General features: G+C 39.6%; 2 protein-coding genes and 1 pseudogene across 4 annotated transcripts; 1 reads left to right on the top strand and 2 right to left on the bottom strand.

Moving 5' to 3' along the window:
• Positions 1 to 14732: 14732 nt before the first annotated feature.
• Positions 14733 to 17377, bottom strand: LOC116742217 (annotated as a pseudogene).
• A 6988-nt stretch (positions 17378 to 24365) lies between these two features.
• Positions 24366 to 73464, top strand: ATP6V0D2 (ATPase H+ transporting V0 subunit d2). Of its 3 annotated transcripts, none has more exons than XM_032609366.1 (8): positions 24366 to 24933; positions 37098 to 37269; positions 60606 to 60784; positions 61987 to 62066; positions 63519 to 63596; positions 69609 to 69782; positions 70990 to 71067; positions 72700 to 73464. In XM_032609366.1, exons 1-8 carry the CDS (start codon positions 24804 to 24806, stop codon positions 72859 to 72861), a joined length of 1053 nt encoding a protein of 350 aa, XP_032465257.1. In that variant the 5' UTR covers positions 24366 to 24803; the 3' UTR covers positions 72862 to 73464. The 3 variants fall into 3 exon arrangements, with proteins under 3 accessions (XP_032465257.1, XP_032465259.1, XP_032465258.1); XM_032609368.1 differs by having other exon boundaries at positions 24692 to 24933; positions 37185 to 37269; positions 72700 to 73462; XM_032609367.1 differs by lacking the exon at positions 63519 to 63596 and having other exon boundaries at positions 24692 to 24933; positions 72700 to 73462.
• A 55028-nt stretch (positions 73465 to 128492) lies between these two features.
• SLC7A13 (solute carrier family 7 member 13) lies at positions 128493 to 142964 on the bottom strand. The gene is given in 8 exon segments (XM_032609563.1): positions 128493 to 128614; positions 128617 to 128758; positions 133266 to 133627; positions 138039 to 138170; positions 142282 to 142385; positions 142387 to 142746; positions 142748 to 142884; positions 142887 to 142964. Coding segments are annotated over 8 exon segments (1437 nt in total).
• Between the last annotated feature and the right edge of the window lie 1215 nt (positions 142965 to 144179).

Here is a 144179-nt window from a genome sequence, read left to right on the forward strand (position 1 = left end):
GCCTTCGTGTGAAATTCCGAGATGAGAGAAATGTTCCTGCTATCCTTGGCAGACTATTTTTCATTATCATAACACCAAAAAAACATAATAATTCAGACAAGTCAGTAAGAAATTTTCAATTACTGAAAATACTTTGTCTCCACTATAGTAGTGAATCATTCCTGTTAATTTGCATAGCTCTACATTTAGCACTGAAAAATAGAATATTTAGCTCTTGTAGAGTTTCAAGTTTTATAAGTTATCTTATAATTGCAAAAACAGAAGATAAATGTTAGTATATAATAATAAATTGCAGGTAAGATCTCTGCTGTCAAGTAAAAACACAAATTTTGCTTTTTTTAATAGTAATGACTTAAAGAAGTCGACAACCAACTGATGAGTGAAGTTTCCCTGATATTGTGCATAAATCAAAGAAGATAAAGTGAGAGTATTTCCATGATATTTTAGCTGATTTGCCTAAAAGCGTCTGTCTTTTCAAGTTGACAATTTGCATCCAAACCTTAAAAAAAAAAATGATGATTAGAAATAGATTTAGTTACATGGAAAAATATTTACAATATATTTCGGGGTGGGGTAAAAAAACAAAACTCTATATAGTATGATCTCATTTGTAATCTCACTAATGAGATAAGTTCCCATGGTGTGGAAGGAAGTCTCCTGCCAAAAATCAAACAGCAAGGAACAGAGACTTGCTGACAACTATGTGACTGAACTTGGGAACAGATTCTCCACCACTAGCTGAGCCTCGAGATGACTACAGCCCCACTGTAGTCACAGCTTGACTGCCACCTCAGGAGAGCTTGACTCTGAAAGTAGACTTCCAAGTTCAAGTCCCGTTAACACCACTTACCAGTGCTGTGACCTTAGGAAAGTTACCTAGCCTCTCCATCACTCCAGCTTTCTTATCTATGAATTTGAAATAATAATAACACAAATGTCATAGGGTTGCTGTGAATAACTCCATCCATGTAAAGCAGTTAGAACAGTACTTGGAACATTATAAATGCCCAATGAATATCATTATTGTAATATATTATATATAATAACTACATAGTACACTAAAAACTAACATAAGTAAATGGTTTTAAGGGGTTGTATTAGTTATCTCGCTTTATAACAAATCTCCCCTGAATTTAGTAGCTTTCAAACTTTAACAAAGTGAGCTGAGAAGCATCCCCTGTCTCTCAATAATAGGTCTGAGTATGCCTACCACACTTGGGCATCAGAGAGGTTACCTCTGCGAAAATACAGTTGGCTGGGCCCTCAGTCAGTCAGCTTCCTCTAGTAGGAGGTTCTCAAGGTGCAATTCTCATGACTGCCACAGATAATCAAGTATCAAGACAATTGTTATGAAAAGAAAACCATATTTGAATACTTAGATGAACTATTTTTAAAAATCAAAACTTTTATTCCAAAAATATTTGCACAGTTTTCATAAACATTTCAAAAACCAGTTGCTTAGAGACTGATTTCTAACCTAAATAAATCAACATTTTTTATAATTTACTGAAACATGTCCTGGATTTCCATGCTGCCATGTTTAATTCAAGCAAGACTCTAAAAAAAGTTAACAGAGAAAAGAACCTTGGTTTTTGATTGACTTGTGGTTTCGGGGCATTTCCACAACCTGATACTTCTCTTATATCTGTTGTTCCCATACAAGCCTTTCTCTCCAGGGAAATAGCTTTCTCTTCCTAGGACACCATCAACTGCATCCTTGGCAATGCTTTTCTCTCTGACTGTTAGTCTGTGACCAATTTTCTCTCTCCAACATTTTGGAGAAACCTGCTATGGATTGAAATTGGAGGTCACAGTTTCCTTCCATATGTTAGTCTCAGAATGTGGGACACAGCCCTGTGCCCAAGAGGAGCCCATGGTCAAGCTGAAAAGCCAGCTGTGAAAGCTTTCAAGACTTAATCTCTTCACCAGGTCATCAACTCCTCTGGTGTCCAAATTTGTCAGGTGCAATTTGGCATCAGGAATAGCAGAGAATGTTTAAATCCAGATTTATTCTTCCATTATGTGAAGCTTTATTTCTGAAATGCTGTTTTGTTTCATTTTATTTTTTAAGACATTGCTTCTTGGTTTATTCACTTGAATTGCCACATACATACTGGGTGCTTTCATGAAGTAGTAAATTTTTGGTGGGTGGTGGGGGAGTGCTTAGATTATTAAAATTATTATTATTAGTTTGTCCCTATATGTTTGTGCCTTTAAAAATATTGAATATATAAGCATCTGCTGGAAAAATAGCTCAGATGAGGAGTTTGATAAATATTCAGACTTTATTTTTTTTTATTCAGACTTTAAGTGCGTTCACTAGTTTGATATTTTTATCTCATTTTTCTCATGCTTGATCTCAGCCATTACCAGAGGTTCTCAAACTATAATGTGCATAAAAATAACACACAGGACTTCCCTGGTGGTGCAGTGGTTAAGAACCCGCCTACCAATGCAGGGGACATGGGTTCGAGCCCTCGTCCGGGAAGATCCCACATGCCGCAGAGCAACTGGGCCCGCGTGCCCTAACTACTGAGCCTGAGCTCTAGAGCCCGTGAGCCACAACTACTGAAGCCCGTGCGCCTAGAGCCCATGCTCCGCAGTTAGAGAAGCCACCGCAATGAGAACCTCGCACACCGCAATGAGGGGTAGACCCTGCTCGCAGCAACTAGAGAAAGCCCGCGCGCAGCAACAAAGACCCAACTCAGCCAAAATTAAATAAATAAATAAACGTTAATTAAAAACACAAAAAGGCAAACTCAGGGAGCTAGTTAAAAATGTAAATTCCAGAACACTATTCCCAAAATTTTAGATTCATTGAGCCTGGGAAAAAGACCAAGAAGTTGCATTTTTAACAAACCAGTGTAAAGTGGTCTGTAAACCACAATTTGAAAATATTGTTTGAGACATTCAAATGTAAAAGTCATTAAAATTTAAATCAAAGAATCATAACCATATTCAGTGCTATTGCCCATAAATGGCAAAACTGGGCACCTAAACAGTAAATTCACAGACCCACCCAAATGCCATCATCTCCAGGGAAAACAGATATGAGGTAGCCAGCACCAGGAGAAGGGGAACGAGAGAGAGAGGGAGCGAGAGCGCTGGGCAAGCTCTGAATGGCTTGGACAGTGGACAGCAGGGGAGCATTGGGTACTGATTATGGCAAAGGAGGTGCTTTACCAACCCTTCTGTTAATGTTTAGTTTTGTTGTTTTCCAATTTCAGAAGTAATACGTGATTAGCACAACCTTTTTGAAAACACAAAAAGAAAGCTGACTGTTAATAATAACTTTAATTTATGGACGTATATAAATACCTTTATTTTCATATTTGTATATTGTTATTTCCTAAAAATATCATGGTATATATAATTCAATGTAATTTTTTTCCACCGATCAGTATCCTTACTTCCCGTGTCAAAAAAAATATATCTAAAAGATGATTTTAAGTGGCTAACCAGCATTCCATCGTGTAGATATTCCACAATTTAATTAAATATTCTTTTGTTATTGAATATTCAGTCCCACTGTGTGGTGGACATGGACATGGGATGAGCCACCACCATACCCTTCAAAACAGATATTTTAAATATTTGAGAGAAGTCTTTTAATTTTTTTCCTTTATTGTTTCTGCCTTTTGCACTGAACTCAGAAAGGACTCCTACTTTGGATGCACTGTGATGTTGAGATGCACTGTGTAATCAGCCCCTGTATTTTTTTTTTTTTTTTTTTTTTTTGTGGTACGCGGGCCTCTCACTGTTGTGGCCTCTCCCGTTGCGGAGCACAGGCTCCGGACGCGCAGGCTCAGCGGCCATGGCTCACGGGCCCAGCCGCTCCACGGCATGTGGGATCTTCCCGGACGGGGTCACGAACCTGTGTCCGCTGCATCGGCAGGCAGACTCTCAACCACTGCACCACCAGGGAAGCCCAGCCTTTGTATTTTTGATTGAACAGTTTCCCATTTTCTACCCATTTGAGATCACCAAAGCAAATTATATCTCAGGGTTCAAGAGTCATTAGACCTGGCTCTCACTGCGTTAGAAGTAGAGGAAAGTTACGGCCTCATTCTCCTCAAGTAAATCCCAACTCATCCAAATCTTTATAACTTCCTGTCTTTTGTGACTTTGCAATTTGCCATTCTTCTCATTGACCCTATTTACCACTCTAGACCTATGAAATCCCATATTGTGTTTTATTCAGTAGCCTGCCATCTAGTGGTTGAAATGGAGAAGTACAGGTATTTCCCCCCTAAAGAATAATCCCATTTCAGAATACAGCTCTAAGGTCACTCCAGTAATAACCTCATATTTGTACAAAACTATGAATAGCTTATAAATCACTTTTTAAATAGTAGAATTAATCATAAACCTAGAGTTAGAATATCTTTGTTTTATCTCCAGATCTGCAATTACTGATTTGTAACTTCTGTTTTTTAAAAAAATTACTTGGGGAGACGGGGGAAGATGGCGGAAGAGTAAGACGTGGAGATCGCCTTCCTCCTCACGGATACACCAGAAATACATCTACACGTGGAACAACTCCTACAGAACACCTACTGAAGGCTGGCAGAAGACCTCAGAGCTCCCAAAAGGCAAGAAACTCCCCACGTACCTGGGTAGGGCAAAAGAAAAAAGAAAAAACAGAGACAAAAGAATAAGGACGGCACCTGCATCAGTGGGAGGGAGCTGTGAAGGAGGAAAAGTTTCCACACACTAGGAAGCCCCTCCGCGGGCGGAGACTGCGGGAGGCGGAGGGGGGAGCTTCGGGACCGCGGAGTGGTGCACAGCGACGGGTGTGGAGGGCAAAGCGGGGAGATTCCTGTACAGACAATCGGAGCCGACCGGCACTCACCAACCCGAGAGGCTTGTCTGCTCACCCGCAGGGGCGGGCGGGGCTGCGAGCTGAGGCTCGGGTTTCGGTTTTGGACGGAGCGCAGGGAGAGGACTGGGGTTGGCGGCTTGAGCATAGCCTGAAGGGGTTGGTGTGCCACGACTAGCCGGGAGGGAGTTCGGGGGAAAGCCTGCACCGGCCGAAGAGGCAAGAGACTTTTTCTTCCCTCTTTGTTTCCTGGTGCGCGAGGAGAGGGGTTTAAGAGCGCTGCTTAAAGGAACTCCAGAGACGGGCGCGAGCCGTGGCTGAGGGCGCGAGCCCCGGAGACGGGCGCGAGCCGCGGCGGGAAGCGCGAACCCCAGAGACGGGCGCGAGCCGTGGCTGAAACCGCGGACCCCAGAGACGGGCGGGAGACGCTGGGGCTGCTGCTGCCGCCACCAGGGGGGCTGTGTGCGAGCACAGGTCACTCTCCGCGCCCCTGTTCCGTGGAGCCTGTGCAGGCCGCCACTGCCAGGTTCCCGGGATCCAGGGACAACTTCCCCGGGAGTACGCACGGCGGGTCTCAGGCTGGTGCAGCGTCACGCCGGCCTCTGGTGCAGCGTCACGCCGGCCTCTGCCGCAGCGTCACGCCGCCTCTGCCGCCGCAGGCCCGCCCCGCACGCAGTGCCCCTCCTTCCCCCATCCCCCAACCCCCGGCCTGAGTGAGCCGGAGCTCCCAAATCAGCGGCTCCTTTAACCCCATCCTGTCTGAGCAAAAAACAGACGCCCTCCAGCGACCTGCGCGCAGGGGCAGGGCCGGGTACAAAGTTGAGCTCCTGTGAGCTGTGAGAGCAGGGAGGAGAGGGGGAGGTCTCTCCCGGCAGCCGCGGAGGCGGCGGATTGAAGCTCCACAAACAACTTGATGTGCCCTGCATTGTGGAATACCTGAATAGACAGGGAGTGATCCCAAATTGAAGAGGGGGAATTTAGGAGCGAGATCTGTGATTTTTTTCCCTTTTCCTCTTTTTGTGAATGTGTGCGTGTATGCTTCTGTGTGAGATCTTGTCTGTATACTCTTGCTTCCACCATTTGTCCTAGGGCTCTATCCGTCCATGGTTTTTTTTAAAAAAAAAAAATTTTTTTTTCTTAATAATTAATTTTAATTGTAATAACTTTATTGTACTTTACCTTCGTTCTTTCTTTCTTTCTTTCCTTCCTTCCTTCCCTCCTTTAGACAGCGAATCACCCCAGGTTGAGGAGGTGGTCTCTGGGAGCAGGATTTATGATTTTTCCCCCTTTGCCTCTCTTTGTGAACGTGTATGTGTATGCTTCTGTGTAAGATTTTCTCTGTATAGCTTTGCTTCCAACATTTGTCCTAGGGCTCTATCCGTCCATGGTTTTTTAAAAAAAATTTTTTTTTCTTAATAATTTTAATTGTAATAACTTTATTGTACTTTACCTTCGTTCTTTCTTTCTTTCCTTCCTTCCTTCCCTCCTTTAGACAGCGAATCACCCCAGGTTGAGGAGGTGGTCTCTGGGAGCAGGATTTATGATTTTTCCCCCTTTGCCTCTCTTTGTGAACGCGTATGTGTATGCTTCTGTGTAAGATTTTCTCTGTATAGCTTTGCTTCCAACATTTGTCCTAGGGTTCTATCCGTTCTTTTTTTTTTTTTTTTTCTCTTTCTAAATATTTTTTAGTACAATAACTATATTATACTTTATTTTATTTTTACTGTATCTTCTTTCTTTCTGTCTTTTTTCCTTCTTTCCCTCCTTCCTTCCTCCCTTCCTCCCTCCCTCCCTCCCTCCTTTCTTTCCTTCTTTGCTTCTTTCTTCCTTCCTTCCTTTCCTCCTTTCCTTCTTTCTTTCCTCATACTTCTACTAATTCTCTCTACATTTTCTCCTTCTTTCCCTCCTTCCTTCCCTCCTCCCTCCCTCCCTTTCTTTCCTTCTTTGCTTCTTTCTTCCTTCCTTCCTTTCCTCCTTTCCTTTCTTTCCTCATACTTCTACTAATTCTCTCTACATTTTCTCCTTTTTTCCCTTCTTCCTTCCTTCCTTCCTCCCTCCCTCCCTCCCTCCCTCCTTTCTTTCCTTCTTTCTTCCTTCCTTTCCTCCTTTCCCTCTTTCTTTCCCGATACTTCTACTAATTCTCTCTACATTTTCTCCTTCTATCCCTCCTTCCTTCCTTCCTTCCTCCCTCCCTCCCTCCCTCCTTTCTTTCCTTCTTTGCTTCTTCCTTCCTTCCTTTCCTCCTTTCCCTCTTTCTTTCCTCATACTTCTACTAATTCTCTCTACATTTTCTCCTTCTTTCCCTCCTTCCTTCCTTCCTTCCTCCCTCCCTCCCTCCTTTCTTTCCTTCTTTGCTTCTTTCTTCCTTCCTTCCTTTCCTCCTTTCCTTCTTTCTTTCCTCATACTTCTAATAATTCTCTCTACTTTTCCTCCCTTTTATTCTGAGCCGTGTGGATGAAAGGCTCTTGGTGCTCCAGCCCAGGAGGCAGGGCTCTGCCTCTGAGGTAGGAGAGCCAACTTCAGGACACTGGTCAACAAGAGACCTCCCAGCTCCACATAATATTAAACGGTGGAAATCTCCCAGAGACCTCCATCTTAACACCAGCACCCAGCTTCACTCAACGACCAGCAAGCCACAGTGCTGGACAACCTATGCCAAACAACTAGCAAGACAGGAACACAACCCCACCCATTAGCAGAGAAGCTGCCTAAAATCATAACAAGGCCACAGACACCCCAACACACACCACCAGACGTGAACCTGCCCACTAGAGAGACAAGATCCAGCCTCATCCAGCACAACACAGGCACTAGTCCCCTCCACCAGGAAGCCTACACAACCCGCTGAAACAACCTTAGCCACTGGAGACAGACATCAAAAACAACGGGAACTACGAACGTGCAGCCTGCAAAAAGGAGACCCCAAACACAGTAAGATAAGCAAAATGAGAAGACAGAAAAACACACAGCAGATGAAGGAGCAAGATAAAAACCCACCAGACCTAACAAATGAAGAGGAAATAGGCAATCTACCTGAAAAAGAATTCAGAATAATGATAGTAAGGATGATCCGAAATCTTGGAAGTAGAATGGACAAAATGCAAGAAACAGTTAACAAGGACCTACAAGAACTAAAGATGAAACAAGCAACGATGAACAACGCAATAAATGAAATTAAAAGTACTCTAGATAGGATCAATAGCAGAATAACTGAGGCAGAAGAACGGATAAGTGACCTGGAAGATAAAGTAGTGGAAATAACTACTGCAGAGCAGAATAAAGAAAAAAGAATGAAAAGAACTGAGGACAGTCTCAGAGAGCTCTGGGACAACATTAAAGGCACCAACATTCGAATTATAGGGGTTCCAGAAGAAGAAGAAAGAAAGAAAGAGACTGAGAAAATATTTGAAGAGATTATAGTTGAAAACTTCCCTAATATGGGAAAGGAAATAGTTAATCAAGTCCAGGAAGCACAGAGAGTCCCATACAGGATAAATACAAGGAGAAATACGCCAAGACGCATATTAATCAAACTATCAAAAATTAAATAGAAAGAAAGCATATTAAAAGCAGCAAGGGAAAAACAACAAATAACACACAAGGGAATCCCCATAAGGTTAACAGCTGATCTCTCAGCAGAAACCCTACAAGCCAGAAGGGAGTGGCAGGACATACTGAAAGTGATGAAGGAGAAAAACCTGCAACCAAGACTACTCTACCCAGCAAGGATCTCATTCAGATTTGATGGAGAAATTAAAACCTTTACAGACAAGCAAAAGCTGAGAGAGTTCAGCACCACCAAACCAGCTTTACAACAAATGCTAAAGGAACTTCTCTAGATAAGAAATGCAAAAGAAGGAAACGACCTATAATAACGAACCCAAAACAATATAGAAAATGGGAATAGGAACATACATATCGATAATTACCTTAAATGTAAATGGACTAAATGCTCTCACCAAAAGACACAGATTGGCTGAATGGATACAAAAACAAGACCCATATATATGCTGTCTACAAGAGACCCACCTCAGACCTAGAGACACATACAGACTGAAAGTAAGGGGATGGAAAAAGATATTCCATGCAAATGGAAACCAAAAGAAAGGTGGAGTAACAATTCTCATATCAGACAAAATAGACTTTAAAATAAGGACTATTAAAAGGGATAAAGAAGGACACTACATAATGATCAAGGGATCGATCCAAGAAGAAGATATAACAATTGTAAATATTTATGCACCCAACATAGGAGCACCTCAGTACGTAAGGCAAATACTAACAGCCATAAAAGGGGAAATTGACAGTAACACATTCATAGTAGGGGACTTTAACACCCCACTTTCACCCATGGACAGATCATCCAAAATGAAAATAAATAAGGAAACACAAGCTTTAAATGATACATTAAACAAGATGGACTTAATTGATATTTATAGGACACTCCATCCAAAAACAACAGAATACACATTTTTCTCAAGTGCTCATGGAACATTCTCCAGGATAGATCATATCTTGGGTCACAAATCAAGCCTTGGTAAATTTAAGAAAATTGAAATTGTATCAAGTATCTTTTCTGACCACAACGCCATGAGACTAGATATCAATTACAGGAAAAGATCTGTAAAATATACAAACACATGGAGGCTAAACAATACACTACTTAATAATGAAGTGATCACTGAAGAAATCAAAGAGGAAATAAAAAAAATACCTAGGGCTTCCCTGGTGGTGCAGTGGTTGAGAGTCCGCCTGCCAACACAGGGGACATGGGTTCGTGCCCCGGTCCTGGAGGATCCCACATGCCGTGGAGCGGCTGGGCCCGTGAGCCATGGCCGCTGAGCCTGCGCGTCCGGAGCCTGTGCTCCGCAACGGGAGAGGCCACAGCAGTGAGAGGCCCACATACCGCAAAAAAAAAAAAAATGCCTAGAAACAAATGACAATGGAGACACAACGACCCAAAACCTGTGGGATGCAGCAAAAGCAGTTCTAAGGGGGAAGTTTATAGCAATACAAGCCCACCTTAAGAAGCAGGAAACATCTCGAATAAACAACCTAACCTTGCACCTCAAGCAATTAGAGAAAGAAGAACAAAAAAGCCCCAAAGCTAGCAGAAAGAAAGAAATCATAAAAATCAGATCAGAAATAAATGAAAAAGAAATGAAGGAAATGATAGCAAAGATCAATAAAACTAAAAGTTGGTTCTTTGAGAAGATAAACGAAATAGATAAACCACTAGCCAGACTCATCAAGAAAAAAAGGGAGAAGACTCAAATCAATAGAATTAGAAACGAGAAAGGAGAAATAACAACTGACACTGCAGAAATAAAAAAAATCATGAGAGATTACTACAAGCAACTCTATGCCAATAAAATGGACAATCTGGAAGAAATGGACAAATTCTTAGAAATGCACAACCTGCCAAGACTGAATCAGGAAGAAATAGAAAATATGAGCAGACCAATCACAAGCACTGAAATTGAAACTGTGATTAAAAATCTTCCAACAAACAAAAGCCCAGGACCAGATGGCTTCACAGGTGAATTCTATCAAACGTTTAGAGAAGAGCTAACACCTATCCTTCTCGACCTCTTCCAAAATATAGCAGAGGGAGGAACACTCCCAAATTCCTTCTACGAGGCCACCATCACCTTGATACCAAAACCAGACAAGGATGTCACAAAGAAAGAAAACTACAGGCCAATATCACTGATGAACATAGGTGCAAAAATCCTCAACAAAATACTAGCAAACAGAATCCAACAGCACATTAAAAGGATCATACACCATGATCAAGTGGGGTTTATTCCAGGAATGCAAGGATTCTTCAATATACGCAAATCTATCAATGTGATACACCATATTAACAAATTGAAGGAGAAAAACCATATGATCATCTCAGTAGATGCAGAGAAAGCTTTCGACAAAATTCAACTCCCATTTATGATAAAAACCCTCTAGAAAGTAGGCATAGAGGGAACTTTCCTCAACATAATAAAGGCCATATATGACAAGCCCACAGCAAACATCATCCTCAATGGTGAAAAACTGAAAGCATTTCCACTAAAATCAGGAACAAGACAAGGTTGCCCACTCTCACCACTCTTATTCAACATAGTTTTGGAAGTTTTAGCCACAGCAATCAGAGAAGAAAAGGAAATAAAAGGAATCCAAATTGGAAAAGAAGAAGTAAAGCTGTCACTGTTTGCAGATGACATGATACTATACATAGAGAATCCTAAAGATGCTACCAGAAAACTACTGGAGCTAATCAATGAATTTGGTAAAGTAGCAGGATACAAAATTAATGCACAGAAATCTCTGGCATTCCTATATACTAATGATGAAAAATCTGAAATTGAAATCAAGAAAACACTCCCATTTACCATTGCAACAAAAAGAATAAAATATCTAGGAATAAACCTACCTAAGGCTACGAAAGACCTGTATGCAGAAAATTATAAGACACTGATGAAAGAAATTAAAGATGATACAAATAGATGGAGAGATATACCATGTTCTTGGATGGGAAGAATCAACATTGTGAAAATGACTCTACTACCCAAAGCAATCTACAGATTCAATGCAATCCCTATCAAACTACCACTGGCATTTTTCACAGAACTAGAACAAAAAATTTCGCAATTTGTATGGAAACACAAAAGACCCCGAATAGCCAAAGCAATCTTGAGAACGAAAAAAGGAGCTGGAGGAATCAGGCTCCCTGACTTCAGACTATACTACAAAGCAACAGTAATCAAGACAGTATGGTACTGGCACAAAAACAGAAAGATAGATCAGTGGAACAGGATAGAAAGCCCAGAGATAAACCCACGCACATATGGACACCTTATCTTTGATAAAGGAGGCAGGAATGTACAGTGGAGAAAGGACAGCCTCTTCAATAAATGGTGCTGGGAAAACTGGACAGGTACATGTAAAAGTATGAGATTAGATCACTCCATAACACCATACACAAAAATAAGCTCAAAATGGATTAAAGACCTAAATGTAAGGCCAGAAACTATCAAACTCTTAGAGGAAAACATAGGAAGAACACTCTATGACATAAATCACAGCAAGATCCTTTCTGACCCACCTCCTAGAGTAATGGAAATAAAAACAAAAATAAACAAATGGGACCTAATGAAACTTCAAAGCTTTTGCACAGCAAAGGAAACCATAATCAAGACCAAAAGACAACCCTCAGAATGGGAGAAAACATTTGCAAATGAAGCAACTGACAAAGGATTAATCTCCAAAATTTACAAGCAGCTCATGCAGCTCAATAACAAAAAAACAAACAACCCCATCCAAAAATGGGCAGAAGACCTAAACAGACATTTCTCCAAAGAAGATATACAGAATGCCAACAAACACATGAAAGAATGCTCAACATCATTAATCATTAGAGAAATGCAAATCAAAACTACAATGAGATATCATCTCACACCAGTCAGAATGGCCATCATCAAAAAATCTAGAAACAATAAATGCTGGAGAGGGTGTGGAGAAAAGGGGACACTCTTGCACTGCTGGTGGGAATGTGAATTGGTTCAGCCACTATGGAGAACAGTAAGGAGGTTCCTTAAAAAACTACAAATAGAATTACCATATGACCCAGCAATCCCACTACTGGGCATATACCCTGAGAAAACCAAAATTCAAAAAGAGTCATGTACCAAAATATTCATTGCAGCTCTATTTACAATAGCCCGGAGATGGAAAGAACCTAAGCGCCCATCATCGGACGAATGGATAAAGAAGATGTGGCACATATACACAATGGAATATTACTCAGCCTTAAAAAGAAATGAAATTGAGTTATTTGTAATGAGATGGATAGACCTAAAGTCTGTCATACAGAGTGAAGTAAGTCAGAAAGAAAAAGACAAATACCGTATGCTAACACATATATATGGAATTTAAGGGGAAAAAATGTCATGAAGAACCTAGGGATAAGACAGGAATAGAGGCACAGACCTACTGGAGAACGGACTTGAGGATATGGGGAGGGGGAAGGGTGAGTTTTGACAGGGCGAGAGAGAGTCATGGACATATACACACTAAAAAACAGTAGTAAGGTAGATAGCTAGGGAGAAGCAGCCGCAAGGCACAGGGATATTAGCTCGGGGCTTTGGGACAGCCTGGAGGGGTGGGAGGGGGAGAGTGGGAGGGAGGGAGACGCAAGAGGGAAGACACATGGGAGCATATGTATATGTATAGCTGATTCACTTTGTTATAAAGCAGAAACTAACACACTATTGTAAAGCAATTATACCCCAATAAAGATGTTAAAAAAAATAAATTACTTAACTTTTTGAAGTTGGGTCTCCCTTTCTTTGAGGTAAGAAGGCTGTTTTTGATGTTCCTAAGTTCTTTATAATTTTCGATATGTTTTACAAATCTATTATATGTAGCATTTGGAGAACTCTTAAATCAAGAAATTTCTTTTTCAGATTCTTTAATGATTAGACACAAAAAGCCATGAATTCCTCCTTATTTCTTCAGTTGGTATGACAGTCTATCAAATTATCTCTGATAATATCCCTTCCTATTCTAAGACTATAAGGTTTGTTTGTATAAAACTCTCTCTGATTACAAATCTTTCTTCTGTGACATCTTTAATAACGTAAATATAATGTATAATAATGACCTCTATAATAATGTAAAATCACCTTTCTACCTAACAATTCATTTTTCTTAGTTCATATTTTCTAATAGAAACAGTGTTCTCAGCATAACAATGCCATTTATTATTCCCACTGGTGAATTTTCCATCATTAGTTCATGTAATTACCATACAAGCTTACTGCTGTAGCAAGACAGGTCCTGGGATCTCTGCCATCAAGATAGAAAAAAATAGGGCTTCCCTGGTGGTGCAGTGGTTAAGAATCCGCCTGCCAATGTAGGGGACACGGGTTCGAGCCCAGGTCCGGGAAGACCCCACATGCCGCCGAGGAACTAAGCCCGTGCACCACAGCTACTGAGCCTGTTCTCTAGAGCCCATGAGCCACAACTACTGAGCCCGGGTGCCACAGCTACTGAAGCCTGCACGCCTAAAGCCCGTGCTCCAAGAGAAGCCACCGCAATGAGAAGCCCGCACACTGCAGTGAAGAGTAGCCCCCACTTGCCACAACTAGAGAAAACCTGGTGAAACAACGAAGACCCAATGCAGCCGAAAATGAATAAATAAATAGACAGAAAAAAGTAAAAATGAGAAACATTTGGAGGGCAGAAGAAAACATTGTCAGGTTATTACATTATAAAATACATGTGAATTCAAAAATATATAATTTCTTCAAGTGAGACATGAATATTTATACAATAGTATGATATACGAGTTTTATAGCTTTTTAAAATTAATGTTATAAATCAGAATTTCTCAAATACTATACCAAAGAATACTACTTCTTCAGGTTGTTAAAGACATTAATTGCCCAAACGAAGGGAGTCTTTGTCCAATCAACTGTTTGGAAAATGCTGTTTTAAAGTTAAGTGGCTCTAATCACCAAAGGACTGCTCAGCGACTTCAGTATGGTAACATGCACTTTGTCCAGGGTGGGATGTACTATCTAACCTGTTTTTTCACAGAGCTTTTCTTTACCCCCACAGAACATCTCTTATGAAACTGTCGACTGAAAAGAAAACACACACACACACACACGCACACACACAGCTTAAGAGCACTATTTCAGGTTTATTTTATTTTATTTTTTAGTTTTTTCATGTTTGAGAGACAAAGCTCTCTTCGTTTATTTGTCATGAGGATGGGGAAGAGAACTGACAGGTCACAGGCATGTCTGCACATGGGGGTGCCAGAAGCTGGTATCCACCAGGCCCTCACTCTGCCAGGAGGCTTCTCTGGAAGGGGCTGCCAGCTCACAGATGCCTTGGACACCCTCCATGCCAATCACAAAAAAGTCACGACTGTCCCATTCTTGCCAATCTGCCTGGGATCCAGGGGAAGAAAGCAGATAATCATCCTTCAGGGGACAGAGAAAAAGACGTCATCATCTAATGTGAGGCTAATGCCTCACATTCCAAGACCCCGAGACAGGCACACCCACCATGGGCTCCCAGTCCAGCCTGCCTTAGCCCCCAGGCATTTTGCAAGCCTGCCTCACCGCATTAATGCTCTCCCCACAACCCCCAACAGGGCAGTGGGCATGGCAGGGATGGGATGGTGACTGCACATCAACATCGCCCTCCCAGGACAGACTCTCAGCATGGCAGCCTCCGTGGTCACTGTACGCTGTCTGTGGGCTCACAGGGGAGCCCTCTCTCCTCCGAACTGCAGGCCCCCTGGGGACATGTGCAGTGCTCCAGACGCCTGTTTTCCCAAAGCCTGGCTTAAGAAGGCCAAGCACAGGATGACCCCCATCCCCACCCCCACCCCCGTAATGTCTGTGGAGTGAGTGTGTCTCTCTCACAGAAATGACAGTGAAGAAACAGGATACTTGGGATAACCTGGGGCCAAGGAGGTATATGTGACAACCTCAGTTTTCCCATCTGTAAATAGGCATAATGGAGGTATCTACCTCATGAGGATGGCATGTCCGCATGAGGGGTGTGGACACAGGGACAAAACTTCTAAGGATCAAATGGAATCATGCATGTGAGTTAACTATCAAGTATCTGGCACATGGTAAATTATGCATTACTTATCATTGTTAGAATTATTATTGCTCCCCAGCTTGAGGACCAGGTCTGAGCCCCACCTGGAAGTGATCATTCTTCACCAGCCTTTCTGGGCCAATGAAGGCTCCATTCTGGAAGGTTCTTTCAAGCTTCTCATGCACTTAGTACTTCGTAGGCATGGACTTGGCTCAGGAATATTTTTCACCCGGGAAGAAATTTTAACCTTGCCACAGAATCCCAGGTTTGGGAGCCGTAGGGGCTTCTTGGGAATCATTTAATCCATGCCTCTCTATTCACAGAAGAGAAGGGTACAAACCAGAGATGGTTCATTTCCGGGTTTGTCTGGATCCCCCAGCTGCTCGGGACCCAGAACCCAGGTCTCCAGACATTCAGTCCAATGCTCTTTCCACTCCTGGGAAACTTACGTGGAACCCAAAAGTCCCAGCCTCAGAACATACCCAGAATTCCTCCTGACCTGCTTGGAGAAGTTCTAGAAAATTACTCCTGTTTTCCTAAGATGTGGAGAAGTCTGAAGGCAGATGATAACTGGCTTTGGTTTTGTCAGGGTAACAACATCCCACCCTGCCAGGTGCCAGGGCATGTACGGTATAGTGCCATCCCATGCAGTGCCCCCAGGGAGTGGTTAAAGACAGCCTTCCCACTTCAAAGATGGAAACACTGAGGTCCAAGAGGCCACACCTTACCCAGGTGTCACAGGAACCACTGCAGAGCCAGGAATTCATTCAATTCCACCACCACTCTGAAAGTGGCTGCACCACGGAGGGTGGGGGGGCAAGGGGGCAATGGGCCCTGGGGCACCAGATCCTTCTTGCACAGGGTGAGAAATTTATTTTTTCCCCAAACTTAGGAGGGGCTTGAGGTGGGATCCCTGCTCCCAGCCACGCTGCAGTCCCAAGAGGGTCCTCTCCCTGCCCCTACGCACCAGTCCTGGGCCAGCTCCAGCTCCTTGGTAAGGAACTCGAAGAGGCGTTGTGCCCATCACACCGATGGAGGAGGCCAGCAGCTACGCGCCGGGATCCGCCAAGTCGTTCACCACTGTGGCCAGGCCGGACCGCACCGTCACGTTCACGCGCTGCGGGGACACGAAAGCTTAACCTGAAGCCGGTGTAGGCCGGGATCGTGCTGAGGACCGGGGCGCGCGGAGTGCGGGAGCGCGGGGTAGAGATGCGCTAGCCCCAGGGGATTAGAGCTGGGGGCACCGGCCGGGGTTACTGGAGGTAACGTCGGGGTCCTGACTGGGCAAGGCGACACGGAGTGGATGTGGGGAACGGGGCCGCGTGGTCACAGAGAACTGGAGGCCAGACTCGGCGTGTGGCGGGGCGGGCGGGTGCGGAAGGGTCGGGCTCACGGTTGGGGAGTCGGAGCGGGGACAGAGCCCCACCCAGGTCAGCCAACCTCCTCCCACCCGATGCTCCCCGGCCCATGCTCAGGTCCTCAGGCTTGCCCAGGGTGGCGGCAGTGGCCGCGCACAGCCGCTTCTCTGAGTCCGCCACGCGGCCGGCAGGCAAGTTCAACGAACTGCCGAGTCCAGCGGGAAGCTGTGCGAAGGGCAGCAGCGGAGAAAGCTCAGTTTTATTTTATTTGGGAACCTTATTGAGGACTATAGCCTTGAGACAGCCTCTCAGATAGCTCTGAGGTACTGCTCTGAAGAGGTAGAGGAAGAGCCAGTATAAATATGAATTTGGGGCTGGGGAATACATGTAGTCATGCGAACATGTTGATAAGAAATTATTGCTAATCACAAAAGCAGATATCTCACGTCAATGAGTTTAGCGCCTTTCTATGTATGGGAAGGTGCAAGAATCTGGGGTCACTGAAATTCTTCCTTAGATATGCATCTTAACCATCTAGGGACCGTAATCCTAAACACAGAATGCTTCATACTGTTTTTGCCATCCTGAATTCCCTGAATTCAGGCCGTACAGTCGGTGGGTGACTGCAAATTCAGGGCGTAGAGTCGGTGGGTAACTGCAGTGGATCGCAACTTATCCCTTTGTGTAACTGGATGATAAACAACAGACACTCTGTTCCTTTTGTTTACAGACCCTTAAAACAAGAAAAGTTGCAGTGAACATGTAGGGTAAATGGAACCAGACTGTGAAATAACAGATGAAAACATTTTTAAAAAATTGCTATTTAGGAGGAAGAAAAGAAGGGCTTGCATTATGGTGAAGACCAGTGATGGTTTGGTGAGCCTTCAAGAGAGAGGAAGTAGGAGAACACCTTGGCACTTAATGAGATGTCCAAAAACATCTAACATATACAACAGGAAGTCACTTGTGGAAGCTGCAGTGCGACTTTTTTTAATGAAAAATTTATGGGTAATGTATGTTAAAGAGAAAAACCACAGGCCCCAAATGGCACCACTTTTGCTAAAGCCCATGGTACCACCTAGATTTCATAGCTAACCTAACTGCAGTTTCAACCTGCCTCAGAAATGTAATCTTAATCACGCAGTCGGAATTTTCTAGTCAGCATGTTGGCCTGCTCCCCACCCCACCCCCACCCCCCCATTCCAAAGGAAGAAGACGCAGTCTGCATGATAAAACTCTCTGGGTCTCTTCCCTCCAAAAATAAGTTGTCCTGGTCCAAAATAATCCTTTCTTTTCTTTTACTAATGACTTCCTCTCCCCACCCTTCTTTCTATAAAAGCCTTCTGCGTGTACCACTCCTGGTAGGGCTCTTGTAGTTACCAGATGGGATGCTTCCTGGTTCATGAATTGTTGAATAAAGCCTTCAGATTTACTCTGTTGAATTGTTCTTTGACGGGTAAATTAAGTGAAAAGGTGCTTGCTGTAATGTTATGATGACCCCTTGTGGTTCAAAACCAAAATGACCCTTTGAAAAATTAATCCTGGCACCATGAGCAGCAAATATCTTGGAGTTTAAATAACATTCTTTCAATGTTCCCCAAACTATTGTCAGTGGTTATCTCTTCAGAGTGGTTTTAGAGGGACTTTCATCTCATATATTCCTGTAATAGTTAAAATTTTTGCAAAAAGTATGCATTGCCCTGGTAAGCAGAGCAGAAAACGATAAAGACTAAACAAAATATAAGGGAAAATAATCATCTTTCTCAGGTAGATATTCGTTTCTCTGCAAGCCAGAATATAGAATTTGGATTAAAGTAAATTACTGCCCCTAATCTTTTTAAATAAACAGGATTTTGACCTTTTTTTTTTTTTTTTTTTTGATGTTGTGGGTAGAAGGGGATTTTTGTTTTTTTTTAATTGCGACACGCGGGCCTCTCACTGTTGTGGCCTCTCCCGTTGCGGAGCACAGGCTCCGGACGCGCAGGCTCAGCGGCCATGGCTCACGGGCCCAGCCGCTCCGCGGCATGTGGGATCTTCCCAGACCGGGGCACGAACCCGTGTCCCCTGCATCGGCAGGCGGACTCTCAACCACTGCGCCACCAGGGAAGCCCCAGAAGTTTATTAATTAATTTATTTTTTTGCTGTGTTATGTCTTCGTTTCTGTGCGAGGACTTTCTCTAGTTGTGGCAAGCGGGGGCCACTCTTCATCGTGGTGCGCGGGCCTCTCACTATCGTGGCCTCTCTTATTGCGGAGCACAGGCTCCAGATCCGTAGGCTCAGTAGTTGTGGCTCACGGGCCTAGTTGCTCGGCGGCATGTGGGATCCTCCCAGACCAGGGCTCGAACCCGTGTCCCCTGCATTAGCAGGCAGATTCTCAACCACTGCACCACCAGGGAAGCCCAGGGTTTTGAACTTTTTACCTTTGCTTTAGAGTTATACTTACATAAATATTTTATCTAAGTATTATGAGTGATGATTGTTTTTTGTACTTTTCTAATCAGATTAAAATTTTTGCCCTAGAACAGATTTTGTGGTAAGAAATTAAATAGGGTCACTGAAGAACAATAAGCTATTATGAAGGAAGACACATACTGTATCAGGTCCAGCCTTAATTAACATATAAAAGCAAAAATATAATTTTGATAAAGTATAAAAGCTGAATTATTAAGGCAAACAGCACATTACAAATCACTGACAAAACAGATTTCATCACCAGCCAACATGTGAAGTACTTTTAGTATTCTCTTTAGCAAGAAGAAAATATTAAAACACCCTTAAAACTTTAAATTATCCAAAACCAACAAAGCATAAATGGTCCCACTTTTAACCTCAGACGAGAGATCCTTCATGCTGAAGTGGCCCAGAAAGTCAGTGATGCTGATGACAGTTGGCAAACACTCTGGCTTATAAGAAAGGAGTTAACCAGGAGTACACACACTCTGGCTGTGCAATGTGATAGCTGTTTCGAATCAATGTCAAGGGAGCAGTCTTGCTTTGCCTGCAGTGTTCTTGTCCTGAACTCAGTCACATGCTTTCTGGGTTTTCTCACTGTAGCCCACTTTAATCAAGTTGGGATTCTTGAAGAACGTACACGGAATTTAAGTTCATGTGGCTTTTTTTGGACTGATATGGGAGATTTGTTCTGTTTTGATATGTTCTAATCAGAAAACTTAAGTACTGGAGAAAACAGTTAAGTAGAGGTAACCACAAACCCATCTCCAAAGGCACCGTCTCTACTGGGCACATGTGCTCTTAGAAATCAGCCACCTGCATGTACTGACCTTAGCTTCCAGTGAGCAGCACGGGGCTATCACACCACCTATTGAACTGCCCACTTCACTGCGGAGACTTTGCCTTTCTGTGAAAATTCATTAAGAACTACAATGTTAAGCCAGAGCTCCTTGGAGAAATAGCCGATTCCAGGTCAGGGTAAAAATTGAACAAAATGAGCATGGAACAGCCTGTCTATAGAGAGCAAGGAATTTGTCAAAGACTACTGGGGTTATATCAGAAAACAGGAGACTATGCTTAAATCCATATGTTAATAATAATATTTTTTATTTTGAAAAATAAAACCCTTATTGGTCACTTTTGGAGGATGCTAAGAGCCAACTTGTTATTTGGAAAACTGGTAAGTAAATGGAAGGAGTTAAGCCTTTATCCTGCTTTCTTATATGAGATGTAAACTAGGGTAACCAACAGTTGTTGTTGAAAAATCTCTTTTTATATAGTTCTCCAGCTAATAAATGAAGAAGGAATGATAAACTAAAATATAACCATTTTGTGACTGAATGAAACAGTGGACCTAAGTGGTAATCATAAATGACATCTGACATTAAAAAAAAGAGAGAGATACGTTACATGCATCCTGATGGAAGCATCAATACTGCTGTGAAGTGTTCTTGCAAAAAATCTAACATGAAAGGGATCTAGTGGCCAGATTTAACTACCAACTTATAGGAATAACAGGAGATAGACCAGCAAGTTCAGTGACACCTCAGGATGTAATCAGCAAATTCCAAACTGTGAAAAACTCTCCAGAACCTGAGACCAAATGTCTTAAAGAGCAGGGCTAGAGGGAGGGAAGGCGTACCTAAAAGAAAGTTAAGAGGCATGTAACCCAATTATAATGTCTCCTCATTCCAACAAGCCAAGTGTAAAAAAAATTATGCTGAGAAAATTTGAACATTAACTGGATATTTAATATTAAGGAATAGGGCTTCCCTGGTGGCGCAGTGATTGAGAGTCAGCCTGCTGATGCAGGGGACACGGGTTCGTGCCCCAGTCCAGGAAGATCCCACATGCCGCGGAGCGGCTGGGCCCGTGAGCCATGGCCACTGAGCCTGCGCGTCCAGAGCCTGTGCTCCGCAACGGGAGAGGCCACAACAGTGAGAGGCCCACGTACCACAAAAAAATAATAATAATAAATAAAAATGAAAAAATATTATTAAGGAATAACTTCAAGTACAATGGAGTCATGATTATATTATAATATATAATACAGTATATATAACAATATTATATTATTGTTAAAGGATTTTTATCTTTTAGAGATAACTGAAATATTTATAGATAAAAAATGATATCTTGGATTTACTTGTAAATAATTAAGGATAGGGAGGAAGTAGGCAATGTTATAGAGCAGGGCCAAAAACTATGGCCCAGACCAAATCTGACCCACCACTTGTTTTGTTTGTTTGTTTAAATATTTATTTATTTATTTGGCTGATCGGGTCTTAGTTGCGGCACATGGGCTTCTCTCTAGTTGTGGCGGGAGGGCTCCAGAGTGCGTGGTCTTAGTTGCCCCACAGCATGTGGGACCTTAGTTTCCCAACCAGGGATCGAACCCATGTCCCCTGCATTGGAAGGTGGATTCTTAACCACTGGACTACCAGGGAAATCCAATGTTTTGGGTAAATAAAATTTTATTGGAATACAGTCAGGCTCATTTGTTTATGTGATCTATGACTGCTTTCTTGCTACAAAGGCAGAGTTGAGTATTCGCAACAGAGACTGTATGGCCCACAAAGGCTAAAATATTTACTATTTGGCCCTATGGGGAAAAACCTTCGTGATCCCTGGTAAAGCTGAACTAAGACTGGCCGTGAGTGAATAATTATTGAAGCAGGGTGATGGATACATGGGGGTTAATTATAAAGTATTGTTTCCATTTATATATGTTTGAAATGTCCCATAATAAAAAGGTTTAAAGTTTGTTTATTTGTTTGAAGTGCTGATAGCTTTAGAAAAGGACTTTGACTTGGCCTTTGACTTTGTCACTGAGTATGGCATCCTGGGCCCACTCCAGGGGGCCTACACAACACTGTGTAGAGGGCCTACACAACACTGTATCCTACACAACACTGCCTCTAAAGACACTGCGAGGGATTGTTTGGCTGGGAATGGCTACGAAGCTAATGACTCTTGGGAACTCTTAAAATTGACAGAAATTTGTAATAAGTCCTATATATTCTATATAGATAAGCATACATACACATATACATATATTTGTATAGCATGCTACAAAACCACAATACCTTCATTCTTTGGATACAATTACCAAATATGGTGTTTCCTAGAGAAACGTGGAACTAAAGACTCTTTAAGAGCAATTTTATCCAGCAAACAGCTATTTGAGTCTCTGCTCGCCCTCAAGGCATGCTACTAGGCACTTGAGAGACAGAAAGATGATAAGATACTCTTCCTGGCTTTCAGGAACTCAGTGTAGTTAAAGAATTAGGATTACAGTTTGTAGTAACAGGAGGAAGAAGGGAAGCCATTGCAGTAGCTTTTTAGCACACAAGCCCACACCTGCTAAGCATATTAAGGATTGTATCTCATTTAATATTTACAACAAACTGAGGTGAGTGTTATTATCTTCATTTTACACATGAAAACACTGGCACTCAGAGAGAGGAAGTCATTTAAACTCATACTCTGTCGCACTCCAAAGCCCACTCTCCTAAACATCATTGGTAGTTTAAACACTGAAATGAACATTTTTATTACATTTTCACAAGAAGGACCCATTTACAAAGAAGCTCCAGATTATTGTCACTGTGCTGCGTTTCCTCTCATATCCCATGAGTTTGATCTCATTTTTGATAGGTACCTGTAGCAGGAATGAGACATTTTTGCTTTTGCTAGGTAGGTTAGAAGAGTAATGTGAAGAAAAGGAAATACTTTGCCTGCTTCATCCACTAATTTCATAATAGTGGAGAAAGTAGATGTCTATCATTTTAAAGAAACATTGGAACTTGTCTGCTTATAAATATAAAACATGGCAAACTGAAGTTTTTCGCACACACTCACACAAAATCCATTCTTTTTTGAGCATGTGGACATTCAGGGCTAGTTCTCAGCAAAACTATGAAGACTTTGTGTTGTGCTCTAAATATTTAACAACTGGCTCTCTCCTCAAAATATGTATATATATTTATCATAAATTTTATGATATAAAAGATGCATATTACCCAATTTACAAATAACAATAAAATAATACTCTTTCTTACAAATCCCATATATTCCATTGATTTTCACAGTATGCTTTCATTTATCTTTGTTCAACTCTAGAATCTGTAGCCAACCTATGGTTGCAATTGACAAACAAGTGTAGTTCCAATGACCGTTGGTTGATATTTTTATTTACATTAATGAGTAGGACAAAAATGAAACAATGAAGTCATATGTAATGTGCGTGGCTTCTTTGCTGAAAAAAACAGTTTTTTGAATACTGAAAGACTATTTCTTCAAATTATTTGCAATTCACAATGTAACTGTAACAGGAAGGGGGACGGGCCCCTTCCAGGGCCAGAAAGTGAGCTCTTGTCTAATACTCGGAAATGGATTGTCTGAGGAGACACACATACTGACAAAGCAAAAGATTTTATTGGGAAGGGGCACCTGGGCGGAGAGTAGCAGGGTAAGGGAACCCGGGAGAACTGCTCTGCCACATGGCTCACAGTCTTGGAACTACTGAGAAGAGACTGGAGAATTTCTGGCACCTTAACTTCAATTAAGAATTTGACACAATATATATGAAAGTGAAATACGACATATGTAAAATAGTGTTCAGGATATTTGATACAATTTTAGAACTAAGTGTAAGGGAGAACAAGCATTCCTTTTGGGAGCATGAAACAACAATTACGTCCTGGCTTAATTAAGCTGTGCATTTTGAGCTGCCTCCCGACTTCTGAGAGCTGGTTCCTTATTTGTGATTTGAGTAATAATACTATCAGTTCAGATACTCGTCTGAGTATCCTGAGATCCAAATGGGAAAAAGAAAATGACGAGCGCCTTGTAAACGGTCAGATTTTGCAAAGGTAGTGGCTTATTATTAAGAATCACAACACTGTGTATCAGCTCCCAGGATTGTTTTCTGGTCTCTGCCTCTAACGACAGGGTGCGGGGAGGGAAGCAGCTATGAACCTTTGACCAGGTTAAGGCATTACTAGTCATTGGTTTTACAAACACGGTGCTGCTGAATTAGCTTCTCAGGGTTCTCCAAACTGCCTGCTCACGTTTGCTCTGTTTACATGTAAGTTAATTAAAAAAAAAAGTCATCTCTTCTTATTGATAGTCCTCAGGACACTTAGGACAAATGTAATTTACAATTGAAAGCTCAGATGGGGAAGGAATGTTTACACAACATTCTGCTGTAGCTAGGGTTCCAATAGCAAAGCAGGGAAGGGGCCATTTGCTCTCGCAGGGAAAGAGTCCTGACCCCCGCTTCTCACGACCCTCCTCTCCCAGCAAGGGTTTGCTCCCGGGTGCACTCGGGTTATCTAGCTGACTCACTGTTGATGTAAAAACAGGGCTGGGCAGGCTATATTGAAAGCTACTGAAAGCGGAGGAAACTAGTCACGAAACCCCGACTATCAGCTGAGAGATCACTTCCCGGTAACTCCGCAGTACTGCTAGCACTCTTTCCAGACTGGTGCACGTCCTCGGGGTCTGCCAGGGACGCAGAGCTGTTTCAGCCTCTCTCGGCCGCGACCGCTTCCCCCATGCTTGAGGGCGCCGAGCTATACTTCAACGCGGACCATGGCTACCTGGAGGGCCTGGTGCGAGGATGCAAAGCCGGCCTCCTGACCCAGCGGGACTACATCAACCTGGTCCAGTGTGAGACCCTGGAAGGTAAGCGCCGCTCTTCTCGCCGTTTAAAAAGGAAAAAAGGGATTGATGCTGCCCACTGGAAGCATGGACCAGGGGCCTGGGAATCCAGGGCGGGTTCTTAGGCCCAGGGTCCAGACTTCAGGGGTCATTGACTACATTGAACTTGGACGAGGAAGAAATATTACACCTCTATTTTCAGTATTCTCTAAGTAAAATGTAGCATTTCCTTTCATTATGAATGTAGGCAACAAATCACGGCGGTTAGTACTTTGTCACCAACAGAAATTCAGTGTTTTCATATCCTCATACAGTTCTTACAGATACATTGAGATATCATTTATGTTTTCACTATTTCAAAATTATACTAGATATTGCACTCATCCTTGATATTTAATGTCTTAATAAAGAATCATGTTATTACACATTTTAAAATATCTTAATAGCTATATTTTAAAATATTTGGTTTCCTTTGTAATACTATGTATTTTCGTTCTACATATTTATTTATTTTTGGCTGCCTTGGGTCTTCGTTGCTGCGTGTAGGCTTTCTCTAGCTGCGGCGAGTGGGGGCTACTCTTCGTTGCTGTGAGTGGGCTTCTTATTGCGGTGGCTTCTCTTGTTGTGGAGCCCTGGCTCTAGGCATGTGGGCTTCAGTAGTTGTCGCATGTGGGCTCAGTAGTTGTGGCTCACGGGCTTAGTTGCTCCGCGGCATGTGGGATCTTCCCGGACGTATCCTGTGTCACTTACATTGGCAGGCGGATTCCCAGCCACTGCGTCACCAGGTAAGTCCCTCGTTCTACATATTTATAAATATTATCTGGAGAAGGATATCACCAAACTGTCCAGGGATCCATGGCCAAAAAGTAATAATAATAATACCCTAAACCTTGGTCTAGAGAATTTTATTCTATTTTACTTACCAGTATCTATTAACATGAGAGTATGCATATTTGAGGTTTGTCTTTAATGGAGCTTAAGAAAAAAATCAAGAGGCATGGTATGTGGTGAGGCCATCCTAGATTCAAAAGTCCTGACTTTGACCTCTGCCAAGAATAAGTAGGTGACTTGGGGCTGAAAGCCTCTGAGCCTGATTCCTTATTTGTAAAACTTGATGGTAACGCCTGCTTTGCTGAGTTGTTTGGAGAAATAAATAAGGCAGGACATGAGAGAATGTGTTAAGAACTGTGAAGCACTCTACAAATGGAAATTATCTCTTTTTTTTAACCACTTTATGAGGTATGATTGACATGCAAAAAGCTGTACATATTTAATGTATACAACTTGATGAGTTTAGAGATAGGTATACACCTGGGAAATCACCACAATCTATGCCACAAACCTATCCATCACCTCCAAAGGTTTCCTCCTGCCCTCTGTTATTACTGTGTGTGTGTGTGTGTGTGTGTAAACTATAGGCTTTATGCTCTACAGTAGATTTCTAGGACTTATTCATCTTGTATAATCAACACTTCGTATCCTTCTCCTCATCCCCACCCCCCCCATTCTGGAAATTATCTTTTTCTTAAAAAAGAAATTATTTATTTTAAATATTTATTTATTTATTTATTTTTGGCTGCGTGGGGTCTTAGTTGTGGTACGTGTGCTTCTCTCTAGTTGTGGCGCACAGACTCCAGAGTACATGGGCTCAGTAGTTGCGGCACAAAGGCTTAGTTGCCCCGCTGCATGTGGGACCTTAGTTCCCCAACCAGGGATTGAACAAGCACCCCCTGCATTGCAAGATGGATTCTCAACCACTGGAATACCAGGGAAGTCCCTGGAAATTATCTTTAAGCTACAGTATTTTCAAAGGCTTACCAAAGATTTCACATTTAAATATAGTATTTTTATTATTAAAAACACTACATTTGTTTACTTTGAAACATGCTTATAAAATTAATATAATAATGTCAATAATAGGGTGCTTTAAAACTTCTAGATTATTCTAGAAAAAAAAAGAAAGCACTAAGGATCAAGACTGCCGGGAAGAGTATTAGAAGGCAAAATAAAACAAAAACTCGGAGGTGACTTTGCAGGCTTCTCAAGTAGGGCTGATGTTCCTGAGGTCACTTTATGGTTCTGACCAGTTAGAGCCAGAGTTAAGGTAGAACTGCCCAAGTTGAGGGAGACCCTCTCCTTTCATAAGCAATGGAAACAGCTAGACAAATCTTGTAGATGATACCTAATTCTGTTGGCTACAAAAAATTACAATATAATCCCAAATCCTAAATCACTTCAGCATATTTAATTAGGAGTTTGGTGTCTGGAGAATGTTAATCATATATATAAAATCAGCATAAATTAAGGTAGAAAAAATTAGTGAACACAGAGCATAACGAATGCTTCTGAGAGAAGCCATTTGAATGAATTCTCAATAGTTTTCAGTCAAGCTTTTAAATGGGCTGAGGAATACAAATTTAAACATAAACAATACGTGAAATGTCGTCATGATACAAAGCAAGGTTTAGCCAGCTCACTAAAGAATTCAGAGAAAAACCACCCTCAGCTTCAGTTTGCGGGAGAAAGAAAGGTTTCAGACCCTTTTGAAGACCCGAAGAATGGACTTCTTAGAAAAATACACACAGGTGCATACATATAGAATTTTCCATATAACATCAGGCGGTCATGGACCACCTGAAGTCATCCTGCACCCCGAGTAAGAAACCCTCTTATATACACTATTGCTTTATTGTCATTGTATCTCATGGTTACTACCTTTCTTTCCTCCCATTAATATATATTTTTTTTCAACCATTCGTTTTACAACTGTGTTTGAATCTGTTGCCAATCTGTTCGGAGACTCTTAGGAGTATCAAATATGAGCCATCAAACTATAGGTTATAATGATGCATGAGAAAATCAATCTAAATAAAGTAAGGGTTTCATCTCCTCAGTTAATTGTTGAGGACTCTGAGGCTTAGAGTGGCTGTGACTAATCTAACCACCTTGTCAGGGGTGGGGTATGCAGACATCTGCATCTGCTTTTCCACTAAACTGTCTGCCTCCTGAGCATGAATGGAAGATACATGAATAGGTCCATGTTGCTCTCAGCTCCTTTTTTTTTTTTTTTTTTTTTTCGGTACGCGGACCTCTCACTGTTGTGGCCTCTCCCATTGCAGACCACAGGCTCTGGACACACAGGCTCAGCAGCCATGACTCACGGGCCCAGCCGCTCCGCGGCATGTGGGATCTTCCCGGACCAGGGCACGAACCCGTGTCCCCTGCATTGGCAGGCGGACTCTCAACCACTGCGCTACCAGGGAAGCTCTCAGCTCCATTTTGATATAGAAAATAATGTCTGCCCTGCCTGTTTATTTTAGAAGATGTTGGGAAATAAATCACTTGTGAAAAGCAGTGCAACTGTTGCATCTGTGAATGTACGGAGAGAAACCCAGCCACCTTCCGAGCTGGCTTAAGACATGAAGAGAAGAACTCAAGGACACTCATTGAGACAGAAGTTAAGGATTTTAGGATTTGTTTACTTTCTCACATAATATACACCATACAAATTATGGGTAAAGAGGAGTAGGTAAAACAGTGTCAGGATAGTATTATGTGTTGAAGCAGGCATTTTCTGTAAAGGAAAGCTAACTTGGCAAAGCTTATATTTGCCTTTAGTCTTTTGAAGTCCTCTAGTCTTTAAAAGAAAAGTGTCCTGATACCAACAATTTGTTTTAGAACCACTTACCAGGAACATATAAGGTTTCAGGTAAATTTGGAAGAGAGAAACATGAAAATTGTCCAGAGAAGCTTTGAAAAATCCTAGTATTTATGATTGTGTGAGTGTGGTCAGAAATACTCATCCACTCCAAGGCCTGACCCTGACTAACAGTGACCTGAACCAGTCACTAGGACCCTCTGTGACTCAGTCCTTCCAGGGGACAGGAGAGGAAGCCAGTTCACATGGCTTGTGTCGATGGTACTGCTTGGAGGCTATATTCACATAGAAAATTCTTAAAAAGTAACTTTTAAAACAAGTTCTTTAAAATTAACTTAAACCAAAATAATAATGTTAAAGGGACATGAAATAGTCTTTAGAAGAATTAACACTGCTAATTTTTTTAATTAAAACTCTTTTTAGAGCTGTTGTAGGTTCACAACAAAATTAAGGAGGAAAAACAGAGATTTCCTATATAACCCCTACTTCCACACGTGCATAGCCTCCCCCTTATCAACATCCCGTACCAGAGTGGTGCATTTGTTATAATCAGTGAACCTACACTGATACATGGTAATCACCCAGAGTCCAGAGTTGATAATTCAGTCACTCTTGGTGTTGTACATTCTATGGGTTTGGACAAATGGATAACGTGTATCCACCACTATTGTATTATACATAGTATTTTCACTGCCCTAAAATTCCTCTATACTCTGACTATTCTCCCCCTCCCTGACCCCCAGCTCGGCAACCACTGATCACTTTACTGCTTCCTTAGTTTGGCCTTTTCCAGAATGTCACATAATTGGAATCATACAGTATCTATGTAGCCTTTCCAGACTGGCTTCTTTCACTTAGTGACATACCTTTGAAGACCCTCCATGTCTTTTCATGGCAACATGGCTATTTTCATCAGATTTTTTTGTTTAATTACAATCAAGACTTTGTAAGTATTCTTTCTTCTTCAGAAAAAGGACAAAGTGGTAAAATGAATACTTCAGAGCTTTAGAATTTAGTAAGAAATAGCCTTTTCTAAAATTTATGGTGAAAGTGATCTCTGGCTCTCAGGGTGTGGTAAGAGTGCTCTGGACCCAGCCTTTACCTCGTCCTCTTTGCCATCATTTTTGGGAAGGGGATGAGAGGAGGTGATTATAGCTCACGAACAATTATTTCCTTTTCAAGGAACATGACCTTCATTACTTTCCAACTGTGTCTTCACATGGGAATTAATTCATATATTAAGCACTTTCCCTTTAGAGCCGAGGAAGTAAAGATGGAAAAGAAATAGTCCCTGCCCTAAAAGGGCCCCAACTCTAGAGAATAAAAATATTGAAAAAATAAGAATCCCTTAATGATAGCAGTTGGGCCTCAAAATTCCATATGCATGTACACTTGACCTGGTACTTCATGTAGCATTGTTGGGAATAGCAGAAAATGAAAAACAAATAAAATGTCCATTGGCAGGGAACTGGTTAGATAAATTATGGAACAGTCACGTAATGGGATATTCTGCAGCTACAAAAAGAAAGAAAGAAAAGAAAGAAAGAAAAGAAAAGAGCATGAGGACACACTCTAAGAGGACTGATATGGAAAGATAGGTGAGATGTATTAAGTGAGGAAAGCAAGGGGAAGAACTGTGTAGCATACGGATACTCTTTACTGAAAAAGGCAGATACATTTAAAATATATTTTCTATATGATTGTCTCGATACAAAGAAACTGTGAAAGGATTCAAATGAAACTAAAACTAGTAATTTACTGGGGCTAGTAATGAGTGGTGGGGGTGGTGGATAGGTAGGTGACAAGTAGGAGACCTTTCATTGTTTACCTGTATTTATACCTGCTACCTATTTTATTTTATTTTATTTATTTATTTATGGCTGCATTGGGTCTTAATTGCTGCGCACAGTCTTTCTCTAGTTGTGGCGAGCAGGGGCTACTCTTCGTTGCGGTGCGTGGGCTTCTCATTGTGGTGGCTTCTGTTGTTGCGGAACACAGGCTTTAGGCACACAGGCTTCAGTAGTTGTGGCATGCTGGCTCAGTAGTTGTGGCTTGCGGGCTCTAGAGTACAGGCTCAGTAGCTGTGGCATACAGGCTTAGTTGCTCCGTGGCATGTGGGATGTTCCCAGACCAGGGCTCGAACCCATGTCCCCTGCATTGGCAGGCGGATTCTTAACCACTGTGCCACCAGGGAAGTCCCCCTGCTACCTACTTTTAAATTTAAAAAATCATATAGAAGGAAGACTCTTATTTCAAAGGGCTTTCACCAAGCTCCTTTAGACATTATTTGTACCTCTAATTATAGTAATTATTTTCTCTGCCTTGTATTAAAAATGCATATACAATGCCATCACTTTTCTGTTCAAAAATACTTTCTTCAGGCAGGATAAACTTCACTCAGTTTAAAAGCTGGAGCAGTCTGTCCTATCTCTACCTGGTAAGCATTTCCTCAGAACCCTTCTTCCCTTCTACAGTTATTCCTTCAGCCACAAATTCCATTCACCATCCTGCTTGCCTGGAGAACACCCATTCCTCTTTAAAGTCTCCACTTCCAAGTCAATTTCTCTATAAACCCTTTTCTACTGTATCCCTATTGGGACAGAATTGACTACTCTCAATTTTGTGCTCTATTGTGCCTTGTAATGGACCTAATTCTGTGTAACATCTGTGATATTTGCGTAAGTATGTCACCCTGGGGCAGGACATTTGTCTCATTTATCTGTCTAGTCCACTGAATTATCAGTTAAGGGCTTACCTCCTGAATGAATAAATGAATCTATCCCCTCCTAAATTTAAGCCTTAAGGGCAGAAACTATAAATATGTCTGGTGACAGAGGTGTTAATTAACTAGGTGGGAGAATCCTTTCACAATGTAAATGTATATCAGATCACCACAATGTACATTTTAAATGTCTTACCATTTTAGTTGTTGGTTATACTTCAATAAAACTGAATTTTTTTTTAAGAAAAAGACTTTTTTCTAAGGGTAGAAACCACACCGTATACTTTTTTGTCTCCTAGCTTCTCTAGCCCAAGGTTATGTTTTGCACATAGTAAGAATCTGAAAATACACATTAGAAATGTCTGCATGTTTGAGTTTAAGTCCTGGCTCTTCTACTTTCTGGCTCTGGGGTGTTAAGCCAGCTGCTTAACTTTTAGTCATGGTGCTTTCTTATCTGATGCTTAGATGGTATCTCCCTGGCCTAACTCCCAGTTACCAGGGGAGTTAGAAATTTCTGAAGATGTTTTGTAAACTGTAAACCATAAGAATTCCTGGGAAGTCATAAGAACACCCCCTGAACTGCAGTGTATATACAACAAGAATTAATTTACCCTCTTTTGCTGGATTTTTGAATCCCTAAAATAATCCTTCCATTTCTTGGTTATGGTTAATGGTGTTTGGTATATGATTCTAAGTAGCTGATTCTATTTGCCTTCAAAAGCACTGGTTTGTTTTGGAAATATTCATTCTATAAATAAAACAATTAAAAATATAAGAAGAGTTTAAACCTATAGATAGAAAATATATTTGAAAGTGAACCAAATCTTGAAAGACAGTAGGTTGGGAAAATGCCAGTGAGATAAGGCATAGGAGGTGGGTGGAGGGGAGTTGATATGGCAAGACATTCTAGGTTCTTGGGAAGAATTAATGAACTATAGATAGAAAACAATAAAAGCATATGGGTGAGGAGTGAAGCAGTTTGGCTGCAATACTAGCATACTTGGAGAATAAGGCAAGAATTTAGGTTGGGAAATTTTTTGAAGGCCCTTGAAAGTCTAATTATGGAGCTTCAAAATATCGGATGAGGAGGTACGTTTGAAACTTCAGTCAAATACTTGTAAGCATAGACAACATGAACAAGTTATTTCTCTGAGCATCGGTTTCTTCATGTTTTTGTTTTGTTTTGTTTTGTTTTTTTCACGGTACGCGGGCCTCTCACTGCTGTGGCCTCTCCTGTTGCGGAGCACAGGCTACGGACGCGCAGGCTTAGCGGCCATAGCTCACGAGCCCAGCCACTCCGCAGCATGTGGGATCCTCCCGGACCGGGGCACGAACCCGTGTCTCTTGTATCGGCAGGCAGACTCTCAACCACTGTGCCGTCAGGGAAGCCCGGTTTCTTCATCTATGAGATGGGGATTATTGTTAAGGTTGAGAGATAATGTATATTAAAATCATTGTCAGTGGTAAAATACTCTGCAAATATTATGCAAGTTGCTTTTAATCTGCCTAAAACTCAGTAGTTCCAAGCTACTTATAAGATCATTATAAGATCAAAATATTTCTTAGGAAATATTCTTTGAGGCATGGAATACATGGAGAGAAACAAGTCTGGAAGAATCTATTAAGAGATTGCCACGGTGAGCTAGGTTTATGATATGGTCATTCTAAATGGGGGATATAAGTAGAGGAAATCCAGGAAGATATTAAGGAACAATGCAGGGGATTTGGAGTTAATAAAGCATCAAAGAGGACTTGAAGTTTTATCACCATGAGAATGGAAGTACATTAGCAAAAATTGAGGAAGAAGCGTCTGGTTTTATAGATCCTGATATATTTATTAAAATCTGAGTAATTATATGATGGTAGATTCCAATATATTATTTAAGAAAATTCTGGTTTAGAGAATAAAAAAGTCTTAGCCAACTGAATCGAATTACTTTGGAAGTAGATGGGTACAAGTGAGGAAAAAAAAGGCTCTTCACCTACATCATCTTTTAAAATCCCCACAACAACCCAAAAGCATAGTTTCTATACCTATTTTGTAGATGAGGAAACTGAGTTCAGAAAGGTCAAATAACTTTCATAAGTTAAGTGCCAGCAGAGTGTGGTGAAGAGGCAGGGGGCTGCTCAAAGATAGCACCTTTCACAGGTACCTCTGAAGGTGCTTCCTTGGCATAATCTACATGGAGTGTGAAAGGTCTGGACATTCATTTTTATAGAGTATCGACAGGAAGCTGCCCAGAAAAGAAAGACCTATCCAACAAATTAATAAAGAAGAGGTAACAACCAGATTGTTGTCCTGCCTCACTGGCCAAGAGATCTCAGATAATTCCCTGAACCCAGTGGACTGCAACCCACAGAAGATGCATTTTTACTTTATGACCCCATGTACACACATGCGGGCATATTTCATATACACTACTTTGGATGATATACTCAGATATTTGTTATAATAGCTCAATCTGTTCTCTTTATGTTATTACATCTGGGACCTATAAAATTGATTTAGTTGGTAGTGATCTCACAGTTCTTCATTTGAATAAAAAAATCCACTTGACACACTACTCTGGATAAGAAAAGAGTGTAATTTTGCAAAGTGTGCTCTGTGGGTGTCTCCGTTGATTTCTGGTGGCTTGGGAGGTTCTGTACCATACTCTTTCCAAAGAAATCATTCAAATTAATGTATTAAAGGCTTTCAGTTCCTGCAGTTAAGAAGCTTTTTTATTCCAAATGTATTTGACCACAAAGCTTTATTCATCACATACCTATTTAGATAAGCATTTAGGGAAATGTGAGGAAAAATACGTGATCCTATTTTAAAAACTATAAAACTATAAGCATTATTGTCATTACTGACAGATAATGATATTGTCTGAGCAAATATTTCAGGTCGTAAGCTTTTCTTAGGATCTGATTGCAAGTGTCCCTTGGATCATCTTGGGGCTGGTGAGACAGGGCTCCTTCTATCTCAACTGTCTCTCCACCAAGCACAGTATTACAAGATTGCTTACAGGGTCTGAAACACTTGAGACATTTTTTTTTATATAAATTTATTTATTTTACTTATTTATTTTTGGCTGCATTGGGTCTTCATTGCTGCACTCGGGCTTTCTCTAGTTGCTGGGAGTGGGGGCTACTCTGTTGTGGAACACGGGCTCTAGGCACGCAGGCTTCAGTAGTTGTGGCACACGGGCTTAGTAGTTGTGGCTCTCGGGCTCTAGAGCGCAGGCTCAGTAGTTGTGGCACACGGGCTTAGTTGCTCTGCCTCACGTGGGATCTTCCTGGACGAGGGATTGAACCCGTGTCCCCTGCATTGGCAGACGGATTCTTAACCACTGCACCACCAGAGAAGCCCTGAAACACTTGAGGCATTTAATTTCAGAATCTCACTGGCAGCTGAAAGGTTTGGAAGTTATTTTGCTTAAAAGAACCATATGTCACATGAGCAATATACCATGGTTTTGGAACAAATACCATTTGTGTCACTTCTGTTGGCAAATATTCCTCAGTGCTGAGAAGGCAAACTGTCAAACTGTATAAAAGTCTGACTGTCAAAATAAAAGCCAAAGAAGACATAGCAAAAGAGTATGATTTTTTTAATTAACTTAATTAAATAGGTAATTGAGCAATTAAATTCTGCAGTCAATCAGATGAAGAGCATTTCTGTTGCATGACCTACTCCAGACACTGCGGAAGAATGCCTGTCTGCTGAATCTCAGAGACTCAAGAACCACTTGAGTGCCTAACTGCAAATCCACCCTCCCATCAGCTTACAGAGCAATTAGTTCATAGCCCACAGGGGCTCCCTGTAATCCTCAGGATCAAGGAAGTCACACCAAGCCTTCCTGGGCACAGCCCCTGCTTATTTCTCTGTCTTCACTTCTTACCCCTCCTTCTCTCCTACTAAGTGCTTCAAACCACCAAACTGAACTGTTTTGAGTTTCTTGCACCCACCATACCCATACTAATTCATGGAATGCCTTCCTTGCGCTCTTACATAGCACCTTAAGGCTCACCTCTGGCTTAACCTTCTTCTGGAAACTCTCCTAGGTTTTTTTGCTCTCATCCCTATGCATCTTGCTCTTATTTTCTATGTTCCCATATATCAAGGTTCTTATCTTTATCACTGAATTTAGTTGTTTGCATCATCTGTTTGTCATGCCTCTACCTCCACCAGATTGTGAGTTTCCTTGAAGATGAGGAATATGTCTTGTCCATTTTGGGCCTCCTGTGGTAACAGCACATAACAGATGCTTAATAAATGTTCGAATGAAAAATACAGTAAGATCCAGGATGCTATATTGTCTCCAGTTGTGTGCTAGATGGTGCCAAAGACTTTTTTTTTTTTTTTTTTTTATGTGATACACAGGCCTCTCACTGTTGTGGCCTCTCCCGTTGCGGAGCACAGGCTCCGGACGCGCAGGCTCAGTGGCCATGGCTCACAGGCCCAGCCGCTCCGCGGCATGTGGGATCTTCCCAGACCGGGGCACAAACCCGTGTCCCCTGCATCGGCAGGCGGACTCTCAACCACTGTGCCACCAGGGAAGCCCCCAAAGACATTTTTGATATTCAGATATTTAAGAACACTTATACGTTGGGTACTGCACAAGGAACCAAAAGATAAAAGATATAACTAAAAGATATAATGAAGAAAGCAGAACTGCATTTTTGGAGTTAACATATTAAGACTTTATAATATTCTGGGACAGGAGCTGTGCTAGAAATATTATCCAAGTACTTTGAAATTCAGCGTGAGATTGAATAATTCTACCACACAGAATTAAGGCTTTACAGAACAACTGATAATCTGATTTAACTGATTGGCAATAAATTACAGACTTTTAAGATATGAGGCTGGCTTTGAGTCCATTTATCAACGTGATTTTGAGCAAGCTATTAAGCTCTCTGAGCTTCAGGGTTCTTATCTGTAAAAGGGGCTAAAAATCATTCCTAACTCATAGGGTTGCCATGTATAGTAAATGAGATAATACACACTTGGTACAATGCCTGATATGCGATAAGCGCTCAATCACTGGTAACTATTATTTTAATGCTGAAGGATACATTATAATGAGCAATCTGAAAAGGGGAGGGGGCCGACTCTATGGAGTTAGATGGGATCAGTATTAACAGAAGTGTAGGACTGGAAAACAAATGTTTTGTTCAGGATGAAGTGACAATAAATGAAATCAATTAAATTATCTGGCAACCAAAAACATTGCCATTTAAAGGACATCTAACATGGTCCCATGGAAATGACGTTGGAATTCAAGAGTAAGGAAACCCATCTCCTAGTTTAAGCTCCACTACTATATAACTCCCATTTAGACCTGCTGAAACTCAACTTCTTCATCTGTAGTCAAAGGATATTGGTGGCTGCCCTCCCATACCCACGGTAAATATTAGTAATAAACTTTTCTTTTCCATCAAGCTGAGATGGAGGCTTAGTATCCTCAAACAGTTTTCCTAGCACTATTTTCAAATGACTAAGTTGGCTCAGGTAAAACCAATTTGCAATCTCTGGACTAGGTGGTTTTTTATGTTTTTTTGAGCTGTGCTAAATAATTCTAGAATTTTTCAGGTAATTAAAAATTGTTATATCGTACTAGACTGTGTTAACATGAATTTTTTATTGCTTTAGAGATTGATGCTCAAATCTAAATCATATGTAGATCTTATGTTAAGGTCTAATAAGATAATAATTAAATATGCATTTGTCATAAAATTACCATACTTTCAATTAATGTTGTAAAGGTTATTCATGCATGTTCAAAATTTAACCTGATTTGGGGTTTCATTTAATTTCAGATCTGAAAATTCATCTCCAGACCACTGATTATGGCAACTTCTTGGCTAACCAAACAAATCCTCTTACTGTTTCCATTATTGACACAGAGATGAGAAAAAAGCTATGCAGAGAATTTGAGTATTTCCGGAATCATTCCCTGGAGCCCCTGAGCACCTTTTTCACATACATGACGTAAGTGATAGCAGGAGGTCCTACTCCTCCCCAGTGTGATTGTGCAAACAACCCCGAACAGTTAACAGGTGGGGTGTTAGGCTGATATGAGGCTTAAGACCTCTTCTACTGTTTGAAAGTTTGAATACATTCAAATTTGAGCAACTGATAAGCTCACAGAGCTGCATTTTCACTGTTAGAATATAGATTTCATTTATTTATAAACAAGATTAGATAGGTGGCGATGACCTCCGTGTAAAGCAGTGTTTTCAGTTTTCATTCTAAAAAATAAGTACTGCTGATGCGTGAAGGTAGATATGCGACATTTTCAGATCACTTGTCACGGTGGGGTTGAAATATCACAAATCGTTCTTAAAGCCACACCTACCCTTTCCTGATTCCTCTTCAACAGCATAAGGAGTTCCCATCACAGTTATATGTGTTTTATTTTTAATCCCTCTCCATCACCAGTGGTTCCAATCTTTCAGTGTGAAGGCCCTTCTTTTTAAAAAATGTTTGAACTTCTACACAATAGCAAATTGTATTTCTTAATCCAGTTAATAGATTATATCCAGCACTCAAAACTTTGGGCCTCTCTAGTTGTCTTAGCTGACAAACTGGGAACAAACGCCCGCAATGGAAGAGCTGTTTATCATGTATATACAATTTAGATGTAATATACAAAGTTATGATTACTAGATCCAGGGCCTCGACTGGTTGAGAAAGGCATAAAATAAAAATATCCCTTTATTCCACATGTCCCCTCCTTCCCCACTCAGTTCCATTCCCTAAAAGTAGGTACTTCTCAGTTTCTTATTATTTTTCTAAAAAAAAAGTACATTGTGTATGTATATTGATGCACATTCAACCCACCCTACCCCCACATTTTCAATTTATACAAACGGAATCAGTTTTTTCCCACTTAATATTTGTTAGAAATATCCTCATCAACGTAATACTTTTTTAAATAACTGCGTAGAAGTCCGTGTTTTGTACATATCATGACTCCATTTATCAGGCATTTATTAACAACTAACTAACTTTTTTTTAATTACAAAATGTTTTGCAGCTAGCTTATTACTGTGTAGGTCTTGAATTTATTTCTAAGCTAAATTTCTAGCAGTGTGAGTAGTGAATCAAAGGAATGTCCTGTTCTTTTTTGTTTTGTTTTGTTTTTTTAACAGGAATGCCCCGTTTTTATCTTAACAAAATTTGCTAAGTTGAACCATCCCAACAGCGCATGAGAAGGCCTGCAGCCCTAACCATTACCAACATCACATACTACCTTCTTAAGTTTTGCCCTTCCAATAGGTTAAAAACTGTATCTCTGCTTTAATTTATATATTTTTATTAGCAAAAGGGAACATCTTTTCATACTTAACTAGTCATGTGTATTTGCTACCCGATCAAGTACTTTTATTTGCTATGTGACCAAATACTTTGTCTATTTTTTTTTTATTGAGGTATTCAGCATTTTTTGTTTATATATAAAAGCTCTTTTTAAATTAAGAAAGTTAACCTTTCATCATATGGGTTGAAAATTTATTTTCTCAGTTTGTTATAATATATTTTTATTTTTATATTGTTTGTTTGCTGTAGGAACATTGAAAAATTTTAATTAGCTATTCGGCAGTCTTTTCATTGTACAATCTTTTGATTATTGTGTCCTGCTTAGAAAGGCCTTCTCCACTCCAACTCATCAATAAACTCACCTGTCTTTTCTTCCATTTTTTTGCTGTTGTTGTTGATGTTTCATTTTTTACATTTAAAACTTTGATTCATCTAAAATTTATTTTGGTGTAAGGAATGAGACTAGAGATCCAGCTTAAATTGTTCTTCACACATAGTGATCCAGTTGTTCTGTACCATTTCCGTAAATAAGCAAGTAGAAGAAATGATCATAATTCCAGGCAGGAAGTAACCACTGATGTCCCTGAGACATGTTGTTAGTGCCTGTGTTCCTTGTTTGTGCAGTCAATCCTCCTATCAGCACTGTAGTATAGAATTTTATTTATAGGCAAGACACAGATGCTGACATTTTTAAAGACTCCACCAGTATACAACTAGTCAGGGATGAAGATTAGATATGAACTTGGGTCTGACTCAGTCTAAAGCCCAAGCACTTTTTCTGAGAATTCTGGAAGGGCCGACATTGTTGCCAAGCCTGGAAATGGAGTAGAATTTGGAGATTCGGGAGAAGGCTGAACATCTGGGGTTGACGCATGAAGAGTGAAGGATTCTGCCTGCATGAGGAATAGCTGGTCAGTTTGGGCTGGAGTAGGCTGTGCAAAAAAGGAAGGAGAGAAATGGGGAAGAGAGGCTAGAGAAGTAAATTCCAACCAGATAATGGAGTCTTCAGTGGCCAGGCTAATGAAGCTGGCCTTTATCACATCAGAGTATTTTTCGTGTGTGTGTGTTTTGTTGGTATCTGCAAGACCTTTCCTTAAAAATAAAATCTTTAGCAGAAACCCCAAATGTAGGAGAGACAAAAGAAAAGGCCAGGTTTGTTCCCAGGATTTATTCCTCTCCATAACAGTTGGGGTGAAATAGAATGCACTTGAGCTTTGGACTGAGTCAGGTCCGAGTTTATATCTAATCTTGAATGGCTGCCTGTGAGAGAGGATTTGCAAGCTGGGAAGCCTCCTGCAAAAATGTCTGGCATGGGTAATTATGAAGACATTAAAGATTCCTGAGCTTTAAGACAACATGGCCATAGTTATGTAACAGTAAAAATGATAATCCAAATCCTAGACACCATTTATGAACTATTTCTATATGCCAAGGCTCTGCTAAGTGCTTTACAAATATTGTCTCATTTAACCCTCATGACAAGTCTTATTCAGTTCTGATCATCACCATTTTAAGGATGAGGAAACGAAAACTTAAGTGCAATAACTTGCCTAAGTCACAGATCTAAAAAGTGGAGGAGTCATGATTTGAAATAAATGTTAGCAGTAGGCTTTGTAAAATTATTTTGCTCAGATTTTAGATGAGTTCGGAAAATCTGACCTGTGATGACAGGGGACAGTCCAATTTTAACTGAACGAGAAAGCTGCCAGGCTTTGTACTTTTTAGGTTGCAAGACGATCTCACATGATGAAAATTTTCCCCAAATCTGTGAAGAGATGCTCCAGCTCTAAGAATAACTCTGAGTCATTTGGTCAGTGGTTCCTCTTATGTGATGATTCCATGATTTATTGCTTCCTAATTATAGAATCTTAAACCTGGAAGGAGCCTTAGCATTAATTAGCCTTCTTATTTCACAACAAACTACCATGTCAATCTAGTTAAAATATACTCTGTTTCTAAAAACAATTACTTAAAATTCCAAATATTTCTAGTCATTAGCGATGTTTAAAAACTGTATATAAGAATTCAGACAGTCACATATACCTGGGTAGAATGTTAATAAAAAATAAGATGTGGAAATGTAGTTTTGGTAGAATCAGTATTGTTAGTAATGGACATGTTTTAATTTATCTTCTGCCTCTCTCTGTCTCTCTGTCTCTCTCTCAGCTGTAAACTCTTTGAATTAGTTCTTTTAGTATCTCTATCTGGACTTACAAGTATATAATGGGCACTGAATATTTGCTGAATCAATATATAATCCTGTATTTAACAGTATCTTACACATACATATAGAAACATACTTTCAGACAGTTCAGGATTTTATATTTTATATAGTACTTGAGAATTGGTTATTTACTGGCCAGTATGTTAGGGGTAAAAACCAAATGTCATGCCTGCAGGTACATTTTGTGTGACCAGGTCAGTCTTTACAGTAATTTTTAAAAATATATTTAATTAAGGCCACAGTTGCCAGCACTCCCTTTTGTCTTATGATCTTCAGGTATTTAGGTTACTTATCAGACATCTGACCTAGATGTTTAACCTACATCTCTACACAAAGAAGTGTTTATTTCTCCAGTTTTCAAAGTAGAGAAACTGAGGCTCAACATATTAATGTATATTTCAAGATCACAACATTATTAAGAGATTTGGAAGAGATTTGATTTCAGGTCCATCATTCTAGAAAACTAATGATCTTGTACTGGCCCAATAGTTTATAAAAAGGCAAGTAAATCAGAAATATCTGTGGACCTTTAAACAATAAGTATATTTCTGATCCCTATCCCAGGAGATTCTGATCCAGTTGGCCTTGGAGTGGGGCCCACCTGTATTTTGGAAGGCATGCAGGTTATTCTGATGTGCACCCCTAATTAAAATGTCCCATTATGGTGCCTCAACTTTATGACTTGGAAGTCACTTTCACAATTATTCTTATGAGTTTTTCACCACAGTTAATTACATGGATAGGATTATCTCCTTGTCAGAGACCAGAGAGCTCAACTGCACTGAAACCTAGGTCTTCTGAATCTCAATCCGTGGTTTGTTCCACCATGTCGTGTGACTTGCCAACACTGGCAGCATCCAGCTGTGCTCTGTAGAACCTAAAGATGCAAAAGGTAACAAAGGTATGTGTGCAGGACAGTTGTCCAATAGTTCTGAAACTATTTTTCTTATTTTTCTTTTAGAACATGTTGCAAAGTCAAGTGTCTGTCTAGTGCCTGTGAACTTCCATCAAATAGGATTACTTCCTGCCCTATTAGGAAATGCCCAGAGCATCATTATGAAAATGATTAAGTCAATCCTAATAGAGATGGTCTAAATTTAAGGTGGTATGATAAATATAATCTAAGCATTGCACATGTGTGTGATATAATTACTGTATATGTAAAACTTGTTTTGAAAATCTGGAATGGGTATTTTTAAATGCCTAATAGCAGGAAGATCTGGAGGTTTTATGTACTATAATTATACACAGTGGTATGAAACAAAGGAATGAATCCAATAGCATTTTAATGAAGAGACTATGTAATGTAGGCTTGGATTGTTTTATTTTTCTTCCCTCCTACTCAACACTTTCCAGCAGCATTTCAATTTCTCCTATCTTTTGAGATTAGCCATCTGACTAGAATAACATTTTAATATTCAAAATACTAATTTTATTTTAAGATTGTTTTAATCTCTTGAAATAATCAAATTTTCTCAATATAGGATGACCAAGGAAATATAATATTCAATACTTCACAGTAACATCGACCAAGAATCGTGGGTTAAGGCCCACACAGTGAAGAAATCTTTAGAGATTCATTTATGAAAGCTAACCAAAGTTCTTGACTATTCCAGTGACACTTTATAACCCTGCTGTAGGCTTTGAACTGTGCTGTACATTAGGAGGCTGTATACCTTGGTTTGCCCTAAAGGGTTTCTCAGGATGAGGTCTTTTGATGCTCAAACCAGGAAAAACCTCAGCAAACTGGATGAGTTGGTTACCCCATCACTTGTTAGTCAAAACATAAATAACCTAATTCTGAGTCACTAAGAACTTCCATTCTAATGGAGCAAGCATATGTGTCCACAAAGGGTGAAAAGATGACAGAATTAAGCAACAGCTATAATAGAGACTTGAACATTCAATTAGAGGAGTCTGGAGGATGAAATAACTAAATCTGGTTTTAAAAGATTTTGCAGAGAAAGTAGAATTTGAACCAGTATTTCAGTGGGCATCTGATTAAAGGAATACGTGTACGTCAGTGAGGCATGATAAGATTGTGTATCTTGAGATAAGTCATCTCAGGTGTGGCTGGAGCCCACACAAGAGCAGGAGCATCGACTGGGGAACGGGGAACGAGAGTCAAGAGCCTGGGCTGATTTAGGGCTCTGGCCTAAGTCTCTATAAGTAACAATAAGGAAGGCTTTTCAGAAAGGGTGCTACCATTTCATGCTTCAAGTGCCCAAGTCCTTGTAGCCAGTAAGTCGTAGAAATGCTAAGATGCGACATCAGGGCTCTCCAAATAGCATTTCAAAGCTGCTACTTTTACTTTTTTGTTTGTTTTTACTTTTCAACTCTTATTGCCTTGAAAAGTGAGGGTTAATGATCTGATACATATTTTAGGAAAATGATTCTGTTGGTATTGTGAAAGATGTGTTGAAGAAATGAGGCTTGAAGCAGAGAAACCATAGAGGAAGCTATTTTTAAAGTTTAGAGTGGAAATATTGATAGTAGAGTTAAGAAGGAGGGGACAGTGGTTAGATGCATCTGAGAGGAAGACAACAGAATTTAGTGTCTTGATTTATGACGAATGAGAGAAAACAGTCAATGATTCCTGGGAGTTCTAAGCTAAGGGAAGAAAGAATTTGCAAGTCGGAAGAAGGATTTTGTTATTTCTACTAAAAAAGAATAAGTCCATTTAAGTTAGATAAAATTATATGAATAAATTAATCATTCTTAATCTCACCATGATTTGACATATTTTTATACTCTTTCTATACATTTTAAAAGAAAATCATGTAAAAATAATTTAATTAATTTAAAATATCTATTATCAGCATTTTTTCAAGTAAGTTTTTCTAATTTTTTTTTACAGTATGGTACCATTTATATTTTTAAATGGGGGGTTTTGCATATATTTGCTTGTTTGTGTGTGTGTGTGTGTATATATATATATATATATATATATATATATATATATATATATATATATATTTGTGGGAGATATCAAAGGCACTGATGGAGTTACGCTCCTGGAAGTTTCTTTGCACAATTTTGGTTCCAAACAATTTGTTTTGATTTATTTTCCAAGTAAGACAATTTCAATATGCAGAACACTTTTCTTCATTTGGGTTGAGAAATTGTCGTTGTTGTTCTGCTTAACTAGCTATCATAGTTAGTAGGGGGTTATCACGTGATTGCCTAAAAGGAGATTCTGAAATGGATTTGAGTACTCAGGGGAGAGACGGGTAATGATGGTAACAATGTTTTATTGTTTCCTCTTTTATCTTTTAAATTCTGAATCATAGGAGTGTATTACCTAATCAAACTAATAGTTGCTAGTCCAATATCCATAGCTTATACATTACATTTTTTTTTTTTTTTTTTTTTTTTTTTGCGGTACGTGGGCCCCTCACTGTTGTGGCCTCTCCCGTTGCGGAGCACAGGCTCCCGACGCGCAGGTTCAGCGGCCATGGCTCACGGGCCCAGCCGCTCCGCGGCATGTGGGGTCTTCCCGGACCGGGAACCCGTGTCCCCTGCATCGGCAGGCAGACTCTCAACCACTGCGCCACCAGGGAAGCCCATACATTACATTTTTTATAACAATTTCCCATGTCCAAAGTATGCCATGCTATCTTAATCAGTTTCTGAACTCAGGGAGCAAGTTCAGAGTAAGATGGATACCTGAAAATCTCTCAAAGACCTAAGCATAAGAGCCAGAACTATAAACCCTTAGAAGAAAACATAGGGGAAAACCTTCATGATGATAGATTTCCCAGTGATTTCTTGGCTATGACACCAAAGCACAGGCAATAGAAGAAAAAACAGACAAATTGGAGTTCATCAAAATTGAAAACGTTTGTGCATCAGAGGACACCACTGAAATGACAGTGTTCATTCTTTTCATCTGTCATCTTCCCATTTTTAAGCGCTTTTCTTAGGTACTTGATAGTTGTTTTTATGGCAGGTCGACATACATAGTTCTCTAAGTTCCTTGGAGGTCTTTTAGTTCTCTTAGCCTGAAGGCCAATTTTCAATTTTCAGTTTCCCTCTGTAAAGTTTGTTTCTTTCACTGAAAACTGTTGCTGTACATCAGTCAAAGCATCATCTTTCCCTGCTTCGATGTTTCTTTCCCGATTCCACTTGTGAAGGTCCTCTTCTTCCTTTGTGCTGTTCTCTAGCTCTACTTCTCTCTTGCTGACCAGTGTGCCAGTACTGATGGCAGAGGGACTTTTTCTTGAAAATCCTTCAGAATCAGAACCCAATCCTAGCATAGCAGTATTTCTAGGGTCCATCACAAGTGTATGTTATTGCCAAGGAATCTTATGAAAATTTTACAGAACTGTGTTCCATAAAAAACAGGGATCTCCAAAACTTTCAACCAGCATCTCTTTCACGTGTCAGAGGCCAAGGCCGAGAGAGATGAGAGTGCAGGGAAGTGCAGAAGAGGGGGTGGCTGCCACCAGGCTCCTCCGCTTTCCTTGGTCCGCAGCGGATCCCCTCCACTTGTCAGGAGGTGACCAGCGAGTGAGTGGACTTCAGCGGCGTGAGCCCATGCCCCCTCCTTCACCTCCTCTCCTCCCCTCACTCCCTTCCCCCTCTAATATTTGTAAATGTTTATATAGCCTTCCATCTGGTCATGAACATTCTAGATGTTTTGTGTCTTCCTTACCTCCAAGTCTGTATAGTATTTAATTTGTTAAATTCTGATTTCAAGAATCAAATAATATTATGAGACTGACTATTTGACAGCACTATGCACTTGTGATTCTGACCCTTTGGCCAGAAAAGTTCTGAAATATAAAGATTGCACCAACTTAAAGGCTTTCTATCCATGTGAACGTTCAATGGGGAACAAGTGCAGGACAAAAATGTCTCAACTCTAGCTGCTGATAAAGCCTTCCTCGTATAAAACTCTCAAGCACTTGAATGGTAAAACACTGGTGCTCTTCTGCAAAAGTGATGCTTGGTCGATCTATAACTGAATGATACTTAATCAGCATAATGTTTATTAAGTTACTGCTATGAGTGAAGACCTATGCTAGGTTCTAAGATTAGAGATGAATTGAATATAGACTTTGTTCTCTAAGCCAGTAGAAGAGTTACTTAAGGTACAGATTCTAAGACCATTCCTCTAAAAAGTATGTTTTAGTAGGTTCTGGACTGTGATCTAGGAATCTGCACTTTCAATAAGCCTTTCAATCAGGTGACCCTGATGCACGTGAGAAATTCTTACAGCCAGTAGGTAGGTTCTCTGTCTGCAATACACCAGTTGTGAGACCCTGAAAAGAGTTCCTGAATCACTCAAAACCTTGGTTTCCTCATCTAAAATAATAATTATATTAAATTTAGAGTTGTGAGTTTAATTGAAAGTAGAACATTATTTTGTGAGGCCAGTGAAATGAAATACAGGGTCCTTGTTAAAACATGTTTAGTAGGGCTTCCCTGGTGGCGCAGTGGTTGAGAGTCCACCTGCCGACGCAGGGGACACGGGTTCGTGCCCCTGTCTGGGAGGATCCCACATGCCGCGGAGCGGCTGCGCCCGTGAGCCATGGCCGCTGAACCTGCGCGTCCGGAGCCTGTGCTCCGCAACGGGAGAGGCCACAGCAGTGAGAGGCCTGCGTACCAAAAAAAAAAAAAAAAAAAAAAAAAAAAAAAATTTTTTAGTAATTTCAGGAGAACAACAGCAGAGAATTAAACCAAGCACAGGCCCTTCTAAGTGTGGAATCCTGTGTGACTATACAAATCGTACATCCATGAAACTGGCTGATTGAAAAATATGCACATATACAATACACAAATAAATCTACACATACAACATATCCACATATACACAAAAAATGTAGCTAACTTTATGCATTGGGGTCTAGTCACCTGTGAAAGTGAGAAAAGTTTGCATAAAGGAGGCCTGAAGAATGACCCCGTTTGTACGTGAACAGGAGGCACATCCAGCAGAGAGAGCAGAAACACAGGCTTAACCAGTATGGCTGTTGGGTTGCCGATGCCGCCTGACATCGGCAAAAGTGGTGTCTGAGGGTTAACGATGTTAAGGTAATGGATGCCACAGAACGTATAATATTGATACATCAGGGCCAAGGTGGACAGGTTCTATCCTTTGCTTTGCCAACTTTCTGGCTAGGCAGCAATCAACCACCAGGGGGCATGATTGATCCCAGCAACCTGTTTTCCAAAGTATTGCTCCTTCCCCAGCAATTGTTTAGTAAAAGACTTAAGGCTGTCCCATAACCTGGAGAGATTGAAATCCATTGTGGTACTTATCCAGATAACCACTGCCTTAGTTGTATTTTATTTTGTCTCATTTATTTTGTTTTTTTTTAATTGAAAATGAGGCACGTGTGTAGATTTTTTTAAGAGTTTTTATTTAAAAATTTATTTAGTGCTTACTACAAGCCAGCAATTCTATAATCACTTTACATGTATTAAATTTATTTAATTCTCACAACAATCCTATGAGATGGCTTTTTAGAAATACAGAACAGAGGTTTTCTAAGTAAAGAGTATATTCCAGTACCCATTTCCCAAAGCCCAGAGGCAAACACTTATGTTTTATGCATGCCTTTCCAAATTTCTTTCTATTTGAAAAAAAATTTTATGTGTATGCATACGTTTATATCTAAACCAATAAATATAAATACACATAGTTGGTTTTTTATTTTAGAACAGTGAGATTATACTATGTATTGCCTACAATTTGTCTTTTTTATGTGATCTATTAAGATTTTTCTACATAAGTGTATATAGATCTAACTTATTTTAAAGCATATATTGTATTGCATTGTGTTGGATGTACCAAGATTTATTTAGTCATCCCCCTTTTGTCCATATAGTTTATTTCTTTGCTATTTCAAGTAATGCTACAACAGACATCATTGTACGTATATATTTGCTTTCTCATGCCAGAATTTCCTTACGTTGGATTCCCAGAAGTGAAACTGCTTTGTCAACAGCTGTGCAAGTTCTAGATTTTGATAGATATTAGCAGATTGCTCTCTCATGCTCCAACAATGTATGAAAATTTTGCTCCTCTACCCTGTCCTCTCAGCTGTTTCTTTTTTTCTTTCCTCATTGGAAGAAATAAGATTCTCCAAAAATTTTTGTGACTGATATTTTGAATATAATAAAGATGAGATTTACCAGTCACTGTTCTTGACTAGGTGGAGAACAAGCTATTATAGACACAGCATGTTTAACTGCCTAATGAGCAAGAAGTATCACTCCATTGGTGTTTTCCTATGAATTTCTGTAATATTTACATACAGTGCTAGAGAAGGGGCGACACTGGAGCAATCTCACTAATGTTATTCTCCTCAGTAGAAAAGTATAGAAAAAGCAAGGAATAAGCAGCTATGACCTCTAGAAAAAAATGCCAGTTATCTTCTTGATTCTGTTTACTCAGGGAATATCAGAATTAACGTATTTGTCTGAACATAGAGAAAAATGTATTCATCAATTGAAAAAAATCATCAGTGTGTGTCCCTGTTCTCTGCAAGTATGGTTCAGGCCTCAGTACAAAAATTGTACTGAACAAAGTCCTTATCTTTAAGGATACTATAAGTAATAAAGATAGGTAGGAATTATCTGTAAATAATTACACTTGAACATGTAAAATCACTTACCCAAGAACAATTGATTAGTGGCAAAATTAGTGCAGGACTCCAGGTCTTAGATCTTTAGACATATAATAACTATTTGTGAATGGATGAGCTAACTGTTGCTCATGTTCACCATTGCTACTGCCAATGTATATTAAAAATTAATTTCACACCAAGATAAATATAAATACAGAAATTTAGAGAGAAAAAGAAAGATATCACTTCTAGCTAGAGACAGTTTAAAAGCTTAAAATGAATATTTGAATATTGGCCTTAAAGGATGGGAAAGATCTCAGCTTTTAGCAATTGGTGGGGAAGGGATGCTTTATCCATATAGAGAAGAGTAGGAACAAAGACACTGATAGAGAAAAGGACAAATAAGCTTGAAGAATTTTTAATCCAAACAAATGCGTTAGACCAAGATTGTAGAGAATCTTAAGTACTGGAGAAAAGAGTTTTCTAAAGATTCCAGAGCTACCAAGGGTTTGGGAAATGCATAGTGATAAACATTTTTGTTCTAAATGTGCTGTTACAGCAATGCTGACTTCTTAGTAGTTTCTCAGTATTTTAATTTCCTGGAAGGAAAAAAAAATGAGTGTGACAGCAAAATTAATTGCTTTTAAAAATGGTTTTAATTTTCACTTCCTCTATTTAAAAAATGGGAAATTTCAGGGAAGTAAGAAATGTTAACCAAAATGTCAGATTTCAAGAGGGAGCAGTGTGTTTATGGGGATATTCTAAATCTCAACAGTCTATTAGCAAATCAGACTAACTGTCAGGGCTGCCCCATCTGAGTATATGGGATTAGCATTGGATTGAATAAATCTGGGGTATATCAGAAATGTTTATCAATACAATCAAGGAAAACTTTCATTTGAAAATTAACACATGGGAAAATAATTTCCACATCGCCCTGTTGTCCATGTGACAGTAAATAACTAGTGGGCTTGTTAAGGGTGGATCAGCACCTTTCACTGAGGAGTTTCACTCAGAATGAAATAACTTAAATACACCTAATGTATTTCACACACACCCCTATACTTTCCATGAACAATTACTCTTGATCGTGCATTTTTAAAATTTTTATTTATTTATTTTTTTGCGGTACGCGGACCTCTCACTGCTGTGGCCTCTCCCGCTGCGGAGCACAGGCTCTGGACGCGCAGGCTCAGTGGCCATGGCTCACAGGCCCAGCCGCTCCGCGGCATGTGGGATCTTCCCGGGCAGGGGCACGAACGCATGTCCCCTGCATCGGCAGGCAGACTCTCAACCACTGCGCCACCAGGGAAGCCCTTGATCGTGCATTTTATGTCCCTGATCTTGTATTTTCCATATGTACAAGTGTGACCTAGAATCGTATCACAGTCCTGCTTGCCTAAAACAGCATCATTATCACTGAGAACACTATATTATATGTTGCATAGAAAAGGATGCTGATTCAGCCACTTAGGTAGAAGGAACCAGTCTTGACATCAGGGTGTGGCTCACATGATGAAGCCAAACCTTAGTCACAGTGCTTTGAGATGATGAATCTCTTGTCATCTCCAAATTCGCCAAGTTGTTTCCTATCCAGTCGTGCCCGAAAGGAGAATTCAGACTGAGTCATGAAGAGCTTCCATCTTAACAAAGGGGTTCAGGCCTTTTTATACATAAAAGCAGCTATCATTTATGATGAGTTAACCAGCATTGTTTTGAGATTAATCATTACATTTCCAAAGAGAAAACATTAAATTTTTAAAAATTTATTTACTTTATTTATTTTTTGGCTGCATTAGGTCTTCGTTGCTGCACGCAGGCTTTCTCTAGTTGCAGTGAGCAGGGGATCCTCTTCATTGCAGTGCACGGGCTACTCATTGCGGTGGCTTCTCTTGTTGCAGAGCACAGGCCCTACGTGCACAGGCTTCAGTAGTTGTGGCACGTGGGCTCAGTAATTGTGGCTCATGGGCTCTAGAGCGCAGGCTCAGTAGTTGTGGCTCACGGGCTTAGTTGCTCCGTGGCATTTGTGATCTTCCAGGACCAGGGCTTGAACCCATGTTCCCTGCATTGGCAGGCGGATTCCCAACCACTGCGCCACCAGGGAAGCCAACATTAAATATTTTGAAGCTCAGATATCTTAAAGGAAACATCATATAAAATAATGGCCACACAAGGATAATTCTAGGATTATAAGATGTAGAACAGGATGGTAACAGATTTTATGAAAGGTATAAATCTAGACCTGAGGGTGAGTATCCCAACAGGTATTATGATTTATGGTCTTGTGGATGTTCTGTCTTCCAAATGACTACCACTCAGCTTCTTGTCTCCATGCCATACCCCATACCAGGAGTTAAACCCTTCTTTTTTTTTTTTTTGGTGGTACGCGGGCCTCTCACTGTATGCGCAAGCTCAGCGGCCATGGCTCACGGGTGCAGCTGCGCGGCATGTGGGATCTTCCAGGACTGGGGCACGAACCCGTGTCCCCTGCATCGGCAGGCAGACTCTCAACCAATGCGCGACCAGGGAAGCCCTTTTTTTTTTTTTTTAATTAGTTTATTTTATTTATCTTTGGCTGCATTGGGTCTTCATTGCCGCACGCAGGCTTTCTCTAGTTGCGGCGAGCGGGGGCTCCTCTTCGTTGCGGTGCGCGGGCTTCTCATTGCAGTGGCTTCTCTCGTTGGGGAGCATGGGTTCTAGGTGCACGGGCTTCAGTAGTTGTTGCACACGGGCTCAGTAATTGTGGCTCGTGGCCTCTAGAGCGCAGGCTCAGTAGTTGTGGCTCACGGGCTTAGTTGCTCCGTGGCATTTGTGATCTTCCAGGACCAGGGCTTGAACCCATGTTCCCTGCATTGGCAGGCGGATTCCCAACCACTGCGCCACCAGGGAAGCCAACATTAAATATTTTGAAGCTCAGATATCTTAAAGGAAACATCATATAAAATAATGGCCACACAAGGATAATTCTAGGATTATAAGATGTAGAACAGGATGGTAACAGATTTTATGAAAGGTATAAATCTAGACCTGAGGGTGAGTATCCCAACAGGTATTATGATTTATGGTCTTGTGGATGTTCTGTCTTCCAAATGACTACCACTCAGCTTCTTGTCTCCATGCCATACCCCATACCAGGAGTTAAACCCTTCTTTTTTTTTTTTTTGGTGGTACGCGGGCCTCTCACTGTATGCGCAAGCTCAGCGGCCATGGCTCACGGGTGCAGCTGCGCGGCATGTGGGATCTTCCAGGACTGGGGCACGAACCCGTGTCCCCTGCATCGGCAGGCAGACTCTCAACCAATGCGCGACCAGGGAAGCCCTTTTTTTTTTTTTTAATTAGTTTATTTTATTTATCTTTGGCTGCATTGGGTCTTCATTGCCGCACGCAGGCTTTCTCTAGTTGCGGCGAGCGGGGGCTCCTCTTCGTTGCGGTGCGCGGGCTTCTCATTGCAGTGGCTTCTCTCGTTGGGGAGCATGGGTTCTAGGTGCACGGGCTTCAGTAGTTGTTGCACACGGGCTCAGTAATTGTGGCTCGCGGGCTCTAGAGCGCAGGCTCAGTAGTTGTGGCACACGGGCTTAGTTGCTCCGTGGCATGTGGGCTCTTCCCAGACCAGGGATCGAACCCGTATCCACTGCATTGGCAGGAGGACTCTTAACCACTGCGCCACCAGGGAAGTCCCTAAACCCTTATCTTCTAAGAGCAATAGGTAAATTTAGAAAGGATTCTGTTAACTAGAACTAAGTGTAAAAGTTCAGAGATGTAGAAATCTCAGACTTGATGAAAGAGTATGAACATTGCAATTTTTTTACTCTAAAGATTATGTATGTGGCATATAATTTTCTCCTCCTCTTCCTCCAAGGTCTGGTTTATAGAGAATTAACTTCCTCTAAGGATGTATGACCCTTCTTCTTTGCAGGAGGCACTGCAGTAATGCTTTCATATGTATGACTAATCCTGGTGCCAACCATTCAAGTTGAATAAATATTTCCATTTAAGATGAGGAAATGAAGCTCTTGTTAAACTGGTTTTTAAGTAACAGAGCTGGGCTTAGAATTAGGCTTATCTGTTTCAAAGCTTGGGCTCCTTTTACTGTGACAATTTATGATTCCAAACTGTTTTCATATGTGTGATTTGATTTAATTTACACAGCAACCACGTGAAGATAATGGTATTCTACCCTTTCCCACCCCCTTGATGCCAAGCTTCTTAAAAAGGATAGTCTCTACTGCTATATTCTCACTTATTTATTCAACCCACTCCAGTCTTATTTTCTACCCCACCAGGCCCTCGAAACCACTCTAGTTGCTAAGTCTAATGGATATATCTTCAGCTTTTTCATAACTCACCACAGTAGATGTCCTCATCCTATGCATTCTGTGATGACACTTTCTCTTTGGGCTCCTTTAACCATCCTGGCCTTTCCTCATTCTTCTTACAAAGTCTTCTTCTCGCCCTTTAAAAGTTTTTGGGGTCTGTTCTATTCTCTCTTCTAAAATATATACTTTCTTTTTAATGCTATCATTCACATCAATAGCCAGAGAAGTAATCAGATACCAACGAATGAAGGGCCTTGAATACAATTATGAGAAACTTGTGTTTCATTCTAAAGGCAGAAGGAAGCCATTGAGAGATTTTTAGGAATAAGAGTAGTGAGGTTGCTGATAAAGATAGAGATTCCAGAAGAAGGAGGAAGATTAGGGGCAATAAGATTTTTGAGATAGTGTGACTGAGGTGCCTATGAGAAAATCAGTAGTCATATTCACAGAAAGGAAGTGAAAGAATATGGATCTGAGGCTGGAGAAAGAGGTTTTGCCTGGAGCTGAAGATTTGCAAATAGTATACTTCTATGTGGTAGAAGGAAGTGTGGCCATGGATAAGGTTTTTGAAGTGGGACCTACTGAGTGAGAATAATACTCTGATGGAATCCTTGCTTAGTAGGTATGTGTATATTTCTTTGTTCTTAGCTGAGAATGCCTACAATAAAAACCACACTGGTAAATACCCCACCTAATGCCCATATCTTGGTTTCTAATACCATTCTCCCATAAAGGGAATCAGTGTTCCTTGGAGAAAAAGCTAATTTTAGGACTGGGGCAAGAAATATATAAGATGAACTTAAACTGTCTTGGAATGCCAGAATATGAGGACATGAAAAATGAAACAAACAAAACAAAAAACCTGCAATGGTTGGGTATGTTAAAGGAGCACACAGGAGCCAACTGCAAGAGCTCTTAGTGGCTAAAGTTGGAACAATTTGAGCAACAAAATAAAGGAAGTTGTACTGAATTATCACCCCAAATAAAAATAAATGTAAAATAAATATTTATGAGACCATCCTGGTCTAAATAAATGATTGGATAACTTAATAAATGAGGGAGAAGAGACAAATCTCCCTTGTAGAATAATTTGTGTAGATGCTCCATCCTCAAGGAGGGGAACCATATTCCCTACTTCTTAAGGGTAGGCTGTACACAGTGACTTCTTCCAAAGAGTACAGTGTGGAAAGAGGGGGCAGTACCTTCGCAGTGTGGAGACATCTGGCAAACACTGCCTCAGCCAGGTGATCAAGATCAGCACAAACAGTCATAAACTATGCTAATAGTATGTACCCTTGATATGATGGGATGCAAATGGCTTCTTCTGCTTAGCTTGTGGAAGTGCAGAAGTAGTCTGCAGGGGTGACTGGGGGTTGGGGGGGTGAGGTGGGCACAGAGCCCTTCTCCAAGCTTCTGGATTTCAAGCTTCCAGTTCTTCCCACTACATCCTTTAAGATTAAGACTCCTCCAACTCCATTCTCTCCCTCACTCCTGGGACTCAAAATACACAGCAGCAATGAGTCCCAGGAGGAGAGGAGAAAAGGGGAAAGGCTGAAAATGTATTCAAAGAAACAGTAATTAAAAATTTTCCAAATTTGGCAAAACACAAACCTACTGATTCAAGAAGCTGAGTGAACCCCAAACAAGAACAACCCAATGAAATCCAAGCCACGACACATCATAGTCAAACTTCTGAAAGATAAAGACAAAAATGCCTGAAAGCTGTGACACTTGTGGGGGAAAAGCAACGTGAACAATTGTGGATTTCTCATTAGAAACTATGACGTTCAGAAGGAAGGGGTGTAACTTTTTTTTTTTTTTTTTTTGCGGTACGCGGGCCTCTCACTGTTGTGGCGTCTCCTGTTGTGGAGCACAGGCTCCGGACATTCAGGCTCAGCGGCCATGGCTCACAGGCCCAGCCGCTCTGCGGTATGTGGGATCTTCCCAGACCGGGGCACGAACCCGCATCCCCTGCATCGGCAGGCGGACTCTCAACCACTGTGCCACCAGGGAAGCCTGGTGTAACATTTTTTTAATGCCAAAAGGAAAGAGATGTCCACTCCAAATTCTATACACAATGAAGATATCTTTCAAGAATGAAGGACAACTCAAAACAGTCTCAGCTGAATGAAAACTAAGAATTTGTAGCCCATAGACCTACCCTAAAATAATGGCTGAACAAAGTTCTTGAAACAGAAAAGAAATGATAAAAGAAGGAGTCTGAAACAACAGGAAAAGAACAATAAAAAAGGAGGAAAATATGGGTAAATACGATAGACTTTCTCCTCTTGATTTTGTAAATTATATTTGACAGTTGAAGCAAAAATTAATACTTGTCTGATGTGGTCCTTTCTGTATGCAGAGGAAATATTTAAGATAATTCTATTATAAATAGGGAAGGTAAGGAGATTTTAAAAGAGGTTTATACACTTCACTAAAAGTTGTACAGCCACTCTGGAAAACAGTTTGTCAGTTTCTTAAAAAACTAAACATACCCTTACCACGCAACTCAAATTGCACTTCTAGGCATTTATCTGAGATAAATTAAAATTTATTTCCATGTAAAAACTGACACAAGTTTCCATAACAGTTTTTATTTATAATAGCCAAAAACTGGGGGAAAAACCCCCAAAACTAAATGCCTTAAATAGGTGAGTGGTTAAACAAACAAGTATACACATACTGTGGAATACTACTCACCAATAAAGGGACAAATTATTTACATGCAACAACTTGTATGTATTATATGTGTCTCGAGGGAATTAAACTGAATTAAAACAGCCAGTCTCAAAATGTCACAAAATATACAATTCCTGTTAAATATTATTCACAAAATGGCAAAGTTACAGAAAGAACAGATTAGTATTTGCCAGAGGTTAGGAGATAGTGGGTGGGAAGAGAAGGATGTGACTGTGAAGGGGGTAGCACATTGGAGATCTTTGGATGATACAATAGTTCCTTACCTTGACTGTGGTGGTGGTTACACAAATAGGCACATGGGATAAACTAACACAGAACTACACACACACAGAGTACCAGTGTCACTTGTCTAATTCTAATGTTTCACTACAGCTATATAGATGTAACCCCTGGTGGAAACTGGGTGAAGAGTACATAGGACCTCTCTGTATTATTTTTGCAACTTCCTGTCAACCTAATTATTTCAAGATAAAAAGCTTTAAAAATTTATGCCATGCTGGCATGCCCACATAGTAGTAATCATAATAATAACTCATAAAATTTCTTCTAACATTTGAAGCCTGTGATCACAGGAAATGAAAAATTAATATTCAATTATATGTACATAGAGTTATAGAGAGCCATAAAAGACTTTCAATATAAAGACATAAATGCCATATTAGGGTAAAATTTCATCAGAGAATTGGAATAGAAATAACATTTCCAGAAAAAAAAATAAGGAACAACATAATTTCCTTCTGTTTATGTATTTGTAATTGAATAGTGGTAGTGTCTTAGTGAGCTCGGGTTTCTGTAACAAAATGGTATAGACTGGGTGACTTGAACAACAGGAATTGACTTCTTACAGTTTTGGAGGCATGGAAGTCCAAAATCAGGGTGCCATCCAATTTGGTTCCCCAGGGAAGGCTCTCTTCCTCACGTGTAGACAACTGCCTTCTCATTATGTCCTCACGTAGCAGAGGGAGAGAAAACAAGCTCTCTGGTGTCTATTCCTATAAGGACACTAATCCCATCATATAGGTCCCACGCTCATGGCCTCACTTAAACCTAATTAATAGCCCCAAAGGCCCCATCTCCATATACCATCACATTGGGGGTTAGGGCTTCAGCATGAATTTTAGGGGGACGAAAATCTGTCTTTAGCAAGTGGGTATTCAGATACTTCATTGGATAATTTAATTGGACTGATTTAACAGGTTCATTTTAAATACTGATATTCACAATATACCAGAAATATTTTTGCAGTATTTAAACTTATAATAAAAGTTTTTGTTTGTTTGTTTTTGTTTTTGCGGTATGCGTGCCTCTCACTGTTGTGGCCTCTCCCGTTGCGGAGCACAGGCTCCAGATGCGCAGGCTCAGCGGCCATGGCTCACGGGCCCAGCTGCTCCGCGGCATGTGGGATCTTCCCAGACCGGGGCACGAACCCGCGTCCCCTGCATCGGCAGGCGGACTCTCAACCACTGCGCCACCAGGGAAGCCCACCTCAGTTTCTTATGTGTAAAGTGGTGGTAATAATGGTCCTTAGAGCACTGACTTGTGGGGAGGCTTGAATGGGAACATGCATGTAATGCATATAAGGTACTGCATGTATGTAATGTAATGTAGTGTAATGCATGTAATGCCTGGCACATAGCAACAACCTCAAGAAGCATTGGCATTTTTAAAAATTATTATTTTTACAACCTAAAATTTTTGAAATAGAGTCATTTACTCTTACAATTTAAGGTGACTTCATGATTTTCACAGGTGCCAATATCAAAGTTACAGAAGAAAATATTTAGAAGGGGCTAGAAGTGAAGATGTTTGTCTAGACCATGAGTGGGAGAAAAATTAACCCAATAGAGTGGGCACTAGTTTTGGCTCTGTTGCTACTAATAAGCACAGTTATTTAAAACATGAGGAGTTTGAGCACCCAGATGTCTTTAAACTCAAACATTACTCAAGCAACGCCAGTAGAGATTTCTTTCCTAACCACTGGAGGCAGGGCCCTAGGGTTCTATCAAGATTATACTCTGGAAAGAGCAAGCTGTCTTCTGGGCACATTATCCCCCCGCCATCCCAAACAGCCAATAATAATTATATACCTGGTGCCTATGTGACAGAGATGAGGGAGGGACAGGAAAGATACCCCTCTCCCCTGACATGGGCCAAATCCTGAGTCTCATTTCATTTTCTGAACAAAACTATGAGAACTGCTACTGTTGTCCCATCTTAGAAACAAGGCCACTTAAATGAGTTGAAATAAAACAATTCAATCTCCATAGCCCTTTCTCTTTGCAATAGAGGGCCTAGCCTCTCTATTAACTTTTAAAAAAATAAAGCACTCCAGACACACATGTGCACACATACACATGTGCACATCCCCACACACACTGTACAGGCATAGGCTTGAGTGTTACGTGTGGGCTAAATTCTCACAGCATTGACTTTGGTTGCCCCTATCAGCGTTGGTCTCATAGTCCTCTGCACATTGGGAATGTTGGCGGCTCATATGCTGTTACATTACAGGGGTGTTGTGGGGGAACAATTAAACATCTGGAGTCTGCTAAGGATTATTAAGTGCTGGCAATTCCCCTCTCAGGTAATAGCTTTTGAGCCATAAGGGGACAGTTAAATAAGCACTTCCATTTTAATATCATTTTCAAAAGATAAAAAAGGTTCTAAAATTCCATAATGCCCAAATTTGGTACTGCTGTTTGGGGGAGTGAAGAAACTTTATAGTCATGTGCTTTTTATAAAGGGATAATTGCCTTCTTCTAAACTTCTTTAGGTAAAAATTTTATTGGGGTACATTGCAGAAGCTCAATTGCAACGCAGGAGATTCTTGTCCTGCTGGAAATGCATTCTTGCACAGGAAGTCAGTAACCCTTGCCGCCAGACTCCAGTGACAGGGCTTCTAAGTGGCCAGGTTCATTTTCATGCAGTGAAAGGTGTTCTTTTCAAGCCTAAATTGTGCAGTGGTTGAGTCCCATCACTGCCAAACATGGAGGACCTTGTCTCATTGCTTCGCTGTCCCTTCCGTCTTCTGAGCCGCCACCTCAGCCTCTTGGCCGCCTCTTTCCCCTCAGCTCTTAAATGTGTTCTCTTCTCTCCCACCTTAAAAAACACAAAAGAAACCCCAAAAAACACCCAAACTGAAAGTCCAAAGCTCCTCTGGCCCCCGGGTCTCCATACAGTTGCCTTCCCCTGCTTTATAGTTTAAACTCTTTTAAAAAACAAAACAATTAAACAAACCAAAACCCTCTGTACTTCCCACTCATTTTAAACACACAGTGGTCAGGTTTCTGGCTTCTCCCCTTTCCCTTCCACAAGCAAACTCCACTGAACATGTTTTGTGGTGCCAGATGACCTCTTAGTGGCTGCATCCTGAGAACACCTTGCTTCAATGTCTACCCTGACTTTCCTGTGGCCTTTAACCTCTTCCTAGAATTCTCTTCCCTGGTTTTCTTCCTACCATCTGGTTATTCCTTCTCAGGTTCTATCAAGGTCCTTAAATGTTGGGGTTCCCCAGAGTTCTCAGGACAGAACTCTTGACATACACTCTAGAATGTGGTCTCAAGCATTCCCAAGACAAATGCTTCCACCTTTAAACTAGCACCCCCTGCCCATGCTCCCTAAATGTCTCTGGTCCACAGCTGTCTCTTCAGGACTTAGACGTCCGAGGCCTATCTGCTCCTGGGCATCTAAACTCATTCGGTCCAAAACATCAGCTCCCACTACAAGCCGTTCTTCCTCCAGTGCTCTCATCTCAATAAATGGCTCCAGCTTCTAACTGTTAAACCTACAAACCTATGTGTCATCCTTGACAACTAAACAGCATAATCTGAGCATTAAGAGAAAAGTTTCAGAAGCAGGCTGTCTGAGTTTGATTCTCAGCCCTCTTCATTTGTTAGCTGTGTCGTTATGGGTGAGATTTTTACCTGTCTGGGCTGCCAGTTCCTCATCTATAAAACGGGGGTAATAATAGTACCTATCATCATCACAGTGTAATTATCATGATTAAATAAAATAACTTTTGTAAAGCACTTTACTATATAAGTGTTGGCTTACTTCTTATCCTGTCTTAATGCATATTCTATCTACATAGATCATAATTTCCCCTGTCCTTGATGTATTCAGCATCTCCCATTGCCCTCAATCCAAATTCCTCATCTTGTCTTTCAGGACCCTGCATGTTCAGACTGGGCCCCACCTCCAGTGCTCAGCAGGCAAAAGAACGTCCTTGTTCCTGGCCCTCTTGTCTCTGGGGCTTTTCACATGCTCTCCCTTCTGCCTGGAAGCACTCTCTCCCAGCCACCGCTTTTGCCTGGACAGCTCCTACTCATTCTGCAAGTTGCAGCCTGAATGTCACTCCTTAGGAATTCTGATCCCAGACTGGTTTAGTGCCCAGCTCTGAATCCCCACACCACCCTGTAATCTCCTTTATGCAGACTGTATGCTGCACTGCAATGTACCAGTGCCTCCCTTAAGCTGTATTTTCTGTGAAGGAAGCGACTATGTCTCTCTTACTTCTTGACCTCATTGCTTGGAATATCCTGGGTAGAGCTTATATTGAATAGAGAAATCACGTAAAGCGTGAACCTATGGGCTCTTGGGGTTCTGGGAGGGGAAAAGGCTAGAAAGTTGACTATCTGCTCTCATAGGAGGAAAAAAAAACAGAATACTTTAATTTTTAATATATAAAACATTTTAATATTAAAATTACTAAATATTTTTATTTATATTTAAATATTTAAAACTTTGAATACTCAACAATGGGCTTCATCAAACATTTAAATAGTCAGTTTCTGAAGTATAATGAAACCCTTTAGGTCTGTGCTTCTCAACTTTTTAAGCCCATAGTCCATTATGAGAAACCAAACAATTTAACACCCTCACTACTGTCTGCCCCACCCACCACATTTGGCATTTACTGTGTAAGGGTCATCTTCTGTGTGGTCCCACCAGTCAGGTGTTATAACTGTGAACATGGTTTTTTAAACTATGGTACCCTCTGAGAGTCAGATATTTTACCTCACCTACATCTCTCAAAACCCAGAGTTTAAAATAAAAGGAGATATATATTTCCTTAACGAAAGCGTGTGTGCCTGAAATGGGGGGGGGGGGGTGTTTTGGTTTTTGTTTTTTACCTGAGGGATGCTTCTTATTCTCATGCAACTGTTTTCCTAACGATTGAGCCCTCTTCTACACCAGGTGCAGTTACATGATAGATAATGTGATTCTACTGATGAACGGTGCATTGCAAAAAAAATCTGTGAAAGAAATTCTGGTGAAGTGCCACCCGTTGGGCCGTTTCACAGAAATGGAAGCTGTCAACATTGCAGAGACACCTTCTGATCTCTTTAATGCCATTCTGGTTGAAACACCATTAGGTATGAATGCATAAATAATTGCACAGCTGCTTGTGTATGTTATCACAGTATTAGAAAATGCACTTTCAATTCACAGTTTTCTCCATGAATATAGTGTCATACTATACAGATTTCTAGAAGTGAAATGGACATTAAAGAATCATCTGGTCCAGCTCCCTCATTTTTCAGATCAAGACAATGAAGTATACCAGATCACATGCAAACCATTTGTAGCTGAGAAGGAGCTAGGGCTCATCTCCCAACCTCCAAACCCCTGTACTTTGTTCCTGACCATAGCAAATAAATAATAGAACTTATAATTTTTCAAAAAATTAATTTTCTAGCTGGGTTTTGTATGTTTAGTTCCTTATCTTTTCATTTTAAATTTCTGTCTTAATAAGGCTGCATATAGGAAACATTTTGTTTTAGGAAATTTAAGAATGCCATTTTTCTGAGATGCTCAGGAGTGTCTGTCTAATGACCTGAAGCAATGATGAAATAAGTAATAATTTCATTATAATTTGGCACTGACAACAGTTGTAGCATTTACAATACTAATGGGATAATTTTATACAGTTATTGTCAGGAAACCTGGATTATAGTTATTCACTGTTGATCATTCATCAAAATAGTTGCTGTTAAAACAAATTTTAAAAAGAAAAAAATTACATCTTTATTAAGTGTCCAGTGCTAATGGAGCAAAGCATGGCAGAAAGAGGGTGAGTTTGAAAGCAGATATCCCTAAGCATTACAGGCTCTGCCCACCACCAACCAGGTGACTTGGAACAATTCATTTCACTCCAGTTTCCTCATTTTAAAAACAATAATATCTTACTATAACAGAGTTTTGAAAACTAAGACGGTTTTAATACAACTCAATGATTGGCACATAGTAAGGTTGCAAATGGTAAATATTACTGTTATCTAAAGGTGGGTATCAGGGGGGCTTCAAAAAGTAAACCATAAAGTGAGTAGTTCTAGGTTGTGAGGACTAAATAAGTTCAAGTATATCCAGTGTTTAGTGACAGCTTGCACAGAGCAAATGCTTCCTAAGTAATCACCCTTCTTGTCACCATCACTGTTAGCCTCACCGAGTCTGTGGATTGCCACTCTACAGTGTCCTAGTTAGGGGTGGGCAGAGGGTGGTGCGTTCAGGAGACATTTTCTACAGTTTATAATCATGTTTTGATTAATTTATTTTGTACAATAATTTCTGCTTTCAGCTCCATTCTTTCAAGACTGTATGTCTGAAAATACTCTAGACGAACTGAATATTGAAATACTGCGCAATAAACTGTACAAGGTAACTGTTTTTCCAAATATTATGTTCTTCTTTATTACATAATGCATCATAACCAGAGTTCTTTATTAAATGTTACTTGCCTGTTAGCCAGCTGCTGAATTATGAAGCTAGGCATACTGGGGACAAAGCTCTTTTAGTCCTGGCCTGTCTTCTAGCTTAAATACATGTATGTCAACTTCTCCCAGCCAGCAAGATCCTTGAGAGGATCCCATGCTTCTCTGTATCTTCAACTCTTTACATGGTGCCTGGAACATAAAAGGTGTCAATTGGATGGATGGATGGATGGATGGATGGATGGATGGATGATGGGTAGGTGGATAGATGAGTGTGGTGAACCATATGAATCCATTTCAAAAGAACCAGCATACATAGTGAACCTTGTATTATGTATGTCCAGCTCTGTCCTCAATCCTGTTACCAGAGTCCCTGAATTTCACAGTTAATCTGTCCACACAATTTTAATCTACTGACAGTGTGCAGCGTACCAAGATGACCATCTGTGGACACAACATCATAGGCACCACTTTGTATAATCTGACCAGCTGTCTGTCTGGACTATGCTGCCGCCATTTGAGTCACTCTGTGTAATAAGGGCTGAGCAAAATATATCCATTTTCACTCACACCACTACAGCATCTTTGGACACTCTCATAGAGTACCTGAATGAATATATATATATATATATATATATTCATATATGTATACATTGCCATGCTGTATATCTAGCTTCTTATGCTGAAACATGTGGGCCTCTCAAAAGCATTGCATTGCAGCAGTTTTCCTTTTTATATAAATACTTATGGGCTTAGAGGAAGCATCCCTGAGATATAGCTAACGGAAGGTGCTGTTTTAAGCATTTATAGGCATTAGATCACTTAATCCACCCAGCAAAACTATGTGCCATCCCCACTCCTCAGGTGAGAAAACTGAAGCACGGAGAGATAAATTTACTTGGCAGAAGTCAGTTAGCTAGTAAGTAACAGATTTGGGATTCAAACACAGGCTGCCTCTACAGCCTAGACTCTGCCTTTCCAGTGTATCTTCCATGCTCAATGCCATCCCAAATGTGTCTCCTGAGCACAAGGAGACATTACATATCAGCATAGGACCAAATCTAGACATTTGCAGAGCTCATAAGAGAGTTTGGCACTCTTGTTAGAATAGCAAGAATTAACAGTGAGAAATAATCCAAGAGGCATGCAAAAAAGTGCTTGTTGAGTAATTATAAGCTATGATAAGTACAGTTTTGTTCTTTTATGGAGTTCCTTTTTTAGGCTGTGCAATGTGCTTCAAGGTGAAAGTTCACACCAAATTTATTATAAAATATCTCCCTAGGGGAGAAGTAATTCAGTTTCCATTAAAGAGTTTAATAACCCATGGAAAGCTGATCTAGAAATTTCCAAAAGGAAAATATATTCATTTTCTTGCCTTATGATCTTTCTTCTTTTTAAGTCTTACATCGAGGCATTCTATAAATTCTGTAAGAATCATGGTGATGTCACAGCAGAAATTATGTGCCCCATTCTTGAGGTAAGAAAGAGTCCTTGAATTTTTTTATGTCAAATAATGTGCTTATACACTTTTTATTTATATAATCCTACCAATTTTTAAAATCTTAGAAGTTCTTTTATTTAGAAATAAAACAGCAGTATATTTTATTGTACATATATCATTTGATGTCTTCAGTTAAAAGAGGTATTTTCTTAGTTTTCTACATAGAAGAGTTACTTTGGAATTAGAAAAGAATGTTTTTGATAGAAGTTTGATCATGATTCACTTTGATGTAGTATGAAGAAAGCAGATTATAATTAGTTAAAAATTTAGTATGCTTTGGACAATTGGTGCACTATAGGTACTCATAATAATCACCAACTTCCCTCCCAAAATTGGGCAGCTGGGGACCCCCACAACTTGGTAACAAAGTCTACTGTGGGCATGGTTCCTTATAGAAATCCTAAAATAAAGGTTGCCCCAAACAACCATTGACCATCCCCGCTCTTGGCAAGAAGATTCTATGGGTAGTGATTCACAGTTGGCATGCCCACTTAAACTTCACGATGTGTCAGATGCCACCATTGGTTCCAATCTCTCTAAAAGAGAATAATTATATTCTCTTTAATTCATCTTTATCATCACAGATTTCATCTGTGCCCACAGGACCTCTTGCTTGCAATGTCAATCTGCACATGCATGAGGGACTCAGGCCAGAGATCAGAATGGTCTGAGGGGAATTCTGGACATAGTTTGCACTGAGTATTTGACATAGATCACTCTTGCTGGCTTCCTATTTCGCTTGGATCTTTAAAAAAAAAAAAAAAAACATTCTGGGCCTAAAATGCTCTTGCTTTGCCCTGTGAAACAAAGTTTTATCTAAAGAATATCTTTAACCATTAGATTATCTGTTACAGTGGCTTCTACACTGGTGGGTAGATATTTAAGCTGTTCAGTGACTTCTGATTTCAAGAAAAGCCTGATAAGAACTACCCTTTGGGTATGAAGAGAAAAAAACCTGAAATAACCTCATCTGCATATATTTCAACCAAATGTTCTGAAACTGCATTTGATAAAATTAGCTCCCCTCAAATATCTAATTATTAACATCTTACAGTTAAAGATACTGTTAAAACTTTAAGGTCAAAGCAGTCCTTGAAGTCAGAACTCCTTGGAGAACTCCAAAAAATACTTTTTGTCTTTATCTATATTATACAGACAGTGCACATCGATAAATAACATTTTTTTTCATGGCATGCTAATTGTCAGAAAGTGAGTTAGTCTCTTCCAGACATGCTGATAACATAACACAAGCAGCCTAGTGACTCTATGAAGCTCCTCCATTTCTTTTCATACATTTAACTACTAGCCACACTATAAAAAGCCACATTATCTCTGGCTCAAAAATGTAGTTTGGGGCTTCCCTGGTGGCGCAGTGGTTGAGAGCCTGCCTGCCGATGCAGGGGACGCAGGTTCGTGCCCCGGTCTAGGATGATCTCACATGCCACGGAGCGGCTAGGCCCGTGAGCCATGGCCATTGAGCCTGCGCGTCCGGAGCCTGTGCTCCGCAACGGGAGAGGCCACAACAGCGAGAGGCCCGCGTACCGCAAAAAAAAAAAAAATGTAGTTTGTACATGGCATAATTCCTGTGGTTTAGAAATGGTTCATGTACTTTATACCTACAAAATATGTAGGAAAAGGTGAATGTTAAAATTAATAACCTTCACACCTGTCAGAATGGCTATCACCAAAAGGAATACAAATAACAATTGTTGGCAAGGATGTGGAGAAAAGGGAACCCTGATACACTGTTGTTGGGAATGTAAATTGGTGCAGCCACTGTGGAAAATAGTATGGAGGTTTCTCAAAAAACGGAAAATAGAACTACCATATAAGCCAGCAATTCCATTACTGGGTATATAGCAAAAAGAAACAAAAATACTAATTTGAAAAGATACATGCACCCTAATGTGCATAGCAGTATTACTTACAATTGCCAAGGTATGGAAGTAACCTAAGTGTTCATCAACAGATGAATGGGTAAAGAAGATGTGTTACACATATACAATGGAATACTACTTGGCCATAAAAAAGGATGAAATTTTGCCATTTGCAGCAAGATGGATGGAATTGGAGGGCATTATGCTAAGTGAAATAAGACAGAGAAAGACAAATATTGTATGATATCACTTACATGTGGAATCTAAAAAATAGAACAAACCAGTGAATAAAACAAACGAACAAACAAAAAGCAGACTCACAGATATAGAGAACAAACTAGTGGTTACCAGTGGGGAGAGGGAGGGGGGCAGGGGTAATATAGGGGTAAGGGGGAAAAAAGGGTTATTCTGGGATTATATGAAATGTGAAACTTCAAAATTGTAAAGCACTTAGTATTTAAAGAATCTTTCATTCAATAAAAAAAGAAAAAATAATAATAACCTTACAGAGGTATACAATGGCACTATTAATAGCTAACACTTATTATATACCAGATACTATCCTAAGTGCTTTATATACACAAATTCACTTGGACTTCAAAATAGCACAATGAGATGGGTAGTTTAGTACCTTATTTTCAGAAGGGACAACTGAGGTGCAGAGAAGGCTAGTAAGTTGCCTGATGTCAAACAGCTAGCAAGTGTTAGTGTCAGGATTTGAATACAGGTAGTCTGGCTCCAGTTCTTATATGTTTATCTATGTTAAATTATGTCTACATCAAATTCACCTGCACAGTTCTTTTGTATAAAAACTGCTCTTCTGTGCTAATTCTTAAGCAAGATCATACTGCACGTGCTACAAAAATCAGAAGTAAATGAGAATTATGTCTTTGTAAATGTAAAAAGGATAGCACAGTATTAGCAGAATGCTTATCACCAGGAGGATTTGGTCAAAATACTCTATACCCTGTGTTCTCTTTGTCCCTTTCCTATACCCATGATACTACCTTATTAGATTAGATTTTTTTCAAGCTGTGTTAAAAATAAAAATCCATTTAACTATCTTTGTACATTTATATAAAAATATCAGTTATGTATGTTATGCAGTTATAACATTTCTAATGATATGATTGGAAGAGGCTTGTCAGTTTTATATAAATATACCAGATGATGTAATTACGTCCCCTTTTATTTGTGCAGCTATAGAGCACTTAGAGTTTCTGAAGTTCTTCCATATTCTCATTTGATCTCATTTGATAGGAGACTTTAAAAGACTGAATACAGTGGAAGAGGGCATTAACCTAGGCTTGCAGGTTAAAGTGTGACCTAATCACAGGACTGTAGCTTCATATTTAAAAAAAGAAATTTTTTATGGTCCAGACAAATGTGCTGCAGTATATTGTTTGCCTCTTATTCCTGCTCTTCTGACAGTCTGTAAGGTTAACGAAGCAGTGAAAAATAAGCACAGAATATGCTTGTTTCGTCTCCCTCGGTCAGTACACATGCTAATAAGGCTCCCACCAGGGAGACCCTTCCTCCTATAAGGAACTGGCCAGAATTTTTGACTCGATGAGCCCAACTCCATCATGAGCAACGGATAATGGTTTTGAATACATCAACACTGCATGGTTATCTTTTGCAGCAACAACAAAAAATAAGTTATGGTTTTAAAATGCGTGAGTGTTTGAAGGGTAGAGTGAAAGGAAAGACATCCGACGTACACTGTACCACACAGGCTGGCTGCCCTCTGAAAATGATACAGGGCTTACAGGAAACTAGTACCACCCCATCCACTGTCCTCCATAATCAGATGTCATAGCAAACTGTCTGCTTAGGGATGGTCAAAGACAGAATAGCTCCTTTACAATTCAAAAATTATAGTTCTTTTCACTAAGAGAATACACATACACACACACACACACACACACACACACACACACAGCCTCTAGGCTAGAAGTAGTAAAGTAGATAGACAGTTATAATAAAAGGGAAATTAAACTATAATAAGGAGTCAAAGGAAATCATATTTAATTAGAGAGGAAAGAGAAGGGTTTCTTATGAAAAAGATTGCATTTGATGGAGCACTCAAATGCAGGTAGGATTTCAACCTGGAGGGTCATGGGATGGAGTATGTGCTCTGTAGGCAAAGGGAACAAGTATTAACCAGGACAAGAAGTTGGAAAGTGTGTGGCGTGTTCAGTTAACCAGCTGCATCAGTCAAAGTCCTCTCTTCTTGGCATGGCTTGTGAAGCCTCTCCTATTCTCTTCCCAGCTACCTGTCCATCCTGCCTCTCCAGCTGCTTCCCCAGGGTTTGAGCTATGGCCATTCCTCCAATATGTCATGCTCTACTCCATGCAGCTGCCTCCTCTGCCTTGCATACCTGCAGTGCTGCCTACCTGGCCCTATTTCTCTCCTTATTATTCTAACATTCTAGAACTAGAGAGGACGTTGAAGGTCATCTGGGACAATTAACTCCATTGCTGCTCCCCCTGCCCTATTATTTCAAGGTTTTTTTAATTGCCATGAAATCTCCCTCTTGCATTTCTTCTTTTATCCCTGGAAAGTCTGAAATTACTGACAGGACTGGATATATTCAGTAGCCGAGGCAGCTGCCTTTGCTTCTGAAATAAGCCCACCCCTCGCTTCTGGCGCACCCATAATTTCCATGAGAGCAATCAAAAGGATCAGAAGGAACCAGCTCTCACTGTACTGATAGGAAACGCCTGTTCTAACAAAAGAGTTCCAGTAAAATCTGGTGCAAGTCTGGATTTGTTATTAATTAGTTAAAAAATAGTATTGTAGAGCAATTCATTTCAACTTTCGTGTGCATGTGAATAAGCTCGGAATCTTGTTAAAATGCAGATTCTGGTTTACTAGGTCTGGACTACGGTCTAAGATTCTGAACTTCTAACGAGCTTCCAGGTGATGTCAAAGCTACTAATCCTTGAAACACACCTTGGATAGCAACATTGTAGAGAATATTAGAGAATTCTTAAAATAGTAGAACCATAGTAGAACCGTGGACCATTCCATTGGATTTAGTAAACAGTTAAGATCTTCCTGTGTCAGGCACTGGATATTCAAAAATGAACAATCAACTAGAGAGACATGATCTCTCAAAGATTTTAGAGTGTGGTGGGGTGAAAGACACATGCACAGATTTTAAAATAATGTGGTAAATGCAGGTTGCTTTGGGTGGATGGAGAAGGCTTTCTTAGCCCAAGGCCATCATGGCAAACTCCCATGGTGGGCAGAGGAGGTCCCCGTGGAGGACAGACTGAGATGAAATGGTCAGAGTAGGTAGAAGGAAAACTAAGAGGAGTCCAAAGGAAGAGAAGGCAATCTCAAGAAGGACTCCGTGGTTAGATAAGACAGAGAGGCCTGACAGGCTGGGAGCTTGGGTGCCTAGTGGTGCTCAACTCAGAGAAGACAGGCCGGGAGTACATGTGACCCACTTGAGAGATCGTGTAGCCAAACCCACCATTTACAAATAAGGAAACTGAGGCCCTGAGAGGAAGATCACTTGTCCCGAGCCCTGTAATCCTTAGCTACAGACTTAAATTTATTGATATCTAACCTAAAACTTTAAAGAAGAAAAACAAAACCAGGAAAGTACAAACGAATTGTAAGTAGCACAGTTTCATTACGTAAAAATTCCTACTGACATCAACAATCAGAAAGGGATGTTTAACATGCATGACATGCACATTTTGTGCTAAACACTCTGCTAGGCCCTTCTATTTACATTACCTTGTTCTCTCTGAATCGACCCCAGCAAGTAGGTATTATTCCAATTATTATGGAAGACACATTTGACACTCTAGTGGCCTATGTGAGAGAAACACATGAGTAACTAATAACAGAGATCCTGGGAACTGAAGTTTAGTGGGAGGTCCTGGGCTCCTGGGCTGTTGTCACTGCTGTGTGATCCTTCTCTGGCAAGCAGAGTTACTCTGTTACAGGAAGAGACTACGGGAACATTAATAACACATGTCTGTATTATAATTAGACATAGATCAGGAAAGGAAAGCAAATCATTTTGGAAATGAATTTGTCTAGAGCGTTTAGTAGATGGCTCAATTTCACTGATTTTATGTCTTGCAAATTCAGTTTGAGGCAGACAGACGTGCTTTTATCATCACTCTTAACTCCTTTGGCACCGAGTTGAGCAAAGAGGACCGCGAGACCCTCTACCCGACCTGTGGCAAGCTCTATCCCGAGGGACTGCACCTGCTGGCCCAAGCAGAGGACTTCGAGCAAATGAAGAGAGTAGCGGACTATGGAGTATGTGTTTATCCCAGGTTCCCGAAATGTCTTGTGTGATTTCATCACCTGTACTTTAGAAGCACGCATATCACATTTACACTTCCTATCTATCTAAAACATTTATGTTTGTGCAATAGAAAGCAGTATCTCTTGCTGTAATGTCTCTCCCAAAGAAATACGCTGAGTTTCTAACCCAAGCTATTGGTGTTTTTTAAGGTCCCTGCCAAGCAAGTACTTGTTTAAATCTCCAAGGAACCGTCATTTGAGTCCTTTTTTGTTTTGAAGTGCTTGATAAAGCAAGTTCCCCAAGGGACTGGTGCAGTGTTCTGGAAATGTGAGCTCATGCCAGAGTTATGTAAAAGAGCCTGACCCAGCCATTCTTTCAAGTGCCCATTGGGCAAACAGTGTTAGGTACAGACTGTCTACTTGAAGGACAGCAGAAAATATGGACATACTGTTTATACCACTCCCTTTGCTCAGTGTCCAGGATTCGGAAAAGAAAGGAGGGCTGCTATGTCCTCTCCCACTCCAGCACCCAATTGCTCTTAGAGAGCCTAAAGCTTCTCAGCTCAAGGTCATAACCTCATCCCCTGGTACCGTTCCTTCTGACCTGCAGACAGTAACATACAGACCCTCCAGGTAGCTTTTCTAGAACTGGAATGACACCCCTCTTATCTTTGCCTATGGATTTCCAAAACCCTCCAGGAAAGATAAGCCAGCAGACAATGCGTGAACCTTTGTGACATCTCTTGTGTCACTGCAAGAGGTTCTTTAGCATAATATTAAAGTTTGAGTTTCTCCCCAATTTCCACCCGTTCCTCACTTGAAATTCCATAATGAATTTTAATCAGTTTTCATCTCAAAGAACCCATGAAGCCATACTGATTAAACCACAAGCACTCCTTTAGCCTCTATAATGTGTCTAACTAGCCTTAAGAATCAAATGTGGAAATCAGCTCAGTGTACACTGAAAGTAGAACTGCTTTTGCCTCTTGCCTTGTAGGCCTGAACAAGCCAATAGGATGGAATGCCATCTGTACTCTCGTTGTTTGGATTTTTTGGTATTTCCTCAAGAAGCCAAAGATCCTACAAGAAAAGTTGAGGCCTTCTGAATAGATTTTCTAAGATGGGTGCACAGTTTCTATATTGCTGGAAAAAAATAGTTTTTATATTTATAAAAAATGAAAATTTGTTAAAAAAACAATTTCTTGTCTTTGTTTTTCAGGTATACAAGCCTTTGTTTGAGGCTGTAGGTGACGGCAGTGGGGGAAAGACATTGGAGGATGTGTTTTATGAGCATGAGGTATGATGTAAATGGAAATCCTGCTAGCTTATGCACTCTTTTTCTCATACTCTGGGTCTTAGTATTTCTTTTTTTTTTTTTTAATTGGGTTTTCTTTTTACAGTTTTCTTTTTACAGTTGAGCAGGCCAATTGATTATATACATTCATAGTTTGAATGGGTATTAGTTAGTATCTCTGCCTTGGAGAGTCAAGGCACTGTGGTTCACATATGATGGCTTCTTGTGGGATTGTCATATCCAGACAGATGTTCACATAGCAAAGCTCTGGAAGTAAGGCAGCCATTCTGTAATTATCTAGAGAAACAAAGCTAGGATGTTCTCATGATCACATATTGACTGTCCCCAGGGGGCACACCCTGTTAAGGGCATCCCACTCGAATCCGTCCCTTTTTCAAGAAGGATTTATCACTCCTGCGCACAATTAGAACACTTAGGAATTATTTGCATGGAAATCCATCCCGTCTAGATTATTCTCTTTCCCTGAAAATGCAAAAGAATACTTGATCCATTTATAGCCAATTCCTGAGCTACTGAAGTGTGCAACAAAAGGACTTTGGGGAAGTGTAGCCAGGTAAAGTCCCCCAAATCTGGAGACTTTTTTCTAGTGTACTTTATTCATTTCCCTGAAACCACTGGTCCTTCCATCTCAGTCTGATTGGAACTAACAGAGAACCCTGAAATTCACCCACACTTTAGGGTTAAACTGGCTTGAGAAAGCAGTATGGGGGTCTTCCTGTAAGTCCTACTCTAGACATTTTCCAATGATTCTCTAGAAAGAAGTAAAAACAATGCAAGTATTCCCATATATTAGGGATGTTTTAAAATTCCACACTATTGCCCTTCTGCTGCAAAGACAGCTATTAAAGGAGCTGCCCTTGCCAGGAAAAATGTGTGACGGTTTCTAAGAGCAGGGGCCCTCCCCTTCCTGACTGCTTTGAAAACTTGAGGTTTTCAGAATTACATGTGGGACTCAGTACCTCTTCTCCTTTTTTCTAAATGGAAAAGAATAAAGGAATTGTTCCATTTCAGACTGTACCCCAGTTAAAAAAATGTTTTTTGAAAATTTTCTTTTACTGATCTGCCTTCTGCAGAAAAACACGATTCAACTGTATGTTAAGTTGCTGCAGAGCATCCTAAGGAAACTCATAATATCACCTGGTCCAAATTCCAGAGGCCTGTGACATTACCCTGAAAGGGAGCTCAATAGCCTAAAAACCACCTTAAAATTTAAAAAATTGTGGCCAAGGAAAAATACTTTATCTAAATGAGACTAGCCTACTAGCTAGAAGCCAAATAAATATCACTACAAAGTCACACACACACACACACACTCCAAAGTCCTCCTAGGAATCTTGGTGCTAGCAGTGCTGCTGAGATTTGGAGCTTGTCTTATGATTTTACAAACTTACTTTTTACACTACTGTTGTCTGCCTTTCTCTGCAGAGTGACGCTCTCCCTTTAGACTTGCTGAATTTCCTACTGCTTTTCTTTCTTTGACACAATTTAGAAATTGTCTATTTAAATACAGATAAGCACTGCACAAATACAAACCAGTCTGTAGCTTAATATTATTTCATTAAAGTAGTATGTTCCAGAAGAGTTGATGGTCCATGTTTTTTTTTCCTTCCCCAGGTACAGATGAATGTGCTGGCATTCAACAGGCAATTCCACTATGGTGTGTTTTATGCGTATACCAAGCTGAAGGAACAAGAAATAAGAAATGTCGTGTGGATAGCCGAATGCATTTCACAAAGACATCGAACTAAAATTAACAGTTACATTCCAATCTTATAACCCAGTGAGGGGCCTGAAATGCATAAAATCATAAATGTTAAGAGGAAGTTACTGAGGGAAATAGGAGTCGTGTTATATTATCTAGATCACACTAAGCCACACTTCACTTCATGAATTGCAGACCGACTGGAAACGCAGCAAGCCAACCCTGAAACAAAGCATTTCTTTTTCTTTCAGAAGCCTTAAATCTTGCTTCCACATTTATGTCTCATTCTTCACCTTGCCTTAGACATTAATTTTAATTAACCCTATGGTACTTTTCCTATTCTTATTTTTGTTCTTTTAAAAATCAAATCTATTAAAAGTATTTTGCTTTCCCATGATTCTCCACAGGCCCAAATACTGAGTGTCTGTTTTATTTTTTAACTGTCCATCCCTTCCCTAGGTCCACAAAAATCCAGAGCTGTACATAGCCAACATGGACCACATATGGTGGAAAATACCATATTTTTTTCTAATACACTTTGATCTGGTAGGCTTGGGAAAGCTACATAATTCCAAATCATATTCCATAGATGCAGGTAGTGTTAAATTTGTTATTAAGGCTACCACTTATAACTAATTTTCTCACAACTTTCTTTAAATAAAAGGTATACCTCTCTTTCTTGCAGTTTCTTCATACTTTGCCTGAGAAGAAAGTAACTCCATTAGTTGTATTTTATTCATTCAGAAGCATAAATCACAGGTTCGGTTTACAAGATATGGATTCTCTATAAAACTTTAGCAGAACTGGGTAGCAGAGAGCTACCCAGAAAAAGAAAAAGTGACAAACACTGCTCTAGTGCTTTCTTCAAAAATAAAAAATTCCTAAATAGAAAAATCTGTATTTGCTATAGTTTAAAAATTAAAAAAATATGCATATTTGAAAGTTCTTCAAGTGAGAATATTTACAGAGAATATACATATACTGGTAACTAGAATTAGGCACAAAGACCAAGAAGTAAATCAATTTTTCTGCAAAATTTCAGAAATTTTTTTGTAGAACATTTTCATAATTTTAGTGATAGGAATGTTTAAGCATAAGGAAAAACAGCGGCTCATACCGCCAGAAAGAAAGCCAAGTGCCTAGCCTCTCAGCTGTGCGAGAAGCCTAGGCCACACCCCAGTTCTGTTGGCAGGGGGGCTGCAGCTGGTGCAGGGCTCCGGTGCAGATCCATCAGCTGGACCCAGGGAGCCTGCTTCCCATGTATGGCCTCTGGTCTGGAAAACATCCTCCCTAACTTGTTCCTGCCCCTGCATGCAGCTGCTGTCTTCTACTCTGAGGCCTGGATGTCAGGAGACATCTACATTTTACATTTTCACCCATGGTGTCTACAGTGGGGGTGGGTAAGGATGGGGGTAAAATTCTGGGCTTCTTTAAGGGTTGAGAGCAAAGATGCTGATAGGAAAGAGGCAGCTTAGAGAAAGTTGATTCTCAGACTAAGCCCTTCCCACCCACCTCTTCATGACATGCGTGGGAGCCCTACATGTGCTACAAGGCCACAGGCTGATGATACTTCTCTTGTTCCCTCCATGTAAGCAATGAAGCCACCAATCCCCCAAACCCGTTCCCTAGCCACGAAATGTAACCACTGTGTGAATAGAGACAAATTTCCTATAGCCTCATGAGGCAAGTACTGTAGAATGTGCCCCTATTAGAGAAGGGGATACACTCTGCAATTTGAAGAACTTGCCTTGAACTTACAGCTTTTAAGTGTTGCTGGGATCTGACTTCTCTGTCTTACCTCAGGCAACTGGTCCACACTGGAGAATATGGACATTTGAAAAACATTACGTATGCTAGAAAACGAGGCCAACAAATCAGGTACATAAAGCAACGTAGAAAACAATGAGACAAAAATGTATTTCTTTTTCTAAGTGATCGAAGCTGAGGCTCCTTACCATCCCTTTCCCACCCTCCTCCCAGCAGTATTTCATCAATCTGTCATATTTCCACCTGTATAATTTGCTGCAGTTGATCTTGGAACATTGTATTCCAGTGAATTCTATACCCAAAATTGCTCTCAGTCTGCAGCCAATCCTGCCTGTGCGCTGGTGCCGACTTCCAGCCATGCCCCCCCCCCACCCCTCCTTCATCCAGCTCCCTTTCGCGTCATTCTCAAAGGTTCAAAAGTACTTTATCAGTTTCTCCATGGGCAGGAACCCGTTAAATCTCTAAGAAACTTTTGCAGTCAGGAGAATTTGTGGTGCTAGGGGATTCAGAATTAGCAATTTCAGTTCTCAGGATATTTGGCGAATATCTGAGGGAAAAAAATGCCGTCCTTTTATTTGTTGCAATGCTTTAGGAATGCTGAGAGTAAATGGAAATGACCATTTTGAATCTGGGTGAGTTTGGACTAAGGCTAACTTGCTGGATAGTGGAGGAGTTGAGTTAACCACTGGCATGGCAGCAATGTAATAAGACATTGAGAAAGGGAAATAAATCTTTGCAGAGTGAAGAAAGACTTGGTGATGATCAGATTTGAGGGGTTTCATTAGTAGTAACTTTTAGCCTACCACTTGAAAAATGCTGTCAATGTCAGATCTCACAGGTAAGACGTAGCTATATGAGAAGGATACGATTGCAGTTCCACCCTGTTTTGTCTTAGTTTCAGCAGCAGACAAAATTCTCCTTATTGTTTGATGCATTTCAGTCATTGTGAGTCATTTTCTCTTCCGTTTCACAAATGGAGGCATTAATACTAATATGTGGGGAATAGAATTGCTGAGGAATAGATGTGACTTTATCAGACCATATCATTCTTAGTTATTTCATCCCGTGTGTCTCACAAGAGCTGATGTTAGGAGTTTTGATGACATTTTAGATTGCTGCAGTCACAAAATCTATAAGCTTTATAAATATGAAAATAGGATGCAGAAACTATCATAAAGGCCAAACCACCTGCCCTGAGCAATTTCCCATCCTGATTTTCCTCTTTTACATCTTCATTATTCTATCTGGCCTCCCATCAATTACTTTCCCACCCTCCTCCCACTTTCTCCTCAGTCACTTTGTGCTGCAATTTTCCGCTTCCACCACCAGCTTGATCACTAATTGAAATCCCTCTGGTCAAGTTGGAATTCTCTTTGGAAAGAAAAGAGATACGTTAAGAAGATGCACATTGAAACTAGTGTCAATCAATATATTAGAAAGGAATTGTCCCCAGAGAATTATCACTCTGACAAGATCCACAAAATGTCATTTAAAGACTAGGACCTGGGCTTCCCTGGTGGTGCAGTGGTTGGGAGTCCGCCTGCCGATGCAGGGAACACAGGTTCGTGCCCCAGTCCGGGAGGATCCCAAATGCCGCGGAGCAGCTGGGCCCGTGAGCCACGGCCGCTGAGCCTGCGCGTACGGAGCCTGTGCTCCGCAACGGAAGAGGCCACGGCGGTGAGAGGCCCGCGTACCGCAAAAAAAAAAAGACTAGGATCATTGACAAGCTGTAAAAGTATATCAGTAGCTCTATTTATATCCCTGGAAATGTTGTTAACATTCCAGCCAGTGTGGCTCTCTTACTGACAAAGTTGGAAACAAGTTTTTAAAATAAATAACTAAATAAAGAAATAAGAAAGTATTAGGTCTCCATTTCAGGTAGCAAGAACTAGGCTTCCAATCAATAGACAGGGCTATCATTGAGACTGGTTGCAGTGGCTTTACATGTCTACACATTCTTTAAAACTCCCCCACCAAGAGATGGGGTCTTTGTCCTTCCTCCTTGAATGTGAACTGGCCTTAGTGACTTAACTCATAATCAACAAAATCCAGAAAAGCAGTGCTGTGTGGCTTCCAAGGCAATGCAGTTTCCTTTGCTTACTGGATTTTGGAGTCCTGAGCTAGAGCCTAAGTAGTCCAGCTTCCCTGAGCCTCCCATTCTGTGAGGAAGCCAAGCCACATAGAGAGGCCAAGTTTAGACACTCAAACCACATGGAGAGGCCAGGTATAGACAAATATGACAGTCCCAGGAGAGCACCAACCAATAGTATCAACTAGCAGCCACGTCTGGCCCAGTCAATCCTTCAGATACTAAAGCCCAAGCCCAATACTTGACCACAACTACATGAGAAATCCCAGGGGATTAGGAAGACAAGTCCTTCCTAAATTACTGACCCGTGGAATCCTTGAGCTTGAAAAAAGAGCTGTTTTGAACCACCGAGTTTGGGATACTTTCATGCAGTAGTACAAATGGAACAATGGTGCTCAGCTGTCATCCATTGAATGTGTCCTACAGGGTTTTGTGGCCTCTCTGAAGTCCTTTCTAAGGCCTGCCTAAGTCATCTACTCTCCAGCCATCTTTGCAGGTGGTCGGGGCAGGTGTGGTTTTCTGCACATATCACCTACAAATGAGTCTTGACTCTGGCCTGGAGGGACTACCTCTATGCCGTTCGGAGACAGAAATGACATCCTCAGGGCCAGATATGAACAAGCAACTCCAGGTGACAATGTGGCATCTTGTTTTCCAATAAGATTTGGCAGCAATAGGTTCGCCGACACTGAATCTAGCTCTTCAGAGGTGACAATCATTATAACATTTGTCGTTTTTTGAACAAACAGCAGTTTTAGATTTAAATCATTTATACGTTTTTCTTTTGTAGGACTTTTTTAAATTAAAGCAGTTCATTCTCTATTTAACTGTTAATGCTGAGATGCATATTTCATTATGTAAGATGTTCACCATTTTAAAATTTTTGCTTTGTTTCAGTTTGGGTTTTATTTTTAATTTTCTGGGCTTTATTTAAATATGAGTGAAATAGTAATATATTACAGTTTATTTCTGCAACATCAGGAATTTTAATTTTTTCAGCTTCCTTTAGGTATAAATGACAAATAAAATTGTAAGATATTTAAAGTGTACAATATGATGATTTGACATACATAGACATAGATATTGTGAAAGGATTCTCCCCCATCAGGTTAACACCATTTTTCTTGTGTGTGCAAGAAATTTAAGTTTTACTCTCTTAGCAAACTTCAGTTATACAATACAGTGTTATCAACTATATCCACCATGTAATGCATTAGATTCTAAGACCTTATTTGTCTTACAGCTGAAGGTTTGTATCTTTTTACCAACCTCTCCCTATTTGTACCACTCCCTGCACTTGGTAATCACTTTCTACTCTCTGCTTCTAATGAGATTGACTTTTTTTTTTATATTCCAAATGTAAGTGAAAATTAAAAGGAAATGTATGGCTAATATTTTAGTGATCTTCATGATTAGATATTTTAAAAAATGGTACTGATGAACCTAGTTGCAGGGCAGGAATAAAGACATAGACATAGAGAATGGACTTGAAGAAAATGGGTGGCAGGGAGAAGCTAGGGCGAAGTGAGAGTAGCATCGACATATACACTACTGAATGTAAAATAGATAGCTAGTGGGAAGCAGCAGCATAGCACAGGGAGATCAGCTTGGTGCTTTGCAATGACCTAGAGGGGTAGGATGGGGAGGATGGGAGGGAGGCTCAAGAGGGAGGGGATATGGGGACATATGTGTGCTTATGGCTGATTCACTTTGGTGTACAACAGAAATTAACACAGTATTGTGAAGCAATTATACTCCAATAAAGGTCTATTAAAAAATAATATTTTTCTTAAGATGTGTGGAGGCATGGAAGGGTGGGTGACCATCAATCCCAGCTCCCAGGGTCCAGATCACATGGTTGTGTGCAAGGATTCACCCTGGTGGTGTGATGAGTGGTTTATATTGAATAAATCTTTCAGAGCCTGAAAGGCTTTTCAGTAGAAAGATCAGAGTAAAGTCATGCAAGATCCACACATACAAATAAATAAAGATAAATCATATCATAAGGAATTAGCAGTTCACAGTTCAACTGTTTCCTGTGCTGGAGGTAATTCTGTGAAATACCAGGATTATCTGAGCCACTGAATTTAACATGAGTTGTTAACAGTGGCTTTAATCATTTGGGTTCAAATAACCCTATAAGAATCTGATGAGCACTGTGGATACCTTCCATTAGAATAATAGACATTACACATTCACCTAAAAATTTGCAAAGTATATGAAAAGACTATGGATTCTGTAAAATTCACTCATGAGCAACCTAGAAGTCTATGGACATACATTAGAAACCTCCATTGCATAGGCTGAGGAATGAAAGAAAATGACAGGTTAGACAGTAATAGATGGGAAAGGATTTTAATTTGATGAATAAAATATAGATACTCATGTACACCGCTCATCTCTTAGAAGGGCATCTTGTTCAGCTGAGCAAATAACTTTGGGATGGAAACTGGTGCTGTGGTGGAAAGGGCTCCCCTCATGGCCAACAAGTTCAGTCATGGCAATCATGGAGTTGATGGAGGGACAGGGGTCACAGTCAGTTTGCTCTCATTATAGGCTAAAGCATCTAACTCTGCTTAAAACTATTGATGTTCATATCCATCAAATACATTAAATAATACTACTGGGTTTTTTGCAAGTAAAGTAGGTGAAAACTTTGCAGATTGTTTGAAAATAATTGCTGACCTATAAGTATAATCAACTGAAATAGAATGGACACTAGTTTTCCAGATAAGGAAACTGTGGTCAGAAGAGCTAAGAGTATGGGAGCCAAAACTAGGTCTCAAGTGTCATGTCTCTTCCATTTTATATATATTTTTAATATAAATTATATATATATATATATATATATATTTCTTCATGGTGGTTTCATTTTTTATTTTCTCTTTAAGTTACAGCCTCCAGTTTAAGACTGATGTTCTTGTTTGGTCCAAATATGTTCTGTGAAAAATGACAGAAATCCTGTCAAACTAGCTTAAAATAAAAAAGGGAAACTTACCATCTCATGCCTTTGGGAATTTGAAGAGCTCATGGAACTGGACCCAGGGCTTCAAAGACTTCATTAAAAATTGTTTCTCTCTCTTCCCCATGTTGGGTCAGAGGTGACCAGCAGCAGGCCTGGGTCACATTGCACCAGCTACCCAGCCTAGTGGAAACTGCTCCTCTAGTCCAATAGAAACAAATGTTCTGGATTTGATAGCAACTGACCTGCCAAGGCATTTCACATAAACGTTTGAAATTATAATTTTTATTATTCTACTAATATTTGAGAAAAGAGGAAGCATTTTTTAAAAATTTGTTAATTTACTTTTATAAATTACTAGAATAGTAGAAACGCTACCTATTTTATCTAATCATTTAATCGTTTAAGCACTGAGCCTTTACCGAGTACCAGGACATATCATGCCCAGGGTAATTTGGGAAATAATTTTGCCATCGTTCATCACTAAGTGCCAAATACGTAAAATTACTTGGAATGCTAGTTATGAAAGCTTTGGTTTATTAAGGTTTTAAATTTAAAATGTTAATAATTGGGACTCCTCTGGTGGTCCAGCAGTAAAGAATCTGCCTTCCAATGCAGGGGACACGGGCTCGATCCCTGGTCAGGGAACTAAGATCCCACATGTCACGGGGCAACTAAGCCCAAATGCCACAACTACTGAGCTCACACGCCTCAAAGAGAGAGCCTGCGTACTGCAAACTACAGAGCCCACGCACTTGGGAGCCCGCGCGCCACAACTAGAGAGAAGCCCACGTGCTGCAATGAAGAGCCCGTGCCACAACGAAAGATCCTGCGTGCCTCAACTAAGACCCAACACAGCCAAAACATTAAAGAAAATAAATAAATTTTAAAAATGTTAATAAGTTATATCATGACATCTTAATCTCCCTCGCCCATCATATACAGCCCGTAAGTAAATTCTCCCAATTCTACTAAGAAAAATATTTCTTTAATCCACCACCTAAATCTAATCCCTCATCATCTTTTGTGTAGATTAGGTCCATAAACCTCTAACTGTCTCAGTCTGTTATTACCCCCACTACAACTGAGAGACCTAAGACCTTATCACCCTTTAAAAAAAAAAAAACACCTTTTCCATTGTTTCTCATTGCACTTGAAATAAAATCAAAACTTTACTACGACCTACAAGGCCCAGAATGGTCAGGCCTTTGCTGCCTTATCAATCTCTTCTCCCATTGGCTTCCTTCTGTCCACTATCCCATGCTCAGTGACCTTCTTTCGGATTTCCAGTACCCTGAACTTGTCCTCATGTGGGGGTTACCATGTTCTCCTCTCTACATAGAATCTCTTTCCACTGGATTCTCACATGGCTTGCTCCTTTTCTTCAAGTTTTAGCATCATATTTTTCCATATTGCCCAGCTCCAGTGGGCACATTTCCTATCTTTGGAATTGTGAAAACCACCAGTACACAACCATCATGCATATCAGCTTCTCAAAGACTTCTTTCAATCTTAAGGAGGTACCTTTTATTGTCTCTCTGAAATCACCCTGTTCATTACCTTGTAAATTTTACCACAATTTATAACCATAAATGTATTTGTTTGTTTTGTAATGTTGGTCTCCCCCCACCCAACTGTGCTCTGTGAGAGCAGGATATTTATTTTTTTGATCACTGCTGTATACTCAGTATTTGGCACAGAGGCTGGCATATGGCAGCCCTTAATAGATAATTTGTTTCATGAATGAATGAACAAATTCTTCCACCTGCAAAATTCATAGATTCGAAGTAGGAACTGCTAAAAGACGAACTGAGGCATATTAAAAATTTTAAGAGTTTATTTAAGCAAAATCGATTTCACTTGGGCAGGTCCAAACTGGAAGTAATTAGGCATGCTCCACTGACAGCAGCTAAGGAGAAAGACTTTAGAGAAAAGGCTGAAGCAAAGAAGGAAATTATTCGAATGGCTATAGCTTATGTGTCTGCCTCGTTTGGGAAAGCTTATTTGGCTGTTTGTGATGCATTGTCCTCAGGTTTTTATTTCTTAACCATGAGGCATTTACACGTCTAAATTTTGGTTTGCTTACAAAGGCTGCTAAGGTATTAGGACCATCTCACTCTAATGTCCTCCTTGTGTACTTAATTTAATAGTAGGAAAAGCCACAGTATAACTAGGCCAGGGATCCATAAATTTCCTTAGAGGCACAGATATTTTCAGGGCCCAGGAAGATAGAAAAGCCAAAACAACTGAGTCTGAAAGATTGTCACCTCCTCAATCAGTGAAAACAGAAACACACTCGAAGGTGGTGACCCTGCTGGCTCCTCTGGACCAAAGTGAGATCTTCAGCACATAACAGGCATCTAACACATATTGGTTGAATGAATACGCCCATATGCGGGACAGGTATTGCATCACTATCCACCCCTGACCCTTGCAACAAAAGGGGAAAAACTGACCCAGGATCCACCCCAAGCACAGCATGCGCTGAGAGTCACAGCAGCCAGATTGCCATCTTTGCCTGCAGTCACATTTGGCACAACCACAGCAGAAGCCAATCCAGTTCAATCACAGAAATACACTTCAGCCAAGAACTGCTTAACTAAATGGAGCCTACCTCCTGTGGCTTACAAACACAGGTGTCCACAAAGGACAAACCAGAGGAACAGGGAAATTAACCAAAATTGCTCCCTGGTGTTCCCTGAACACTGAGGTAAATGTGGGTAATTACTCTCAATCCAATTTGCCTGCCTGCTCAAACCCTTAACATCTAACTTGAAACTCTAAGGGGTTTACAATACATAAAGAACTGGTTATTTCCCTCATTTATGCAGCATATTAAAAGAGAAAACAATTAGACTGAATTATCAAATGAGGTTTACTCTGCCATGCACTGTGTGTTTATTCAACTAATTATGTTATCTCTCTCCTTCAAAGGGTTCAAGGCATGTAGATAACAGCAAAAGCATAGAATATTCCACTTTAGTGATGAAAATTAATGGGTATATTAAGGGGGAAAAAGATGAATGATATTTAGAAAAAGGAGAGGAATGGAAATTATCTCAAACAACTGCAGGTGGAATTTAAGGTTAATTGCAAAGTCCTGACACGACTGAAACGTTACTGAGTGTCTCTCTGTCCACCAGGCACGAAGCCACACCCCATTCATCCCATCAAGAACAGAAAGGCACTCAGATAAGGCTACTTTCAACTAAAGGAGTAGCTGAGATTTTGGAAATAATTGTTTTGGGGGGGGTTCACATTTATTACATACTCTTAGTATAGTTTCCTGATATTAGGTGGTATTTAGGCATCTGTTCCAAACAAACAATTTTCTTTTCTTAAATGTGGAACCTTTGGGGAGAGAAAGAGGACTGTTCCACAGTGGTCTTCTTCATGTGTAAGTTAGGAAACCATGCCCAAACACAGACTAAAAGCCGCATAATCTCATGAAACCTTATGAAACCTCATGAAACCTCTGTCCTTATGCAATTCTTTTTCGAGGTGAGGAATGCTGAAAATGCACTCACTGAGGAATAGCGTTGTTTCCTCAATGACACTCACTCCTCCTAGGTGCTTAAACAATAAATCTGATCTGCCAAATGTTTCTCAAATGTGTCATTCCAAAAGAGGCACTCCCCAAATAAACCAGTTCAACAGTCCTAATACTTGAACTTAGTGAAACTTAGGAAGACATGAAATACAGCCCTAGTTGGAGGAAAGTAATCAAGATGAAGATATTTTGCACATCCTGTTCATCATTTAGTTGCTTTTCTGACCATCTGTCTGAAGTCCTTTCTCCAGAACTTACTTCACCGCTATGGAGAACTATTTTAAGACAAGAATACCTCAAAGAGCATTATTTGCTTTGATACTATGTGGGAGTGTTTTTTTTTTTTCTAAACAAACAACTTTTTATTGGAGTATAGTTGATTTACAATATTGTGTTAGTTTCAGGTGTACAGCAAAATGATTCCGTTATACATACATATATTTTTTTTCAGTTTCTTTTCCCTTATAGGTTATTACAAAATACTGAGTATAGTTTCCTATGCTATACAGTAGGTCCTTGTTGGTTATCTATTTTATATGTAGCAGTATGTTTATGTTAACCTCAAACTCTTAATTTATCCCTCCTCCCGCCTTCCTCTTTTGTATCCGTAAGCTTGTTTTCTATGTCTGTGAGTCTATTTCTGTTTTGTAAATAAGTTCATATGTAACGTTTTTTTTTTTAGATTCCATATATGAGTGATATCATATGATATTTCTCTTTCTCTGTTGACTTACTTCACTTAGTATGATCATCTCTAGGTCCATCCATGTTGCTGCAAATGACATCATTTCATTCTTTCTTATGGCTAATATTCCATTGTGTATATGTACCACATCTTCTTTATCCATTCCTCTGTTGATGGACATTTAGGTTGCTTCCATGTCTTGGCTACTGTAAATAGTGCTGCATTGAACATTGTGGTGCATGTATCTTTTTGAATTATGGTTTTCTCCAGATGCATGCCCAGGAATGGGATTGCTGGATCATATGGTAGCTCTATTTTTAGTTTTTTAAGGAATTTCCATACTGTTCTCCATAGTAGTTGTACCAATTTACATTCCCACCAACAGTGTAGGAGGGTTCCCTTTTCTCCATACCCTCGCCAGCATTTGTTATTTGTAGACTCTTTAATGATGGCCATTCTGACCTGTGTGATGTGATACCTCATTGTAGTTTTGATTTGCATTTTTCTAATAATTAGTGATGTTGAGCATATTTTCATGTGCTTTTTGGCCAACTGCATGTCTTTTTTGGAGAAATGTCTCTTTAGATCTTCTGCCCATTTTTTGATTGTATGGTTTGTCTTTTTTGATATTGAGCTGTATGAGCTATTTGTATATTTTGGAGATCAATCGCTTGTCTGTAGCATCATTGCAAATATTTTCTACCAGTCTGTAGTTTGTCTTTTTGTTTTGTTGATGGTTTCCTTTGCTGTGCAAAAGCTTTTAAGTTTAATTAGGTCAATTGTTTATTTTTGTTTTTATTTCCATTACTCTAGGAGACAGATCCAAGAAAATATTGCTGCAATTTATGTCAGTGTTCTATCTATGTTTTCCTTTGGGAGTTTTATAGTATTTGGTCTTACAAGTAGATCTTTAATCCATTTTGAGGTGTTTTTTTCTTTTTGTACATGGTGTTAAAGAATATTTTAATTTCATTCTTTTATATGTAGCTGTCCAGTTTTCCCAGCTTCATTTGTTGAAGAGGTTGTCTTTTCTCCATTATATAATCTTGCCTCCTTTGTCATATATTAATTGACCATAAGTGTGTGGGTTTATTTCTGAGCTCTCGATTCTGTTCCATTGATCTATGTGTCTGTTTTTGTGTCAGTACCATACTGTTTTGATTACTGTAGCCTTGTAGTATAACCTGAAGTCAGGGAGCATGATTTCTCCAGTTCCGTTCTTCTTTCTCAAGGTTGCTTTGGTTATTCAGGATCTTTTGTGTTCCCATACAAATTTTAAAATTATTTTTTCTAGTTCTGTGAAAAATACCATTGGTATTTTGATAGGGGCTGCATTGAATCTGTAGACTGCCTTGGGCAGTATTGTCATTTTTAAAATATTTATTCTTCTAATCCAAGAACATGGTATATCTTTCCATCTCTTTGTGTTATTCAATTTCTTTCATCAGTGTCTTATAGTTTTCAGAGTACAGGTCTTTTGCCTCCTTAGGGAGGTTTATTCCTAGGCATTTTATTCTTTTTTGATGCAATGGTAAATGGGATTGTTTCCTTAGATTCTTTTTCTGATAGTTAATTGTCAATGTATAGAAATACAACAGGTTTCTGTGTATTAATTTTGTATTCTACAACTTTACTGAATTCAGTGATGAGCTCTAGTAGTTTTCTGGCAGCAAGCAGTGGGGGTTTAAAAACCAAGTTTTTAAACCAAAGTTTTAAATGATTTCAGAGGTGACCTTCATCCTCTATAGTCACCCTTCAGGATAACAGAGAGGGGCCTGTCATCCATGGAGGTCCTTCCCTCTTAATATCATTGTGTCATCCTCCAAAACAGAGGTCTTTACTCTGCTAGACAGAGCACAGCAGTCAAGAGCCTCATAAATACATGTCTCAATCTTGTTAGGCATCAAACAAACACACTTATACTCTAAGAAATTAATTGGTTAGAGCAGAAAAGCCTTTGAGTAAACGAGTATGAGATTCATGAATTTGAATATATCTTCCCTAGCTTCCAGAACTTCGTGGCCTTAGGGATGTTACTGAACTTTTAAGATTGAGTTTCCTCATCTGTGAAAGTGACAGAATTATAACTACTTCTTAAGGTTGCTATGGAATTTAGATTAAATAATATGTTTAAATGTTTAGTACACAACCTGGCAAAAAGTAGGAGCTCAGTAAATGTCCTATTCATACCTCCTTTGGACAGACCTGCATTTGAATGACTTGTGCATGTGACTGTCCCAGTCACCAGGTTGAAAGCACCATCTCTTAATTGCTTTTGTGTCTCCATTAGTTCACTACACAATGTTTGCTTAAAATCAATCATACATGCTTTTAAATAAAATCAAACTTTGCTACTGGATATTGACATATACAGATATATGACCAAAATAATTTTACTTAATTCCCAGGTTGACTGCGGATTAATTAATTCTAATAAGTGGGGACCGTCACCTTCCATATCAACCTGCACAACACTCTATGGTCTCTTGTGTACAGTAATTTCTTCTGGTTCCAGTCCATGGACTCCCTTCCCCGAACTCCTAGAGCAGTTCATGTTCTGGTCTTGCAATTCCAGTTACTGCTTCCAGCTCTCCTTGCCCTTTGCTCTCCAAGTCCTTCACTGCATGTCTGCTGCAAAACCACTCAGCCCATAGTCTTGTCACCTATTATGTTTCCTGGGACTCATCGCTCTTCTTTCTTTAGTCTCCTCCCCTCCCCAGGTCTCAACTCAGTCTTACAATAAATTCGAATAGAAAGTTACATAAATATGTCCCTACGTTCTTAAGTAGAAGCCTCCACACTGGATGGAAACTCTTCTCCGTGACTTGAGATCCTACCTTCCACCACCTGCTTCTCCATTTTTTTTGTTGTTTCGTCTTCACAATTTATATTTTAATGATTTACCTTTTTTAGAAAGTATCTGTGGGGTCACAAAGTATGAGATGAAGAGAGGTCTCAGGGCATCTGGAAATCTGGAGTCCTGCCCTTGCTTAATTTCCAAGGACATAGAACACCTCCTTGTACCAAGAAGGGTGAGGGCATCCACAGAGCAGCCAGCATATGAAATGTGCTCTGTTGTGTCCCATCCCTCTCGCCTGATACTTATAGGCACATCCTCACACCAGAGCCCACCCAAGTGCAATTATTCTCTCCATAGCCCTCTCTTTGGGTGTGTTGCTTTTTTTTTTTCAGTGCACAGTATGTACTTATGTCCAGGAGTTAAATTTACAGCTGCCATTCTAAAATTATTATTGTTAGAAAGTATCTTTCTTTATAATTTCAGAATATAAAAAGGGGTTAAAAAAAAGGCCCAAAACAATAATAATACAGAGTTGCCTCGGGGGCTACTAAACTGAATAAGCCCATTTGCCTTTCTTTGAAATGACTCCAGACAAGTCCATGTTTTGTAGTCTTATGATTGCTTTTTCTATAATTTTCTTGCCCCTTCTCTCACTGTCAGTGTAATAGAAATTATTTTTTATTACTTTTCTCTAGCTTCCTTCTATCATATCTGATTTGCTCCTCACCTAAGTTGAGCAATAAAACTATACTTTTATGCCAATTAGAATTGGGTCCAAAAGATGCGTAAATAGGGCTCAGGGTAAGCTTAAGTACCTGGGTGTTATGTTGCAGCTTTGAATTCTCACTAAGCCTTTTGGCTTGATGGATTATTTTCTATTTCCTGAGAGCTGAGCTTACTTTGTTAAATAACCACTGGGTACATGAAGAGTTTTATAATATTAGTGTTCTTGTTGACAGGAAGTGGTGTCACTAAACCAGCAGACGGATATATCCTCTAAATCAGTGTTAAATCATGTCTTGTGACAAAATTTAAAGACCTCGGGTATTGGAGACACCAACTGCCAAACTGCATTACAAAAACAAGCCTTTAATTCCTTCTGATTATTAAGTATTCCACTGAGTATGTGTGTGATAACAAATCAGGAGAGGATATTTTCTTCCCAGTGTTCTGCCAACTCTCTGCTTGAATTTAACACTTTGGCTGAGCACATTTCCCCTTTCTGTTTTGTCCGGGTAAATTTTGTTTTTTTGGTTTCCTGTCATATAAAGTTATGTTTACAAAAAGGCTGTATCTTCTAACCTTTGGTCTTTGGGTAGAGGGTATTTCAGACTGTACTGTGAGGCTAATTAGTAAGCAAAGCTGCTTAGTGCCAGCTGCTATGGAAACATCAGATACTACATTCTGTCAGGCTATGTCATTTTAACTGGCATTGAGGGAAAGTAGACCTAATCTCTAGGAACAATTTAAGCCAAAATTCTTTACTAACTTGATGAGACGTTTTAAATTTGAAGTGACAAGTCAGCTTCTTGAAAGAGAAAATATATATTCTTTTTATGAAAAACTTGAGAATAAGACACCTGAAAAGGAAAAAATGATTTAAATTGAGTTGATTATGGTTTGTGGAAAAGATTATTGTGTATTTGTCCCCTTTTGTTTCTGCTAAATCTAATCTCTTAGAGGGCTGTAAAATCTGTCTGCTCAAAGAGCTTCACTGTGTGGGTTTGTAAGAACCTAATCATTAACCCACGGAACAGAGGACCTGCCAATCATGTTTGCCGTCCTTCAGTACTTTTATAATTGGCACTTCGGTTAAGATTCTTTCATTTTCAAGCAAAAGAAACCTACTCTAGCTAATCCAAATGAATTAGGAGAGTGTGTTAAAGGGGTGCTCACAAAATCAAAGGAAGGACAGTACAGACCTTGCAGAGGACAGAAATCAGAGCAGATCCAGGGAAATCACTGAGGTTGGTTGCTCACAAAATTCCTCTCTTAGGATTCACATCAGGTGACTCAACTCTGAGAAGCTTCAGTTTCTGCAGATTTCCATTCACTATCGAATGTCTGGGGAAGGAACATCCTACTGGCCTAGGCACAGTTAGCATCTCTACCCTTGGATTAACAGCCACTGCCAAGGATAAAGGGTAGAGAGTGAAAGGGAAGGGAATATGGTCAAGGTCACTCAGAGAATCATTGTGCACTGAGCAGCAACCCCATTCCATCTACTGTTATTGGTGATGTCATAATAAGGCTCTATATTCATGGAGCTATAAACAGACAATTGGTTTTCCTATAATTGTATCTTTTTAAATTAATGAATAATTTCAACACTTTATTAAATACCTACAGTGTGCCAGGGAGAAGACAAAACTCCAGGTATAAAAAGATAAGTTCTGGGACTTCCCTGGGGGCGCAGTGGTTAAGAATCTGCCTGCCAACTCAGGGAACATGGGTTCGAGCCCTGGTCCAGGAAGATACCGCATGCTGCAGAGCAACTAAGCCTGTGCACCACAACTACTGAGCCTGCATACCACAATTACTGAAGCCCATGTGCCTAGAGCCCGGGCTCCACAACAAAGAGAAGCCACTGAAATGAGAAGCCCGCGCACAGCAACAAAGACCCAACACAGCCAAAAATAAATAAATAAATAAATTTATTTTAAAATAAATAGAAAAAGTTCTCACTCCAGTAAGAGCTGCAGATGTGTAAGTAATGATTAGCATCATAACAGATATAATTCAGGCTTGTGCATATTTAGGAAATTATTAGAAGCTTTGAAGAAAAGTATCAATCTACATATACCTGAAGATGTCAGGGAAAGATTTTCAGAGGAAAGAATCTTTGAGTTGTCATTTTTTTAAAGTTGAAGTATAGTTGATTTACTTGTGTTAGTTTCAAATTTATAGTAAAGGATTCAGTTATATGTATAAATTTTTTTCAGATTAATTTCCATTATAGGTTATGAGTTGAGTCTTGAAGGATAAGTGGGAATTCATTAGGAAATGGAGATGAGAGGCATGCCCTACAGAAAAAGTGCATTTTCGAAGCATACAATACCTACAAAGGGTAGAAGTAAGAGACAGTGTGGCTCACTGGGGAGATGTGAATAATTCAGTACTGTTGGAGTTTGAGAATCTGAAGGGGAAGTTGCTGAAAATAAGTTTGGAGGAAAAGGCACGTCCCTGAAGTTTCTATTATATAATATTAAGGTCTATGGACCAGATGCTTTAGGCAACAGACGGTCAGTAAAAGAGTTGTGATTTGGGGAAGTGACATGTCAATGTTGTTTTCAGAATGACCACTTTGGTCTTTTCCAGTAGGTGGGAAAGAGTATGAACAAGAGAAGAAGATCTGCTACATGGAAGCTGCAACAGAGCAGAAAAGGGAGGTCCAGGGAAATTCAGTCTTCTTTCTCAGGCAGCAGACTAAACGGTGGGGTCACTAACTGGGAGGAGGAACTGAAGAGAATGTTGAAGCCATTCAGAGGCCAAGTGCATACATGAGTCTGGAGTCAGAAGAGAGACATTGATATTTCTGAGTCAACAGCATAAGTTAGCCATTCAAAGTGTGGGTATTGATGAGGTTTCATACATAGAATATTTCGAATAAGCACAGAACTCAGAATGGAACCCTGGAGACTATAATTAAGGGATGGACCAAGGAAAAGAAGCCTGAATTGGAAAATCAAGAATAATGGGAGGAATGTATAAAATGGATAACTAATAAGAACTTGCTGTATAAAAAAGTAAATAAAATAAAATTCAAAAAAAATGAATAGGAGGAAGACCAGTAAAGAGCAGATATAACAGAAAGTAAACAGAGGAAAGGGAAGAGGGTTTCAAGGAAGAGTACATATTGGTTAGGAAGAGACTTAGCTGCAGGTGACAGTTCTCTCTTACATAAACTAGGTGTGGAGCTAAGCAGCTGGTACCAGTATGGGGGCTCCATTATAATCCAGCTCTTTCTGCATTCTGCCCAGCATCTTGATAGTCCAACTTAGTTCCTTAAGATTCATCTCAGGGGAAGGAGGACACACTGAAGAAGGGAGCATTGCTCCCTTGAAAGACATTACTCTTCACTTTACACTTCTCCCATCTGTCGGCAGAATTTTGCCATATGGCCACAACTGCCTTTAAAGGAGGCTGGGAAATGTACATCAAATTCTGGGCAACCATGAGTCCAGCTGAAAATAGAGCCCTATTTTACCAAGAAGGGGAAAACAGATCCTGAAAGCAAACTGGAAATTTCTGCCACGCAGGAGTTGGTGAACAATGACACGAACTGAAGAGAGTTCTTATGAGATACGGACTGAAAAGTATTCATTGAATTAGTCAGTGACAACCTTGGCAAATGTAGTTTCTTGGAGTGATGAAAATGTAAGTCCAATTACAGTAGATAGAAAACTGATTTTTAGATAAGGGAAATGAATATGAATATAGATTTTGCTTTCAATAAGCTGGGCTGTGAAAAGGAAGGTGAGGGGTGAAATCAGTCAGCTCAGCACTGTCATGGGAATGGAGCTCATGAAGGGTCAGGGCTCAGACTTCGATGGGCCATGTGCAAGCTGCAGCAGAGGGAGGCACCCATCAGAAACATGACAATGGAGAAAACTTCTCCAGAAAACTGTTCCCTCTTCCCATCTCCTCCTAAAGCTGTTTGGTTTTTATGGGGTTTTTCTGAGATGTCATGTTCTTATATAACCCATTTCATGGTCAGAGTTAATTGGTCCAGGGTAAATCTAATCCAAATTGATCCAAAGAACTCAACCCCACAAATCATTTGTATGAATGAAGAGTGGCTAATTTACTAAAGTGAGCCAGAGTATCCCTACCATGGGAGTTTTAGGTTTCCTACCAGAGAAATGGCAAGTCAGTTTCATTCCAACGGTTGAAACTATAAGCTGTAAAATAAGTTGGCAGCCACGTTTTTCATCATGTGTTGAAAAGCAACCTGCAATGAGAAAGACAAATGAAGTTAGGATTAAGAGGAATATAGAGATGGTCGGCGGGAAGATGGCGGAAGAGTAAGACGTGGAGATCGCCTTCCTCCTCACGGATACACCAGAAATACATCTACACGTGGAACAACTCCTACAGAACACCTACTGAAGGCTGGCAGAAGACCTCAGAGCTCCCAAAAGGCAAGAAACTCCCCACGTACCTGGGTAGGGCAAAAGAAAAAAGAAAAAACAGAGACAAAAGAATAAGGACGGCACCTGCATCAGTGGGAGGGAGCTGTGAAGGAGGAAAAGTTTCCACACACTAGGAAGCCCCTCCGCGGGCGGAGACTGCGGGAGGCGGAGGGGGGAGCTTCGGGACCGCGGAGTGGTGCACAGCGACGGGTGCGGAGGGCAAAGCGGGGAGATTCCTGCACAGACGATCGGTGCCGACCGGCACTCACCAACCTGAGAGGCTTGTCTGCTCACCCGCCGGGGCGGGCGGGGCTGCGAGCTGAGGCTCGGGTTTCGGTTTTGGACGGAGCGCAGGGAGAGGACTGGAGTTGGCGGCTTGAGCATAGCCTGAAGGGGTTGGTGCGCCACGACTAGCCGGGAGGGAGTTCGGGGAAAAGCCTGCACCGCCGAAGAGGCAAGAGACTTTTTCTTCCCTCTTTGTTTCCTGGTGCGCGAGGAGAGGGGTTTAAGAGCGCTGCTTAAAGGAACTCCAGAGACGGGCGCGAGCCGCGGCTAAAAGCGCGAACCCCAGAGACGGGCGTGAGCCGCGGCTGAGGGGGCGAGCCCCCGAGACGGGCGCGGGCCCCCGAGACGGGCGCGAGCCGCCACGGCGGGAGGCGCGAGCCCCAGAGACGGGCGCGAGCCGCGGCTGAAACCGCGGAGCCCAGAGACGGGCGGGAGACGCTGGGGCTGCTGCTGCCGCCACCAGGGGGGCTGTGTGCGAGCACGGGTCACTCTCCGCGCCCCTCTTCCGCGGAGCCTATGCAGGCCGCCACTGCCAGGTTCCCGGGATCCAGGGACAGCTTCCCCGGGAGTACGCACGGCGGGTCTCAGGCCGGTGCAGCGTCACGCCGGCCTCTGCCGCAGCGTCACGCCGCCTCTGCCGCCGCAGGCCCGCCCCGCACGCAGTGCCCCGCCTTCCCCCATCCCCCAACCCCCGGCCTGAGTGAGCCGGAGCTCCCGAATCAGCGGCTCCTTTAACCCCGTCCTGTCTGAGCAAAAAAACAGACGCCCTCCAGCGATCTGCGCGCAGGGGCAGGGCCGGGTACAAAGCTGAGCTCCTGTGAGCTGTGAGAGCAGGGAGGAGAGGGGGAGGTCTCTCCCGGCAGCCGCGGAGGCGGCGGATTGAAGCTCCACAATCAACTTGATGTGCCCTGCATTGTGGAATACCTGAATAGACAGGGAGTGATCCCAAATTGAAGAGGGGGAATTTAGGAGCGAGATCTGTGATTTTTTTTCCCTTTTCCTCTTTTGGTGAATGTGTGCGTGTATGCTTCTGTGTGAGATCTTGTCTGTATACTCTTGCTTCCACCATTTGTCCTAGGGCTCTATCCGTCCATGGTTTTTTTTTTTTTTTTTTAAATTTTTTTTTAATAATTAATTTTAATTGTAATAACTTTATTGAACTTTACCTTCGTTCTTTCTTTCTTTCTTTCCTTCCCTCCTTCCCTCCTTTAGACAGCGAATCACCCCAGGTTGAGGAGGTGATCTCTGGGAGCAGGATTTATGATTTTTCCCCCTTTGCCTCTCTTTGTGAACGTGTATGTGTATGCTTCTGTGTAGATTTTCTCTGTATAGCTTTGCTTCCAACATTTGTCCTAGGGTTCTATCTGTTCTTTTTTTTTTTTTTCTTTCTAAATATTTTTTAGTACAATAACTATATTATACTTTATTTTATTTTTACTGTATCTTCTTTCTTTCTGTCTTTTTTCCTTCTTTCCCTCCTTCCTTCCTCCCTTCCTCCCTCCCTCCCTCCCTCCTTTCTTTCCTTCTTTGCTTTTTTCTTCCTTCCTTCCTTTCCTCCTGTCCTCCTTTCCTTCTTTCTTTCCTCAAACTTCTACTAATTCTCTCTACATTTTCTCCTTCTTTCCCTCCTTCCTTCCTTCCTTCCCCCCTCCCTCCCTTTCTTTCCTTCTTTGCTTCTTTCTTCCTTCCTTCCTTTCCTCCTTTCCTTCTTTCTTTCCTCATACTTCTACTAATTCTCTCTACATTTTCTCCTTCTTTCCCTCCTACCTTCCTTCCTTCCTCCCTCCCTCCCTCCTTTCTTTCCTTCTTTGCTTCTTTCTTCCTTCCTTCCTTTCCTCCTTTCCTTCTCTCTTTCCTCAAACTTCTAATTCTCTCTACATTTTCTCCTTCTTTCCCTCCTTCTTTCCTTCCTTCCTCCCTTCCTCCCTCCCTCCCTCCTTTCTTTCCTTCTTTGCTTCTTTCTTCCTTCCTTCCTTTCCTCCTTTCCTTCTTTCTTTCCTCATACTTCTAATAATTCTCTCTACTTTTCCTCCCTTTTATTCTGAGCCGTGTGGATGAAAGGCTCTTGGTGCTCCAGCCCAGGAGGCAGGGCTCTGCCTCTGAGGTAGGAGAGCCAACTTCAGGACACTGATCAACAAGAGACCTCCCAGCTCCACATAATATTAAATGGTGGAAATCTCCCAGAGACCTCCATCTTAACACCAGCACCCAGCTTCACTCAATGACCAGCAAGCCACAGTGCTGGACAACCTATGCCAAACAACTAGCAAAACAGGAACACAACCCCACCCATTAGCAGAGAGGCTGCCTAAAATCATAACAAGGCCACAGACACCCCAACACACACCACCAGACGTGAACCTGCCCACTAGAGAGACAAGATCCAGCCTCATCCAGCACAACACAGGCACTAGTCCCCTCCACCAGGAAGCCTACACAACCCGCTGAAACAACCTTAGCCACTGGAGACAGACATCAAAAACAACGGGAACTACGAACGTGCAGCCTGCAAAAAGGAGACCCCAAACACAGTAAGATAAGCAAAATGAGAAGACAGAAAAACACACAGCAGATGAAGGAGCAAGATAAAAACCCACCAGACCTAACTAATGAAGAGGAAATAGGCAATCTACCTGAGAAAGAATTCAGAATAATGATAGTAAGGATGATCCGAAATCTTGGAAGTAGAATGGACAAAATGCAAGAAACAGTTAACAAGGACCTACAAGAACTAAAGATGAAACAAGCAACGATGAACAACGCAATAAATGAAATTAAAAGTACTCTAGATAGGATCAATAGCAGAATAACTGAGGCAGAAGAATGGATAAGTGACCTGGAAGATAAAGTAGTGGAAATAACTACTGCAGAGCAGAATAAAGAAAAAAGAATGAAAAGAACTGAGGACAGTCTCAGAGACCTCTGGGACAACATTAAACGCACCAACATTCGAATTATAGGGGTTCCAGAAGAAGAAGAAAAAAAGAAAGGGACTGAGAAAATATTTGAAGAGATTATAGTTGAAAACTTCCCTAATATGGGAAAGGAAATAGTTAATCAAGTCCAGGAAGCACAGAGAGTCCCATACAGGATAAATACAAGGAGAAATACGCCAAGACACATATTAATCAAACTATCAAAAATTAAATACAAAGAAAGCATATTAAAAGCAGCAAGGGAAAAACAACAAATAACACACAAGGGAATCCCCATAAGGTTAACAGCTGATCTCTCAGCAGAAACCCTACAAGCCAGAAGGGAGTGGCAGGACATACTGAAAGTGATGAAGGAGAAAAACCTGCAACCAAGACTACTCTATCCAGCAAGGATCTCATTCAGATTTGATGGAGAAATTAAAACCTTTACAGACAAGCAAAAGCTGAGAGAGTTCAGCACCACAAAACCAGCTTTACAACAAATGCTAAAGGAACTTCTCTAGATAAGAAATGCAAAAGAAGGAAACGACCTATAATAACGAACCCAAAACAATATAGAAAATGGGAATAGGAACATACATATCGATAATTACCTTAAATGTAAATGGACTAAATGCTCCCACCAAAAGACACAGATTGGCTGAATGGATACAAAAACAAGACCCTTATATATGCTGTATACAAGAGACCAACCTCAGACCTAGAGACACATACAGACTGAAAGTAAGGGGATGGAAAAAGATATTCCATGCAAATGGAAACCAAAAGAAAGCTGGAGTAGCAATTCTCATATCAGACAAAATAGACTTTAAAATAAGGACTATTAAAAGGGATAAAGAAGGACACTACATAATGATCAAGGGATCGATCCAAGAAGAAGATATAACAATTGTAAATATTTATGCACCCAACATAGGAGCACCTCAATACGTAAGGCAAATACTAACAGCCATAAAAGGGGAAATTGACAGTAACACATTCATAGTAGGGGACTTTAACACCCCACTTTCACCCATGGACAGATCATCCAAAATGAAAATAAATAAGGAAACACAAGCTTTAAATGATACATTAAACAAGATGGACTTAATTGATATTTATAGGACACTCCATCCAAAAACAACAGAATACACATTTTTCTCAAGTGCTCATGGAACATTCTCCAGGATAGATCATATCTTGGGTCACAAATCAAGCCTTGATAAATTTAAGAAAATTGAAATTGTATCAAGTATCTTTTCTGACCACAACGCCATGAGACTAGATATCAATTACAGGAAAAGATCTGTAAAATATACAAACACATGGAGGCTAAACAATACACTACTTAATAATGAAGTGATCACTGAAGAAATCAAAGAGGAAATAAAAAAATACCTAGAAACAAATGACAATGGAGACACAACGACCCAAAACCTATGGGATGCAGCAAAAGCAGTTCAGGGGGGAGTTTATAGCAATACAAGCCCACCTTAAGAAGCAGGAAACATCTCGAATAAACAACCTAACCTTGCACCTCAAGCAATTAGAGAAAGAAGAACAAAAAAGCCCCAAAGCTAGCAGAAGGAAAGAAATCAAAAAAATCAGATCAGAAATAAATGAAAAAGAAATGAAGGAAACGATAGCAAAGATCAATAAAACTAAAAGCTGGTTCTTTGAGAAGATAAACAACATAGATAAACCACTAGCCAGACTCATCAAGAAAAAAAGGGAGAAGACTCAAATCAATAGAATTAGAAATGAGAAAGGAGAAATAACAACTGACACTGCAGAAATGAAAAAAATCATGAGAGATTACTACAAGCAACTCTATGCCAATAAAATGGACAATCTGGAAGAAATGGACAAATTCTTAGAAATGCACAACCTGCCAAGACTGAATCAGGAAGAAATAGAAAATATGAACAGACCAATCACAAGCACTGAAATTGAAATTGTGATTAAAAATCTTCCAACAAACAAAAGCCCAGGAGCAGATGGCTTCACAGGTGAATTCTATCAAACGTTTAGAGAAGAGCTAACACCTATCCTTCTCGAACTCTTCCAAAATATAGCAGGGGGAGGAACACTCCCAAATTCCTTCTACGAGGCCACCATCACCTTGATACCAAAACCAGACAAGGATGTCACAAAGAAAGAAAACTACAGGCCAATATCACTGATGAACATAGATGCAAAAATCCTCAACAAAATACTAGCAAACGGAATCCAACAGCACATTAAAAGGATCATACACCATGATCAAGTGGGGTTTATTCCAGGAATGCAAGGATTCTTCAATATACGCAAATCTATCAATGTGATAAACCATATTAACAAATTGAAGGAGAAAAACCATATGATCATCTCAATAGATGCAGAGAAAGCTTTCGACAAAATTCAACACCCATTTATGATAAAAACCCTCCAGAAAGTAGGCATAGAGGGAACTTTCCTCAACATAATAAAGGCCATATATGACAAGCCCACAGCAAACATCATCCTCAATGGTGAAAAACTGAAAGCATTTCCACTAAGATCAGGAACAAGACAAGGTTGCCCACTCTCACCACTCTTATTCAACATAGTTTTGGAAGTTTTAGCCACAGCAATCAGAGAAGAAAAGGAAATAAAAGGAATCCACATCGGAAAAGAAGAAGTAAAGCTGTCACTGTTTGCAGATGACATGATACTATACATAGAGAATCCTAAAGATGCTACCAGAAAACTACTAGAGCTAATCAATGAATTTGGTAAAGTAGCAGGATACAAAATTAATGCACAGAAATCTCTGGCATTCCTATATACTAATGATGAAAAATCTGAAAGTGAAATCAAGAAAACACTCCCATTTACCATTGCAACAAAAAGAATAAAATATCTAGGAATAAACCTACCTAAGGCTACGAAAGACCTGTATGCAGAAAATTATAAGACACTGATGAAAGAAATTAAAGATGATACAAATAGATGGAGAGATATACCATGTTCTTGGATGGGAAGAATCAACATTGTGAAAATGACTCTACTACCCAAAGCAATCTACAGATTCAATGCAATCCCTATCAAACTACCACTGGCATTTTTCACAGAACTAGAACAAAAAATTTCGCAATTTGTATGGAAACACAAAAGACCCCGAATAGCCAAAGCAATCTTGAGAACGAAAAAAGGAGCTGGAGGAATCAGGCTCCCTGACTTCAGACTATACTACAAAGCAACAGTAATCAAGACAGTATGGTACTGGCACAAAAACAGAAAGATAGATCAGTGGAACAGGATAGAAAGCCCAGAGATAAACCCACGCACATATGGACACCTTATCTTTGATAAAGGAGGCAGGAATGTACAGTGGAGAAAGGACAGCCTCTTCAATAAATGGTGCTGGGAAAACTGGACAGGTACATGTAAAAGTATGAGATTAGATCACTCCCTAACACCATACACAAAAATAAGCTCAAAATGGATTAAAGACCTAAATGTAAGGCCAGAAACTATCAAACTCTTAGAGGAAAACATAGGAAGAACACTCTATGACATAAATCACAGCAAGATCCTTTCTGACCCACCTCCTAGAGTAATGGAAATCAAAACAAAAATAAACAAATGGGACCTAATGAAACTTCAAAGCTTTTGCACAGCAAAGGAAACCATAATCAAGACCAAAAGACAACCCTCAGAATGGGAGAAAACATTTGCAAATGAAGCAACTGACAAAGGATTAATCTCCAAAATTTACAAGCAGCTCATGCAGCTCAATAACAAAAAAACAAACAACCCCATCCAAAAATGGGCAGAAGACTTAAACAGACATTTCTCCAAAGAAGATATACAGAATGCCAACAAACACATGAAAGAATGCTCAACATCATTAATCATTAGAGAAATGCAAATCAAAACTACAATGAGATATCATCTCACACCAGTCAGAATGGCCATCATCAAAAAATCTAGAAACAATAAATGCTGGAGAGGGTGTGGAGAAAAGGGGACACTCTTGCACTGCTGGTGGGAATGTGAATTGGTTCAGCCACTATGGAGAACAGTATGGAGGTTCCTTAAAAAACTACAAATAGAATTACCATATGACCCAGCAATCCCACTACTGGGCATATACCCTGAGAAAACCAAAATTCAAAAAGAGTCATGTACCAAAATGTTCATTGCAGCTCTATTTACAATAGCCCGGAGATGGAAAGAACCTAAGCGCCCATCATCGGACGAATGGATAAAGAAGATGTGGCACATATACACAATGGAATATTACTCAGCCTTAAAAGAAATGAAATTGAGTTATTTGTAATGAGATGGATAGACCTAGAGTCTGTCATACAGAGTGAAGTAAGCCAGAAAGACAAAGACAAATACCGTATGCTAACACATATATATGGAATTTAAGGGGAAAAAATGTCATGAAGAACCTAGGGATAAGACAGGAATAGAGGCGCAGACCTACTGGAGAACGGACTTGAGGATATGGGGAGGGGGGAAGGGTGAGTTTTGACAGGGCGAGAAAGAGTCATGGACATATACACACTAACAAACGTAGTAAGGTAGATAGCTAGGGGGAAGCAGCCGCAAGGCACAGGGATATTAGCTCGGGGCTTTGGGACAGCCTGGAGGGGTGGGAGGGGGAGAGTGGGAGGGAGGGAGACGCAAGAGGGAAGACACATGGGAGCACATGTATATGTATGGCTGATTCACTTTGTTATAGGTCAGAAACTAACACACTATTGTAAAGCATTTATACCCCAATAAAGATGTTAAAAAAAAAAAAAAAAAAGAGGAATATAGAGATTAAATACTGACAGAAAGAAAGAAAAGAAGGTCAGTGTACTAGCAACATTTAGATTCTTGCTTCTGGTTGTTCCTGAGACCCAGCAACATTCTTTCCCTTGAGATCTGTGAGATCATCAAGATCCTTATAATAGAAGTCCCCTTCCTGCTTAATTAAATTCTAGCTGGGCTTCTGTCATTTACCATCAAAACTGTTCAATTAATACTGAGAGCATCATGCTTATATGTTTCAGGAAGAAAGCCAAAAGAAAGGTTGAAGATACCAAAAGACTGAGAACTTGAGAATGTATCTCCGATGACAATCTTGTTTCTATATGCCCATGGCTCTCTTCTGAAGGAACAGTCCCTGCCTAAAATCCCTACTGTTCTGTGATCTCAATCCCTGGCCAAACTGTTTGGTTCATGAGAGGGCACCTGGCTTCCTTCTATACCTAGATGAGCTGGTCTGATCTTATTCTTTTGTGGGGTTTGTAATTTAGTTGTGCAGAGACTGAGTTCATGAAGAGTCAGGGCTGAGACTATGATGGGTGATGTGTTAGCTAAAGCTGAGGAAGTCAGCCATCAAAAAGAAGAGATTGGAGGACTCCAACAGAGAGAAGCAGAAGTCACTGTGGACCCCTGAAAGAGAGGGCAATGGAGTGAGTAGCTACCTGATTCATGCCAACCTGTATACCCTTCAAGAGTATGAGCTTCAGGACTTCCCTGGTGGCGCAGTGGTTGAGAGTCCACCTGCTGATGCGGGGGACGCGGGTTCGTGCCCCGATCCGGAAGGATCCCACATGCCGCAGAGCGGCTGGGCCCGTGAGCCATGGCCGCTGAGCCTGCGCGTCCGGAGCCTGTGTTCTGCAACGGGAGAGGCCACAACAGTGAGAGGCCCGCGTACCGCAAAAAAAAAAAAAAAAGAGTATGAGCTTCAGAATCACTTAAACCTAAGCTTGAGCCCTAGCTCTTTATCAACTAGCGTGACCTTGCACAAGTTACTTTACCTCTTTAAAACTCAACTTTCTCATCTGTAAAATGGAGCAGTGTCTGACCCATAGTAAACTAACAATTAATGTTAATATAATTATATGTAATATATTAAATATAACATTTCTAATAAAATAAAATGACATATAATAAAAGTTAAGAGCTTCCAGTTTCATTTCCCAACAATCCTCCAGATTCTGTCTTTATTTCTTAATGAAATCTATGTATCTTTGTAATAATCTTTCTTTCTATTTGGCCTAACTATACTGAGATTTTGTTCCTGGCTAACACTGAGTGAGAATGCTTGCCTCCCAGTGCCCCGGGTGAGTTTGGACAAGTTTTTCCCTCAATCAACATTCAGCAATATTGCTCCTTCCGTTCATCCTGAAGCCTCTATCTCAGCTTCTGTGACACTGCACTCTCCTGCCTTTCTCCTACTCTACTGGCCATGGGGGTCCTTCATGCTGGCTCAGTCTCTTCTGCCTGACCTTCAAATGCTGTAAGTCCTCAAGGCTTATTCCTAGACGCCCTCATTTTTCTCACTCTATATTTTCTTCCTAGGCAATAATACAAGCGCATGGTATCAATGATCATCTTACTGAACCCTTGACTCCCAAGAGGTTATCTTTAGCCCAGACCTCTCCTTAATCTCCAAATATGCATATCTTACTGCCCACTCAACATTTTACTTGGAGATCTGAAAGGCAACTCAAAATCTACAGATCCAAAATTGATTTCATGATCTTTTCCCCCAGGGTTTTCTGTCTTGATTTCACCACCAAACCACCCATCCAATTTTGCAAGTCAGAAGCCTATATATTATACTAGACACCATCCTCTTCTTTAATACCCTAATCTATCACTAAGTCCTGTTGATTTTACCTTCAAAACATTTTTGAGTTTTTCTATTTCTCTTTCTCCATTTCCATCACCTGATCACCCGTGTCCAAGCCATCATCCTCTGTCACTTGGGCCCCTGTAACAACAGCCTCAGAACTTATTTCATTACATCTTATCCTATCTCTCTCCAATCTTTTCTTCATACTATTGCCAAAGTTACATTTAAAAAATACAATTCCTTCTATGGCTTTATGTGTTTTTTAAGATAATAAATTCCTTGTCATGGCATACAAGGACCTCAGTGATCTGCCCCTGGATGAGAGAAGGGGTGTGTTGGAGCTGGCTGGCACTAGCATGCAGATGGTTACATTTTCTGGAATTTTGCAAACCGATTGTTGAACCACTGGTAGTCTAAAGTTGCATGTGGTAGGAACAAGTAACCTATGGAAATGGGCTAATGTTACAAAGCAGAGCTTTTTATTTTTTTCTGGGAGGACAAGTTTACCAGCAAACTACTGCCTATTCCTCTCTCCAGCCTCAGACTCCCTCCTGCACTCTGTGCTTCAACCACACTGACCAACTTTAAGTTCCTCTAATAAGTCATACTTCCTCCTATTTAAGAACTAGCAAATATATTGGCTCTTCTTCCTTCCTGCAAACTCCAAGATATCAGTGACTCTGTTGACCCAACATCATATTTTCAATGCCTAGCAGTGCCTGGCACAGAGTAGGTGCTCCATAAGAAACCACTGAATAAACATCTGCTTTCACGTGGATTTTATGTCTCAAAACATTGTGATGCCTATAAGGATGTCCCGAAAATGATAAAATAATATGTCAATATGACTAAGTGTATAAAAATATGTTTTGCTTCTTGAACAAATGTATTTCTTTCTATTTTTATTAGTTTTTTCTATTTTCCACTTGAGATAGTATCACAATTCATTTCCAAAATGATGAATTTTTATTTCTATGAAATAGTCATAACTGAACTGTGATATTAATGTTACTTAACTTGAATTAGATATGACTTTTGCTATCATAATAAAATTATGTCAGAACAGATGAGGGTGATATTTACAATGAATTCTTTGAAATTTCTTCTTTCCTATTTTAAAAGTTAGCTTTCCAGAAACACATATTCTTCCTCCTTTTATGATGGAGTAGTTAAAATTTATGTTAGTTAACATTACTGTTAAACTATTTCCTCTCAAAAGAAATTTGTTTAAATGACCAGAACTCTATTGGAAAACTCTTCCAGTAACTTCTAATGAAGTGAAAATTGCATCATCATCATAATTATTAAGTTTATATTCACTGGTAGAATTTTCCATTTATATAGAAAATAAATATGTTCATGGCTATTTCACCATCAATACTTTTAACTATTCATATATTTTTCATGCTTCTCTCTTCCTCCCAATGAATATTTTCTTTTGTCCCAGGAGCATTAAAAGAGAATAATATTTAATTTAGCATGTGAACTAATTAGCCAAGACAATAATTTTACAAAAGTCAGTTTTACTTGACATATCTATTTCTTCTACACAATTACCTCTTAATCTGGTGAAACAAAGATGCTCCATCATGAAGTAAAATGGGAAAACAGTTTAATATGTAAAAGTAATACGGGGTAAATAGCTACTCTTTACCATAATGACTAGTTGTTTTTTTTAAATTTTGGGACCAAATGTGATTAAGCAGATATGTTCTAGATTAATATTGAGGATCTAGTGAATTCCCTCTGTTTCCAAGTCCAAATTATCCACATGTTAGATATAACAGAAACAAAAATCTGTACAGAATAATCATCTCAAGCTCACATGGAACATTTACCAAGATAGAACACATTCTGGGCCATAAAACACATCTTAACAAATTTAAAAGAACAGAAATCATACAGTGTCTGCTCTCAGACCACAATGGAATTAAACTAGAATAATCAGATATGCTCAACTCTTAATCAATGAGTTGGTCACTGGTTTTCTTATTTTTGTGTCTGTTGTCATCCAGCAATGCAATATCCCTTCGTTGTAAAACTGCATAATTGTGCATTACCTTACTAAAGTCGTTTGTGTGTCTGTCATTCAAAAAGTGTTTCCTGTTCTCCCATGAAGCAGTGTTCTAATTTGATGCCAGCTTCCCTGTGTGTACACACTATGAGTTGTAATTAGTCTCTGGCTCTAAGTCTGCACAAAGGGAACAGAAAGTTGCACAGTTTGTCAGTGCATTTGATCATTGTAGACAACAAGCCAAAAACTTAGACCAAAAATAACCTCATTCTCTTCCTTAATAAGAGAAATACTTGTAGTTTTTTTTTATTGGATTTTCTGTGTACTTCAGGCATCCTATGTCTGCCCATGTAGATTTACCTTATATAAACATTTTACTCTGCTTTTTCTTTTTAAGTGGAGCATTGTAATTTAAATACTAATAATGTTTTTCTCTTCAGAATTCAGAATTTTTTCCTTTTCTTAAGACATAGCTTATACAACTTACCTATACACTGTTGTTTGATAATTCATCTTAATTTAGTATCTTAGAAGACGTTAAATATTTTTCATTTTATTGCATTACTTTACTTAACTATTCTATATACATTTGTAATTGCTCACTCAAATCCAAAGACCACTTCAGGCAGAAAAATTCATGCAGAAAAGTATTTAGGTTATGACCTTCAAAAGCTGGTTTAATGTAAAATCACTATTTTAAAAATATTCAGAGACTGTGTTCACTCCCTTCTTGATCTTTCTCGCATCTTCCCTGACCCCCTCAGACTGTCAAATCTCCTCATTATGTGCTCTTTATACCACTTTCTTTTCTTTCATAATTTTTATCTCAGTTTGTAAGTATATGTTTATTTTGTTATTACTTGATTAACGTCTAAGTTCCCTTGTAGTTTGTAAACTCCATGAAGGCAGAGATGGTGTTAATTAAGGAAAAGACTAAAATGCTTTAACAAAGAGAACCACAAATAATGCAGCTTATACACATTGCAAGTCTATTTCTCTTTTGTATAACATTCCAGATGAAGGCAATCCAGAGTTTGTGGGATAGCTCTGCTTTCCTCAACATAAGACCTCCATCTCTGACTCAAGGGCTGCCAATTTCTTACTATCTGTCAATTAGAAGAGGAAAAGAACCAGGGCTGCACACGTTCAATAGTTCTTTAATGGGTGAGATTCCCTAAGAAGAAAACTTTGCTTCTGCTCACACACTATCAACCACAACTTAGTCACATGGTCACTACTAATTGAAAAAGAATCTGAGTAATGTAGGCTTTAGCTAGCAACCACCTATACTAGGAAAGAAGGGGAGACTAAATCTAGGGGGACAACTAGCAGTGTGCCACATTATCTGTGTTTGTTATTACTGAACATTATATCTTCAGAGCCTACCACATATGCCCACTCCATAGCAAGTACTTAACAAATATTCAAAGGATAAATGGATGAATGGATTTTACATTCACAACATCACTGACCTTTCCCCATATTTGATCCTTCCCTCTCTCCCAACCTGAGAAAGCTGTGGATCCAGAAGAAAAGCAGGAGGCCTAGGAGAGTTACAGTAATGAGAGCGTGGTCGTATGTGCACCACAAGAAGCAGCTTTTTTGCAAGCATGAAGTTGATGAAATTAACTGATACTTATGATGTAAGAATCATTAATCCTTAAGATGAAATGAAAAAGTTTCAGAATATACCCAGGTGATTGGGGTCTTTCGAGTCTAGTCATCCTTTGCAGCATCACCCATCACTCTAAGTTGAAGGCATGGCAATTTCTTCTTCCAATTGAACACAGAGGATTGTTGAAGGGAACACACATACCTCTCCAAAATCCAGATATGAACTCAGAGGTAGTGCAGTACGAATATATAATAATGAAAAAAGAAATGTTCCTCTCACAACTGAATTGCTACTTCCCATTATTAAATGAAACTAAATGGGAAATAGGGCCATGACTCTCCAAGGAAAATTTAATTGGAACTTTCTACATGCCCACTTAGCACCTTCTATGGCACTTTCCACATGGTATTAAAGTTAATTACATTGTGAACTATTTGTGGACTGAAAGCATATCTTGTTTATGTTCATATTTCCCCCAAGTACCAAGTAGCTCATAGTGGTTCTCAACAAATGTCTGTTGAATGAATCAATGAATAAGTGAGGAATTAATGAATCTCCTAAGTTATTGTGTTAAAAATGTAACTGGAAAAATAAAAGGTAACTTGAAGAGTAAAACCTCCTCTCTACCCCCAGGAAAACCTGAAGAAATCTCTGAGCTTTGGTAGGGTCTTTGTAAAGAAAAGGCATTAGTCATTAAAACAATGGAAGAAGGGAAATAGCATTTTTTGCTTAGCCTAAAAAAATGTGAAGTATGGTCATGAATGAGAAAAGTATTTCTCTATTTTATTGTAGAATTGAAATTCACTATCTATCAGAATTGAGATGTGCTTTGGGAGGTTGTGTGTGTGTGTGTGTGTGTGTGTGTGTGTGTTTTAAATATTCCTCACTGTACAATTGGGAAAAGAAGCTGCCATTCTGTGGACCCACAGTGCTCTCTCAGGTTGACTGGTCCTGGAGGACTCATGCCCATCCTGGCTGTTGCTAAGCTACTTAGTAAATGTCAGCACAGACCATTGATTCTCTCTCCCAACTCACCAAGAATGTTACTTTGAAATGAATGTCTCAGATTTGAAGAAAATGTACTTCTGTGGAAGAGAAGAATGGATTGTGGGAGGAGACCGACCTCTGTGGTTAAGAGGCACGGTTCCTAAAAGGAGGGTATATATTTGCAAAGCAGAAGTCAGAAAAATGAAACATGGAATGGAAGGAGCCAGGTGAGGAATATTAATGTGTCCAAGAGGGGTTCTTTTAGGAATGCTTTAGCTTATGTGCTATCTCTCTGGACCTTGGGAAAAGTCATATTTGGTGTATATTTGGCAACATTCTTACATACATCTTACATTCTCAATTACACTGAGCTGTGTAACAAGGTTTGAGAAAACTATTCTGTATATTGAATGGTGAGTGGCAGTAAAGAAGAGTGAGACTGCACTTAGTTAAACTTGCCTACCTTGGTGACCATGGGCAAGAGGCCCACGGCCTTTAACCAGGCCTAGGATAGAGCCAGAGGAGGGCAGGGATGTTACAAGGGGACAACTCCCAGACAGAGGGGAGGCAAGATTTCAAATTAAAGAAAGCAGCTCCTCTTCCCCAAAAGACATATAATTTTTCTCTGACCTCCTCCTTGTTTGAATATTACTTGAGTTAACTTGCCAAGAAGTTTAGAGAAACAGAATTCTGAGGGGACCGTAAGTATAGTTCACTTTGTCCTTAATATTTCCATTTCCAAAGAGTTTGCCTGTAAGTAAGAGGCTCTCTGGCAGTGACAGTGTTTGTCACTGTTATTGGAGTGGTCTCAGAGATTCATGGGACCACTGGTGGGAAGAAAGTATCATAATAATGCTCTGGACTTAAAGAACATAGCACTCTGAGGACCTAAAATAGCTTCACAACTCATCTTTATTAAATAGCGTTTATTTCTTAAGCTTAATGTAACAGTAATTAGTTCAGTAACTATTGAAAAAGATTACTAAATTTTAAAAAGATATTGTATTGCTTTAACTATAAACTGATGTGTACTTGTCCTCAATTTGAACATGTCATTTCAAATCTGGACACTAATTCAAAGCCAAAATAGGGCTTCCCTGGTGGCGCAGTGGTTGAGAGTCTGCCTGCTGATGCAGGCGTCACGGGTTCATGCCGCGGTCCGGGAAGATCCCACATGCCGCGGAGCCACTGGGCCCATGAGCCATGGCTGCTGGGCCTGTGCATCCGGAGCCTGTGCTCCGCAACGGGAGAGGCCACAACAGTGAGAGGCCCACATATGGCAAAAAAAAAAAAAAAAAAAAAAAAAAAAAGCCAACATAGCCATTTGGCTATCAATATTCATTCATTTTACAGGGATGTGTGTATTTACATATAATATTTATGCTTAATATGTGACTACTCATTTCTCTGTTAAGTCTCCTAAAAATTCTCCAACATTTTTCCATGGTTTATAAGAGCTGCATATCCCCTAGTTAAAGGGCATGTACCCAGTAGGCACTCAATGATTACACATTGTTGAGGACCATGCTAATGGTAATGTAGGATTTAAGATGAGTTAAATTCAACATTTTCTTTCATCCAGCAGGGATGTATTTTCCCCCCATGGCAGAATTCCAGGGACAATGATGAGATCTCAAGGCTTCCAAAGTCGAATTTGCCCTTCGTCAGCCTGTGCATTTCTTCCTTTTGCTCCAAGCTTTCTCCCACAGCTTCCTCCAATCAGCATAAGGGGCTGTTAGGAGGGATCTGCCTGCAGCTCCTCAGCTGCTGTTTGGAAGTGGATTTCTAGCAAGGCTGGAGCACCTCTGCAACCCCACCATCAACATCAGTTAGGAACAGTTCCCAAGACTCTTGCTTGTGAAGGTGACATGTAACCCCATCCCCTGAAAAGCTCTCTGGCCCAAAAAACGGTTAGTTAGATAGATGAATCAGTGCAGTGTCATCATTGATAACATTCAGGGAAATGCAAACCAAGTTACACTGAAGAATCGCTACTTTTGTATCTTATCAGGTCTGCATATTCATTAACAATTTGGCAGGAAGTCAGTTGTGAAAAGTTTCTTGAACCTAAAACCAGTTAATCTGAGTTTTCCTCTTAAGCTTAAAGTCAATAACCTAGGATTCTCTCTCTTTTTTTTTTTTTTTTGGATTCTCTTTTTATAAATATATTAAGTAAATTCATTGATTAAGTAATTTTTAACTGGGCCAATTATAGAGATAAGTTTGGTCTTACATGAGGTACAATTCTGACCTGATCTCTTTGGTAGTTCTGTCTTTAATCTCAACTGAAAGTGTATCATGTAAAGTTTACACTGATTCATGGTATTTCCTCCAGGTACAAGGAAAGCAACACTGTGTAGACAGGATTTATCATGTTGAATGGGCTCTGATGCTGTAGCTTCGTATTTATCAGATTATTTCCCATTTCCATCCTTAGATTACATTTGAAGTCCTGAAAAGTTTTTGCCTGGCAAATAGTAGGCATATAAACATTCCTTGAATAAAAAATATCATCTGGGTCTCTATAAGACAAATTTTTTTACTTATTGTTTTATGTGTAGGGTTTCCAAATTCTATACCATTTGTTTTAATTGGCAGTACAGTTAAAAGGATTTCCATGGTTAAAATTTTTTGAGAAGCTTTGAGTAAGATCAAGTTTATTTACTGAATCATTTAAGAGAATTAGCTTGTTTGAGGTCACAACTATCAAAAAAAGGTATTTTGGAAAGGACCAGAGCATGATTTATTTTATTCCCTAAAAATTGGTATTAATTTTCACTGACTATCTTAACTCACTATGTCTTGGCTAAGCTAATTAAAACCAGATGATCTTAGTTTGCCTATTCCAGGGAACTAAAAGGATTTTCAAATAATGCTACTAAACATGTTAAAGGCCTGACAGGCTTAGAATTCAATATATGGCCTAGATTTAGTAGAAAATATAATAAATACACTTTTAGGGGTCATCTAATTATGGCTTTTTTCCAGATTTTTATTTTATAGTTTCTATACAGCAGCAATAATACATATTCAATGGTATATCATTTTCCAGTCTGATATTCACAAGGTGCTGGTTCTTGGCATTTTATGTGAAATGAAGATGGATAATACGTGGAAAATTTGTCAAAGATTTGGAAATGGTCAGTAGACCCTATTGGGTGCCCTTTCATTCGGGTCCTGAGTGTTAGTAGGAAGACCCATATGACCCACAAGACCTACAAGACCACTCCCACTTCAGATGCCAGTCGCAAATTCTGGGTATCTCATACTTCTGACCAACTAGCTATAAATTAGGGCTTCCCATGACCCCTTTCTCAGGTTCAATTATTTGCCATTCATAAATAAACACACTTTACTTATGTTTACTGGTTTATTATAAAAGATATTATAAAGATACAAATGACCAGCCAGTTGAAGAGGCACACAGAGCAAGGTTCAGAAGGGCCCTGAGTGCAGGAGCTTCTGTCACCTTAGAGTTGGAGTGTGCACCCTTCTGGCATATGGATATGTTCATCAACCCAGATGTTCTCCCAACCCCATCAATTAGGGGTTTCATTACATAAGCATGATTAATGAAAAAATCGACCATTGGTGATTAACTCAATCTCCAGACCCCTCCTTCCCTGGAGGCTAGGAAAGTGGGGCTGAAAGTTCTAAGCTTCTAATCATGGCTTGGTCTTTCTGATGACCAAACCCCATCCTGAAGATATCTAGGGATCCCTAAGAGTCACCTCATTAGAACAAAAGAAGTTTCTTTTTTACTCTTATCACTCAGGAAACTCCAAGGGTTTTAGGAGCTCTGTGCCAGGGATGGGGGCCAACGACCAAACATCTGTCTATTATACCACAAGAGCATATTGCAGCAATTGCTAAAAAAAAAAAATTTGTTGTTGGAAAACACCTTAGAATTGGTGGTCAGAAGTTAAGGACTTGTACTAGGAAGGTAGATGTGGCAACAGAAAAGAAAGAAGCAATGTGAGAAACACTATCAAGGTAGAATTAATAGAATTTAGATAACCAGCTGAATATGCGGGAAGGAGGAGGAAGGGCTCAAAGATGGCTCTTAAGTGTGAGTCTACATTGCTGGAAAGATATTGATGCCACTTACTGAGAGGTAAAAGTAGAGATTTGATACAGAAGATGTTCAATCTTGTACACGCTGAGTTTGAAATACCAGTAAAAAAATCCAAATGCAACAGCTCAGATAGGAAGATGGAAATATTAGGGTACATTCAGGTGAGAATTTTATACTGATTGAAAGAATTGCTTCTTGAGATTGGCTCAAACGAAATAAAACTTTGGGACACATTGACATTTTGTCCTCTCCATCAGATAGATAACTTTTAAAAGAAAGTCAAACATTTGGAAATAATTTTCACCACTAAGAAAGCAAGTTGAGAAAATTGTCATTCCCAAGATAAGAAGAAAATATAAATTTTAAGTGAGTCCCTGAAAGACACCTTTATATTTTTTCAGAAAATGTTTTTTGTTTTGTTTTGTTTTGTTTGTTTGTTTTTGCAGTACGCGGGCCTCTCACTGTTGTGGCCTCTCCCGTTGTGGAGCACAGGCTCCGGACGCGCAGGCTCAGCGGCCATGACTCACGGGCCCAGCTGCTCTGCAGCATGTGGGATCTTCCCGGACCGGGGCACGAACCCGTGTCCCCTGCATCGGCAGGCGGACTCTCAACCACTGCGCCACCAGGGAAGCCCAGAAAATGTATTATTTTTTATTTTGGGGCTCAGACGATGCTTTTATCTTTGTGCTATGTTAATTATATTCCTGTTTCTGAAGATGGGTTCATATCTTCCTGTGCCCCTCCATGCAACTTTGAAAGACTTTCTTTTCTTTCTGTTTCTCTGTGTTCTAAAATGCACCACTTCAAATTTTGAAAATAATATGTCTTTTAATATATTCAACTTTTTCTCAAGTAGCCAACCATACCTAATCCTTGTTGGAAATTTTGAAAGAATGAAATTTAAAGTTGGCAAGATGTAATGGAGAGGAGAAGAGTGGAAGGGAGAGTTGTTGACACAGACTAGGCCACCAGGTAACTTCTGCACAATCTCAGACACACTATATGGCAATGAACTCTAAGTGTCTAATGATCAGCATTGTCTTCAACTTTGCTGAACATTTTCTAGTGCTTTTAAAGAAGACTTGAGAGATGTGGAATGAAAGGTAATTCTCTCTTTAAATGTCAGCATTCTTTCATCACTCTATTGTTATAAAAATCAGAATCAGTAAATCATCGATGTCTGAGATAGAATGGCTGACTTGCTCCTTTCATAGCTGTCTGATCCAAAGATAATCGAAACAATTGCCTCTGTAGAATAACTATTTTTGCTGCACATATAATGACAATTACTGAGTCTTTATGATAGACATAATTTCACTTAAAGCTTTGCAACAATTTTAGGAGGATAAGATATTGTCATGCACACCTCCATCATGAACATGCAAACAAAATCTTCAACTACAATACAGAGTGAAACTGTCATTCTCATACTTTTTGCATACCCTGCTTCACAAACTCTTCAGCTGAATATTCTCTCACACTAGAGTTTAAGCCCTCCTTGCACTAGTTTTACCACAGCTGAAAATTTCCTCAATGCAGTCAGGTTCTACCTAAATCAACCACACTCTCCCTTCTGTCATTACTGATTCACAAGTTTGTGAATAGACATTTGTCCTTATCAGACCACAAGATGAGTCTTCCACCAACTGGGGCTTAAAGACTTAACAAGGACCATCTTTCAGCTCATCTACAAGATGAAGAAATTGTATGGCACTGTCCCATTAGTGGCTTTTTTCCCTTAACCACAGATGTATGCCCATAATCTTTCAATGGCTTTCCAGAAGAGCAACCAAAGAAACTACAGCATTAATTCTTAGATGACTTTGGCTTTTCAAAGGCATTTCTCTCAGATTTAGCCTTTAGGTTCATAAAATATTTAGACATAAATCATTTACTTCTTTCCAGAAGACTTTACACAAATTTAATCATTGGTTTAAGTCATTTCCTTTATTTTGACCTGTGGTACCACAGATTCTGCTGAACCAGCATCAAAAACATCATGAAGTTTTGAGTTTTTGCTTTTTACACTATGATTTCTGCAGAACTTGCAATCAAGCTTTTAAAAAATTCCAAAACAAGAATGGGCTTTGAGATCAGTTGTGATGTCAAGAATTATGTGAGCCAGAATTTCTCAGTGAAAAACACAGTACATGTTTCCTGTGAGCAAAAGAAAAGAATATTATCTTTCAATTTTATGTATTTCCTTTGAAAATACAAACTGTTGTGATAAGATTGGGACCAGCAGATGATGACATTGGAGTTGGAACTCTGCTTGGTGCCCAGAATGAGCCCATTAGTTCAGAAAGGGTAGAGAATTACAGAGGTCACAGGCTTTTATGAGGAACATCTTGTTCTGTGGAAACCTCTCTGGTACATTCCATTTGTTTTAAGGAGTTCTGTTTATGGCAAAATGCTAAATGTGTATTATATAAATTGAAATTTGATGCTACATAAGCCTGTAAGATTCTCTGATAAAATTCCAGATAGAGTGAGAGACAAGGTCTGTCCTTAACACAATTCAAAGAGATTTTCCATGAGGAGCTCCAGGATAATTTCCCATGATGCAGTGAACTACTTTATCAGTGGTAAGAAACACGACACAGTGTTCTATGAAGAGTTCGCATTATCATGCTATCCTAAGTTCTCTAGAGGAACTGTATCTATCAAATTTTTCACAGAATTTATTTGGATACCATGTCACCATTTCTTCTAACATTTTAGGGCAACCAATAGTCACTAGAAACAACTGACACTCACCAGTTTACTCACTCCTATTTATTCTTTTATTCATTAATTCAATGAATTATTCATTAATGAATTATTCGTTGATTTAATGAATTATTCATTGATTTAGTGAATGTATCATATGCCTACTATGTTCACTTGTTTTATTAATTTTTTGGAGCATTTATCATGTGCCCCATACTGGACATGAAAAAATACATATAAGGTTGTGTTTGCCTCCAAAGTGTATATTCTCATTAGGCCAAATAATGAGTATTATTAAGAAAGTTATTAAAATGAAAGGAGGTAAATGTCTTAATTAATTTAAAATAATGTTAACTACTATTTATTTAGAGTTTACCAGGTGCCAGTAACCGGGAAAAATCACCTTATCTCATTTTAAATGTACTACCTCATTTAATTCTCATAAAAAAACCTAAGTGGTGGGTATTAACTCCAATTTGTAAATGATAAAACAGGTTTAAAGATATTGATTACCACCTCATCATTTGATGACCACCAAACACCCTGCATTTTACCACTTTTGCCAGTTAAGATATTTTTGGCTTAAAGTAGAATAACTGGGTAAAACTGTCTTAAATCATAAGCGTATTAAATTAAGTCACATAGAAAGAAGTCTGGAGGCAAGCAGTTCTAGAGCTGGTTAATTTTTCAGCTTTACCATATGAGTGTTCCATTCCTCCATGTCCTGACTTTCACCTCAGGGTTACAAGATGGCCAGCACAGCTTCAAGCATCCCACATTTACATGACAAAATCCAAGAAACGAAAGGACAGAGAACTTGTTCTGGTTTCTGTTTTTTAATCAGGGAAACCAGTCTTTCTCATAAACTCTACATCAGAGTCTCCCTTACATTTCATTGGCAAAAACAGGGTCTCACACCCACCTGTAAGCAAATCACAGGCAAGAAGCATGAAGATACAGGGATTGGTCAAGATCAATTATGATTCATTCCCTGAAGATGAGTATGATTTTGCCTTTTAACTGAATAAAATTAGCTTTTGATTAGTAAGGGAGAAAGGGGCAACCTATTGGATCTCCCTTGTACATTAAAGTGCTCATAGATTCCAGGTAATAAAGAATTTTCTAGCTTGCTACTAGACACATCATCCTCCATAAGACTTTAACCAAGATAGAAATTTTGAATGTGTCATTAACCTAAATATGTGGAACTGGAGAGTGATAAAACTATAGGACATCTTGTTAGATTTTTGCCTTGTCTGCCATATGTAAATTAACTGACACCAAATTTACCCTGAGAATGAGGCCAACCATTAAAAGGGAAGAAAATATTGCACTACACCATGAAACAAGACTATGTAGACTAATTATATTTTGTTTTAAAACAATCACTGAGACAAAGATTTTTAAGTCAAATTTCTTTCAATGCCTTTCCTTTAAACTTTATTCAGAATTTGTCTTATCAATTCAGATTTCTTGACTGACATGTTATTTGTAAAAAAAATCTTTGCAACACATTTTTTAAAATTCTTAGGTTAAGATGTCACACTGAAGAAATGTCTATTTAAGCCCCTTTTCTGGAATCCCAGTAAAATTACACTAAAGAAAATTTTAAAATAAATAACCTCATGAGGAAGGGGAAAAGAGGAGAGGAACGAAATATTGGAAACTGGAAAGCAAATACATTAAAGATGCATTGCAGATGTGAGTCTCTGAATTAAAAGTAGAAGTTGAGAAACAGATGATTTACTCCACAGAATGCTCAAAAGCATCATATAAATTAATGGAATTAAGCACAATTGGGGCAGGGGCAGTTACAGCATGTGAGTAAAGAGGATTACTTTACTCCATAAGTGGAAATGTTTTCTAGATTCCCAGTTCTACCCTTAACCCCTAGGGAACTGCTCCTGCACTATCATAGCAAAAGACCACAGGTTAATTTCTGGGAGACACCAGCATAGTTGAAGTTCTAAGTACCATGTGAAAATAAGAGATTTAATGAGTTTATATACACTGATAACTAAATGTCGAGACTGCACACTCTAGTCCCAGTTCCCAGCTCAGGTCTCAGTACCCAGCAGTCAGAGTCCTGCCCTTTCAGGAGATTAGAAGACTTCTCTGGGGAACCTGACTAACCCAAGATGAAAGATCTACAGGTTCTCACTTTGAGGGTTCCTTAACAATTTGTTCACCCACATCACCATATATATAGTAGTCAATTTTAGAGTCTGTAAACCTCATGCATATATTTGGAGTTTCCCATCAACTTTTTGGTCCCTTATTATTAGTTATGAGCAGACAGTTAAGGCTTACAAGACATCTGAGGAAAGCCTCTAATCCTACATGGAAAATGGAAATATACTTGAAGATATTGCATTCGTGAGACAAAAACAATACAGTACCAAAAATTAATACAAACAAGGCCTTAGAAATTAAAAACATGATAATTAAAGTAAGGGAGGAGGGAGGCATAAGGAAATCTCCAGTGAGTAGAAGTAAACACAAACAAACAAATAAATAGAGATTAAAGACAGGAGAGAAGAGAAAGACGAGTTCAGGAGGTTCAACACAAAAATAATAAAAATTCCAGAAAAAGCAACAGAAATAAAAAGGAGGAATTTATCAATGAAATGATCCAAGAAAATTTCCTCAAAATAATGAGAATATTTTCCATTTTGAAAGGGCTCACTGAAGGGCCAACACAGTAGGTGAAAATAGAGACACATAAAAATGCATTACCATTAAATTTTTTAAATACTGGAGACCAAAAAAGTAACCAAAAAATTTTCAGGATGGGAGGAAAAACAGGTCTTTGACCACATATATAGGATTAGGAATTAGAACATACTACAATGTCTAGTCAGAGCAATTAGAGAAGAAAAAGAAATTTAAAAAATGAGAATGATTTTGAAATTCTCAACAGCAACATTGGAAGTTAGAATTCAGTGGAAAAACACCTTCAAAATTCTAAAGGAAAATTATTTCCAAAGGATTCTACTACTTGCAAACTATCACTTAAGTGAGGAAATAAAAAAAAAACATTTACATACTTACAATAACTCATGAAATTTGCCTCCCATTACCTTTTTCATGAAGTTACAAAATAATATGCCCTTCCAAAACAAAAGAATAAGCTAAAAAAGAGAAATACATGGGACAAAAGAAACAGGGGGAGGTAAAGTGAATCCCCAGAATACTGGCAAAGGAAATCCCAGGTGGATCATGTTAGAAAATATTTTGGAAAAGTGAAATGGCCCATATCTCTAGCCATCTTATCCTCCAGAGTGAACAGATAACCACAGTGAAAGTCACTGGAACCATCATCTCTTTCGATGAGTCCACAGTGATGATGGGAATGCTTGAGATAGAAAGATGATACAGTGAAGAAATGTATTCCTACTATTAAGGGTTATGCTAAAGCCTCATGTCTCCGTTTTAACCAACAATTTAACAAAAGCTGATCACTGTAAACTGCAATGTAGAAGAAAAATATGCTAGAATAAGAATTCTCCTATGTGCTTTTATACATGTATAAACTTATATTAGTCACTTTTAATTTTAAAACATTAAAATTATTTCCACTGAAGTTACGATCAGAACAAGGTTGCAAATAACACAATTTTAAACCTTGTTCTGGAGGTATGGGTCATTGCCACAAGGTAAAACATATAAATGGAGAAGGGGAAGATGGTGGAAGAGAAAGACATGGAGATCATCTTCCTCCCCACAGATACATCAGAAATACATCTACACGTAGAACAACTCCTACAGAACACTGACTGAAGGCTGGCAGAAGACCTCAGAGCTCCCAAAAGGCAAGAAACTCCCCACGTACCTGGGTAGGGCAAAAGAAAAAAGAATAAACAGAGACAAAAGAATAGGGATGGGACCTGCATCAGTGGGAGGGAGCCATGAAGGAGGAAAGGTTTCCACACACCAGAAGTCCCTTTGCGGGTGGAGACTGCGGGCGACGGAGGGGGGGAGTTTCGGGGCTGTGGAGGAGAGCACAGCAACAGGGGTGCGGAGAGCAAAGCAGAGAGATTTCTGCACGGAGGATCGGTGCCGACCAGCGCTCACAAGCCTGAGAGGCTTCTCTGCTCACCCACCGGGGTGGGCGGGGCTGTGAGCTGAGGCTCAGGCTTCCGTCGGAGCACAGAGAGAGGACTGGAGTTGGCGGTGTGAACACAGCCTGAAGGGGTTAGTGCACCATGGCTAGCTGGGAGGGAGTCCAGGAAGAAGTCTGGACCTGCCGAAGAGGCAAGAGACTTTTTCTTCCCTCTTTGTTTCCTGGTGCGCGAGGAGAGGGGATTAAGAGCGCTGCTTAAAGGAGCTCCAGAGACGGGCGCAAGCCGCAGACCCCAGAGACAGGCATGAGACGCTAAGGCTGCTGCTGCCACCACCAAGAAGCCTGTGTGAGAGCACTGGTCACTATCCACACGTCCCTTCCGGGGAGCCTGTGCAGCCTGCCACCGCCAGGGTCCCGGGATCCAGGGACAACTTCCCCGGGAGAACGCACAGCACGCCTCAGTCTGGGGCAATGTCACGCTGGCCTCTGCTGCTGCAGGCTCGCCCCGCACTCCGTACCCCTCCCTACCCCCGGCCTGAGTGAGCCAGAGCCCCCAAATCAGCGGCTACTTTAACCCCGTCCTGTCTGAGTGAAGAACAGACGCCCTCCGGTGACCTACACTTAGAGGCGGGGCCAAATCCAAAGCTGAACCCCAGGAGCTCTGCGAACAAAGAAGAGAAAGGGAACTCTCTCCCAGCAGCCTCAGGAGCAGCGGATTAAAGCTCCACAATCAACTTGATGTACCCTGCATCTGTGGAATACCTGAATAGACAACGAATCATCCCAAATTGAGGAGGTGGAGTTTGAGAGCAAGATTTATTATTTTTTTCCCCTTTTCCTCTTCTTGTGAGTGTGTATGTGTATGCTTCTGTGTGAGACTTTGTCTGTATATCTTTGCTTTCACCATTTGTCCTGGGGTTCTATTCGTCGGTTCTTTTTTTTTTTTTCACTTTAAAAAATTTTTTCTTACTAATTATTCTTTTATTTTAATAACTTTATTTTATCCCCTCTTTCTTTCTACTTTTTCTCCCTTTTATTCTGAGCTGTGTGGATGAAAGGCTCTTGGTGCTCCAATCAGGAGTCAGTGCTGTGCCTCTGAGATGGGAGAGCCAACTTCAGGACACTGGTCCACAAGAGACCTCCCAGCTCCACATAATATCAAATGGCGAAAAGCTGCCAGAGATCTCCATCTCAACACCAGCACCCAGTTTCACTCAATGACCAGCAAGCTACAGTGCTGGGCACACTATGCCAAACAACTAGCAAGACAGGAACACAACCCCACCCAATAGCAGAGAGGCTGCTAAAATCATAAGTCCACAGGCACCCTAAAACACACCACCAGACGTGGACCTGCCCACCAGAAAAACAAGATCCAGCCTCATCCACCAGAACACAGGCACTAGTCCCCTAGACCAGGAAGCATACACAACCCACTGAACCAACCTTAGCCACTGGAGACAGACACCAAAAACAATGGAAACTAGGAACCTGCAGCCTGCAAAAAGGAGACCCCAAATACAGTAAGATAAGCAAAATGAGAAGATAGAAAAACACACAGCAGATGAAGGAGCAAGATAAAAACCCACCAGACCTAACAAATGAAGAGGAAATAGGCAGTCTACCTGAAAAAGAATTCAGAAGAATGATAGTAAAGATGCTCCAAAATCTTGGAAATAGAATAGAGAAAATGCAAGAAACATTTAACAAGGACCTAGAGGAACTAAAGATGAAACAAGCAATGATGAACAACACAATAAATGAAATTAAAAATACTTTAGAAGAGATCAATAGCAGAAAAACTGAGGCAGAAAAACGGTCAAGTGACCTGGAAGATAAAATAGTGGAAATAACTACTGCAGAGCAGAATAAAGAAAAAAAATGAAAAGAACTGAGGACAGTCTCAGAGACCTCTGGGACAATATTAAATGCACCAACATTCGAATTATAGGGGTCCCAGTAGAGGAAGAGAAAAAGAAAGGGACTGAGAAAATATTTGAAGAGATTATAGTTGAAAACTTCCTTAATATGGGAAAGGAAATAGTTAATCAAGTCCAGGAAGCACACAGAGTCCCATAGAGGATAAATCCAAGGAAAAACATGCCAAGACACATATTAATCAAACTGTCAAAAATTAAATAAAAAGAAAACATATTAAAAGCAGCAAGGGACAAATAACACTCAAGGGAATCCCCGTAAGTTTAACAGCTGATCTTTCAGCAGAAACTCTGCAAGCCAGAAGGGACTGGCAGGACATATTTAAAGTGATGAAGGAGAGGGCTTCCCTGGTGGTGCAGTGGTTGGGAGTCCGCCTGCCGATGCAGGGGACACGGGTTCGTGCCCCGGACCGGGAAGATCCCACATGCCTCAGAGCGGCTGGGCCCGTGAGCCATGGCCGCTGAGCCTGTGCATCCAGAGCCTGTGCTTCGCAACGGGAGAGGCCACAACAGTGAGAGGCCTGCATACCACAAAAAAAAAAAAATAAAGTGATGAAGGAGAAAAACCTGCAACCAAGATTACTCTACCCAGCAAGAATCTCATTCAGATTTGATGAAGAAATTAAAGCCCTTACAGACAAGTAAAAGCTGAGAGAGTTCAGCACCACCAAACCAGCTTTACAAGAACTGCTAAAGGAACTTCTCTAGGCAAGAAACACAAGAGAAGGAAAAGACCTACAATAAGGAACCCAAAACAATTAAGAAAATAGGTAATCAATAATTACCTTAAATGTAAATGAATTAAATGCTCCCACCAAAAGACACAGATAGGCTGAATGGATACAAAAACAAGACCCATATATATGCTGTCTACAAGAGACCCACTTCAGACCTAGAGACACATACAGACTGAAAGTAAGGGGATGGAAAAAGATATTCCATGAAAACGGAAACCAAAGGAAAGCTCGAGTAGCAATTCTCATATCAGACAAAATAGACTTTAAAATAAAGACTATTAGAAGAGACAAAGAAGGACACTATATAATGATCAAGGGATTGATCCAAGAAGAAGATATAACAATTGTAAATATTTAAGCACCTAACATAGGAGCACCTCAATAGATAAGGCAAAAACTAACAGCCATAATAGGGGGAAACGACAGTAACACATTCATTGTAGGGGACTTTAACACCCCACTTTCACCCATGGACAGATCATCCAAAATGAAAATAAATAAGGAAATACAAGCTTTAAATGATACATTAAACAAGATGGACTTAATTGATATTTATAGGACATTCTATCCAAAAACAACAGAATACACAGTTTTCTCAAGTGCTCATGGAACATTCTCCAGGGTAGATCATATCTTGGGTCACAAATCAAGCCTTGGTAAATTTAAGAAAATTGAAATTGTATCAAGTATCTTTTCCAACCACAACGCTATAAGACTAGATATCAATTACAGGAAAAGATCTGTAAAAAATACAAACACATGGAGGCTAAACAATACACTACTTAATAACGAAGTGATCACTGAAGAAATCAAAGAGATAATCAAAAAGTACCTAGAAACAAATGACAATGGAGACACGACGACCCCAAACCTATGGGATGTAGCAAAAGCAGTTCCAGCAGGGAAGTTTATAGCAATACAATCCTACCTTAAGAAACAGGAAACAACTCGAATAAACAACCTAACATCGCACCTAAAGCAATTAGAGAAAGAAGAACAAAAAAACCCGAAAGTTACCAGAAGGAAAGAAATCATAAAGATCAGATCAGAAATAAATGACAAAGAAATGAAGGAAACGATAGCAAAGATCACCAAAACTAAAAGCTGGTTCTTTGAGAAGATAAACAAAATTGATAAACCATTAGCCAGACTCATCAAGAAAAAAGGGAGAAGACTCAAATCAATAGAATTAGAAATGAAAAAGGAGAAGTAACAACTGACACTTTAGAAATACAAAAGATCATGAGAGATTACTATAAGCAACTCTACGCCAATAAAATGGACAACCTGGAAGAAATGGACAAATTCTTAGAAATGCACAACCTGCCAAGACTGAATCAGGAAGAAATAGAAAATATGAATAGACCAATCAGAAGCACTGAAATTGAAACTGTGATTAAAAATCTTCCAACAAACAAAAGCCCAGGACCAGATGGCTTCACAGGCGAATTCTATCAAACATTTAGAGAAGAGCTAACACCTAACCTTCTCAAACTCTTCCAAAATATAGCAGAGGGAGGAACACTCCCAAACTCATCCTATGACACCACCATCACCGTGATACCAAAACCAGACAAGGATGTCACAAAGAAAGAAAACTAGAGGCCAATATCTCTGATGAACATAGTTGCAAAAATCCTCAACAAAATACTACTAAACAAAATTCAACAGAACATTAAGAGGATCATACACCGTGATCAAGTGGGGTTTATTCCAGGAATGCAAGGATTCTTCAATATACGCAAATCTATCAATGTGATAAACCATATTAACAAATTGAAGGAGAAAAACCATATGATCATCTCAATAGATGCAGAGAAAGCTTTCGACAAAATTCAACACCCATTTATGATAAAAACCCTGAAGAAAGTAAGCATAGAGGGAACTTTCCTCAACATAATAAAGGCCATATATGACAAGCCCACAGCCAACAACTTCCTCAATGGTGAAAAACTGAAAGCATTTCCACTAAGATCAAGAACAAGACAAGGTTGCCCACTCTCACCACTCTTATTCAACATAGTTTTGGAAGTTTTAGCCACAGCAATCAGAAAAGAAAAGGAAATAAAAGGAATCCAAATCAGAAAAGAAGAAGTAAAGCTGTCACTGTTTGCAGATTACACGATACTATACATAGAGAATCCTAACGATGCTACCAGAAAACTACTAGAGCTAATCAATGAATTCAGTAAAGTAGCAGGATACAAAATTAATGCACAGAAATCTCTGGCATTCCTATACACTAATGATGAAATATCTGAAAGTGAAATCAAGAAAACACTCCCATTTGCTGTTGCAACAAAAAGAATAAAATATCTAGGAATAAACTTACCAAAGGAGACAAAAGACCTGTAAGCAGAAAATTATAAGATACTGATGTAAGAAATTAAAGATGATACAAAAAGATGGAGAGATATACCATGTTCTTGGATTGGAAGAATCAACATTGTGAAAATGACTCTACTACCCAAAGCAATCTACAGATTCAATGCAATCCCTATCAAGCTAACACTGGCATTTTTCACAGAACTAGAACAAAATATTTCACAATTTGTATGGAAACACAAAAGACCCCGAATAGCCAAAGCAATCTTGATAATGAAAAGCAGAGTGGAGGAATCCAGCTACCTGACTTCAGACTATACTACAAAGCTACAGTAATTAAGACTATGGTACTGGCACAAAAACAGAAATGTAGATTAATGGAACAGGATAGAAAGCCCAGAGGTAAACCCACGCACATATGGTCACCTTATCTTTGATAAAGGAGGCAGGAATGTACAGTGGAGAAAGGACATCCTCTTCGATAACTGGTGCTGGGAAAACTGGACAGGTACATGTAAAAGTATGAGATTAGTTCACTCCCTAACCCCATACACAAAAATAAGCTCAAAATGGATTAAAGACCTAAATGTAAGGCCAGAAACTATCAAACTCTTAGAATAAAACATAGGCAGAACACTCTATAATATAAATCTGGTGGCATCTTTAGGCTTTTCTATGTATAGTGTCATGTCATCTGCAAACAGTGACAGTTTTACTTCTTCTTTTCCAATTTGTATTCCTGTTATTTCTTTTTCTTCTCTGATTGCTGGGGCTAGGACTTGCAAAACTATGTTGAATAATAATGGTGAGAGTGGGTATCCTTGTCTTGTTCCTGATCTTAGAGGAAATGCTTTCAATTTTTCACCATTGAGAATGATGTTGGCTGTGGGTTTGTCATATATGGCCTTTATTATGTTGAGGTAGGTTCCCTCTATGCCCACTTTCTGGAGAGTTTTTTCTATCATAAATGGGTGTTGAATTTTGTTGAAAGCTTTTGCTGCATCTATTGAGATGATCATATTGTTTTATTGTTCAGTTTGTTAATGCGGTGTATCACATTGATTGATCTGCATATATTGGAGAATCCTTGCATTCCTGGGATAAATCTCACTTGATCATGGTGTATGATCCTTTTAATATGCTGTTGGATTCTGTTTGCTAGTATTTTGTTGAGGAGTTTGCATCTATGTTCATCGGGGATATTGGTCTGTAATATTTTTTGTGTGTGATATCTTTGTCTGGTTTTGGTATCAGGGTGACGGTGACCTCATCGAATGAGCTTGGGAGTGTTCCCTCCTCTATACCCTTTGGAAGAGTTTGAGAAGTTTGGGTGTTAGCTCTTCTCTAAATGTTTCACAGAATTCTTCTGTGAAACCATCTTGTCCTGGACTTTTTATTTTTAGAAGATTTTTAATCACAGTTTCAATTACATTACTTGTAATCAGTCTGCTCATATCTCATATTTCTCCATGATTCAGTCTCGGAAGGTTGTGCTTGTCTAAGAATTTGCCCATTTCTTCCAGGTTGTCCATTTTATTGGCGTAGAGTTGCTTGTAGTAGTCTCTTATGAGCCTTTGTACTTCTACAGTGTAGTTGCTACTTCTCCTTTTTTGTTTCTAATTTTATTGATTTGGGTCTTCTCCCTTTTTTACTTGATGAGTCCAGCTAAAAGTTGATCAATTTTGTTTATCTTCTCAAGTAACCAGCTTTTAGTTTTAATGATCTTTGCTGTTGTTGTCTTCATTTCTATTTCATTTATTTCCGCTTTGACTTTTATGATTTCTTTCCTTCTACTAACTTTGGGTTTTGTTTGTTCTTCTTTCTCTAGTTGCTTTAGGTGTAAGGTTAGATTGTTTATTTGAGATTTTTCTTGTTTCTGGACGTGAGATTATCTTGCTATAAACTTCCCTCTTAGAACTGCTTTTGCTGCATCCCATAGGTTTTTAGTCATCATGTTTTCATTGTCATTTGTTTCAATGTGTTTTTTGATTTCCTCTTTGATTTGTTCAGTGATCTCTTGCTATTTAGTAGCATATTGTTTAACCTCTATGTGTTTGTGATTTTTACAGTTTTTTTTCCTGTAATTGATTTCTAATCTCATAATATTTTGGTTGGAAAAGATGCTTGATAATATATCAGTTTTCTTAAATTTACCAAGGCTTGATTTGTGACCCAAGATGTGATCTATCCTGGAGAATGTTCTGTGTGCACTTAAGAAGAAATTGTAGTCTTCTGCTTTCATATGGAATGTCCTATAAATTAAATATCTGTTAAGTCTATCTGGTCTATTGCATCTTTTAAAGGTTTTGTTTCCTTATTAATTTTGTCTAAATGATTTCTCCATTGGTGAGAGTGGGGTGTTAAAATCCCCTACTCTCAATGTGTTACTGTCGATTTCCCTTTTTATGGCTGTTAGTATTTGCCTTATGTATTGTGGTGCTCCTATATTGGGTGCATAAATATTTATAATTGTTATATCTTCTTGGATTGATCCTTGCTCATTATTTAGTGTCCTTCTTTGTCTCTTGTAACGTCTTTATTTTAAAGTCTATTTTATCTGACACGAGTATTGCTACTCCAGTTTTCTTCTGATTTCCATTTGCATGGAATATATTTTTCTATCCCCTCACTTTCAGTCTGTAGGTGGCCCTAGGTCTGAGAGGGTGTCTTGTAGACAGCAAGTATATGGATCTTGCTTTTGTATCCATTCAACTAGTCTGTGCCTTTTTGTTGGAGCATTTAATCCATTTACATTTAAGTTAATTATCAATATGTATGTTCCTATTACCATTTTCTTATTTGTTTTGGTTTTGTTTGCGTAGGTCCTCTTCTTCTCTTGTGTTTCCTGCCTAGAGAAGTTCCTTTAGCATTTGTTGTAAAACTGGTTTGGTTGTGCTGAATTCTCTTAGCTTTTGCTTGTCTGTAAAGCTTTTGATTTCTCCATCAAATCTGAATGATATCCTTTCTGGGTAGAATAATTTTGGTTGTAGGTTTTTCCCTTTTATCACTTTAAGTACATCCTGCCACTACCTTGTGGCCTGCAGAGTTTCCATTGAAAAATTAGCTGATAACTTTACAGAGATTCCCTTGTATGTTATTTATTACTTTTCCCTTGCTGCTTTTAATATTTTTTCTTTGAATTTAATTTTTGTTAGTTTGATATTAATCAAACTAATTTTGATTAGTTTGATTAGATGCATATTAATGCATCTCTGTGTGTTTCTCCTTGGGTTTATCCTGTATGGGACTCTCCATGCTTCTTGCACTTGAGTGGCTATTTCCTCTCCTATGTTAGGGAAGTTTTCCACTATAATCTCTTCAAATATTTTCTCAGACACTTTCTCTTTCTCTTCTTCTTCTGGGACCCCTATAATTTGAATGTTGGTGTTTTTAACATTGTCCCAGAGGTCTCTGAGACTGTCCTCATTTCTTTTCATTCTTTTTTCTTTATTCTGCTCCATGGCAGTTATTTCCACCATTCTATATTCCAGCTCTCTTATTCATTCTTCTGCCTCAGTTACTCTGCTATTGTTTCCTTCTAGAGTATTTTTCATTTCAATTATTTTGTTGTTCATCACTTTTTGTTTATTCTTTAGTTCTTCTAGGTCCTTGTTAAACATTTCTTGTATTTTCTTGATCCATGCCTCCATTCTATTTCCAAGATTTTGGATCACTTTTACTACCATTACTCTGAATTCTTTTCCAGGTAGATTGCCTATTTCCCCTTCATTTATTTGGTTTTATAGGTTTTTACCTTGCTCCTTCATGTTTAATGTATTTTTCTGTCATCTCATTTTTTTTGATGGGTAGGGCTGTGTTCCTGTCTTGCTGGTTGTTTGGCCTGAGGTGTCCAGCACTGGAGTTTTCAGGCAGTTGGGTGGAGCCATGTCTTTGTGCCAAGATGAGATGAGGAGCTCTGGGAGAGCTCACACTGATTAATATTCCCTGGGGCCTGCAGTTCTCTGTTAGCCCAGTGTCTTGGACTTGGTGTTCCCACCACAGGGGCTCAGGTCAGACCCCCAGCCTGGACACCAAGACCCCAGAAACCACAAGGCAAAAAAATAAATAAAGACAAAGCCCAAGGCAAATAATAAAGCTAAACTGAACAAACAAAAACAAACACACAAACAAAAAAAGAAAACAGACAAATAAAACCCAAGACAAATAACAAAAACAGATCCAAGCAAAAAAAAACAATCCAACAAGCAAACAACAACAACAGCAAAAACCCACAAGGAAATTAAAACGCCAGAAGACACCCAAACAAACAAGACAGCCCAAAAACCAAAACCAATAATAAAAACAAAACTAGCTAAACAGAAAACAAAAAATAAAACAAAAGTAAAAGGACAAGCTAAAAGAAGAGCTAAGAGAACAAAAGACAAACACATGAAAATGACAAAAACAGAAATTAAAACATAAAAGAAATTTTTAAAAAACAAAGTAAAAACACTATGAAACAAAACAACACAAAAATATCAAAAGAACAAACCAACAGAAAACAAAATCACAAAACAAATGAAAACAAAAACCAGACAACAAAAAAGAGCAGAATAATAACAAGAAAAAAAAATAAAATAAAATTAGAAAAATAAAAAATATTAGAAAAAATAAAAATGAAACAACAAAACACATCAATAAATAAATAATAAATTTTTAAATTTTAAAAATAAAAGTAAGGATTCCATCCATGGTGCCTCTTCCATCGGTGCCCTTGCCCTCATGGTGAGCTCCGTGCAACCCACACTTCCCCAGGAGGTCCTCCAAGACCTTTAGGTAGGTCTCTGAACCCACTGTGTCAGCCCCACCTTTGCGTGTGTTTTTTTCACCAGCATCTGCTCCTGAAGCTGGCCCAGAGCACATGTGCCCACACAGGCCAACTGGGGCACAGACTTCCCACCTGTACCCATGCAGCCAGAGGAAGCTTTGGTGGGGGTGGGACATAGGCCTGGGGCCCATGCAGCCCTCGGAGGCTTTGAGGGGTGCGGTGCTCAGGCCCAGGACACACACTGCCAGAGGAATCTTTGTTGGGGTGGTGCGCAGGCTGCCAGGACCCACCTAGTCCTTGGAGGCTTTGGGGGAGCAGTGCTCAGGCCCACTGGACCCGTGCAGCCAGAGGAGGCCCTGGCAGAGCAGGGCTCAGACCCGGGCCCTAGCAGGCTCACTGGGGCCCAAGAGGGTAGAGGATACCCTGACTTGAGGGGTGGGCAAGCCCACTCAGGTGTGCCCACTGCCCAAGGAGGCCAGGCCAGCAGGTGGGGAAGGGCACTGCAATGGCGGCCCTGCCCTTTGCTCACCAATTAACAATGGTGCCCGACTTCTCTGGTGGCCCGGTCTTCCTCTGCCAACCTTCCCAGCTGTGGAGCCCTTCCCTCTTGCTGCCCCACGCTGCCTCCCCACCGTCAACAGCCATCCCCTCCCCAGGTCCACCCTCCAAACCTCACTCTCCAGTACCCAGCCCTCCTCTCCACCAGGAGACACACAACTCAGGCTGAGGTGCACAGTGCTGTGACACAGACCATATACATATGTCTCACTGTGTCTCACCCTCTACAGACCAGCTGCCACATTCCCTTCTGATCCCGCAATCCCCTGAAGGTCCCTCTCTGTCCCCACTGATCCCCTCACCATGAATGGGGCCCTCTGAGTGTGGGAATCTCTTTTCTTCCCTAGCCCCACTTCAGGGGCACCAGTCCTGTCCCACCTCCACTTTTCTTGCCCCCCTCCTTCCCTTCCACGTCATACCCAGTTGCACAGAGATTCCTCCAGTCCCCGTGGGTGTCTGAGGTCCCCCACTAGTGCTCAGTAGGTGCTCTGCAAGAATTGCTCTGATGCATTCTTGTGTACTTGTGAGGAGATGTGAACTCCACATCCTCTTACTTGGCCATCTTGACTCTGCCCCCTCTCCAAATGGGTTGTTTTCTATATTCAAATCAGCACCAAAAGAAGGACTCAGGAAAGTTGAAGAGAATGCTTTTTAATTTAATTTAATTTATTTATTTATTTAATTTTTTATTTTTGGCCACACAGCGCCGCTTGTGGGATCTCAGTTCCCTGACCAGGGATTGAACCCAGGCCACAGCAGTGAAAACACTGAATTCTAACCACTAGACCACCAGGGAACTCCCATGCTTTTTTATTTTTAATTGTTAACTTTTATTACAAGACAACCACAACTTCAGTAAAGAAGGGATGGGGTGCAGAAAAAATGGAAGAGTGGGAGAGACATCATCAATATATCAATGCAAACCAAGACTTAAGCTTTCTGCAAAACAACTGAGCTTTCATTACACATTACAATTTCTGTGTGATTTTTAAAGATAGGTACTGTCCTGTGTACTTCTGTATATATCATCTCATTTGAGAAAGAAAGTTACCATAGGTACTTTATCATTAATGTTCCATTATGTGCTTAATCTTTATTTGGAACTTGATGTGTTTTTAGAAGGCTATTTTATTTCACAGTTCCTACTTCTACTTCTGACATCTGTTCATCAGACACTTCAGGGATGCAAATATTAAACAGCAATTGTAAATAATATGTCATCTTCTCAAACCAAAGCAACCTCAATTTAGATATATTAAAGGTATATAAAACAGAAGTCCACTGAGAATAAAGAGACACACATAGATATAATACATATGTGGAGACTTCACCAAAGGTATCAAAACCAAGCACAGGCTGATAGCTATTGCTACCAGTAGAAATGGCAAAAACACCTGAAAAGAGCAAATTTTTTTTTAAATTAGATACGAAAACCCATTTAAGGTACTTACATATTTACATAAACAAAATGTAAGATATAAGCTACTCATAGAAAATGGGTTAAATTATCCATGAATTTAGAGAAACCTGGCTTACTATTTAAGATGTTGAAAATTCTTATTGTTAAGGTGTTGGCTGTAGGGAATGAACATCTAGCATTTGACTGTTCGTGAGTGAAAATAATCATGACCATTTGCTGGTAGAATAAGCATCTTCTGGTCTAGAAGGCATGAGTTCTTTAAGAGGGAGTTCCTAAGGCCCAAAGGAAGTCAAAACAATTTTCCCAGAAAAATATCTCAAGGCAGTAGGAAATTCATCTCAATAACACAGAGTATCCTCAGACCCTCTGTTACTCAAGTAGATATTGACAGGTAAATATTATGGCTTTGTAGGCTCAGTATATTAAAAACAAAACAAATCAAAATAAAAACTTTGGCCAAAACAAATCTCCTTATTTTTGTGGATTTTTTTGGCTTCTGTTTTGGCCAAAAACCTTGAATCCCTATCCTTGGCACTTGCTTTGTGTTAGTATTGCAAGTGTTTTGCACCAAACATTACCCTACCTAGGGAGAAAATTCAGTAGGCAATCACTTTTACAATGTATTTAAAAGACAGATATGAATCTATACCTCCAAAGTATAACACAGCTAGTCACAAGTTATTAAACCCTTTAATTAGAGGGTCACTCATTTGGGGTTTAAATCATTAAGAAACTTTTTTTTTAACATCTTTATTGGGGTATAATTGCTTTACAATGGTGTGTCAGTTTCTGCTTTATAACAAAGTGAATCAGTTAGACATATACATATGTTCCCATATGTCTTCCTTCTTGCATCTCCCTCCCTCCCACCCTCCCTATCCCACCCCTCCAGGCTGTCACAAAGCACCGAGCCAATATCCCTGTGCCATGCGGCTGCTTCCCACTAGCTATCTACCTTACGTTTGTTAGTGTGTATATGTCCATGACTCTCTCTTGCCCTGTCACAGCTCACACTTCCCACTCCCCATATCCTCAAGTCCGTTCTCCAGTAGGTCTGCATCTTTATTCCTGTCTTCCCCCTAGGTTCTTCATGACATTTTTATTTCTTAAATTCCATATATATGTGTTGGCATACGGTATTTGTCTTTTTCTTTCTGATTTACTTCACTCTGTATGACAGACTCTAGGTCTATCCACCTCATCACAAATAGCTCAATTTTGTTTCTTTATGGCTGAGTAATATTCCATTGTATATATGTGCCACATCTTCTTTATCCATTCATCCGATGATGGGCTCTTAGGTTGTTTCCATCTCTGGGCTATTGTAAATAGAGCTGCAATGAACATTTTGGTGCATGACTCTTTTTGAATTTTGGTTTTCTCAGGGTATATGCCCAGGAGTGGGAATGCTGGGTCATATGGTAGTTCTACTTGTAGAATTTTAAGGAACCTCCATACTGTTTTCCATAGTGGCTGAACCAATTCACATTCCCACCAGCAGTGCAAGAGTGTTCCCTTTTCTCCACACCCTCTCCAGCATTTATAGTTTCTAGATTTTTTGATGCTGGCCATTCTGACTGGTGTGAGATGATATCTCATTGTAGTTTTGATTTGCATTTCTCTAATGATTAATGATGTTGAGCATTCTTTCATGTGTTTGTTGGCAATCTGTATATCTTCTTTGGAGAAATGTCTATTTAGATCTGCCCATTTTTGGATTGGGTTGTTTGTTTTTTTGTTATTGAGCTGCTTGTAAATTTTGGAGATTAATCCTTTGTCAGTTGCTTCATTTGCAAATATTTTCTCCCATTCTGAGGGTTGTCTTTTGGTCTTGTTTATGGTTTCCTTTGCTGTGCAAAAGCTTTGAAGTTTCATTAGGTCCCATTTGTTTATTTTTGTTTTTATTTCCATTACTCTAGGAGGTGGGTCAGAAAGGGTCTTGCTGTGATTTATGTCATAGAGTGTTCTGCCTATGTTTTCTCCTAAGAGTTTGATAGTTTCTGGCCTTACATTTAGGTCTTTAATCCATTTTGAGCTTATTTTTGTGTATGGAGTTAGGGAGTGATCTAATCTCATACTTTTACATGTACCTGTCCAGTTTTCCCAGCACCACTTATTGAAGAGGATGTCCTTTCTCCACTGTACATTCCTGCCACCTTTATCAAAGATAAGGTGTCCATATGTGCATGGGTTTATCTCTGGGCTTTCTATCCTGTTCCATTGATCTATCTTTCTGTTTTTGTGCCAGTACCATACTGTCTTGATTACTGTAGCTTTGTAGTATAGTCTGAGGTCAGGGAGCCTGATTCCTCCAGCTCCTTTTTTCGTTCTCAAGATTGCTTTGGCTATTCGGGGTCTTTTGTGTTTCCATACAAATTGCAAAATTTTTTGTTCTAGTTCTGTGAAAAATGCCAGTGGTCTTTTGATAGGGATTGCATTGAATCTATAGACTGCTTTGGGTAGTAGAGTCATTTTCACAATGTTGATTCTTCCAATCCAAGAGCATGGTATATCTCTCCATCTATTTGTATCATCTTTAATTTCTTTCATCAGTGTCTTATAATTTTCTGCATACAGGTCTTTTGTCTCCTTAGGTAGGTTTATTCCTAGATATTTTATTCTTTTTGTTGCAATGGTAAATGGGAGTGTTTTCTTGATTTCACTTTCAGGTTTTTCATCATTAGTATATAGGAATGCCAGAGATTTCTGTGCATTAATTTTGTATCCTGCTACTTTACCAAATTCATTGATTAGCTCCAGTAGTTTTCTGGTAGCATCTTTAGGATTCTCTATGTATAGTATCATGTCATCTGCAAACAGTGACAGCTTTACTTCTTCTTTTCCGATTTGGATTCCTTTTATTTCCTTTTCTTCTCTGATTGCTGTGGCTAAAACTTTCAAAACTATGTTGAATAAGAGTGGTGAGAGTGGGCAACCTTGTCTTGTTCTTGATCCTAGTGGAAATGCTTTGTTTTTCACCATTGAGGATGATGTTTGCTGTGGGCTAAGAAACTCCTTTTAATTAGTAAAATACCCCTGAGAAAGATAACCTATCATCTCAGAGCTTACCATCAGTTATCCAAAAACTGAGAGAGGAGAGAAAAGCATTCATGTGGGCATTAGAGACAAATTTCAAGCACTTATGCTATGGTTACCCTTGCCTTCCTTTTTGATGCAAATGAATATCAAATAATAATATAAATAATAATAACTATCAATGTGGCTCTGTATTGTTTGCATGCCTTAGCTCATTTAATACATCCTACATTCTTAGGAGGTAAGCATTATTTATTCCCATTTTAGGTCTGAAGACACTGAGGATCAGTGGTTAAAAAACAAGAGGATTCCCCTTCCCTATGTACTCTCTGAGCATACTCTGGAGGCCACCACGTAGCAATGCTCATACTATGGTTTTGGTTCATCTGACTGTCTACATAGATTATAGTCTGCCTGAATGCAGAAGCCAAGTCTTATTCCTTTCTGCACCCAGAATACCTAGCAAGGTATTCAAATCATAGTGGCTTCTCAATAATTGATCTAATTAGGGGATGGCTGGATGGAAGTAGAAGGAACTGAAAAGAAAAGATGGTTGTAAGTCAACCAAAGCTGATGATTAGAATGCTGCTTCCTCCCAGAGTTCTTTCTTATATTTTGTACTTAGTGAGAGACAAACCTCCTAAAGAGACTGCCTAGATTTGAATCTTGGCTCCACTCCATGCTGTGTGACCTTGGGCAAGTGATAACTTTGATAGACCTATTTCCTTATCTGTAAAATGGGGATAACACTAGTATCCATCTTTCGTATTACCGAGAGAAATAATTTTGATAATCCAAGCAAAGCTTTTAACATGATGCTGAGCCAACCAAGCCCGTTTTTACTATTCTGATAATCAAAGCATCAGGCCACCTTTCTCCAATAGTTTCCTTATGCTGTCCAGTTTTTTCTTCTTTCCTTTTCTATGATTAAAGAGCACTCCTGTGAAACTCTTCTTCATCCAGACTGAAAGTAAGTTTAAATGTAAGTAGAATTGAAAGGATGGAATTTGTTGTTGATCAAGTTAAGCTGACGTTTCAGGACAGGAGATGTTATAACTTGTGACCCCACAGCAGCACTTGCCTCTTCTTATTTCCCACCTGCAAAATCTGACCCTGACTGTGGAAGATACTGGTATGCAGTGGTAGCTAGCTACAGAACTAAACAAAGTAATCTCTGCTGAAAAGACTCATAATGATTTGTCTGACAGTCCAGAGGACTATCCTTCTCTCTAACAAACCAAACAGAACCTGAGAGATTTTATATTGAGTAAAATCTACCCAATAAAAATAAAAATTAAAACTAAGACCAAATTATCTGTACATGCTTCACAATTTGTTAGTAATAAAAAGTTCTACTTGTAGACATTCTGAATATAGTCTTCCAATACATTTACACCCAGTATCTTTGATTTCACACAGAAAAAAATTAGAAAACTCACTTTTACCTTATAAGGTCGAGGTAGATTGGGCTTTTGGTATCTCAGTTTTAGTATTCCTGTCATTGATAAAGCAGACCAAATAGAAACTACAATATAAAGATCGTTTATCAAATCAATTAGGTTTGTCAAGACAACCGCAATGGACACCATAATGACAAGTAGTAGCACAGACATAAATGGAGAGGAGTAAATATTAAGCATGTTAAATAACAAAGGCAGCTGGCCCTCTTGGGCTGCAATGTATATTACTCTTGATGATTCAAATACATTAATCAGAAGGTTGCTAAATAATGAGGCAGAAATACCAAAAGGAATAACCCATGTTAATGAGGGGTTAACTCTATCAGTCCATGTGAGAGCCACAGCATCTGCAGAAAAACCAGAACACACAGAAGAAAATGTATTTAAAAAGATAATGATAAAACTTAAAAAATTATTTTTTTAAAAAAGGAGGACATTTAAAAAGTCATTAAAATTTTGAATTTCATTTAATTTCACACTTTAATTCCTTATGCATGTGTCCATAGCTCTGTCAAACCAGTTATTATTTTATGTGTCTTCCCCAACAGACAAGGAATTTCATTTCTTGAGGGCAAAGATCATTTACTTTCTATAAAACTACTTCATTCAGTGACAGACATAGAGTAAATTTTCAATGATACTTGAGAAATAAATTGATTTTGTTGAATGGATGATTGAGTGAGTGCTTAAACTAAAACTAGTTTACAGAGTACTGATAATTACAGTCAGAGTGAAAAAAAAGCACAGTGCAATGCTGCTGACACAGGAATGAGACTCACAAAGTTCCCATATCATGGTGCAATTTGAAATACTTAACAGAAATAAAAATAAACCATATAGATAGGGAAAATAAATTACACACAGATTAAAATACTTATGACTTCTGGGCACTAGCCTAAACTATAGACCAGGGGCTCTCAGGGGAGGTGGTTTTGCTCCTCAGGGGTCATTTGACAAAGTCTGGAGACATTTTTGGTTGCCACAGCTGAGGAGGTAGGAGGTTACTGCTGTCATCTAGTGGGTAGAGGCCAAAGATGCTGCTAAATATCCTACAATGCATGGGACAAAACAACAAAAAATGATATGGTCCAAAATGTCTAGTGCTAAGATTGAGAAACCTTGGTATTGACCAATCTTTAGAGAATATTGAGATTTTTTAACTTAAAGGTGAAGAGATCTTATGAACACTAATTCAGTATAAGTCAGTAGGTATAAAAGGCATCAGTGAAAACAATTATCCACTATCTAGGAATCTGAATCCAATTCATATTATGTAGGATATATAAGCTAGGATAGATCATTCAGACTCAGAAAAAAAAATTCTCAGTTTTTCAGTGGAAAGAGTGCAACACGATCTGTGTCCCTGGGGGTAGGGGTCCTCCAGGGTTATGGCAAAGCTGTTTTCCAGGAGAGCCTCCAGCACGTCAACATACTGGCTTATAACAAACAGTAAAATTTTTTCAATATGATGAAATTGAAATTTCATCAGTGATTCCTGTTCTTTAAAGTCTATTTTTTAAAGCCCTTTCAAATAGCCTCAAGTGCTCTTTTCACTATTCTCTTTAATGCTATTCTATAATATTGGGTCTTGTTTTAAAATGTCTCCTGCCTCACTTAATATTCATTTTAAAGAAGGTATTGTTGGTTATTCCTCCTGAACAGTCATACCTCTGCACATTTTCCATTTTCAGACACATTTCAGAAATACTTCTTTTCAGTAGTGAAGCAATTGTTCTTCTTTGATTTCCCATCCTTTTCAAACCTGGTTGGTTATAATTAGAGGAAGTTCTAGTTCAGCTCTGCTGCATAATCTTTATCTCTATCTTACAATTGATATTTTTTTCTTTTTCATTCCTTCCCTTATGTTATTTATTTTCTTTAAAAAATTATATTATAAATGCTTTTGATAAAAAGTAAAATAAATAGCTCCAAAACACATAAAGTAAAAATGTGTCCCTTTCTTTGCCAATCCTTCATTCATACACCCCAGAAGTAACTACCGTTAACATCTTTTTTGATATACTTTCATAACTTTTCTATGCATATATAAGCATCTGTGAGAGGTATGTATATGTGTACATATATGTATTTGTGTGTGTGTGTGTATGTGTGTGCTCCTGCATGGTTAATCTTGCTTTTTTCACCTTCCAATATATCTTGATCATATTAATACATATACATCTATCTAATTATCTTTAAAATTTTTCAGTATTCCATTATATAACTGCAACTTAAATTATTTACTATTTCCATATTGGTGGATTTTTAGGTTGTTTTCAATTTTTTACTAATTAAAAATGTTCTTTAATGAACACACTTGTGCCCTCAGGTGTTGGTGCACTTCTCCTCTGAGAGTAAATTCTTAGAAGTGGGATTTGTGAGTCAAAAGGTATATACTTTTTAAAATAAGCTAGGTATTACAAAATTACCCTCCAAAAATGATTGTACCAATTTACTAGTAAGTGATTTTAACATTTTCAGTTTCCTCTCAAAGTACTTAATCATGCCTGGTTGACCAGTTATCTGCAGGCTGCTTCTGGTCAAAGAAACTTTCTTAGCCTCTGCTCCCAGACAATGTACTTACTCTTTTGGATTATCTTTTCCTATGCCAATAGTCTCTAGTTTCAAGTATGACACGGAACCCTCAAGAACACCAAGTGGGAGCAACCTTGTCAACGGTGTGTTAGCAGGGCTTTCAGGAACTTTGAAATCCTCAGACTGAAAAAGCCAGGAACCTGTACTCCTCACTATGACATTTCCACAAACCTCATTGTAGAGGGACAGGCTTCCCCTACTGTGCTGTAGAACTTACTCTATTTTTTCTTCTAAGAAAAACACACACATCCTAGATGGTCTATATCCTTTTGTAGCTTTTTATGTTTATTAAATATACCCATTTGTTTGAAAACATTCACTCCTTAATCCTTAAAATTCCTTAATTTAGGAATCCATTTCTTTTGCTTATAATTTTTTCTCCTATTATATAAATTTTGCCATTCATTAAAGAAAATTTGGAAAATTTAGTAAAGAATAAACAAAAATCACCCTCAATATCATTCCAACAGGTCACTATTAATTAGTTATTGATATTTTCTGTTTTATATTGTAATATAGATCCTGCCTTTGCTCTCATTATTACATTATAAACAGTCTTTTTACTTTAAGTATTCTTCAAAAATATGATCTTTGAAAAATCTCAGGATGGTCTATTATATACATTTCTATAAATTATTTATTTATTTCAAATTTATTGGATATTTTGGTGGTCCTTAATTTTTTGCTTTCATAGGTAATGCTATGATGATTGTCCCTGTACATACATTTTTCATGTATAGCTCTGATTATTTCCTTAATGTAAGTTCATAATACAATAAAAGGTAGATATTTGAAATCAAAAATATTATTTCAGAATTTAAACAACATCTAAGGATGATATGTCTAAAAGAATTGTATTAATTATAGTCAAAACACTTCATGTGTCTTCCATACATGCCAAAACTAGTATACCGCCCACAAAAATGCTGCAACTGTTATGACACACCAGAAGAGATATTCATCATTTTTAACAACGAGTATGGCCAGAGCACTGGCCAAAACAGATGCCAGCTTCAGTGAGCCATTATAGCTGAGCCAGCTGACCAACAGCCCTGACCACACCTGTACGTAGCTTCATAAATTTATTTTCTACATAATCAAAGTAGTTAATAAATCATTACTTGTTTCTGTCCAATTTAGCAATTGGTTTATTCCCACAAATACTCAGAATCTTGACTATTTCTAATGTACAGCTCCCTAACAGAGCTAGACCACTATGAATCAACACTGATACCATGCATATGGCAGCTTCCTACATGGCAGTAACACAAGAATTGAGGCAAAGTGTGTTAGGGCTTTTATGTTAAACCTCCCTTAGATTTATTTCCAGTGCCCCAAAGATTTACCAAAACAGTAATAACTACTCAAAAGACATTAGTCCCAAAAGTACTGGCTGATAACTCAACGTTTAATGCTGATTTGAGGAAATTGCTGGTCTTTCATATTTCCTGTTCCTCATTTCTTTCCAAATTTCCTTTTATTCCTTGAATCTGTTACCCATTTTTAAATGTATGTTTATTTCCTTAAGATTTTCCTATTCTTTCATTTTTTATTCTACAACTAGGGCCCTAAAATAGTTATCTTTTTGTCAAATTTCCAATATGTTCAGGGTCCTTTGCCACTATAAATTTTAGAGTTATTTATGGTAAATAACAACATTATATTACATATTAATCATATTAACTATGTATATCAGTTGACCATTAGCATCTATTCTTTTAACTGCTAATGTCCTACATTTCAAGTTTATCATTCTTTATGTCACCTAGAAGAACATTTGGAAAATTCATGTTGTGAAATTTTTAGTAGATATAATATACACATTATATATATTATAAGCACTGATTACACAGTGTCACTCTGGTGAGAAGAGATCATGAAAGGAATACTAACATTTTGAACCCAGTCTGCACCATACGCCATCATTATATATACTTTTCCATATTATCAGAAAACACATTACCATGCTTTAATGTGAAACTCATTTCTAAGCCAAATCATGCTCTTTGGCCCCTCTGTTATTTTCAAAAATTACAAGTTGACTCTCTATAAAATAATGAAAAGCAAACAGCAGTCTCAACTGGTAAAATGATACTTACATATGCTAAAAGGACCAGAACTGTCCTTATTATTGTTTATTGCCTTAGTTATTTACATACAAACCTGAAGAGAGAATTTCCTTGGGTGTCAGAACAGTCAGGTAGGAAATGTTTACCAGTAAATAAACAATAGTCACCAGAGGGAATGCAATAAATATGCATTTTAGAATTGTCTTCCTGGGTTTCTTCAGCTCCCCTATAACACGCAAAAGAGCAAAATCACAACTGGTAAAATTTATGCCTTAAATTAACTTTTAAAATTGCTCCATGTATCAAGTGTTGGGTTGGACTCTTCCTATCCGCCCCAGCCACCACCACCACCACACACACATGCACGCACACAGTAGGAACTGCTACACACACCCCTCCCTTCACAGCTTGGTGCTAAATGAAAAAAAAAGGGGGTTAATGTCTTCATTTCCCCCATAGATGGTAAAATTTCTGAAGAAATGCACAAGAATGAAAGTGAAAGCTTAGCCCATAAGACCCTGTAGGTTCGGAGTCTACCTGTGTCTTCAGTCTCCTTTGTTAGGTACTAGGTAATGAGTTTGAGTAGTGGGAATACAGTGGTGAGCAAAAACAAACATGAAGCTCAATATTAAGAAGAGGACCTATGATTAATTCAATAATCACCTAAAGAAAGTTAAAATAGTGACTGTGGTAAGCGTCCATGTGAAAAGGGAGAAAGGGCTGTGAGAATACAGTATATGACAAGTTGATGATCCCCTTTGCGATCCGTGTTACAGGCACACTGGTCTTCTTTCAGTTTCTCAAAAGTGTCATGCTCCTCGTTGCCCCTCAGCCCATTCTCTCACGTGGAATGTTCTTTCCTTTTCTAGTTGCCTAGTTGACACTTACCCTTCCTTCAGCAATCATAACTTCTTCTGGGAAAATAGGAGCTAAAAATCTCCTAGGCTAACAAAACTGTCCTATTATACATTCTCATAGCATTTGTGAAAAGAGTAAAAGAGTCTGTCATAAATACTCTCTCCCTGTAGTCTCTTTACCTTCCCTTTATGCCAATATCAAGTGCAGAAAAGACGTGATTTAGCATCATATATAATGATTTTCCAGGATAGTCTTATTCTCAAATATTGTCCCATTTGTGACACCATTTTCCCCAGTCTCACCGTTCTCTGAGAATTATCCCTGACATAAAGAATTGAACGTTGGGCTTCCTTGGTGGCGCAGTGGTTCAGAGTCCACCTGCCAATGCAGGGGACATGGGTTCGAGCCCTGGTCTGGGAAGATCCCACATGCTGCGGAGCAACTGGGCCCGTGAGCCACAATTAACTGAGCCTGCACATCTGGAGCCTGTGCTCCGCAACAACAGAGGCCGCGATAGTGAGAGGCCTGCGCACCATGATGAAGAGTGGCCCCTGCTTGCCACACTAGAGAAAGCCCATGCACAGAAACGAAGACCCAACACAGCCATAAATAAATAAATAAACAAACTTAAAAAAAAAAAAAAAAGAATTGAACGTTATAGCTATGTGTACACAATGTGACTCTGTGCCCTGGTAATAGGTAATAGGACCAAGCACAGACCTCTGACTCACTGGAAACCAATCATTGCCAGTACACGAGAAGATTTCTTGCAAGAATTTGAACCATATGTCAACAAAACTGAGAGAATCAGGAAAAAAGCATGTAATGGCAGCATAAAAATCCAGCTAATAACTCTAGTTTGTAAGTTCTAGAGCTTCCCTAATTCCTGTTGCTCCTGAAGACTGGTTGCTCAGGTCTCCCTTGAAATACAGCATTATTCTTGCAGCAAGTTCCCCTTTGCTAGTTTAAGCTAATGTGTTTCTGTTACTTAAAGCTAAATCCCTCTGACTAATAAATATTTGTCCTTTGACAAATGTCAGATTCCTTCCATCTGCATCTGCCCAAAGGTTGAATGTAATGCCCATGGCATACACAAATATGAGCTGATTAAGTACTTGATGAGTAAAGAATTAGAAAGCTCTCATTTAAATGCTGCCTGAACCACTTAACTATTTATGAGCTTCTGGACAAGTTATTGACTGTCAAGGTTTCAATTTCCTTACCTATATATTGGGGAAATGGAAAATACAGAGACAATAAAATTCCAATCAAATGCCTAGCACTTAATAAGTTATTAATGACTATGGTTATTAGTTAAAGCTTTTGGGCAAGCAGAAGGGCTACTTTTTAGGATTACCTGTACTTTCCTCTGGGCCTTTTGCTCTTTCTCATTATGTATTAGATTGTTACAGAGAGGATAGGAATATAATACAATATAACATACAATATAATAGCTAGACAGGTAGTGAATACCCTTGGTTTTGAACTTAAAAGATGGCTGTTCCTATGGTAGGCAAAGTCAGCTGCCTACAAATTACTATTTTACTGGTAAAAGTGTTACTTAGATGTTAGTTATACTTAAAATTTATTAAGTGAATTAACAATCCCAGCATACACTGAAATTCCTTCAGCTTTTGTTTACTGCTAGCTGGTTTTTAAGAATTCTGTAATAATTGATAGGTTAGCAAATTTTGTTAATCTGTCTTCAGCAAAGTCATCTAGCAATGAAACATCTTTGGCAATGGAACAAAATGAAATTGGCACAGATAGACACCAAAGATATCTCCTCTATCCTTAAAAGAGAGAGAGACAAAATGAGAGAGAGAGAAAAAGAAATTTTTTCTCATTATGCTAGCCTCTCAAATTGCAGTGACCCATTTACTCATAAAAGACATCTCTTATAGCTTTCTTTTCTCAATACTTCACTTTTAAATTCAAAGCCAAATTTCCTCTCATGCTCAAAATTCACCAATGACCTCTTAAAATTTTTTCTGATCAGTTCTCACACTCTTCAATTTCTGAAGCATTTCACCATGTTGATTTCACTCCCTTTTGGAAACATGGTGATTTTCTTTCATAATTCTCTAAACTTCCTCTGGCTTCTTCAGCAGATCCTCTTTCTCCACATACTGCCTAAAAGTTGGCATTCTCCAGTCATCTGTCTCCAGTCCTATGCCATCTTGTTCTCCGCTCTCTAGGTGCTTGGCTTAGCAATCGTATCTATCATAAAGCCCATCAGGTGGAAAGCATTTTTGCAGTCACCCAAGATTGTGTGCCATGTCTTATACACACCTGCACACTTCTAGTCTCCACAGCTTCACTCAGATTTTTCTACTGCTAGAACTTTTTGGATTCAATGAAAATTGCTACTTTTCCACTTGATGACACAGCAAAAGGTGATTTTACCTTCCACTGAATTGCCATAGTAATTATATTTTTCCCTTGTAGCCACTTATTAATTACTATCATGCCATTATTTGCTCATAAGGCACAGAATTATAGTGATTTTAAGTGATAATGCCCATTTTTCAAATGAAGGAGAAAAAAAAAAATAAGTCCAGAGAGTTAAAGATACTTGCCAAGCTAGTAAGTGACAAAAGTCAGGCCAAAATCTAGGTATTGCCAGTTCTACTAGACTATAAGCCTCTTTGGGGTAAAGAATACATCTTACTCATCTTCAGGCCCTAATACAGGACTTTAAAAATAGTCAGTGTTTAAAAAAATATCTGCTGATCGAGTGATTTAATGAATGATGGACACATCAGTCACTACAGGGGGTACTAAGATTAAAGGAAAAATTTGTTCAGTAGTAGAGCATCTGTTTCATGTTTAAATGTCAAAGAAAAAAACTGATAAAATGGTTGACTTTGAGAAACATGAAATAAGTGTGCAAGTTTCCTGAGGAGGTGAGAGGGAAAGGATACAGGTAGAGTTCAAGGGAAGAGACTGACTTTGAAAATGAAGAGAAAACTTTTGTCCTGATGTTGAAAGGAAGAGTATTAAGTCCAGCCTTAGAGCAATCAAGGATATCTATGATTATACTCTTTTTAAAAATACTTAAGAGCCTGAGTGTGTCGCACCCACCCACCCATAACACAAGCATAGTCTGCATTGGATTATTCTTGGATTCACCGTTTCATGGAAGGGGAGTATTTCCACAGCCCGAGAATTCATCCATTAATAGAATGAAAACTAGTTTGACATGGAGGTCCCATATCTGTGGTCCCGGAATAGAAAGCTGAAAAAGAGAAGTTATTCAAGAAAATAAATACTTTGGAATAACTGTGGGAAAAATTAAGAGTAGGTGATAAGTGCAGAGCTGGCATATCTTGATCTGATTTAGAAAATAATAAGGAAGAAAAAATAGATTGAATCATTTATTTTAAATGAAACAGAAAATATAATAAAAGATGTGCATTTCACATGGTGTGCAATAAGTTATGGCTTGAGATTGTTTTTCTCAAGGTATTGTTGGTTACCTGCTATATACATAGAGTATCCTCCACCTGAATATGAAAAATATCCTTGGAAGACAGCTTCTGTAAACTGGGAGGCTTCTGGAAACTCAGCACCGAAGGAGTTCTAGATTCTGCTTCCTCCCTCTTACCAGCAACACTCCTCCACTTAGGGAAATAAGGCCGAGTATGGCCATTTTCAGCACGGTGCTGGATATCTGAAGCCAAGTCACCTCTTTCACACCACGAAAATTCAGGATTCCCACAATCCACAATATGGCCAGGGCCAGACATTTCTTTGGCAGCTTTGGAGCACAGCAGCTGGGAGAAAAAGGCTGGATGCTGTACCCAGTGAGGAGCGGAGACTGACTGGCAGCTAGCCTTGGCCCCAGAAACAAGGTTATCCAGAGGTTCAGGAAAGAGACCAAGTTGCCAAAACATTTCTTCAGACAATAGTAGTGAACTCCACAGCATGGGAAGGTTATACCTCTCTGCGGAGCAGAGAGAGGTCATAATGGGCAATAAGGCACAACCAGCCCAGATGCACAGGGAGAGCCCCACGTTCATGCACGAGTACTTCAATACCCCTTTGGAGGCCACAAAAATGCCTGCTCCAATTAAATTAACATGATTATATTAATTAAAAAACTTGTGCCCCAGGAATATCTAAACACGCTCTTGAGATGTATCTTCCTCTCTGCATCCATTGTAATTGAAGAATTTTAAATTTTTATTTATATAAATTATAATTTCTGAATTTTCTTGCCTATGTTGCTGGAAAGGATGTTCATGGATTCTCTGAAATAAAAGAGTGCTGCCCTTTTTTTTTACACCGTTGTTAAATATAGCCTATGTTCAATCATTGACAAAATATATGTGATGCATCCAAGTAAAATAATGTAAGATTACTTGGAAGGGTTTAAGTTTGACTTGTTTTTTAAATTATTATCAAAATAATACATTCAGATGGAAATAAAGGATTTCAATAAGACAGGGTATTACAGCAAAAAGCAGGGGTTGGGCTTCCCTGGTGGCGCAGTGGTTGAGAGTCCACCTGCCGATGCAGGGGACACGGGTTCGTGCCCCGGTCCGGGAAGATCCCACATGCCGTGGAGCGGCTGGGCCCGTGAGCCATGGCCGCTGAGCCAGCACGTCCGGAGCCTGTGCTCCGCAACGGGAGAGGCCAGGACAGTGAGAGGCCCGCGTACCGTAAAAAAAAAAAAAAAAACAGGGGTTTCCTGCTCTAGTTCACGCTTTCCTAAACATATTCCCAGTTCTTTTCTCTGGAAACAACCACTTAAAAGTATATATGGTTTTGGTTCTTTTTGGTGGTTGCTTCCACAACTCTAAACAGTATGAAAATACTTTTATTCTTAAATATCTCTACTTAAGAAAGTGTCCGTTGACTTCCTCCCATGAACACTGAGGAATTAGCTCAGTTACTATCCTCTCACTTACTCTACTCCCTCTTCCTCCCATTTTTTACCATCAAGCTTTCAAGAAACCAAGTATTTACCTTTAATCAAGTTCATGGAAACCAATTAACAAGGTGAGGGAGTGAAAGACCCTGCAACATAAGCCTGTCCCCTAAACAGCCATAATTCTGGCTTCCTGGGTCACATGCAGAAAGATGTGGACAGGAAGTAGAGGATGAGGCCTGACCCCCATGGACAGAAGGAAAGAGGATCCTGATCATCTGAGCAAGGTCTGAACCTTAATAACTCTTATATATATTGACTCTACAATGCAAAGCGTTGTCCTGAGCATCTCTAAAGCCTCATAAGCTTGGAGCACACCCCCTGCCTCGGAAGTAAATTATTTCCAAATTATCCTTTAAGAGTAAATGAAAATGAAGTTGTTTACATTTTTGCTTTGGTTGTGGGTAAACTGGCTATTTTCTGGCAGATTGCATCTGATCCACC

This window comes from Phocoena sinus, chromosome 17 (assembly GCF_008692025.1).
Source record: "Phocoena sinus isolate mPhoSin1 chromosome 17, mPhoSin1.pri, whole genome shotgun sequence".
Taxonomy (NCBI): domain Eukaryota; kingdom Metazoa; phylum Chordata; class Mammalia; order Artiodactyla; family Phocoenidae; genus Phocoena; species Phocoena sinus.

Coding starts and splice junctions, on each gene's coding strand:
- ATP6V0D2 (XM_032609366.1), top strand. CDS start 24,804: ATGCTTGAGGGCGCCGAGCTATACTTCAACGCGGACCATGGCTACCTG. Junction 24,934..37,097: donor CCAGTGTGAGACCCTGGAAG/GTAAGCGCCGCT, acceptor ATTTAATTTCAG/ATCTGAAAATTCATCTCCAG. Junction 60,785..61,986: donor TCTGGTTGAAACACCATTAG/GTATGAATGCAT, acceptor TTCTGCTTTCAG/CTCCATTCTTTCAAGACTGT.